Source organism: Amphiprion ocellaris, chromosome 4, assembly GCF_022539595.1.
Source record: "Amphiprion ocellaris isolate individual 3 ecotype Okinawa chromosome 4, ASM2253959v1, whole genome shotgun sequence".
Lineage (NCBI taxonomy): Eukaryota > Metazoa > Chordata > Actinopteri > Pomacentridae > Amphiprion > Amphiprion ocellaris.
The window spans coordinates 5,875,042-6,007,439 of NC_072769.1; the positions used below are offsets into that span (position 1 = coordinate 5,875,042).

At 40.4% G+C, this 132,398-nt stretch overlaps 5 protein-coding genes and 4 long non-coding RNA genes across 17 annotated transcripts; 4 read left to right on the forward strand and 5 right to left on the reverse strand.

The window, feature by feature from the left end:
- The first annotated feature begins 683 nt into the window (after positions 1-683).
- LOC129348729 (uncharacterized) lies at positions 684-49,343 on the forward strand. Of its 3 annotated transcripts, none has more exons than XM_055009783.1 (3): positions 684-2,751; positions 7,429-7,676; positions 49,043-49,343. In XM_055009783.1, the coding sequence occupies exon 1, from the start codon at positions 820-822 to the stop codon at positions 2,407-2,409; it is 1,590 nt and encodes a 529-aa protein (XP_054865758.1). In that variant the 5' UTR covers positions 684-819; the 3' UTR covers positions 2,410-2,751; positions 7,429-7,676; positions 49,043-49,343. The 3 variants fall into 3 exon arrangements, with proteins under 3 accessions (XP_054865758.1, XP_054865757.1, XP_054865756.1); XM_055009782.1 differs by lacking the exon at positions 49,043-49,343 and adding an exon at positions 35,554-36,857; XM_055009781.1 differs by lacking the exon at positions 49,043-49,343 and adding an exon at positions 28,529-28,867.
- LOC129348733 (uncharacterized) lies at positions 12,655-13,634 on the reverse strand. Its single transcript, XR_008601389.1, has 2 exons — positions 12,990-13,634; positions 12,655-12,875 (listed from the first exon to the last, which is right to left on the reverse strand). It is a non-coding gene; the product is annotated as an uncharacterized LOC129348733 (long non-coding RNA).
- On the reverse strand, positions 32,312-32,842 carry LOC111582479 (histone H2B-like). Its single transcript, XM_023291157.3, has one exon. It carries the CDS (start codon positions 32,812-32,814, stop codon positions 32,440-32,442), a length of 375 nt encoding a protein of 124 aa, XP_023146925.2. The 5' UTR covers positions 32,815-32,842; the 3' UTR covers positions 32,312-32,439.
- A 1,233-nt stretch (positions 49,344-50,576) lies between the features above and the next one.
- LOC129348736 (uncharacterized) lies at positions 50,577-53,622 on the reverse strand. Its single transcript, XR_008601399.1, has 3 exons — positions 53,318-53,622; positions 53,110-53,233; positions 50,577-51,725 (listed from the first exon to the last, which is right to left on the reverse strand). It is a non-coding gene; the product is annotated as an uncharacterized LOC129348736 (long non-coding RNA).
- Positions 53,623-59,123: 5,501 nt separating this feature from the next.
- LOC111582480 (uncharacterized) lies at positions 59,124-66,464 on the reverse strand. Its single transcript, XM_055009498.1, has 8 exons — positions 66,353-66,464; positions 64,301-64,621; positions 64,013-64,202; positions 63,877-63,899; positions 62,506-62,796; positions 61,506-61,619; positions 61,347-61,408; positions 59,124-61,067 (listed from the first exon to the last, which is right to left on the reverse strand). Exons 1-8 carry the CDS (start codon positions 66,396-66,398, stop codon positions 61,011-61,013), a joined length of 1,104 nt encoding a protein of 367 aa, XP_054865473.1. The 5' UTR covers positions 66,399-66,464; the 3' UTR covers positions 59,124-61,010.
- Positions 66,465-75,132: 8,668 nt separating this feature from the next.
- Positions 75,133-81,099, forward strand: LOC118471120 (uncharacterized). 6 transcript variants are annotated; one of them, XR_008601395.1, is made up of 11 exons: positions 75,133-75,367; positions 76,028-76,333; positions 76,425-76,647; positions 77,402-77,698; positions 77,783-77,891; positions 78,114-78,181; positions 78,801-78,959; positions 79,809-79,914; positions 80,017-80,129; positions 80,215-80,326; positions 80,410-81,099. It is a non-coding gene; the product is annotated as an uncharacterized LOC118471120 (long non-coding RNA). The 6 variants fall into 6 exon arrangements; XR_008601394.1 differs by having other exon boundaries at positions 76,028-76,155; positions 76,244-76,333; positions 78,801-79,914; XR_008601396.1 differs by having other exon boundaries at positions 76,028-76,155; positions 76,244-76,333; positions 76,428-76,647; positions 78,801-79,914.
- LOC129348731 (uncharacterized) lies at positions 81,061-82,280 on the reverse strand. The gene is made up of 6 exons (XM_055009787.1): positions 82,123-82,280; positions 81,982-82,052; positions 81,615-81,791; positions 81,445-81,503; positions 81,311-81,373; positions 81,061-81,200 (listed from the first exon to the last, which is right to left on the reverse strand). The coding sequence occupies exons 1-6, from the start codon at positions 82,278-82,280 to the stop codon at positions 81,081-81,083; spliced, it is 648 nt and encodes a 215-aa protein (XP_054865762.1). The 3' UTR covers positions 81,061-81,080.
- A 25,568-nt stretch (positions 82,281-107,848) lies between these two features.
- On the forward strand, positions 107,849-124,697 carry LOC111576398 (uncharacterized). Of its 2 annotated transcripts, none has more exons than XR_002746814.3 (6): positions 107,849-108,288; positions 110,653-110,958; positions 116,534-116,830; positions 116,916-117,036; positions 123,796-123,863; positions 124,315-124,395. XR_002746814.3 is itself a non-coding variant. In XM_023282050.3 (6 exons), the coding sequence occupies exons 1-6, from the start codon at positions 108,237-108,239 to the stop codon at positions 124,426-124,428; spliced, it is 954 nt and encodes a 317-aa protein (XP_023137818.2). In that variant the 5' UTR covers positions 107,855-108,236; the 3' UTR covers positions 124,429-124,697. The 2 variants fall into 2 exon arrangements, 1 of the variants encoding a protein (XP_023137818.2); XM_023282050.3 differs by having other exon boundaries at positions 107,855-108,288; positions 116,916-117,032; positions 124,315-124,697.
- Positions 124,698-126,504: 1,807 nt separating this feature from the next.
- Positions 126,505-129,599, forward strand: LOC129348734 (uncharacterized). Its single transcript, XR_008601390.1, has 2 exons — positions 126,505-129,264; positions 129,379-129,599. It is a non-coding gene; the product is annotated as an uncharacterized LOC129348734 (long non-coding RNA).
- The last annotated feature ends 2,799 nt before the right edge of the window (positions 129,600-132,398 follow it).

A 132,398-nucleotide genomic window follows, 5' to 3' on the forward strand; every position in this document is an offset into this window, starting at 1 on the left:
ACAGGGAGAAAATATGTTTTAAAAACATTTTTAATATAAACATGAATAGAAAAACATGTCTTAAAAATAAAAAAACATAAGTAGAAAAATAGGTCCTAAAAACGTAAGTTAAAAAAATGTCCTGAAAATAAAAACATATGTAGAAAAATACGACCTAAAAATAAAAATATAAGTAGAAAAATATAAACTATAAAATACAAATATTTTTATTTGTTTTAATATTTTTACTGCTAACTTTTGTATTTGCATATATTCCAAAAATATTTATTTAATTGATCAGAATTGTATATAGATTTTTGTAAATAAGGTGGCTCTCTTTATTTATAAAGGTTCCATGATTTTAATAATTTTGCTTTTTAATATTTTATTGCTAACTTTATTTTAGGTTCTGCATTCATATGTATTTTAAATATTAGTTATTTATTTCACCAATAACTGCTGTTCACTAATGATGACATCATCTTCTAATTCTTCCATTTTTTAAAAATAAAAGTGCTCAAGACATTTTTTATTCGTTTTAATAGTTTTATTGCTAACTTTTGTATTTGCATATATTCCAAAAAAAGGTTATTAAAGTAATCATTTAAAAAAAGGAAAGGTTTCTCTGTTTATTCATAAATGTTTCGTATGCTATTAATTTTTCTTTTCAATATTTACATAATATTTAATTTCTGTTTTTAAATAGTGTGTTATTAAATATATTTTATTTGTTTTATTATTATTTTTGCTAACTATATTGAGGGTATAAATATTTTTGATAAAAAAATTATCATTAGTCAATTTGCTGATGATACAGCCTTATTTCTTAAGAATGAACATATGATTCCTTTAGCTGTTAACAAAATAAATATGTTTTCAAAAGCATCTGGACTAACTTTAAATTTACGTAAATGTGAGATTTTGCCTGTACACCATTGTAATCTAAAAAATATTGAAAGCATTCCAGTTAAAAATGAAGTTAAATACCTTGGATTGATAATCACAAAAAACGGTGCTGAAAGGGAAAATGCAAACATTTTACCTAGACTGAATGATGTTAAAAAAGTTTTTAATCATTGGCTGAGTAGAGATCTGTCAATTTTGGGGCGTATATTACTATCTAAAGCAGAAGGTCTCTCGAGACTTACTTACCCCTGCCACTCAATCTTTACTTCTAATAAAACAATACAGACATCCAACTCCATCATTTTTAATTTCATTTGGAGGAATAAAACTCATTATATTCGAAAAAGTCAACTGGTAAAAGATTATGAAAATGGAGGTTTAAAAGCATTAAACTTTGAATCCATTATTGCTGCGTTCAGAGTTACATGGCTGAAAGAATGTTTGTCCTTATCTGACTCTTTATGGTACCACATTCCAAATAAGCTATTTAATAAGGTTGGAGGTTTAGATTTTCTTCTTAGGTGTGACTTTGACCTCTCCAAACTACCTTTAAAGATATCCCCATTTCATAGGCAAGCGCTTCAATTTGGGAAATTGCTTTTTACTCATAACTTCACTCCCCACAACACAGTGTTGTGGAATAATAGAGTAATCACTATCAATAGGAAATCTTTATTCAAATCAGACTGGTATGAAAATGGTGTATGTTTCGTACTTGACTTGATGCAATTGGATGGTCATCTGTTATCCTATGAAAACTTTGTCAGTAGATTTAGAATTAAAGTCACTTGTAAAGGGTATGAGAAAGTATGCAAGGCTATACCTACACCGTTACTTAGAATGATTCAAAATATATTACTTTATTCACCAATCAAAACATGCTTGACATCACTAGCCATTGACCACATCAATCTGTTGGATAAGAAATGTAATAATAAATGGGTTAGTCGGACATTCAACCAATTACACTTTTGCAACTTCAATTGTGATACTCGACAAGATTTAAAAAGTTCTTTTAAAAAAAAAACTTTTATTTTCTATCTGTCATATCCCGTCACGCCTAAAATGAAAGAGACACATTTTAAAATTATTTCTGGTATATATCCTGTTTCTGATTTTCTACACAAGCGTTTCCATTTTGAACTGGAAGAACTCTGTACTTTTTGCTCAGCTGAAAAAGAGACAATTGAACATCTATTTTTCAACTGTCAACATGCTATGGACTTCTGGACTGCTATACATGGTTGGATATCATTACAAATTCCAAATGTACCCCCTTTTATTTTGAATGATGTCATCTATTATATGGACAATTTGGACTTGACAATTTCAGACACTGTTAATTTTGTTATTGTAATGGGTAAATTTTTTATTCATACCTGTAAATGGAGAAGCTCCACTCCTATTTTTGCTGTATTTCTAAACTATTTCTCAGAGTATTTCAAGTCTTTAAAATTTGCTTGTGATATAAACAGGAAATCCTCAGTATTATATAATAGTATTAAAAGATCCTTGCTTTTTTAACTAAATAAGTGTAATACCTTGCCTTAGTGTGCCTAATTTTAAAAAAAGAAAGAAAAAAAAACTGTTCTCCACTTGTTCTCTCAAGATGTATGTTACAATTCTGTGAACTGTCTTGAACTGTACATACTTCAATTAATTAAATAATTTAAAAAAAAAAAAAATAATAATAATCCTTCTTCCTTGTTTTGAACGTAAAACGTTCGGCGGCACCGCCCCCGTCGCTGCGTGCTCGTTCACGTCGCGCCGTTCACAAGTGGACGCCCTGCTGCGTCATTTGCGCGCCGCCTCGCTCACGATGCGCTTCTTTGCCCGACATCCTAAAGATAGATGTTCCGATTTCAGGTGAGTTTTTGTCCCGCAGAAAGAAAACCCGCTGCGTCCGTTAATTAACGGGAGAAAATGTCGGTTGTTTTCCGGTGAGCCGGTTGTATTTCCGGCCCGTGTGTCCTCCGTACGCCGCCTGTTATCTATTGTTTATGCGACGGCCACATTCAATGCGGTTGGCAGCCTGTGAAGCAGCGCGCTTTTGTAGGCGTGTTCGTTTACTTGCTATAATGAGGAATCCTGAGTCCCAGTTATCCTTTAAGAATATTTAATATGCATTGGAGAATTGAAAGCATGTACATGGACCTTCTTGGTTTGGAAAACCACAGTTCTCTGTGACTAATACACAAGACAGTTGCTGTAGCCAACTTCCCCAAAAAGGATGCCTAACTTAACGTTACAGAGTTTTGTATGAGAATGTGCTTCTATTCAGTCTCAGATTCAGATTCAGAAAATTTATTTGTCCCCAGGGGGCAATTAAAAAGGCACGTAGAGCAGGCAGTGCAACAATGACCTAATAAAGAAATAGGGATAAATATATATACAAATCTAGAGCAAGTAATATAGGAATAAAAATAAAAAAAAGAGAAATGAGACAAAAACACAGCTTAGTAACATACTAGTGCAAATATGTCATACATAGTGCAAATATGAATGAAAAGTAGGTGCAATATGACAATAAGGTGGATGCAAGAAAGTATCACGGTGGATATAAATTGCAGAGTGCAAAATGCCAGAGTTCACAGAGGTCCATGTTAAAGTCCGTGTGTGGTGGTGGTGGTGTTATGGTTCATGAGTGGAGGACTTGGACTGCCCTTGGTACAAAGGTAGACCTTCTCCTCTGTGTCCTGCATGCAGGGCAGCGAAGCCGTCGACCAGAAGGAAGCCACTGAAATGCAGAGAAGAGAGCGTGTGAGGGGTCACAGATGATCCGGTTTGCTGGTCTACATGTTAACTGTTCATACACTGCAGACAGAGTTCTCAGAGGCAGTCCTATGATTTTTGAGCAGACAGTCAGATGGTTCCATCCTATCTGATTGGTCTAGAGTTGGAGGAACCCGCAGTTTAGACTTGAACTCCCCTAAACATCTTCTGTCTTCAGCCAATCAGGACCATCTTCAGCCTGAAGGACGGTGTGTGAATGTAGAGGTGTTTCTGCTGTGTTGTGAGGACTGAATGTGGTGTGTATGTGAGTTCCTGATAAGGCGGAAGTGAGGTGGATGTGGTGTCTTAGAGAGGCCTTGAGTATTGATGAAGTGTGTGAGCGTGCAGTGAGCGTGCACGGGTGTGTGTGTGTGTGTGTCTACAGTGCATGTTTGTGTGTCTGAGATGTCCTGAGTGTAAGTGGATGTGCTTTTCCCTCTGTTAGACCTGGTGCTATTCAACTTTGTCTTACTCCAATTCACATCGTGAGAGATAATGTTGGGGACCCTCTCATTCATTCACAGATCAACACAACTCTTTTATGTAGCATATGATGCAATGCAGTGTTTCCTGTAGGATTTTTGCAGCAGCGGCGGCGGCAGGCTCTCCGGGGCCCCCCTTCCAGCCACCACACACACAAAGAAAGAGTAGATACTGAGCAAGGTAGTTATCTGTACTTTACCTTAGTACTCGCGAGCACCCGACACAGTGCAAGACTGCTGTGAAGGTGGAGAGTATTAAGCCAGCAGTATGTTTAATAGAAACAATAAAAATAATAAATCCTAACACTTTCCTGCTGACACGAGCGGGAGGGAGAGAGCGCCTTCCCGGCCAGCGGTGACCGGACTGAACGGGACGTTTCTCGGATTGGCCTCCGTTCAGAAAAGCCGGTGTGTTCCGGCCGTTTTGGCGGTTTAAAATCGGTCAGTTTTCACAGCAGCAGTTTTCCATCGACGTGGGTTTTAGGTGATGTAACGTCAACGTTAGCATCGATGCTAACAGGCTCTCCTGTTACCTGCAGCCTGTCAGGGTGTCCTGGACAAATCCTGATTTATTTTATTACATTTTAACCAAACTTAGTAGCTTAAAAAGCCAAACTGCTGACTATTTAGTTAATAAACCTGCAGCATGGGAGATGTTTTCACCACTGGGACACCATGCTAGGTCTGAGCCAACTATTATCTGAGGCTAATTCTGCTAAAATCTCACTAGTTTACATGTTAATTTATATTTTACTAGATAACCTGGACTGGTGTTTTAGTGTTTAAACCAAAGTGGATTCCTCATTCAGCTCATCTGATCAGAATTTAAGCCCACTTCAGTGCAGCCTAATGCTTGTTAAAATGTTATTATGCTAACAAAACAGAGATTTTTAGCTTCCAGTTATTACTAATATTCAGTTTAATTAGTGTCACAGGCTTGATTCTACCAGTTGGATCTAAAATTAAACTCATCGCTCTCAACCATGTGGCATCAGGGGTTCATGTTCAGTTTATAAAATACAGTTTTGATCATCTAGTTCTTCTTTACATAACTTAAACTGCTGCTTGATACAGAAGGAAAACATGCACAGTTCTAATCCTTCAATGATTAATACAGGAAAAGATAAAAACATGATTTACTCTGATTTAAAGGTTCCCGGATACACAAAGTTGTGTTTGTTTTTTTTAAACCTTTAAAAACCCGACTAAATACATCTGAATGACAACCAAAATGATAAGTTTCTAAAAATACTAAATTACTTGACACAATACAAAATAATGAGAGGGACACAGCTGCTTATTTGGTTGCAGATTAAATAAAGGTTGAAATCAAAACAGATTTTAGATCAAATTGACCCATTTTAAAGTGAAAAAATTAAAGAAAAAATGGTTAAAAGTTTTCTTTTGAAATGAAACTTCTTCTGTGTAATCAATATATAAATATAAAATGAAAACACCGAATAGAAAAGTTTCTTAATTCATCAACATCTCACTATAAAAATGAAAATAAAATAAAATTTTTAAAACAGCAATGTGATGTAAAACTACTGTATTTTATATGCAGGTCTTTCCAAGGTACCTTAAAAAAGTGAATTATCCTCATTAAATCATGATCTGTGAGTGGTAAAGAACACTGTTGAGCTAAATATTGATAGAAATGATGAGTAATAGAGTTATTAATGAGATATAAAGAATGTTTTTGTTGGGATTTTTTGAGGGGTTTCTGCCATTTTTGAATAATTAAACATCATTGCTGTTCCTGAGAATCAAACCTAACAAGAGTGTTAATATGCTGCCTGTCATATTTAAACTCATATAAGGGTCCAGTAACATTTAGTTTAATTGATTTATCTCATTTCTTTTTGGAACCAAATGGAAGATTTGGTTGCAGAAAGAAATGATGTCGTCCTTGTAATCGTTTCCGTCACTCGTCACAACAAAAATCATCTCTTTAACTGTTTAAATCTGCATCACAAAGCTCTGGAGGAAAAGTCAGCCAAAGGAAAACACTATTTTGGATGCTTTTGTCGTTTTTAAACCAGAGGATGAATGTTATTCAGCTTTTAAAGAAGGATTTCTGGTGTTTGGTGCAAAATGACGCTGCTTCAAGTCATATCACCCAGACAATTTCATGTTCTCCATGAAAAATTAGAGTTGATTGTAGTGAAATGTTGTACAAGTGAAAGCTAAAATAATTCCGCTATTTGACAGCAAAAGCGAGAGAGGATTTAATTCAGTAAAATTACCAGATGTTGCTGTATTTCCATCACTAGTTCTTTGTTTCTACCAGTTGCTTCACTGGTTTTTCTTTAAAAAGAAATACAAAGAACATCAACATCTTGTTTTTGTCGTTTTGTGTCTCTTTTTGGCATTTTGTGTTTCCTTTTTGTCATTTTGTGTCTCATTCTTGCCATTTTGTGTCTTGTTTTGTCATTTTGAACACATTTTGAGTAATTCTCCATGTCTCCAGACGTTTCCTCTACTCTGCTCATCATCAGTAGAAAGATGTTTCACCATGCTGAATGGATCTCCAACTACTTGCTCCTCTGTTCACTGTTTCTGAGCCGTGCTGCATTTATTTATTCATCCAGTAGCTTTGGTTTTACACTCATATTAATTTTTTAACAAATTTGGGGGCATTTTATGTGAGTTCATGTAATTTCAGACAATTTTTAAGTCATTTCTGACCATTTTCTACATACATTTTGCACAAGTTTGTGTAATTTTGCAAACATTTTGAGTCATTTTGGATATGAATATTTCCATTTTTGCACCCTCTCCAGTCTTTTTACCATTTCTGAGCCGTGCTGGATTTATTTTATTGATCCAATATGTTTTATTTTCCTCTCATGATCATTTTGAACAAGTTTTGAGTGTTTTTTTCCAACCATTTTGGACAAGTTTATTCTACTTCAGTGCATTTTTGTGTAATTTTGGACAATGTTTGACACATTGTTTTAAACCATTTTGCACAATGTTTGTCAGACCTCTTGTTTTTGAGCCGTGCTGCGTTTATTTAATGGATCCAGAGTGTTTTATTGTGTCTCCTTTAAGCTGCACACGTGCTGCTGTAAACCTGAGGAAGCTGCAGACAAACATGTTGTTCACTTCCACATTTGTAGTTTTAGTAAGTACCAGATGTGTGGTGGAGTTTTTACTGGGGAGATGATTGTTTCTGCAGTTGCTATCTTTTTTTCCTCCTTCTCTGTTTGTGAAGTCACAGTTGAGATGAATTTATTGAGTTTTTAAAGCAGATTAATCTCTACTAAATGCACCTCTTTACCTCCAGATGACGACTGGCAGGAGGAGCACAAGCGTCTGGATGAGCTGGAGGCGGGGCTCGGCCTGGGAGGAGGAGGAGGACTGGGAGGATAACCGGACTTAGGAGGAACCCAACACTCTTCCTTCTCCTCCTCCTCCTCCTCCAGCCGTCTGCCTCCATCAGCCGGCTGCCTCCATCAGCCGGCTGCCTCCCCCTTCCATCCTCCCTTCCTCCCCTCGGCTTCTCCTCGTCTTCCTCCAGGCTGCCTCCACCAGGTCAGAACTTGTTCCTCTTTTATATTCTATTTCTATTCTATTTTTGATTGGTGGTAGATTAGGAACCAGATCAGATAGATCCATCATTCTTTTTGCATATTAAATCTGGGCTGTTCCACTAACATTTCACACATTCACCAGGTCTCAGAGTGCTTTTTGGTTTCAGTGATGGGTTCATAAAAATACACAATAAAGCGCACATAACAGAAATCCTTATAAACCAGACCACGGGAGATAAGACATAAGTCAAAATATATTATTAAAACTTGGGATAAAAGGGTTATATTGATGTAAATCAAATAAAAATACTCCCAAAAATTGCCGTACAGTCTGTAAAAATGTAAGAATAAGTCCTTTTGCACTGCACAATGGTAGATCTTAAAGGGTTCAAGCTCACTTTTCTGTAAAAACTGAAACTTCAATCTCACTGGTGGCACCAAGGAACAAAAAACTTGGAATTTTATCATGGGATTTTTTTTAAAAAGGAGGAATTTTTGTAGCTTTTTGCACGTTTTAGCACCAATATTTGTCTAAAAACACCACAGAGAGACTCTTTCCTCTCAGTTTCTTAAAACCTGCAGCAACAGGATCCATATTCTGAGAGTTTTATGCTTTACATCCTATAAACTGTTTAAGGTTATTAATTATTAATGATTATAAATGAAGGATCAGGTTCTTTTACTGTAGGTGAGCTTAGATTATCATCACATGGACTGAATTTTCAGTGTGTTTTCAGATATTTGGTGACTTTAATAAGCTGCTATTAGTTTGGATCAGGGGTGTCCAACATGCGGCCCGCACGCCAAAAGCGGCCCTCCAGAAGATATTAACTGCAAATTGTAAATTTGTAAAACTATAAATTTGAAATGATTTCTAGACCATGACTATGGAGGACTAAAAGTGCCAAAATTAAATAAATAAATACATCATTAAATAATTAATTAAATATGTCATTAATTAATTAAAATTGGAATTAAATATTTCATTAATTAATTAAAATTGGAATTAAATATGTCATTAATTAATTAAAATTGGAATTAAATACTTAAATGTGTTATTAAATAAATATATCATTAAATAATTAAATATGTCATTAATTAGTTAAAATTGGAATTAAATATGTCATTAATTAATTAAAATTGGAATTAAATACATAAATGTGTTATTAAATATGTCATTAATTTATTAAAATAACAATTATTTTAAGTAAAAAACATATTTCATTATTTCACGATTTAATTAATTATTTCATGGTCCTTGTGTTGCAGTGGATCATGAATTAATTTTATCTGTCAACCTCGCCCGTCAAAGTCCGTGGGCGGGACTAACGTGAATCTAGTCTAATCCACTGCTTTTGTCTGCCTTGAAACCGGAAGTAGAAGTCTTTCTAAACATGGTGGCTGTGTAGAGGGAGAGTCGCTGTGAACTTTCTAGAGAGTTGGTGAGAGATCTTTTAGACCTTGCAGAGTATGTGGAAGCAGGACCTGCTGACCGCGAGCATGTAGCGTGTAAAGCAGAGGAATTTATTGAAGTTGTTGAAGTTATTTCCGCACTTTCCGACCAAGATGTTGACCGTAGAGTGACTGCAAATTTAGAGGAAGTACTCCGCCGGTTTTCTGGTACCAGGGTGCAACAGGAGCACACACAGGGACCAGGGCGTTTGGCATACCGAGGGAAGTTCTGGAACATCACGTTCTTTGTGGATTACCAGCCTGTCAAATTGCAGCGATGCTCGGAGTGTCGAGCGCTTTTCCTTTAGGACCTACTCGGCGCGGCACGGCTCCGCTCGTCTTTGTTTAGCCGCGATTCCACAAGCATCTACTCGGCACGGTACGGCTCGTCTCATCTTTGTTAGCGAGCGTTTCCATACGGACTAATTTTCAGCACCTTCTCGGCTGAGGTTCCCAGCGAGCTGAGATGAGCCGATAATGTGGCGTTTACATAGTGCAGGCCACTGATTGGACAGGGAGTGACGACACAGAGCAACTTCAGCACGAAAACAAAATCCTGCATTAAAAAATGACTGTAAACAGCGACGGTGTGCATTGCTCTTCACGAAACTCTCTGTTCTTCATAATTTTAATGTGACAGCCAGACCTGTACCGTGGGTGAATGAAGAGGTCGAGACTTTGTCTTTGGTGGTGGACCAAAGAATACAGAGAGAGCTGGACGGAGAAAGTTTATCAGGAGGTCTCTGAGCGGATGGCCGCTCACATATACAGTAGACTGTATATAAAGAGGACAGAAGCAGTGTAGGGAGAAGCTGAAAAAGCTCAAAAGTGACTATCGGTCCACCCAGGACCACAACGGCCGGCGTGGGTCAACCAGGAGGTGTTGGAAGAGGTTTCATGGAAGCTATTTACTGGCACCGCACCGGCGAGCAACAGGAGGGAGACTCAGCCGCTGCATTGTTGGAGACGTTCGAGAACGGTGAGTGTTTTGTGACTTCAAGAAACTTATACATCATTTATTCCATTGGTGGCAAGCTTCTTTTAAGCAAACAAGTATTTTTAGAAAGTAACGTCGTTGTCTCCTGGAGCAGACAATAAGATAGCTAGTTAGCCATCGGCGCTAACTCCATGCTCTGCTTGTATTTCGTGCTGCTGTTTCTAACGTTTAGCTCTCAGAAGCTAATACTTCAGTCAGCATGCCGTGTTTTTCTTGTACTTAGAGTGAGTGTTTATTTCTGTTCAAGAATCCCTTTCCACATGCGAAGCCTACTCCACCTCCGTCGCGGAGCCCCCGGCTGCCCTGTCTCCTCTCCACCACCAGCAGCAGCTCCTCTCCAGCACCAGCTTCGACACCGACCCTGTCAACAGCACCGTCTTATCACCGGTAAGACACGGTAAACAGAGAGCATGGTTGATTTTCGCATTATTATTATTACTACAGGTGTAAATGCCTGCAAGCATGATCAGAACAGTGAGACCAACGACCAAGAATTCAGGCAGGTGTAAATGCAAACTGTGCAGCAGCCAGCTCAGGAACGCCTGATGAAAGCTACATGTAGCTGCAGTGACACATAAACAGAACACATGCAGCTGCATTTATTTTCCATTGACTTAACAAGTAAGTCACTCTAATTAATTTACGTTCTGGTGCAGTGTAGTATTGCAACCATTCTTCTTATAGTCACTAGGTAGCTGTGAAACTGAATGAAAATATACATAAAAATGAGAAAACACAGCTCTTCTTAGCAACTCCAAAATGTGCACAGGATGAAATGAAGTTCACACCACGTCGTTTTTGTTTGTGGTGGAGGAGTTACTGCTTGTGCTTTGGTTAAAGCGAAGAGTGCCAGAAGTTTATTAAAGTATCAAAGACATGATCATGATTGAAAATGGATGGACGGGTGGCTAAACACATCACATCATAGCTGTGGAGTCCTTCCAGCTCCTGGGGACTACAATCTCTCAGGACCTCCTGAAAAAGGCTCAGCAGAGGATGTATTTCCTACAACAGCTGAGGAGACATGGCCTGCCACATGAGCTGTTGATCCAGTTCTACACTGCAGTCATCCGATCTGTCCTGTGCACCTCTGGATCAACCACACAGCAGGACAGAAACAGACTACAGCCCATAGTACGGACTGCAGAAAACATCATCAGAGACCCCACTCACCCTGGACATTTGGACTACAGAGCCCTGTACACAAAAATCACCACTACTGTGTTTATAGCAATTACCATTTTGCTAATGTGTTCATACATTCCAGTCTAGCTGTACATTTCTGTTTATATTGTGTTCTATTTTACTACTATTTCTTTTTCCTCCCTGTTCCTCTTTCTATAGTTTATTTTTTATTATTCTCTTCCATATTCCTAGGATGACACCAACAGCCGAAACCAAATTCCGTGTATATTGTGTACTTACTTGGCCATTAAAGCTGACTCTGATCACTTTTCTGTCTTTGGTCTAGGCAAGAGGAAAGGGGGCCACAGAAAACTGGACCTTCCTAGCGTACTTGTGGAGATGCAGGCTGAGGAGGAGTGGAGTCATGCCCAGCATGATGAGAACATCTGGTTGCTCCTCAGCGAGGCAAGAGAGAATGAAGCGGCCTTGCAGCGGGAGGAGATGGCCCAGAATACTGCCTTCAACCAGTCATTCCTGGGTGTGCTGGGGTAGCTGGGTAGGCAGTGGGCAGCCGGCGAGTGTGAGCGAGTCCACCTCCCATAGACTTGAGATTTACAAGTGCTGGTCATATAATTAGAATATCATGAAAAAGCTTGTCTTTTGGACAACTGTCAGGTCAGCAGTCTTCCCCATGATTGTGTAGCCTACAGAACTAGGCTGAGAGACCATATAAAGGCCTTTGCAGGTGTTTTGAGTTAATTAGCTGATTAGAGGTGTCTTCAATATTGAACCTTTCTACAATATTCTAATTTTCAGAGATACCAAATTTGAGATTTTTGTTAGTATTCAGGTATAATCATCAAAGTTAAGAGAAATAAACATTTGAAATATATCAGTCTGTGTAATGAATGAGTATAATATACAAGTTTCACTTTTTGAATGGAATTACTGAAATAATGAACAACTTTTTTCATGATATTCTAATTATATGACCAGCACCTGTAGTTGTATATAGTTTTACTTTTAGTCCTCCACTGTAGGAGAGGCCCACCACAGTTTGTACTTTGCACATTGTAAATAGTTTTGATTTTGCTGCTGACTAATAAACTATTTTGTGACTTATGTGATTGCATCATAACTTCTCATTTTGTCTGTTAAGACACTGGTAGAAAAAGAGTCAACAGTCTGAACCAAACAATTCTATATTCCCTAATAATGTATTTGTGTTTAATGGGATTTAACATGTTTTAACACAAACTCCTTTATGGTTCATAATTCTGGTGACTGAATTACACCAAAGCAATACTGATTTATCAAACTGGAATTTTCTTAAAACAGCTGTTTTAATGTTTTGGCGTTTAATTTTTTATTTAATCTTGCTAACCTTCACAAACAAACAATAGTATAGACACATCTACAAAAGTTTATTGTCAGAATTGCATTAAAGAAAACAATAGCGGTCCGGGGACCGAAAAACAGAAGTATAACAAGAAGAATAACTTTGCATGACACGTAGTGCATCAGTGCATCCTGTACATCTCTGTCCTCCTCCTCTACACCTTGTGCCACTGCAGGCTCATGTGCTGCTGCTTCAGGTAAATCCCATGAAGTCTCATCAGAGAGCATCTGAAACACATACACAGCATACATATTTTAATACCTAATAGCGACAAACTGCAGCCATTACAGGGTCGTTCACAGGACTGATACACGATAGCTAGCGAACTAGCATTAGCTTACCCTCATATGTCGTCTCGTTCATATCCTCTTGTCTTCGGCTTGATACTGCTTTATCGCCTCCCAAACTCTCCTGTGTGTCTCCTCAGTGTTTCGACTCGTCGCTCTCAGCTTTCTCCGACTCTTCTATTACTCTGAATCTGACAGAAAGCCACAGACCGAGCAGCAGGTGTACTATCGCCTCCATGTACATTGTTGCATTGCGTTTGTGTCGCACAGAAATGACGGTAAGGGACTTTCGGACCGCCGTGCTATGACGACTCCACCCACGATGAGGTGGTTCTCAATGTAATGGAAAAACAACTAAACCGAGACGAGCCGTGGCGCGCCGAGTAGATGCTAAAGGAAATGCTAAAGGAAAATTTGTCTTGCACCGCATGTATCAACATTTGGGAAAGAGGACCGAGTCTTTAGCGGTTGCTAATAAAGTTTTGTTTTATTGAGTATCCAAACCAACGTAGAGGTGAATAGCGCCACCCAGTGTATCGGAATGTGTTCACAAGCTCTGCGTCAATCCATTATCTGGAATCGATTTGCCTTGACTTGATGTGCAGGGTAACCAATCAGGTGTTAGGATCCGCCCACCGACTTTGACGGGCGAGGTTGACAGATAAAATTAATTCATGATCCACTGCAACACAAGGACCATGAAATAATTAATTAAATCGTGAAATAATGAAATATGTTTTTTACTTAAAATAATTGTTATTTTAATAAATTAATGACATATTTAATAACACATTTATGTATTTAATTCCAATTTTAATTAATTAATGACATATTTAATTCCAATTTTAACTAATTAATGACATATTTAATTATTTAATGATATATTTATTTAATAACACATTTAAGTATTTAATTCCAATTTTAATTAATTAATGACATATTTAATTCCAATTTTAATTAATTAATGAAATATTTAATTCCAATTTTAATTAATTAATGACATATTTAATTAATTATTTAATGATGTATTTATTTATTTAATTTTGGCACTTTTAGTCCTCCATAGATTTCAAGCGCTTTGTTTGGAAATTAAAACTGAAGTTTCTTTGAACAATTTCTTATTCCAGAAATCAAACAACACAGAGCTACTTGGCGATGCAGCAGTAGAATTAGGAGGAGGTACCTCAAGGTTTGTTCCAGGAGTCACTCGTGGCATTTTCTTCATGGACCATCTGTACTGTGAAAGCTGTGACAGAAAAACTCTGAAGCTCTGCTTTTACTATTTTCAGATTTAATTTTGAACCCATGGAGGTTTTATGTTGGGAAAAAATCCTTCAAGAAAGTGAAGAGGGAGTTTTATCTCATGCATTTGACACCAGAACATCTTCTCTGTTCCAGTTGTTCCAATTTCCAGTTTTGCCCACTTGGTCATGGTGCCGTTTGCGTCGCTTCCTGGTTGTTCCGAATGCCACGAACTCTCAGCCAATCACATCGCTCTCTTGTTTCAATTCAGGCTGTCGAGTGTTTGACAACCAATAGGAGAGCCTGGTTGTTCCAATTAGGTCATGTGACCACGGAATTTCCCAAAAAGCATTTCTTTCTCTCATTTTAAACAAATAACTTTGCAAAATTAAAGTTTCTGACAGACATCAGTCAGACTGACTTTCCTGTTGTGTGTTTTTAATCTGCTGTGGTGAATTAATTGTGCAACGATGTAAATAATATTAATAATAACTGGGGAGTTATTAAATTAATATTAATTACAGTTTAATTAATGTAACTGTCAATGTGTTCGTTTACTTGCTATAATGAAGAATCCTGAGTCCCAGTTATCCTTTAAGAATATTTAATATGCATTGGAGAATTGAAAGCATGTACATGGACCTTCTTGGTTTGGAAAACCACAGTTCTCTGTGACTAAAACACAAGAGAGCTGCTGTAGTCAACTTGTTTCTGCTGTGTTGTGAGGACTGAATGTGGTGTGTATGTGAGTTCCTGATAAGGCAGAAGTGAGGTGGATGTGGTGTCTTAGAGAGGCCTTGAGTATTGATGAAGTGTGTGTGAGCATGCAGTGAGTGTGCACGGGTGTGTGTGTGTGTCTACGGTGCATGTTTGTGTGTGAGATGTCCTGAGTGTAAGTGGATGTGCTTTTCCCTCTGTCAGACCTGGTGCTATTCAACTTTGTTTTATGCTAATTCACATAGTGTGAGATCATGTTCAGGACCCTCTCATTCATTCACAGATCAACACAACTCTTTTATGTAGCATATAATGCAATGTGTATATCAGTATTAAGCCAGCAGTATGTTTAATAGAAACAATAAAAATAATAAATCCTAACAAACCCTCCATCAAAACTTAGCTTTCCTTCCTCCTTTTACCTGATGCTGCTCCATACAGCGGAACCTTACACAGAGGAATCAAGGTTAATGAACTCCAGTTGTTCCAGAGCATCATCTGAGAAGTGAACTGCATATTTTAAGAGCGAGATCTGGCAGGGAGGAGAAAGAGCTTCCTTTGTCAAGCTGCAGTTATGAAGCGGCTAACTATTGTGCACAGGCATGGTGTAGCTCCCCTCCAGTTTAAACACGGACGACAAGGTGTTCTTTTCTACAGACATTTATTTCCGATGTCATGCCGAAGTGTCGATGCCGTGAGAACTAAATAAATAAATATACAACATATAAGTCGAAGTACAAATTTACAATAACAATTAAAGAAATGCACAATAAACACAAACGACAGCACAATGAAAAAATAAACATAAGTTTTTTACCTCATTGGCCGCATAAACCTTTGGGGAGAAACCTCCAACTGAAAACACTGCATTCTTCCTCCGTCTTCTCATTCATTCATTACAATGACAGGTACACTGCTCCATGTGGTGAATGATATGTGTCTCTCAATAATCTACCTGACTACAACAGCGCAACAATATTAGTTCTACAAGAAAGGTTCCATTTTCAGAATATGTTCAACTTTGTATGTTTTCATCTTTTTAAACCTATTTATAAGCAAAAAAAAGGATTAACTAAATCATTCCTATTTTTAATCCAAAAAATAATTAAATGAACTTACATTGAATACTTGATTGTGATGACAGCTACACTCCCACCAAATCACTGGTGATTTCCTAATTAACTTGCATCCAAAAACTCAAACAAAGGTTTTGTGAGACCTGAAGTAGGATAGAGACTGCAAAGTTACATTACTCAGCCTCAAGAAGAGTGACTGTTTTGTGGATAGGCCTCTCTAGGTAGACCAGCTTATTGAGTCGCTGTCCTCGGTTGTCCAGTGCTGAATCACTGATCAGTAATTTCAGCTTTCTCACACATCCATCTTCACCTGGGTATACGTTTGTGACCTTAGCCAACTTCCATTCATTTCGTGGTGCAGTGTCGTCTTGCACAATCACTATATCACCGATTTTTGCGTTTCTGTGTGTCTTATGCCATTTTTGTCTTTGCTGTAGGTTTAACAGGTACTCTTTCTTCCATCTGGACCAGAATTCATTGGCTAAGTACTGCACTTTACGCCATCTTTTGCGAAGATTGAGGTCTTCCTTCACAAAGTCTCCAGGTGGAGGCAAGATTATTGAAGACTTCATTGTCAAGATGTGATTGGGCGTAAGAGGCTGTGGCTCAGCTGGATCATTAAGTAAGTGTGTTGTTAAAGGTCTACTATTTATGATTGCCATGACTTCATAGAAGTAAGTTCGCAAAGAGGAACCATCAAGTCTTCGGGATGACTGATCCAGAATGGATGTCAATACACTTCTTATGGTCCTGATTTGCCTTTCCCAGGCTTCACCCATTTACTTGCAGATGGAGTGTTCATGACAAACTCACAGCCCAGTTGCTTTAGGCATTCTTGGTCCATTTCCCTCACAGCTTCCAGGAACTCACGTCCGTCACCAACAAAGTTAGTTCCTTGGTCAGATCGAAGTTGCCGAATGTTTCCACGTAGAGCAATGAAAGCGCGAAGAGAATTGATAAAAGCATCAGTCGTTAAGTCGTCGAGTAGTTCTATGTGCACAGCACGAGAACACAGACAAGTGAACAGCAGACCATAGCGCTTCAGCTTTTTTCTTCCCTCCTTGACATAGAATGGGCCGAAGCAGTCCATCACGCAATATATAAAGGGAGGAGTTGTCTCCATGCGCTCACTAGGCAAGTCTGCCATTCTTTGTTGCTCAGGGCACCTTCTGAACTTTGGACACTTTACACATTTATGGATGTATGATGACACAGCATGACTGCACCCAAGTATCCAAATGCCATTCGATCGTAGCTCATTCATTGTTAAGCCACGCCCTTGATGCTGCACTTGTTCATGATAGTGCTTAATGAGGAGGTTTGATATGTGACTGGTCTTTGACAAGACTGCTGGATGCTTGATATGTGAATGCAAAGCAGCATGTTCTAGCCAACCTCCCACCCTCAGGATTCCTTGCTCATCTAAGAAGGGATTTAGTCTGTACAGTCTGCTAGACTTGTCCTCAGTTGATAATTCTTTCTTGTTCTGAAGACTTTGGATTTCTTCAGCGAAGGCTGCTCTTTGGACAGTACGTATTATAGTTATTTCCGCATCCTGTCTCTCTTTGATACTTGTGTCTTCATTGTTCCTTGGTATTAAGCCCTTAAGTTCCTTGACTCGTCTAATGAGTCTAGCAATAGCTATGACTAACCTCGACCAGCTGGAAAACTTTAGGAAGCGATCGAGCAGTGTATCCTTTGTTGCCATGGTCTTGTGCACAAAGGCCTTACAAATTTCTGGATCTTCAACTGCAACGTCTCTCACCTTGATATCTCCACTGGGAAGCTTGTCATGCCAGAGAAAGTCGGGACCGGTAAACCAGTTAGAAGCAATGAGCTCCTTCGCTGGGAGGCCTCTGGATGCATGATCCGCAGGATTTTCTGCAGACACGTGACGTGTCTCCATTGACTTGGATTTGAACTTTCCTTGAGTCGCTGAATGCGGTTTGCTACAAATACATGAAACCGTGTAGCGTCATTACTTACGTAACCAAGGACGACCTTTGAGTCCATCCAGAAGAACTCCTGAGCTTCTATATCCAACTCTTTCTGAGTATGTCACTTGTTCGAACAGCAACAACTGCTGCTGACAGCTCTATTCTTGGCACTGTGGTGACCTTTGTGGGAGCCACCCTGGCTTTTCCCACGACTAAAGAACAGCTGACTTGTTCTGATGCACTGATAGCTCTCAGGTAGGTACACTGTCCATACCCAGTGACACTTGCATCTGAGAAGTGATGCAGTTCGTATTCTTGAACTTCTTTGAAACTTGCTGGAATGTAACATCTCTGAATCTTTACTTCAGCTAGGTTTTGAAGGTCCAATAACCAAGATTCCCATTTTGGCCGAAGGTCATCAGACAGTGGTTCATCCCATCCGATTTTGTCCTTACACATTTGTTGAAGTATTTGCTTGCCAATTAAAATGAATGGTGCTACAAAGCCGAGCGGGTCGTAGATGGAGGCCACAGTTGATAAAACTCCTCTTCTAGAGAGTGGGTGCTCATTCACCACTACTCTGAATCCAAACTGATCTGAACTGACACACCATTTAACACCTAAGGCTCTCTCGATCTGTACCTCACCCAAAGCTAAGTCTTGATTTTGTACAGTTTCGGCACACTCTTCCTTGGGAATTGAGGCAAGTACCTCTTGGCAGTTGGAAACGAACTTGTGGATTCGTAGCTTGCCAGTGCTGCAGAGCTGTCTTGCTTCACTGACCAACTGAATTGCTTCATCCTTTGTTGACACACTTGTCAGACCATCATCAACATAAAAGTTTCTTTCAATGAAGCGAATGGTTGCTTCCTTGAAATGACCTCGTCCTTGAGCTGCCATGTGTCTGAGGCCGTAGTTTGCACAACCAGGTGATGAGGCTGCCCCGAACAGGTGCACTCTCATACGGTAAACTGATGGTTGAGATTGAAAGTCTCCGTTGTCCCACCAGAGAAATCTCAAGTAGTCTTGGTCTTCTGCTCGCACATGAAATTGATGGAACATACGTTCAATGTCACACATTCTTGCAACTGGACCCTTGCGAAACCGACACAGAACACCAACCAAAGTGTTTGTTAAATCTGGCCCTGTGAGCAGGTAATTGTTAAGTGACATGCCTTGAAATTTTGCTGAGCAGTCAAACACGACTCTTATCTTTCCAGGTTTCTGTGGGTGATACACCCCCTGGTGTGGGATGTACCAGGCCACAGCACGATCAATTTCATCTTCAGGGACCTTCTCAGCGTCTCCTCGAGCAATTGTTTCACTCATAAAGGCTATATAGTCCTTGTGGTATTGCTTGTCTTTCTCAAATCTTCTTTTTAAATAACTGAGACGGTGCTCTGCACATATCCTATTGTTTAGCAGATTTGGTCTGTCTTCCTTAAATGGTAGAGGCATTTCACAGTGACCATTGGCCTTGATTTTGATTCCTGCCTCCATTGTTGTTATAAAACGCAGATCCTCTTGAGAGAAGTGAGCGTCTTCAGCGGTCCTTTCATTGAAGTCGGACTCAAGTACCTTTATTACATCTGGTGGAGTGACTAATTCTTTGACTTGTGTTCGGCATATGTACTGAACTTCACTTGTGAGATCAGCGGACTGAAGATGGGGTTTCACTTGTCTCACAAAGATCCTGTGGCTGCTTCCGATTGAATGTCCATAGTCAACACAGGGATCAACACAACCAACTATACTCCAGCCAAGGTCGTTTTTTTGAGCAAATGGCTCATTGTCTTTGCCTGACACAACTTCTCTAGGTAACAGGGCCTGTGAACAGTTGTAACCTATGAGCAGACCAACATCACACTCAATTAAGGGCGCAATCTCTTCAGCGAGGTGCTCTAAGTGAGGCCATGCCCTTGCTGTCTTTGGTGTAGGAATATGACTTAGATTAGCAGGAATAAACTCTCTTAAGTAAGTAACTGGTAGAGGAATTCTCTTTGCTGAATAAAAGCCTCTGACTTGCAGCCCAGTTAACTTCTGACTTGGAATGACAGTACTTCTGGATGACAATGTGGAGAGCTTTAGCTGCACAGGCTCTTTCTGTGTATCCAGAGTTTCTGCCTTTTCTTGCAAGATGAAAGTGGTGTCACTTTGGTTATCCAGAAGAGCATATACAAGAACTTCATTCTCTGGGCTACTTGTTGTTGACAACCACACTGGAATAATTGTGGAGGTGTAGGTGTTGTTCCTGTGTTGCACCACCCGATTAGATGTTGCTTCATTTGATGTTTCAATAGCCTGTTTAGACTCAATTCCTTCCCCTGACCTTTCCTTCTCTTTAGAGTATCTTCCATTCTTCTTTTTTTCCTTATTATGTTCTTCTTTCCTTTCATCTTTCTTAGTGCGGTCTTCATGTAAACATGTTGGATGTTTTCTTTTACATGTTTCACACACACTCCTTCTATCACAGTTCTTTGAATGATGTCCTGGTTTCAAACATCCAAAACATAATTTTTTTGTTTGTACAAAGTTGACTCGTTCTGTGATTGACTTTTCCATGAACTTTCGACAGTTGTGTATCGCATGGTTTGACTTGTCACAGAAGAAACACACTTTAGCCTCTGATTTTTCTTGAGTGCTGCTTGCTAGAACCTTTGCACCAATATTTCGAGCCTTTGGTGTTTTCACCCTTTCATCATCACTAGATTTCAGCGCATGAAGAGAAGTAACAGGATTACAAGCTATTTTGGACTCCCTCGTTACAAACTCCACAAACTGACTGAAGCTAGGGAATGTCTTGGTTGCTTCTTCAGTTTCAGTGACCTTTCTGTTCCACCTGGCTATCAGCCAGTCAGGAAGCTTGGCGAGCATCCTTTGGTTTTTGCTGCAGTCCTTGAGGACTTGAAGGCTCTTAATCTGAGACATTGCTGCTTGACAGCCCTGGAGAAAGTCTGAGAATTCTCTTAGTTCAATGCTGTCTTTGGGTGCTATCTTTGGCCAGGAAGTGAGCTTATCTCTGAATGCTTTAGCAATCACAAAAGAACTTCTATACCTTTCTTCCAGGATGTCCCATGCTGAATGGTAAGCTGCATCTGTACCTAGCAGGAAATAACTCCCAATGGCTTTCTTTGCAGGACCACCAACATACTTGCGAAGGTAGTAGACTTTCTCGTTCACTGGAATGTTCTTTCTTTCTATCAGCGTTTGAAAAGACATTTTCCAGTCCTTGTACTTTAATGGGTCACCGGTGAAAACAGACAGTTCTGGTACTGGAAGACGACTTGCATTAATGGACTCTGCTATTGCTTCGGCTAGTGCTACAGTGCTATCTCGATGGGCACTGGCAGCAGGTTGTGCATGTGTAACCTCTCGTGTTGATGCCACGTGATGCACTGAAGGATTTGAGTTAAGTGCAGGTGCATCCTGCATTAGCTTGCAGTCGTGTTGTCACGGGGGGGCCTGGAGAACCCAAGCGCAGACACAGAAACTAGCAGACAAGTAAATAGAGGAAAGAGTTTTATTAAACTAGATAACTAAACCAATACATAAAATGGAGAACCAAACTGGGGGGACCGAACTAAACCAAACTACTCAAAACTCTACAAACCAACACTAAGAATGCAAAAATGGACATCTACAAAACTAAAGTGAATAAACAACACTATGCTAAAGAGGGGTACTCACAAGATGGGGGGAACTGACACCGGAGGGGGAAGACAGGCTGAGGGAAACCAGGGGTGGACAGAGGCGAGGCAGGAAAAACAGGCTGGAGACTGAAGCGGGGCTGGTGAGAATCCGGTAAGAGAACTGAGTCCATATGGGGAAAATCCAGGAGGGGGTAAAACGGAGTCCAAAGGTGGGGAAGCAAAGTCCATGTGGAAACTGAATCTCGGAGGGCAACAGAATCTAAGAAGGGAATGTGAATCTATGATCCGGCAGGGAGTGAATGAACGGGCAGAGCTTAAATAGGTGCAGGTGAGGTGGAGAACAGGTGAATAGTGTGAACTGATTGCTGCAGCTGAAACTCATTGTAGCAATCAGCAAACAGAGTGCAGGCAGGAGAAGCAGGTGAAGCAGGAGGGCGAGAGACAGGGAGAGAGAGAGACACGAGGGAGAGGTGATGGACAGAGCCAAAGAGACAGGACAAAACAGAAACAGATCAGGACCCAACGGAGAAAGGAGGAAAAATGGGGAAAAGGAGGAAGAAAGGCAGAGGCTGGAGCAGGATCATAACATGTGTAGCAATTGTGATATCTCTACGACTGAGTTCACTTCTTCTTCATAGACTCGGAGTCGTGCCTTTGCAGCGTTCATTGTCTTAACTGTCTCTAAGCGCTCTATCTCTCTGCGCTTTTCTTCTAAAGCCCTTTTCCTTGTAGCATTTTCAGCTTCTTGTAGTGCAAGTTTTTGTCTATCTGCAGCTTCAAGCGATTCAAGCTCTTGTTTCTTATATTCTATGTCTTGTAAGACCTTTAAAGTAGCATGAGTTGCAGCTAGCTCTGCTGCAGCTTCTTTTATCGCTATAGAGGACCGATTTGAAAGCCCTGTTCTTATGCTTGAACTGCTTACAGAACTCAAACTGTACTTCTGAGATGTTGCAGATGAAAACACTGAGTCAGTTTCAGGCCAGCATGATTCTTCTTTATAAGGGTGCTTTCACACCTACGTCTTTTAGTCCGCTTAAAGCGGACTGGAGTCCGCAACACCTGCAAGTACGGTTCGTTTCGGCTGATGTGAAAGCATACCAGATTTTTTTGGTTCGGACTAACGAACCGCACCGAGACCACTTTCGGGAGGTGGTCTCGGTCCACTTCTATGTGAACTCCAGTTCGGTTCGCTCCTGGTGAGAACACAAACCTGTCTCCATTCAGACACATAACATAACACCGATCACTCAATCCATTACTTACTCTAGATTCCGTCCTCCTAATGTGTCCCACCGGATCTGTCACCTCACACATTAGTTCTTATTCACCTGCTCTCAGTACATCTCCCCCCTTTTGCTTAGTGTCCACATTTCTCCTTTTTCCTTGCAGTCTTTTACAATCAAACCGTTCTTGCTTCTGCATTAACAAATACTAAACATATTGAACTTCAGATCCAATTAACATTCAAGCACTTTTACAATGTGACAAATAGTATTCAACTACTTTTTCCTTCTTTCTCCCTTTTTTTTCTTAATGTTACAACACTTCTGTATCCAACCATTTAACAAAATATGGCATGGAACCTGTCTAGGGGTCAGGGTCGACAACCTGGGTCCCCAGAGCTGTGCGGGGATTATTCTGCCCCGTGGACCACAGCTTCCTACTCTATGAGTGGTGGTTATAAGTCCAGTCTCTGCGGAGTGCGAACAACCCGCCCCGACCTTGTGACTGTGGTGCCCTCAGGAATCACTGCTGACAGTCCCCGAGTTGTTGGTGTTCTTCACCCAGACCCTTTGTCCTGGTGTGAGCTCTTGTTTTATCCGAGCTTTGTGCCTCTTGTTCAACCAGGAAGGTTGTTTCTGTTTCAGGTCCTGGTCTTTACCTTGGAACAGCTGAAGGTTTGGCCATCTTGGTTGAAGTTTTTCCTCACTGACAGGTAAGGGTGTCCTGATATTACGACCCATCAGCAGCTGTGCAGGTAATGAGCCCTGTGACAAAGGTGTGGCTCTGTATGCCATGAGAGCCTTGTGTGGATCCTCCCCCTTCTTAAGGAGAGATTTGACCGTCCTTACAGCCCTTTCTGCTTCTCCATTACTTTGAGGATAGTGGGGGCTTGTGGTCACATGGTTGAAATCATAGTCTCTTGCAAAGGCTGCAAACTCGGCTGCTGAAAACTGAGGGCCATTATCTGTGACAAGAGTTTCAGGGACCCCATGACGTGCAAAAATGGCCTTCATTTTGTTGATCACTGGGACTGCAGTTGTAGAGGCAAGGTTTGCAACTTCAATGTAACGGGAAAAATAGTCTATCACTAACAGGTACATGGCACGATTCCACTGGAAGAGATCTGCTGCAACGCGCTGCCATGGCCTATTAGGGGTTTGTGTCTTCATGAGAGGCTCTGGTGCATTGTGAACCTCCTGTGCGCAAACTATGCAGTTGTCAACTTTGAGTTTGATTTGTTTGGTCAGTCCGGGCCACCATATGGACTGTTGTGCTCTGGCAATGCATTTTGTCATGCCCTGGTGACCGTCATGTACCCTGTTCAGCATTTCCTCCTGCATTTTAATAGGAATGACAAGTCTTTCACTTTTCATCAATAGTCCATCTGCAATGGACAAGTCTTGGTGGTATTGCCAATACGCTTGAAGTTCATGTGGGAGAGCTTTCCTGCTGGTAGGCCACCGTGTTTGTACCAACTCTTTCAGTCTCCTGCATGTATTGTCCATTTCCTGTGCCTGTCTGATTTGTGCGAGTTTACATTCTGATGCTGGCAACTGTTGCAGAATCTGGTTAATAGACATGCACACATCCTCTTCCAGTTGCTTGTCCTGCATTGTAGGCGGGGCTTGGATGGGTGCTCTGGACAGCGCATCTGCCGTGATTAAGTTCTTTCCTGGGACGTGTTCGATTTTGTATGTGAAGTGAAGCAGTCATAATCTGAACCTTAAAATACGAGGTGGCAAATCATCGAGCTCTGCTGCCTAGTAGGGAAATGAGAGGCTTATGATCAGTCTGAATCAAAAAGTCCATTCCTACCAGGTAAGACTGGAAGCGTTCACACGCCCAGGTCAACGCCAGTGCCTCTTTTTCAATTTGGGCATATCTGCGCTCTGCGTTTGTCATGCTTCGTGAAATAAAGGCCACTGGATGCCATTCTCCTGTTGGTTGCTTTTGCGACAGGACCCCACCTAATCCAAAGGAGGAAGCGTCAGCTGCAACTTTTGTCTCTCTGTTCAGACAATACTGAGAGCCAGGACCGTGGGAGAACTCAGTTCCTGCCGTAGTTCATCAAAAGCACACTGCTGTGCTGTCCCCCAATCCCAAATTGTGTCTGCTTTGAGAAGCTCTCTTAGTGGCTGTGTGAGTTCAGCTACACACACAGCTACAGTTCACTATGCCCACAAACCTTTTCACATCAGCAGCATCTTTGGGTGTAGGCATCTCCTTGATTGCCTTGATTTTGCCAGGGTCTGCTTCAATGCCCTGTGCTGTGATAATGTGACCCAGAAACATAACCTTTTCTACTGCAAACTGGCACTTGTCATTGTTGAGGGTCAGCCCCTCCTCCTGAAGCCGCTCTAACACTCGGTGCAGTCTTTGGTCATGCTGTTCTCGAGTGGAACCGAAAACAAGTATGTCATCTGCATGACACACAGTTCCCTCCAGTCCTGTCAGCATTTGGGACAGTCTCTTTTGAAAATGTTCAGGTGCTGACGAGATTCCGAATGGCAACCTTTTGTAGCAGTATCTTCCAAACGGGGTGATGAATGTGGTCAACGGGACTGACTCTGGGTGGAGAGGCACCTGCCAAAATCCCGCTGTAGAATCCAGTTTAGTGAAGACCGTTGCACCTGCGAATCTGGCCAAAGTTTCATCTACAGCAGGCAGTATGTGGCGTTCTCTACAAACATACTTGTTTAAGTGAGTCATGTCTGAGCAGATTCTGACCTTTTCATTGGGCTTGGGGGCCACCACCATTCCAGCACACCACTCTGTTGGTTCCTCAATAGCCTCAATTACCCCCATCTTCTCCATTCTCTCCAGCTCTGTCTTCACCTTGTCATATAACGGCAGTGGGACTCGTCGTGGCAGTGACAATGCATAAGGCTTGGCATCATCCTTCAGTTTTATTTTGTACTCCCCTTTAAGGAGGCCCAGCCCTGTAAAGACTTTGGGGTACAGTTTTTTCATGTCAGCCTCCAGTTCCTTAACACTGTCTACAGGGTGAAGCAGGCCTAATGCTGTGATAGCTGGAAAGCCTAGCAGAGGGATGGATAGTCTCTGTATGATGTACACTGGCTGTGTTGTCATTTTGTCTTTGTATTTCATGACAGCATTGAACTGACCTTTCACTTTCAGGGCTTCTCCACTGGGACCACACAGGGGCTTCTCCGCTCTGGTGAGTGGTCCATGCAGGTCTTTTGAGTAGATGGCAGCTGGTATTACGGTTACATCAGCTCTTGTATCCAGTTTGAATGTCACATTTTTGCCATTTACCTCTAGTGTCTTTTTCCAGTTGTTGGGCCGTGCTCCTGCTGACACTGTTCCTAAAAACAGTGTATTGTCCCCATCCTCCAGGACTGCTCCAACTCTGCCTGATCTGCACACCGCTGCAAAATGTCCCTTTTTTCGACATTTTCTGCACTCTGCGTCTCGTGCAACACAGTTGTTTTTGGAGTGTGCAGGTGACTTGCCACAGCGCCCACAGTACTTTTGTCCATTTTGATTTTCACTGTGACTCTTTGTTTCAAACGATTTTCGTGCTTGGTTGTCTTTGAAAGTCTTTTTCTTAAACTTTAACAAATCCACGTTTGCCTCTTTCCTGTCCTTCACGTTTGTCTCTCTCACAACTGGCTGCTGTTTCTTTATCTCTTCATGCTGTCTTATCTGTAGCACTGCCTTTTCCAGTGTTAATCCGCTATCCATCTGCAGTTTTTCTGATAGGCCTTGGTACTGTGTGCCCACCACCAACCTATCTCTTACCATCTCGTCCTGCAGTGGTCCATACTGGCAGTTTTCTGCTAACTTATAGACTGCAGCAATGAAGGATTCAGCTGATTCCCCTGGTTCTTGGCATCGTTTGTTAAAACGTGCTCTCTCATATATGACATTGTGTTTGCCAATAAAGTGCTTATCGAGGGCTACTTTTACACTCTTGTATTTTCTAAGCTCCTCTTCGCTCAACCCTAGCGTGCTCAAAATATCATCGGCTTTATCGCCCATTGTGTACACTAAAGAGTTTACTTGGTAGCTTTCGTCTTTGCCGTCCAGTCCTGCTGCCACACGAAACCTTTCAAAACGGCGAATCCAGTTGGGCCATGACGAATAGTCGCTGAAATCAAAATTTTCAGGTGGACTAATTGAAAACAGGGGATCCGTCATCTTTGCGCCGTCCTCTGGACCTCTTTGTCCGCGCCCGTAGTCGATCACCGCGAAGTTAGCTTCACTCATGAGCTAGCGGTAAAACTGCCGCTTCCCGCCGACGTCGTCGTCCGGTCTCCGCCTGAGACGGGCTTCTTGGCTTCTGACACCATGTACTGTTATGTGTGACCTCACACAATAGGACCAGTGAGTCGAGAGGCAGTGGTAACTGTTAAAGCTAAACTTTTATTAACACCGATCACGCAATCCATTACTTACTCTAGATTCCGTCCTCCTAATGTGTCCCACCGGATCTGTCACCTCACACATTAGTTCCTATCAACCTGCTCTCAGTACACACTGCTCCATGTGGCGAATGATATGTGTCTCTCAATAATCTACCTGACTACAACAGCGCAACAACATTAGTTCCATAAGAAAGGTTCCATTTTCAGAATATGTTCAACTTTGTATGTTTTCATCTTTTTAAACCTATTTATAAGCAAAAAAAAAAAAGATTAACTAAATCATTCCTATTTTTAATCCAAAAAGTAATTAAATGAACTTAAATTGAATACTTGATTGTGATGACAGCTACACATGGGATACAGCAACAACTGCAGTGTAATATTTTATGGGTATGATGTGTTACAAGTAAAAAATGATATTGTTATTCCAAATGATATTAAACTGAAAACCAGAGTTAAAACACATTTACAAAATACATATTGATAAACATTTTAGTAATGACTGATGTTTTGATGGTTATGGTGTGTGTCTGTGGAGGACACACACACACGCACACACAGCTGGAAGGTCACAAACTACAACTTGTAATTTTGGTGTGAAGATTCATGCTTTGTAGAAAATTATATGTAGTATTCTCCAAACATAATGGTGTAAACTTAAATTACTAACTTTTAAAGAGGTCTATCAGAAACAACAATACATAAAATAATAGGGCAAAATCTGAACACGTCTGGGCTTGTTCTCTATAAAACACCACCTAATGATGACCTAATGCACATGTCCACTGTAGGGAGTGATCTAGTGGTGAAATATGATAACCTGACATCATGATCTAACCAACAGTTAGAAAAGTATATTGGTGTCCAAAGTGTCTCTCCTATCATACGTCCTACCGGCGTAGAAAAATGACCAACTCTCACAGCATAAAAGATGATGCATAGTTCAGTGTCTTTGGTTGTTGTTGGGGTGTTAATCACTGCTAAGAACTGCTCCTGGATTATTATCAACAATAAATCCTGCTGCCTCTGAATGCTGACTTCTCTTGGTGATTTTTTAAAGATCATTAACATTTGAACATGGTCAAGTCTTAGATTCTGGCCCATAATTTGTGACTTAGATAACAACAGGTTGCTATAGCAGCAAAGGTAGCAATGGATATCATTAGTGAGAGAAATACAGCTTTATACTTCCCAAAGATTTGGTGGAGCCAGTCTCCAAAGGGGTCTATGAACTCAGTCCTCTGCCATCTGATCTGACAGGGACCTGAGGCCTTCCCGTTCTAATATTTAATGTCCCTGCAGTTGGACTGAAAGAACCTTGGAGATCTTTTCCTCACTCTTAGTGTCTTTTCCTTCCAGCCTTGGTCTGGATCATTGGGAACATCTAGTCCGATGGACTGAGAGCTACAGAGAACATGAACATCCAGCTGTGGTTGTCTGAAGAGTCTTCTCTCCTTCATCACTGTGAGGAAGAGCAGCACTGATGTCCTCCTCATCCTCCCATTAATAACAATAATGCTGCAGATTCAGCTTCTCTCTTCATAATACAACTTGTCTTGTGACTGTTCAGTTTTTACATTTCAGTCAGCAACATGTTGTTTATTTCATCTATTTATTTCATGTTTACACATCTTTACAGTTCAGAATTGTGAAATAATGCAGTTTTTAAATGTGCAATAAAGGAAATAATGAAGCTCCTGCCCTGAATGTGTTGATGTTTTAATGCTGCATATCTGCAATAAATAACATGGACTTTTTATATTGTATTTCTGCTCCAACAGCAGACATGAAAGTGATAAATACAATTTGTGAATACTAAGAACAGAGAATAACAAACTGCTAAGAGTTGGTCTGTCCTTCTGTAACTGAAAGTTAAACAGGAAGTGGTTCACTGAGGATGTTGTCCATTCAGTCTCCTTCTTCACAACCACATGAGGTTTTCCTTCTGTTGGCTTCACTCAGAAGATCCTCACAGTGAAAATGAGACACCTGAGATGAAGACAGACGTCACAGTATCAGCATCAACAGCAGAGGTTCATTTTAAAGTGACCCTGGACAGATTTCCTCTGTCATATATAGTTTTCCAAGCACTGAAAGACAGAAAGGTCTGCAGTCACTTTAGCTTTAGAGGAGAGGATTTCATTATCCAGCTTATCTGTGGTGTAATTTAAATGGAATAACTGTAGTGTTCATCATTACTTTGGATATATTCTGGGAAGTTATTTTTCTAATCTGCACTAAGATGTACTACAACATGTGAATCAATCATTAAACAACGTTAAGGACTAGAGAGCAGATTTACTGTTTTCTCCAGTTTAACGTCAGAGATTCAGCAGATATTCAGGACTACTGACAACACAGAACCTTAACCTCACCGTTTTAATCACATTTAGGTTTTCTAAACGTTACATTAATGTGAACCAGCGTCTCCACTGACAGTTTTATTAACTAAATGTACCACATTACAGTAACACAACACACTTCAGCTGTTTAAATGACACACAACACAAACATTGTTAGCTTAATGCTACGTTAGCTTTAATCAGGTTACAACTGAGCAGCTAGCTCGGTTAGCATCGCTAATCACATTAAAGCTAATATTTACTGGATGCTAACTCTCTTCTCTGGTCAACCCACAGGAATAAACTCCATCGACATCTGGCGTGTATGGTACACATTATATCTGACACATAAAAGTGCATTAAAACCGGCACCAATAAGAAAATAAACATTAACTTACTGAACTATCAGAGTTCTTTCAATGTCTGCTGGTAGAATCAGCCGAAGCGCCACGGTGCCATCACTTCACTTTAGCCATGCTAGGAGTTGGCATCAGGCAGGAATCCTGTGATCAGGTAGGACTACTCACCTGGACAGAAAGCCCCGCCCAGAGCCATTTGATTGACAGCAAAGGCCAAACGAAAAAGGCAATGACTAAAGGAAAAGACAATTACAAAATGGAAAAATAAAAGGAAAAAAGAGAAAAGGGAAATGCAAAGACAAAATTTACCTTTTTATTTATTTGTATGTTTGTTTATTTATTTATTTATTTATTTATTCCTCCCTCTTTATATTTACACATTTATTTTCTTATTTTTTTAACAGATTTATTTATTTCTCTTTATATTTACACATTTATTTCCTTATTTATTCATTCATTCATTTATTTATTTATCTTTATATTTACACATTTATTTCCTTATGTATTTATTTATTTATATTTTATTGTGGCACTCCTGTGACTCCATAGTTCCGAGCTTTCATGTCAGAGTCTCCAAAACGCCAGAAATAGTCGCTAGATTTGTCGCTTGTCGCTTTTGCCAAAAAATGTCACCAGGAGGCTTTGGAAAGTCATCAGATTAAGCAAGAAAGTCGCCAACACTGTAAAAAAGAGAACTACAGTCCATTCAGCAGAGTTGGTATTCTGATTTGTTTGAACATGAAAATTAAATTAGCTATATTTGACATGAAAATACACATCAGACCAATCGTCTGTACCTCATTATGTCTAAATTTGTAATTGTGAATAAGCTGAAAATGTAATTTGTTGTTGGTACAACAAAGTTGGAAAAAACCACAGGGTTTCCCAGAATACGCAAGAGGGGCAAGTCCTCATGCTTTCTTTCCCTTGGCCTACAGCTTCCTGTAGCTCAACAGGTTGAGCAGATGACTCATAAACAGGGGGTATAATGTAGTGGTAATGAGTTCTAATACAGCTCATGGCGTTTTTGCTGCAGATCCTTCCCCCACTTTCATGTCTCTCAAGAAAACCAGAAAAAGGCCACAATAAATTAAAAAAAAAGCCCCAAATGACTGTGGGGTTGATTAGCTTTTGGTAGTTCTGTGAATCAAACTATTCAGCTTAATAAGTTTAAATTGGCCAAATGAAGAATTAATAGTCATGACTATACACAGAACAACTTAAATATTACTGGTACAACAATGAAATATGACTTAGGACAATGAACTAGCAAATTGTTGAGACAATTCAAAAATTTTACTGGAAAAGGTTGCCTTGAAATTTTAAGTTTTTTCCACTATTGTTTTTTTACAGTGAAGTTGGCAACACTGTGAGCAGCAAACAGGGAGCTTATATGGAGAGCAGCGGAGCAACGGCAGCTCTGATTGGTCCAGAGCAGCGTTGCGCGTGGGATGTCAGACCGTGTATTGGATGAAATGAATGTGACATTTAAAATAAACTCCCCCTCCTGAGCAGCTGCCCTGTTTAGTAAATTCTGATATAAACTCCTCTCGTCTTTTATTTTATACTTCATAGTTTAAATGTTTTGTTGTACTAGTTAAAACATTTACATTCATTTTCTTGTAGAAATTTTAACACACTTTGGAAAGTTTCTTGTCTCACAGAAAACAAGATAAAGACAGAAAATGAGAGAAAGAAAGAAGGAAGTCTAAACACACTATTAATACAATTTTATATTTTTATTATTCTGCTGTGAGAAAATGATGAGAAATGTCATCAAATATGATTTAAAGTTTGTCAAACCAACATTTAAACACCTAAATAATAACTTGTCAGAAAATAAGTGAATCCAGTTGCAGGATATTTACAACCACTTGGTAGTGGAATAAAGGAATTTTTATATCTTAATATTCTGAATTTTCCAGCAACAATCAGTTCACTGTTAAATCAAATGTCAAAAACAAAATGACCACAGATGCTAACTTGTTTTTACATAGTTTTAAATCAAAATGAGTCCTACATTTGAGCTGCAAATTAATTTCTGTTAATGATCCATAAAAATACAACAATGCGAGCAATCAGCTATGAAGAAAAATATAAATTTAGACATAATTCATGTCTTCCTGCCTCTTCTCATGTTAAAATAGAATTTATCTCTGAAGATCTAAAGATGTTACTCTTTATATGGCCAAGACACTGTGGATTCTCAATAAAAATTTTCATAAAAATGACAAAAATAAATAAATTACTCATAATCAGTTATTAAATATATAATTAGAAATTAAATATTGAGAAAATAGTATTGGAAATAACACTGATATTGTTTAGATTTGAGTTTCCAATGTTCACAGTCATAAAAGGAGTTTCACAGCGTGGTTTGTAGTTAAATACCAAGACATCTTTGTGCTTATATTGGTTTGTTCTTGTGTGAAATGCTTTCAGTTAACAGAATAAGGAATTATTTTCAGTTTGATCCTCCAGATCACAACTGAAAGTGGATGAGCAGCTCTACAGATCTAGTGTGTGGCTCTTAGAAGAGCTGTTGTGTGTTATTGGATGATGAAGGTGTTTACTTGGAGCTGGTGTACTTGGTGACGGCCTTGGTGCCCTCGGACACGGCGTGCTTGGCCAGCTCACCGGGCAGCAGCAGCCTGACGGCGGTCTGGATCTCCCTGGAGATGATGGTGGAGCGTTTGTTGTAGTAAGCCAGGCGGGAGGCCTCGCCGGCGATCCACTCGAAGATGTCGCTGACGAACGAGTTCATGATGCCCATGGCCTTGGACGAGATGCCGGTGTCGGGATGGACCTGCTTCAGCACCTTGTACACGTAGATGGCGTAGCTCTCCTTCCTGCTCTTCTTCCTCTTCCTGCCGCCCTTCCCGGTGCTCTTGGTCACCGCTTTCTTGGAGCCCTTCTTCGGGGCGGACTTGGCTGGTTCTGGCATCTTCCTCCGTCTCTGTAGTAACGACTAAGCTGAGAGCAGAGAGAGACTCTTCTTATACAGGCCGCATGGAAATACGACTGCGCAGCCCCCCGTCTGTCATTGGCTGAGCTGTTGGCTTCTGGTTTCCATGGAGATGACACACAAAGCTGGAGACCGACAGTTTCAACGTAGTACTTTAGATTTTCGGAGTGTAGACTGGATATAAACACATTGTACTGAATATAGTTGTTTTAACATGAATAAATATAAATACATCCCTTACATATAGACGGACAGTTGTGTTTCTGAGCGTCCCACAGAGCAGATGAATGTCCACTCAGAGTTCAGAAGGTCCATAAACAGAGAACTGGTCCTCAGCAGCATCAGCAGTCTGAACTCTGGGCTTCATTCAAGTCACAGCATGTTTGTAGAGGAACTAGAACCAGAGCTCAATATGACAGGGTGTTCTGCTATCAGCAAACGTTTTATGGTTAACATCACAATAAAGTACTTTTTGGTGTCCTCATCAGAATTACAAAGTTATCATTAACATGTTATAAAATAATGAACAGTCTGGTGTTATTACAAATGTCCATATATTGACACACATATCAGTATAAGAACAAGTTTCTTACAATTTATGAAAACATCATTCAAGTCACAGGATGTTTGTAGAGGAACTAGAACCAGAGCTCAACGTGATGACATGTTTTGTTATCAATAAACATTTTACCAACTGAACTAGTGATATGTCAGTAGGCTCTTAGAGCTCTAACTGAACTACTGGAGGCAGCTCCTGCATGGGAGCTTCGTTTCTTTTCTTTTTTCTACACACAGACAGACAGACAGAGAGGCAACACAGTAAAATTTGGATGCATTTCAATTCCATGGATAATACAAAGGCAGAGTGTAGACTATGAAAGGTTAAAATCTCATATCGAGGCTCTACAAATAACCTGCACAGGTACATTACAACTGTAAGTGAAGCTGCTACTAATTAAAGAGCCAGTCAGTCTACAGCTTATCTAGTAACCATGACAACCACCTGGACCCACAACCAGAGTCTATGAGACATTTTGTGCAAAAGGTTGTGATTGATGAAGGGGGATTCTTTAAGCTCCTCTATGTTGTTTCACTGTAAATAGTTAAAAGTTTATGAATATTATACAATCAAAGATTAGACCCTTTTATCAAATTGAGATGGATATTTGTCTTCATACTTTAAAATTAATTTCTTGCTGCCCACTGTTCCATCTTGAGTGTAATAAGCCATACAAATATTAGACACTTGATATAATGTATGTTTTGTACATTAGGAATTCCTTGTACACATAATTTTACACAATTGTTGGTAATAAATAAATTTAAGCAACAGAAAATCTCAGGAGCCATTTGGGAGCTGAAATAGTCGTCTCATTTTAGTGAGCTGAGCCATAAGAACTGGTTCTATTAAAGATCTGGAATTCCCATCACTATAAACTCTTGTACTGATGTAAACTCTAACTTTAGCACTTGAATTATCTTCAGGTTCATCAATAAATTAAATGCATTGCAGAGGACCCAAGTTGTCAACTGGTCTGTCTCTTTTGTGGAGAACAACATGTAAACAAAACTGTATGTTAATGAATAGCACCAAAATGACCCCCGCCCTCCAAAAGGAAAAAGAAAAAGGACACCAAAGCATGAGAGTTAACCAGCACTTCTTCCCATGACTAGTTACTGGTGTTCTTACACAAACAATCTCATTTAAGTGCATTTTTTGAGTTAGTTTTGACAGTGTTGTTGGAACTGAACTGAACACAATATTTCACTTGTGGCTACTACAGAGAACACTGACTGCTCTAAAACAGCACAATATTGTGTTACAGTCATGTAGAGAGGATATTCTTGGGAGTCTAACAGAAAACACAGAGCAAGTGTTCACAAATTCATGAGCCAAGCTTTTCATAAAATGTCACAATGCACAAAATCACAAAAAATAACTTAGTAGATGGGATTTCTCCAGTACACTACAATGATGGAAGAGCATTGGCTTTTTATTTAGTTCACTGCAGCACTGACGCACAATGACCACAACTATCCATGGACTGAAACAACTACAAGCACTGATGACAGAATATCCTTGCAAACCTGTTGAAGATACGATATACTTTCATCCATTGCATCCATTTTTCTGTTCTCTCATCTTCTTCGGTGAGTCATTTGTTTTTCTATTTGGTTTAAAAATGGAATGAATTGGTCTAGTTTGGATAAACAAAACCTGTTCATGCAAAGTTACACCCTCAAATGATTTAAATGACATCTAGAACAACAGAAAACAAACTCAGCTTCAGCTACAGAGTCATGACCAAGAATCAACTTCTTCATTTTTCTTTACATTGCTGTTGAGAGAAATATTTTTTAAAAAATTCTTTTTTTTATCTTGAACACATTCAACAAATGTGGTGTTCACTTTGAAACCTCGTCTCTCAACCTTTAAACCGACCATGAATTTGTTTTGCTTGTATAAACAAGACAAGCCCATGCAAAGTCGTGTCCTCAAGTGATTTAAATGATGCTTACTGAAGAAACAGCCACAGAAAACATTCTCTGCTTCAGTTACAGAGCAGTGACCATGGAAAGAATCATCCTCTTTGTTTTTCTTTACACGGCTATTGAGGGAGATATAGGAAAACATGTTTATATCTCAAAGAATTTAAACTGGCCTAAAGCTCAGGCTTACTGTCGACAACATCACACTGACCTTTCTTTCTTTAACAGCCAGAGTGAGATAGACGAGCTCCAAAAGGCTACAGGTGGAAAGATTCATGATGGATGGATCGGCCTTCAGCGAGATCCCAACAACAAGACTGCTTGGAAGTGGTCAGGAGGAGGACACATTACATACCAGAACTGGAAGGATGGAGAACCCAGTAATGGGGCCAATGAGAACCGAGGATTCATGAATTCTGATGGGGAATGGCATGATCGTCCTGACAAACGTTCCTACCATTTTTACTGCATGGATGTGACTGTGGTGGAGGAGAAGATGTCCTGGGAGGACGCTCTGAGCCACTGCAGAGAGAAACAAACTCACCTCCCCAGTCTGCTCTCTGAGACCGACCAGCTCCTGGCCCAGACTGAGATCGAGAACAAGAACATCAGTGAGCGGCTGTGGATGGGCCTGCGTTTCCTGGGTGACGGCTGGATGTGGGTGAACGGTGACCCTCTGGAATATGAGGCCTGGTCCAGACAAGGAGATCAGGACCACCAGTGTCCAGTCAGGAAACGCTGTGGAACTTTAACCAAAGACGGACTGTGGGAGAACTGGGACTGTCAAGATAAATTCAACTTCATCTGCATCTGAAACATTCTGTAGAGATGCTGCCATATTTGTACTGTAGAGGTGAATCTAAACTGTCGTCTTCTATTTCTGTTTCTGTTGTGACGTTAAATTCATGACTTGTTTTATGGCTCTTATCCAGGTTGTTTTCTCCTGACTAGATCCTTGCTTGTGCTGTTTCTACTCTCAGATGTATGTTTCTTTGGATAAAAGCGTTTGCTAAATGGAACTGTAGAATTATGTGGTGGTAAGTACCTGTCAGGTGGAGGGTTTTGTGTGCTTCATGACCTTGTTTAGTGACTGAAATTAGAATACACGGTTCAGGACATTTGAAACGATCAGTGATTTTCATAGTATCCCGTGGTGACGTTGTTGTAGAATAAAGTTAACATGCTATCTTGTTCAAAGTTAGGGTTAGGAATCAAAATAATGACGTGTTCCATCCTGTTTTATCACTTTCTGTAATTGATTTATTTTAAAAAAAAACTGTTTGCTGCTCAAACATAAATGTCACAACTGATGCACTTTGTTTAGAATTTAGTGGTTTGTACCTGTCAGGTGGAGGGTTTTGTATGTTTAATGTTCTGTGACTGAAATTAGAATACATTGTCATGACATTTGAAAAGATCAGTGATTTTCAAAGTATCCTGAGGTGACGTTGTTGTAGAATAAAGTTAACATGTTATCTTGTTCACAGTTTGACCGTTTCAGGATGTTATGATCAATAAATAAGTAAAATATTCTCCTTCTGCACCTGTTATTCATAATGAAAAGCTGAGCATCCCCTTAAACCCAACAATAATGTCATTTAACTTTGTCATTTACCTTCCTGATGAGCTGATTATAATCAATCCTGATCTGACATCAAGTCTCTTTTCACACTCATCTTATAAATCCAGAATCTGATATCAAAACTTTGTGAGTCTGAACATATTCTCATTGGCTGACAACATAGAGACACTTAAAGAATCCCTCTTCATCAATCACAGCCTTTTGCACAAAATGTGGTTGTCATGGTTACTGGATAAGCTGTAGACAAATTGGCTCTTTCATTAGTAGCAGCTTCACCTACAGTTGTAACGTACCTGTGCAGGTTATTTGTAGAGCCTCGATATGAGATTTTAACCTTTCATACTCTACACTCTGCCTTTGTATTATCCATGGAATTGAAATGCATCCAGATTTTACTGTGTTGCCTCTCTGTCTGTCTGTGTGTAGAAAAAAGAAAAGAAACGAAGCTCCCATGCAGGAGCTTCCTCCAGTAGTTCAGTTAGAGCTCTAAGAGCCTACTGACATATCACTAGTTCAGTTGGTAAAACATTTATTGATAACAAAACATGTCATCGCGTTGAGCTCTGGTTCTAGTTCCTCTACACACTTTCTGACTTGAATGATATTTTCGTACATGTTCATATATTGTATGTATATATACACATATATAAATATTCAATACAATGCGTTTATATCCAGTGTAGAGTCAGAAATCTAAAGTACTAAGTTGAAACTGTCTGAGGCATAGATATGAATCAGTAGATAGGACACGCCCCTTTGAGCTGCATGCCACCGCGAGGCTAAGCTAGTGGGGGCAAAGTTTCAGTGCATTCCATTGATATAACGGCGTGAAAACGGAAACAAGTATGCCGTCTCAGTGTGCTGCAGTTGCACACTACGTCGTATGATTGAGACTGTTACGGGTTCAGTAGGAGCTCAGGCACAGGAAACAAGCGGACATGCTGAAGCGATTTAACAGAGTTTATTCACAAACGGATTTTACTACAAGCCAAAACAAGAATCGAAACTGGTCTATACTATACTCGAGATGAGCACTCTAGCACTACTAGTGGTGAAGCGGACCAATAAAAACATAAGATGCTAACTCACTGTGGGTAATACCCAGGCAAGAAAGGTTTCCACGAAGCTTCACTAAAACTACAAAGCTCGAAATCCTAACATAACAACAGGCTCGAATGCACTCGTCTAGAGACTCTAACTAGCAGTAACAAAAGGCACAAAAATGCCACTCAGAATAACTTCGATAAACTTATCACAGACTGAAACTAGGTAGATGCTCGGACCAGGCTCACGCTGGAGAACCTCAGGTGAACAGAAGCCAGGGAGAACTTGAGACAGCAGGTACATATGAAGTGGACGCCAAGTAACAGCTGTGATGAATCAACCCCGAGTGAGGAAGACGGCGAAGAATCCAGGTGAGACCAGGCAGGAGCAGGTAGATCCAAAACTATGACGAAGGAAGACAAACAATGTCACTACAGGTACGTGAAATAGAGAACTTGAAACTACTGAGTGCGAATAAACCAGTACAGGCTGTATCACTATCTGGCACTGAGAGGTGAGTAGCGTCTGCTTAAATGCTGAGAGAGTGAGGTCTGATTGGTAGTGTTCCACCTGCTCCTGAACCGGCTGATGAGGGTGATGTGAGACACCTGGTGCAGCAATTACTTCCAGGAACACCTAAAAAGGAAAAGGAGGAGGAGAAAGAGGGAGAGAGAGTACTATCTAGCTCTGGCAGCTGCCAGCCTGACAGAGACAAGGAAACTTGGAATGACTTTTCATAGGTAAGAGTAGTTTTTGGCTCTTTCTTCATTATTAAATCTTGTTGAGAGCTTCCGGTCTATGAGAGCTAACTAGTTAGCCACTAGCAAAACACTTGCGAAACGCGAGCTAGCAGCTTGACAACCAAATAGCAGACGATTAATAGTAGTAGTAATACTAAAAGTACAAGCAGGGAGTCATAGAAGTAGTATCAGCATTTGTAATAGTATTACAAGTTGTAGTAGCAGTGCCAGTATCAGCAGCAGTAGTTAGTGTACTACTAGTAGTAGTCGCTTTGCTATTACTGCTACCAATACTACCAATAGCAGTAATAAAGCCTAATTCATATAAATCCAGATTACCACCTATGTTCTTCCTCCAAACCGATTTTATGATTGGGATTATAGGCAGTTCTTTAGGACTGCTCTCAAATAATTGAAATGTTACTAAACAAGATTATACTCTTCAAATTAAATAACTTTGGTCTCCAGTATATTGGCTAATTCGGTTCTTTGTACCGTATTTTCCGCACCATAAGGCGCACCAGATTGTAAGGCGCAATCTCAATTACGGGGTCTATTTCTGTATTTAAGCCATACATAAGGCGCACCGTATTATTCGGCGCATGCTAAAACAAGGTAACGGAAGCAAAACAGTGAGTTCGGTTGAACTTTATTCTACTACTTATTTAAAAATATACACATTATTTTTTGATCAATCTTTTGTCACAAATCCATTGAAGTCCTCATCTTCTGTATCTGAATTGAACAGCTGGGCAATTTCGCCATCAAACATGCCAGGTTCCCTCTCGTCATTGTCAGAATCAGTTTCGTTGCCGGGTGGCTGTTCAGTAATGATGCCAACTTTTGCGAAAGCTCGGACGACAATCAAAGCAGATACCTTAGCCCCAGGCATCCACAGTCCATTTACATATGGTGGTGTAACTCATCCAGTGCTGCCTCCCAGTCTTAGTAAAGGTGTGTTTGCTGTCTCTCATCCATCGCCCCCACGACGCTCGCAACTTCACTTTGAATGCCCTGTTTACACCAATGTCCAGCGGTTGGAGTTCTTTTGTTAATCCTCCTGGAATTATGGCAAGCTCTGAATTCATTTGCTTCACTTGGTTTTTCACAGTAGCGGTGATATGGGCGTGCATGGAGTCATAGGTCAACAGAGATGGTGATGCATGGAAAAAATCATCTGGTCTCTTTACATACACCTCTCTCAGCCACTCTCTCATTTTCTCCTCGTCCATCCAGCCCTTTTGATTGGCCTTAACGATGACTCCAGCTGGAAACTTTTCTTTTGGCAGCGTCTTCCTCTTAAAAATGACCATAGGTGGTAGTTTCTGTCCATTACCGTGGCAACCAAGAACAACAGTGAAAGCTGACTTCTCATGCCCTGTGGTGCGTATGGATACCGTGCTGGTCCCCTTTTTCTCCACAGCATGGTTCACGGGGATGTCAAAAGTGAGAGGGACCTTGTCCAATTTGGTGATGTGGTTGGGCTGGATCTTTCTGTCGGTAATCTTGTTTATGCAGTAGGTGCGGAAGATGGTCAGCTTTTCTTTGTAATCTGCTGGCAGTTGCTGCACCACGGTAGTCCTTGCGTGGATGGCGAGATGGCGCCTTTTCATAAAACAAAAGCACCAAGACGGACCTCCTTGAAAGTGTTCGATCTTCATGTCTTGTGCTATCGTTATTGTCTTCAGTCGAATGGTGACTGTAGAGACGCTTCTCCCCGCTGTCTTTTGTTCAAGAATCCATTGTTCAAGTTGGTCTTCGAACTCTGGCCACCTCGCCTTGTTCCCGCGGAAACTCTGTTCTGTCTTCTTAACTTGGCGCAATTCATTCTCCTGCTTCCTCCACTTCCGAACCATAGATTCATTGATATTGAATTCTCTTGCGGCTGCTCTATTCCCATTTCCAACCGCGTAACTGATAGCCTGTAATTTGAATTGTGCCTCGTAAGCATGTCTCTTCACTGATGCCATTTTCGGGGGTCCTCAGCCAAACAAATGTTGTTTTGCAGCATACCGGTAATACAGTATACCTACCTACCGGAGGCGTGGCGGAGGTAAGCGTACGTATTGTACGTAGCTTTACGTAATGTTCTCTAATTGGTTTATCACTGCCAGCGTACGTAGTGTACATATTACGTCCCTATGTCGGCGGGAAATGGTCCGACAGTCAGTCAAGCGGAGCGCTTACTAAAATCGTACAACATTTTTACAGATTTTGGAACTCAGTGCACACATAAGGTGCGCCAGGTTAAAAGGCGCTCTGTCGATTTTTGAGAAAATTAAAGGCTTTTATGTGCGCCTTATAGTGCGGAAAATACGCTACTTCATTTATGAGCATGATTTCCTTTTAAAGAAGTTGTTGTGCACTGACGTATTTACTTCTCTGTCTACTTTTCTTACTCCATGTAGGTTTCCCAAAGACTATGGGTTGAGGAGGAAGTGGGAAGCAGCTCTGAGGAGAGAGGGGTTTGCTGCAAATGAGTGGGTGCTCTGCAGTGATCATTTTGACAGGGCTGGGCAGGTTTGTCGGCTTAGATCTGGTGTCATTCCATTAGTGTTTAACTTCCCGGCTCATCTTGGAAGAGTAGGTGCATCATTGACAAGGATGCAGCAACTCAGTTTTATTGAGTTTCATTATTTTCATGACAATTTACACTTTTACTGTTTCTTTATAGATGACCCACTGTGACCCATTGCACACTTATTATTCACACTACTTGTGTTTGTATCTAAATAAATAACAAATATCTGCTTGTATCCCTGCTTTCATGGTATTAGCATTTATATGCTCATTATGTGTCAATTGTGTGTATGTCTAAGTATTTTAAATTATTTTTGTCATGCTTAATGATTCAGTTCAATGTACCTGTTTCTCTTAAATTGCAATAAACTCTATTCTGTTCTATTCTATCTCCATGTTATATGTATATAAAAGCCTATAGCTGTAGAGACAGAGAGAGAGAGATAAATAAATATAAATTATTATTTGATTACCTTTACAATTAAACCTTTTGATCTAAAAACATATTTTCTATATATGTATATTTTTATCTCTCTTTTTTTTGTTCATATAGCTATATATCTAAGTATTTACAATGTAAATTTTACATTTACATATGTAATGGCTGAATGTAGAAAGACTTTTTCTGTTTTTTTTAAATCAAATGTTCTGTATTAATAGCACATGTTTTGATGTTGACAATAAAGTAAACCACATGAAAATCGGCTGAGCAAATTCTGATTTATTTTCAATATACATGGACTGCCTTTAATGGGAACGTTTCCCCCTCCAAGGTGGCCGCCACGTAGGCACGTAGCTTAGCCGGGTGCTACAGCGCGCTAGCATGTCTAGTCTTCTATATCTATGGTCTGAAGTCTTCAGCTTTGTACGTCGTCTCCATGGAAACCAGAACCCAACAGCTCAGCCAATGACAGACGGGGGGCTGCACAGTCGTATTTCCATGCGGCCTGTCACCAAGTCCACCAGCTTCAAGTAAACAACACAATCCAACACACAACAGCTCTTTTAAGAGACACACACTTTATCTGCAGAGCTGCTCATCCACTTTCAGCTGCATCACAACTGTGTGATCTGTAGGACCGAACTTAGAATAATTTCTTTTTCTATTAACAAAAAGCATTTTACAAAAGAAAAAGCCAAAATAAGCAGGTAGATAACTTGGTATTTGACTAAACACCACATTGTAAAACTCAGCAAAACATTAGATATTCAAATCTGAACATCAGTGTTTTTTTTCCAATATTACTTTCCTCAGTACTTAAATATATAAATAGAATTACTTCTTTTGATCTTTCTCTCATTTTCTGTCTTTGTTCATCTTGCTCTCTGTCAGACAAGAAGCTTTCCAGAGTGTGTTAAAATTTCTATAAGAAAATGAAGGAAATGAATGTTTGAACTAATACAATTTTATTATTATTTTAATTTTTATTAAGTATAAAACGAGTTTAAATCAGAATTTACCAAACATAGCGGCTGTTGTTGAGGAGGAGTTTATTTTAAACATCACATTCATTTCATCCAATACACGGTCTGACATCCCACGTGCCACACCGCTCTGGACCAATCAGAGCTGCCGTTGCTCTGCCGCTCTCCATATAAGGTCGATGTTGCTGCTCAGCCTCCACTTGTATTTTTACTGTTGAAGAGAAGACAGGAAGCAGAATGGCCAGAACCAAGCAAACCGCCAGAAATCAATATATAGTTTGTAAATATTATTTTAGAAAAGACTAAATATTATTTTGCTGATATTATGATATGGGGCTGCACAGTGACGTAGTGGTTAGCACTTTCGCCTTGCAGCAAGAAGGTCCCTGGTTCGCGTCCCGGCTTTCCTGGGATCTTTCTGCATGGAGTTTGCATGTTCTCCCTGTGCATGCGTGGGTTTTCTCCGGGTACTCCGGCTTCCTCCCACAGTCCAAAAATATGCTGAGGTTAATTGATTATTCTAAATTGCCCGTAGGTGTGAATGTGTGAGTGCTTGTTTGTCTATATATGTAGCCCTGCGACAGACTGGCGACCTGTCTAGGGTGTCCCCTGCCTTCGCCCGAGTCAGCTGGGATAGGCTCCAGCCCCCCCCCCCCGCGACCCTAGTGAGGATTAAGCGGTGTATAGATAATGGATGGATGATATTATGATATATATTAAATGAATGCAATTGCAGCTATCTGTGGAGAAAGTTTATGTATAATATAGTGTTCAAATCAGATTTTGTTCCTGCTGCCCAAGAAGACCGAGAAGGCCGCAAAGTCCAAGTAAAGCCAGAGACCCGCTGAACAACACAAAGGCTCCTTTCAGAGCCAAACGCTGTCCTCTGGTAAACAGCAAACATCCTCATGTGTCCCCAAACACTTCAACACTCACTACAACATCCAGACCGTCATCTGTCATTTAACACTTATTGAAAAAATGAAATGTTTAATTAGTTTCAGGTCTACTTCTAAACTGTCTGCTACCGTTTAAAACATCAACAGCGTCACGATACGCAAAAACACACAAAAACATCATGAAAATAAGTTACAGCAGATCAGTTCGACAGTAATTTTTAAAACATTTTTTCAATAGCACCATCCTACTGTAAACACTACTAATATGAGTTGAACCCAAAAGAAAAATATCTTTGCATCCCTATTAAACTATTAGTCTAGAAACAGACAGCACAGACTGAGGTGAAGTCACTGATGTTATAGTTTTAGTTTTCTGAGGAACTGTTGGACCTGTTTCATTTATTTAGGTTGAATCTACTTTATTTTGTAGCATGACTCTTAATACTGTCAAATTAATTAACTTGATTAAATTAAATTTAACCCTTGGAAATCGAAACATTAAATTAGGCTCAGCTAACACACGTCCATCAACCTGAAAGGAAAGAACTGCTGAAAAATATTTAATAAAGTGGGAAACCAGTTTTTATGTTACTTTAAAGGGTTAAGTATTGAGTGTGAATATTCTACATGCAGTAACCCTCTAAAAATGGTGTTAAGTTACATTTTCATTAGGGATATAGATTTTAAACCATTGCCTTATCTGATACTGATGCTGTTACTTCTTCTCTCCAATTCTGAGCTCGTGGAATTTCAGCCGACAGCAGTGTTTAGGCCAACGAGCCCATCTGGTGGTCATCAGCAGCCGGCAGGAGATGGTGAGTTTATCTGCAGAAACATCCACGAGTGTGTTTGAATGTGAGGCGATGAAGTGATGTTTCCTCCTGAAGGTGTTCCTGAACAAACTGGGGTATCGTCTGAAGTTCTGGATCGGTTTAAGTCAAACATCCAGCAGCTCTAACTGGGAGTGGACTGATGGAAGATCACCTGAAGCCACGTGGGTGTTCCAGGATCAAACCTTATCTGTATTCAGGACATGACTTCATGAATCTGCAGCTAAAACATTAATGGCAGAGCTAAAAACAGACTTTAGAAACACTTGTTCTGGTCAAACATTCATCCAAATGATTTTATTCTCTCCTCTGATCTCCTTGGAATTAATCTGGTGGATAGGACACCCACTGATGTACCTCGACAGAAGATGTGCAGTTTTTAACAGCTTTGCAGCAGAAAGTTCAAGCAGAACGTTTTATTCATGGTCTAGTGAGTCTTGTACTCAGCTAATGCGGTGGGTTTGTAAGAAGGAAGCTGTTCCTTCTGATCTGTGATTTAGAAAAACGTGTGAGGAAAAAAAATGTTTTACATAATCAGGATTAATCTGTAAGCAGCTCAGAAACATGACGATGTGTGATAATGAATTTCTGTTTGTGTAATTTCACATCTCCACCGGCTTCAGACACAACTGAGCCTCTTAAAGTTCACTCATCTCATTAAAACAAGCAGCAGAAGTTTAAAGAACCCTGTCAGAGTTTCATCTTGTTCTCATCTTAAACCTGGAGATAGAGGAAACAAATTCACATTCACTGTTAAATAATGGTGTATCTATAGGATAAAATAATAATTTTCGATTATTTAACAGTAAATCTATGAAATAAAAACTGCAAACATTAAACAGGTCCATAAAATATTAAAAAATGAATTTCATGTTGTTGTTTTTACAAATTTTCCCATAATAAACATATAATAAGAGTAAAAACTCTGAGAAAAGAGCATTAATCTACATGTTAATAATAATAATAATAATAATAATAATAATAATAATAATAATAATAATAATAATAATAATAATAATAATAATAAGTTATTATTATTATTATTAAAAAACAGGACAAAACCCTCAACAAAACAATGTCCACATCAAAAATCTGTATTTTTGCAAATTGTAAATGAAACCATTAAATCTGAAAAAAAATTAAAATTTATTTAAATAAATCAGTTCACAAATATTTGTTGTCATTTGAAAGAAAACATTAAGTATATTATCATTAATTCTTCATCTGTTATTTTACATAATTGTTTTTTAATTTAAAGACAAAATCTAATTAAACCACAGAAAAATGTTTACAAATATTACAAATCTGTAAATAATGTCCACATTAACAATCTGCATTTTTACAAATTGTAAATGGTAGCATTTAATTAGAAAAAATCAGTTAAGAAAATAAAATACTTCACAGATATTTGCTGCCATTTGAAAGAAAACATAAGTATACTCGGCACTGGAAATGAGAAATAACTTTCCATCTGTTATTTTACAGATTTGTTTTGCTAATTTCTATAAAATATCTAGTAAAAACACAGAAACATATTTATAAATATTACAAATCTGTAAATAATGTCCACATTAAAATGCTGTATTTTGCAAAGAAACATTTTACACTTTTTTTTAAAATTTTGAATTGTTTTGCAGCTTCCACACAAAAATGATTCTATTTTATTTTATTTTAATCTGTTATTTTATTTTATTTTATTATTTTATTTTAATATTTTATTTTATTTTATTCTGTTTTATTGTATTCTATTTTGTTTTAATTTTAATTTTTTATTTTATTTTAATCCATTTAATTGCATTTTAATCAATTTTATTTTATTTTAATCTTATATTTTATTTTAATCTATTTTATTTTGTTTTAATCTGTTTTATTTTATTTTACCTTCACTTTATACCTGACCTAATATTCTGTGTTGTCTTGTTGTTGTTTACTCTCTTGTTTCCTCTGGGAATTAATAAAGTTGGTCTAAATCTAAAATTATACTGTATTTGAATTTAATGAGTAGGTGGGTTATCAGATATAACTGTAGAATAGCCTTAAAGGCAGGATAAAGTTCTCCAAAGATGTTGTAAAAGCGTTTTCTAAATGTTGCATTGAGCCTCTTTTGTTTGTTATTATGGGACATTGTGGGAACGTTTTATAGAAGAACATTCTCAACAGCAACATCCCCAGAACATTCCAGGCAAAATGTTCCATGAATCCCTTTGGAGGAACATTTTATAAAAACATATCATCTGGAAGTTGTTTTTTAAATGTTAGTTTGAGAACATTCTTGTTTTGTGAGCATCTCGTCAATGTTTAAACATTCCGTCTTTCTATTTGAAATGATAAATATCCAAAAAAACTTTCTTTGAACATTAAAGTTTTCTTTCAAACATTATTAGAACTTGTAGGTAACGTTAGGCAGTGTCTCTTTACTTTTACCACTTTACCAAGCAGCTCTGTGTTGTTTGATTTTTGACATAAACTTCCAAACAAAACACCTGATTTTAGTCATGTTTGCCTCTAAAGAAGAAGCTGATGAGTCACCTGAAGGCAGCATGAAGCTGAAACTCCAGAGGATGGATGCAGTGATCAAACAGCACCACTGGGGGCAGAAGACACCAACAGACTGGAGGCTGCTGAGCTACAAGATGTAGAAACTCCTGATGGAAGCAGAACTTCAGTCCAGGTGGAGGTTTAACTGATGGATGATTCCTGGATGGAACTTCCTGAAACCAGACGTCTGTGAGGCTTTATAATCTGCTGTGGAAGACTTTAAAAGGCTAAATTAAAACAAATGTGCACAAACAGATACTTTAAAGATCTGTGTGTTTGATTCAAAATACATTTTCCATTTTATTATAACACAAATGGAACAAATCCATTCTTTGACAAGCTGTTTGTTTTTCTTTAATAGAGGAGTGGTTCACATGTTTTACATTCTTGGGTGGAGTTTGGAGGTTTAAATATTTCCAGAGGCTTTTATTTATTTGTTTGTCTGCAAGGTGACGTAAAGCTACGAGTCTGAATCTACCTATGTGGAACATTCTTCTTCTTAATAAACTGTTCTGATCTACCTGCTGTAAAATCAACGCACCTGAATGAACAACTCTGTCCATGATGTTTGGACATTTTTTTTTCACTTTTGGCAATTTTGAGTCATTCTGACCAGATTTTTGTCTTATTTTGGACATATTTTTAATCATTGTGGACAAGTTTCACATCATTTTGGACCATTCTGGGCCATTATGGATCATTTTTGAGTCATTTTAGACAAATTTCAAGTCAAAATATGTAAAAACTGGAAGCTTGTCTGGTCAAACTTGAACACATCAGATTCTACAGATGTTAGAGCCTCAAAAGTTGGAGAAATGTGGACCAAAGACTGTATTTTAGTAGAAATATGGATCCATCCATAGATATACACTTACAGGAACTTTATGGCGACTCTAGACCAGCTGGATTGGACATTTTAAACTTTTTTCCATTTTTATTGGCCAATAATTATCCATTATTGTTAATTCGGCTCATTTGGAGTCTTTTTTGGACATTTTTATATCAATTTGAACAAATTTCGAGGATTTTTGGATGACTTTGGAGTCATTGTGGACAGATCTTAATTAATTTTGGTCACGTTTTAAGTAATTTAGGACCATCTCTGATTTATTTTGGGCGAATATTGTATCACTTTGGACAAATTTCAAGTAATATTGGACAAAACTCAACTTATCTCCAGTGAAATGTTGACCAAAGACTGTATTTTAGTAGAAATAAGGATCCATCCATAGATATACACTGACAGGAACTTTATGGAGACACTTGACCAGTCTGGATTGAATTTTTTTTCCTGATTAATAATTAAAATGCTGCCTTCTGTTGGATCCATTCAATCATTCTGAGTCCTCACCACATTTCATGGCTGGGGAAGTTTATTTTCTGGAGATATTGATTCCTTAAGATGGCTTCAGGGTGTTTTGTTGTTGTTTTGTTTTTGATGGTGAAAATAGACAAAATCCCAGAACTACAGATCAGATAAATCAAAAGAAGATTAATCAAAAATCCCAACAGGTACCAAAAGTATGGCGTCAGACTTAAGCAAGAAATGAAGGAAACGTTTCCAAATGTTAAACGCACAAATCAGAAGCAGGTGAAGAATTCAGACAAGTGAACAGGAAGTCAGACAAACATGAAATAATAAATAAATAAAATATAAATGAAAAAAGTACAAATGAAGAAGCAGGACTGTATAAAGACAGACTGATGGGACCAGAAACAGGTGAAACTAATGAGGGAAATTTTAAAAAGGAGGAAAAACAGACAACAGGAGGAAGTTAAACAATGCAACATGAGGGTGGGATCTTTTCAAAATAAAACAGGAAACAAACTGAACAAAACGTCAATAATCTATTTGCTGATTCTGACAAAATTTCACAGAAACGTCTGAGAAGATAAAAATGAAGTGATGATATTTTCTAACCAAAAGTCAGATCTGCACAAATATGGATGTAAACTGTGATTTGACTGGTTGACAAAAGACGCACAAGACGATGATTCTAGCTTTAAAATATGAACTATGAATACATTAGACCTGGAGGAACCAGTTTAAATGAAACCCTGTGAGGAAAAACTAGAGTTCAGGACTCAGTTACAGGCTGTCTCTTGTCTACAGTGTTTTTCTTCTTTCTATTTTTACAGCACAGATCACTGACACCCAGGGGTGGACTGGCCATCCGGCATACCGGACACTGTCCCGGTGGGTCGGTGTCTAGTAGGGGCTGGTCAACAGGTTCCCCCGGACCTGGAATCAGTAAACTGGAACAGAAGTTTAAATTTCACGCTTCTATTATCCCGGCGCAGCTTTTCCAGTGTTTACAGCATTTAGTTATCAGCTCAGGAAACACACAGACCAATTAGGTACGAGTTCAGCATCCCACGTGATGCTACTCAGCCAATGAAGTCTCTGCATCGTAGCCGCTTAACATCACAGCTCTGCGTTCAGAAAACAGCTGAGAGGGACAGACGAGAGGAGGAAACCAACAAGGAAGTATCGCTGCTCATGCTGGCTATGATCGGCTAAACATGCAGCTGTGAGGCAACTTTTTCAGCTATGAACATAACCCAAACTAAATATCGTACCAGACTCACCAATGAGCCCCAGATGTCTTGACCCTGACACCATTCAGACCACGATTCAAAATACTGGCAGGACAAGCTGCAGCTCAGTTCCCTCATTAAGCAGCAGGGATATAAGGGGACTGATGGAAGACAGGAAATAAACTAAACGAATCGAATTGTTTACATTTTTTGAGATTTAGGAATTGTTAAAGATGTAAGTTGGTTCGGGTTGTTCAGTCATTATTTTTCACTTCATTTTCAGACGTACACTTATATCAAAAGTTATTTATTAATAAAAGTTGTCAAAATGTTTCTGAACCATACTGAATTTGTTTGATTTGACGTCAGTTATTGATTACATGCAGACACTAATAAAACTACTAGGTTACATCAACATATATCACACTAATTCAAGTTAGACTTTATGATGTTCTGGACCTTTGCTTTAATACATTTTCTCTAACTGGACCTCTTTGAATTTTAGTTGAATACCCCTGCTCTACTGGTTTGCAATTTTTTTTATACAAATTTTTCTACAAGTTTGTATCGGTCTCTAAAGATGTTTTTGAATTTTTTTCTGAAAATTTGACCTTTCTGTCAGTTTTTGTCCTTGCATTCAAAAATCAGTGCTTGATTCAGTCAACTGATAATGTTGTGAGCCGGTCCGGGCCTAAAATGCCAGGGCTGATTTTTTGCCCCAGTCCACCCCTGCTGACACCTGCAGAACGAGATAATAAACCAACCGGCCTGCAGATAAGAAAACAAAGAGTGTTTGATGTCACCTAGCAACAGGAACAGCATGTGGTAGATGGAGGTTATTTATAACATGTAGACATAATGAGGTCATTGAAAACATGACATTACCTCAGGAGGAATTGGATCACTGAAGAGTCGTCCTTCTGTTTGGTTTCTGTTTGGTCTCTGAGTAACTCCAGAAAATGTCATTTCCAGTTCCTGCTGCTCACTTCTTCATCAAACCCGTTCAAACTCTATTTTCAGGATCCGAGAAATGATCATGAACTTTCTTACCGTCGTATCGACGTACCAAAGCCACATATGTGTGATTTTTAACAATCCATTGATCAAAAAATCATAAAACCCATCAGTTCAAGACTTTATTTCAGACAGATTTATTTTAAATGTGCACATCAGACTACTGAGCAACCATAAAGGTTAAAACAAGTGTACTTTTCACTTGTTATTCTCCATATATCGTCCAAACTTTACTGATTTTGGTACAAATATTGAATGCATTTGTCCTCCACAGTGAAAAACCAGAATAAAGATGAGAACTTGTGTTTAAATTATGTGAATTCTGCAGAGATAAGCTGCATAAATAAGAAGCTTTTCCATCATAACTTGAAGCAGAAAAGGAACAAAGTGGTGCTTAAAGATTCACCAGATTGTAGAAAAGATGATTGTTTGCATTCCTGGTCCCTAAAGTTGAAAAGACGAGCAGCTTCTGAATCAGATGGAATCAAACTGAAGGTTTCAGGATGACGTTTAGTTTTAACCCACATTTTATACGAGAAACACCCAGATTTACAGCAGTCTGAAACATTACTGACGTAATTCTTGGTTTGCAGCTGTGACGACGCCCAACTCCTCCTGATGTGAAAATGAGATGAACTCACCCAGAAATGTTGGAGAAGTTTCAGCTTCTCTAGTTCTTTTATTGTTGTCATGTTGGATTCTTCAACCTCCTCACCAACTTCTAATGATCCTCTAGGATTCTGATATACAAAAAATATGAGAGAATACTGATAATTTTACTGAATTACCTTTTAATAAAAATGAAAAACGAAACAGATGAAGAATCTAAAACAAATGGAATCTGCCCTGAGTTTAAAAACATTAACATTAAACCAGCTCAATGATCATCTCCTCATAAAGGCTCAGTTCTGGAAGTTGGTTCATTGGAAGATCTGAGAGACTTTAACAAACTGGATCAGAACATCTCCAGAACAGCAAGAGTTCTACAGCGGTTATTAAAAGTGTCCAGAGAAGGAGAACCGGAGAACCAGAGACGTGGACACCAGAGGATCCCTCATGCAGGAGGTCTGATCCCACAGAAGAGCTGCTGAAAACCTCCAAGCTGCTGATCAGAACATCTCAGAACATCTCAGATTGAGTCCATGCTGACTCCTGTCCACCACTGGAAGCTGCTACAGCATCACAGCTGGACCATGGACAGATGGAAGAAGGTGTCCTGCTCTGAGGAGTTTCCTTCTTCATCACGTGGACGTCCAGGTGTGTCGTTTACCTGCAGAGGAGATGAAAGAGGATGGAAGAAGTTGATGGGAAACCTGGAGTCTCATGAATTGAGCTCAACAAGAGGTAGTGATATTTGCATGTTATTTTATATCTTATTTCTTAGCTGTATTTATTGTTGTGACTTTTAAATTTTATGTTTTTATCCCAGAGATTGATTTTATTTCCCTGAGTTTTTTTTATTGTGTTTTGTTTTTATTTATCTTATCTTCTTTTTACCTATCCTTGCCGGTAAAATTTCCTCCCTGCAGAAGCAAAAACACTGAAAGTAAGCAGTGGAGAGAAGAATTTAAGTGGGAGTGGAACCAGAATCAGGGAGCGTCTGAAAGCAGCCAGAGGGAGGAACTGATGGGTCTGGAGCTTCAGATCATCTCCACCCTGGAGGTCCTGGAACCTGATACAGGCTGCTTCTGGTATTCAGATTTAACTCAGAGCCAAGGGCAACACATTCTCCACATTTCTTTGAACTGTCTGTATCTGAAACTTCATGTGTTACTGAGTGAAGCTTCTTCTGTTTTCAGAATAAATAACAGTTTCCAGTGAATCATCAGGATATAGTTTGGTTAAGAGGTGTGGCGCCATCAACAAAGTCCCAGCAGATTTGATGAACTGATGTTGTGGGAGGACAGATGAGCAAACATCTCTGCTACAGAACTATGCTACTTTAGAGTCTAAACATCACCTACCTGACTGCACCTGTCAGGACAGATGTTTACTTCAGTGTACTCCGGGTCTGACTTGCAAACTTCACTCTTTAGAGTCTTCATACGTGTAATTCTTTAAAATGGATTTCCCTTGTTTTGCTTGAAAAAGAAATGACGATGTGGTAAATACCCACAAAAACAAAAACTATTTTAATGTCTCAAATGTAGATCTTTGGAAAACGCTTCACAAAATCAGAAACATTAAACTCTCAGATGTCCTGTTGTCAGTAGAACAATGAACACGTCTGTCCGTTGTTTACAGTCAGACACAGTAACGTGGAAACCACCTTCAGTTCACTGATCTGAATACAGCGGCTCAGATGAAACAAACAGATCCTGTCAGACGTGTATCAAGTTATGGGAAATTATCTTTTACACCAGAAGAACACTGTAGAGAATGTTTACTGTTCTCTCTGTAATAACCCAGAATCACCAGATCAGTACAAAAGTCTGGACAGTTTGATCTGATCAGTAGTCCACTGGAACCATGAAGCAGCAGCAGCAGCAGCGTCTGTTGTGATGAGGATCACCCAAATAAAAAAGCCTGTTTCCCTCAGTTTTTCTTAGATGATTACTCCCTGCCTTTGTTCTCTTTTGTTTCTGATGGTTGTGAAAACATGAAACATAAAAATCTGTTATCAAGCAGTGGAAGTAAAATAAGAAAACAATCACCTGCTTTGTCTTTTGGTGGTTGTCCACTTGATGCTCTTCAAGCACTGCCAACTGATTAAAGCTGCAGAGACTGTAATGATTGCAAGTGCAGCACATCCAGCAAAGACTCCAATTATGATCCAATCTGTCGAACAAAATCTGAATATCAAGCAAAAGTCACCAAACAACATGTTTCAAAGATAAAAATAAACGTTAGAACTAATCTTACGATGTCTTGATTCTGTGTTGTTCTGCACTGCAGTGAAGTTCTTGCCACAGAACGTCTGAAGATCCACTAGAAGAGTCCTTTCTTCTGCAGGGTTTCCAGCCACACATCTGTAAGAGGAGCTGAGGTCCTGCTTGGTCACAGTGAGAGGCAGAGATCCAGCAGAGCTGCTCTGGTTCACCACCTCCTCATCTTTGTACCACCACAGTGTGATCTCTGCAGCTTTGTCCACAGCACACAGCAGATAGCAGCTGTCAGAGCTCACACTCAGTGTTTGGACAGCAGGAGGCGCTACAGAGTCTGCAGAGGACCAGATGGACACTGGAAATTAGACGAGTTCACAACAAAAACCTGCATCTTCTGGTTAGAAATAGGACTCAGAAAAATGATGGTTTCTACTGTGGTGATTTGAACACAATGACTCAAAATGTTTAAAATAACTTGACATAAATTACAAAAATGACAGTAAATTTGTCCATATACCATCAGAATTTGTCCTAAATGACTGAAAGTTTTTCAATAACAACTCAAAATTTGACTTAAATGACAAACTTGCCAAATTCTGCCCATAATGATCCAAATAAAGACCCTAAAACACAAAACTAAGGTCCACTGTGACACGAAAATTTTCCAAAATGACTCAAAATTTGTTAAATTTGCTAAAAGCTTTTCAATAATGACTTCATTTGATTGATATAACAAAGGTGTCAAAAATGACTCAGATTTTTAAATGAAAAAATGTATCCATAATGACTCAGTAGGAACTGTCTGGAACAAATTCTGTGAAGAAGTTGTTTGCTAAAGTTGTCTGGAGCATCATTTATTACACCTAAAGGAACCATTTTTTTAAAAAATGGTTCTTGAGGGACTTTGTCGTTCTTTATGGAAACCATTTACAGAAATGATTCTTGAAGGAACCTCTAGCTAAAAGGTCTTTGTGGAACTAAAATAATGTTTTTTTCTGTTGTATCACTGCCAATAACTGTTATTTTCTGACTTCAGAGACTTTCTTTGTCTTCCTGTTGATCCCAGAGGAAGCCAACCAGATATTGTTTCCTCTCCAGCAGCACATTAGTCTCTGCTTCATGATTCGATCAGCTGCTGATCTGAGCAACATGATTCCAGCTCCTGGTCGGTGTTAGATTTCAGACAACAGCTTCTAACTCTAAACTCTGCAAAGTCATCCAGGTCATTAGAGTCCTGCTGAGATCAGGAAGAAGCAGCTGGACCTCTAGTTGGGTTCTTCCAGATGTTTCACCTTCATTCTAGAGACTTCTCTGGACTGAAGTGCAGAAACCTCCTGGATGAAGGTGAAACATCTTCCAGGATAAAAGTCCAGCTGCTTCTCTCTGTGCAGCTTTAATGGACTTTTCCTTTTATACACTCAGGGGAAGATTTAAAACTCTGGATGCACCAAACACCACAAGATTCCTCTTTAATAACTTGTAGATGTCAAAGTAAATGATTTTCACTGACAGAGGTTCTACAGCCAAGTTCATCAGAGATGGAAATGATGTGGAGAAATCGATACAAGGAAAAGAACATTTAAAAACTATAAATGTAGAGAAAGTTCTAATGAGTTCCAGAGAGCTGGGTCATGTTGCAGTTAGAATAAAGAACCTTCATTTTAGAGGACATCATGATAGAACAGATTATCCTGCAGCAGTAAACAGCTCTTCTATTTCCACTGAAAACACGTAAACATTTGCATGGAGGTTTATCAACAGCTGAAGGTCAATCATTTATATAAACCATCTAAAAAAAAAAAAAAAAAGACAACTTCCTGTTTATGTTCTGCCAAATGCAAATCTTTGGTACTTTTACAGCTGTTTTATTATAATTTCAATTTATCTTCAGTGAATTTTCCGTTTTTATTTCACCTGAAGCTCCTTTCAGGTTCATTTATTGATGCTGAGCCTGGATCTGCTGATTCTCATTAACTTGGTATAAAGTGAATAACCAAAGCAGCTGCTGCTTTCATTTATGTCACAGGTTTCTGAATCAACTCTTTCAAAGCATTAAAAGTTTCTTTAACATTTCATTCCAACCTCAGAAATATTTACGTCTTTTCAATATCTCTCTATAAAAGTTCCTACATAGGATTGAACAGAAAACAGACAGAAATACAGTTTTTCTCAGTTGATAAGACACTAAATTCTATTCACTGCACACAGCCACCAACTGACTGCACACATTTCTCAAAAACAGGACTCTGCTGTCCAAATTTTGGACACTATTCATGGTTTGCACACAGTTTCCAAAACTCTTGCACTCTTTTTGCAAAAGACTGAACACGTTTTTTTGCTCATTTGAACACACTTTTTCACTCACAGCACACATTTTTCAAAAAGTGAACACTAGGAAGCAGAACTGGGGCACTGTTCCAACACTGCTGTCACAATTAAGACACAACAGGTCAAAACTGAAAACACTTTTACCAATGAATAACACACTATAAAACCTGCTGGGAAACAGAATTAGCTGTTCAGAATGGATGTCAGAGGAGCAAGACATCATGCTGGAAGAAGAGGACATGGACGACCTAGACCACGGCCAGAACCAGAACCAGAACCTGAACCTGTCCATGCACCTAATCCTGGACCAGTTTACATGGTATGTAAATGTTGTTTGTCACTTCAGTGACATGTCTATACTGGAACAATACAAGCAGTCAGAAATGTTCTGAGAATACTGTAAAAAATCTAATGTATAATTCTGCTTCACAAGTGCTGGTAAAATTACAGAAGGTGTACATGACTGACTTTTTCTCTGTTTGGTGTGCGTTTGTTCCAGAGAGTTTTTCAGTTGGATTCTGATGATACACATGAATACATCTGGGACAATGTTAGTTTTTATAGAAGACTGTTGATTCGGGAATGTTTCAATATGAACCCTCAAGTTATTGTGGTTTTTCTGCTGGCATATTCTCCTTTTCTGAATCCTATAGAAGAATTCTCCTCTATATGGAGGTGGAAGGTATATGAACGGCAGCCATACTTTGGGACAATCTCTATCAATCAGTGGTCTTGGCATGTGGTGATGTTTCTGTTGATGCATGTCAGGGCTGGATCAGACACACTAGGTCTTTCTTTCCAGAGAAAACATAGCTTGTGATGTTGATGAGGTCCTGTGGCCTGACCAGGCTGAAAGAATTGATGCAGACGTGGTGTAAATATCTGCATACTGTACTGTCTAACATGATTTTTATTTTATAATGTACAGTCAGGCACTGCAATTGCCCCTGATTCATTTATGGGATGCATTTGTGTTTAAGTTGTCATTTTTGAGGACTGTATCATTTTTTTACACATCATGTGAAAACAGTGAGAGAGGAGTGTTTTGTATTTAGCAGTGCAGTGTCCTACTTTTGCTTCGTGTGTCTTAATTTTGAAAAAAAAAAAGTTCAAATTTGACAATAAAGTAGACAATATTTTTTTTTTCTCATTTAACAAATAAATCTGTTTGAAGTCAATATTTTGTTCTCTTGTCAGTAATTGCGTCAAATTTTATAAATTTATTTCGATTAAATCTCGAATTTAACATTTATGTCAAACAAAAGGAAATGTTTGAAATTACAATAAGTTTGTCTTTTATTGATCTTTTTCTGCCACAAGTTTTTCTTTTTTTGTAGAATTTGTATATTTATTAACATTTTGTGTATCATTTTAAATCAGTATTCATCTGTTGTACTCTGCTCACACTCACTACTAATGCTTCCACCTGTTGTAAGACGTTGGTTTATGGAAATTTCTTGGCTTCAGTCCCATTCCATTGAAATCCTCTCCTCCACATGATCAGATTTCCTCATTGTTAAGACCAACGGTTTGTTGGGGGCGTTTTCCTGTGCTGATAAACCATGTCTCTCTGTGTTGACCAGGATACTGAGTCAGCTTGGTGTTACATATAGTAAAAACACCTGCACAGTTTATTGTTTTCTGCAGGCAAAACAGCATTAAAATAGTGTAAAAAATAAAGTCACACACTGAGAGAAAAGCTTTGATGCAGCCACATAACCAATCTGCTGCCAGCTCCACCTGAAAGAGTTCCTTTGTGCCATTTATTATTATATTCTGCTTCCTTTCATTCTTGAAATTTAATCTCCTGTCCTCAGCGTGTAACGAAAGCAGCCATGACGGCCAACATGAACACAGAACAAAGGTCTTAAAGGACCAGTTTGGGGATTTATGGGGAAATATTAGTAGGGTTGTGATCAAGAAGCTTTAAGACGTCACCAGTCTTCACATTTTGTCTCCATTTCCTTCAAAGTAGAGTTAATAGCAGTTCAGAGGCTGCATCCTTTGAAGGCTGAATGCGTCACGATGAAGGCCGTCCAGTTTCATGAAGATGTAAAGACCTTATCCTCGCTATGAACGATGTATCAGGTGGATCCTTCACCGCCCAACGGATCCCAAGATTCATTGGTGTAAGTTTGATCAACTTCTGGAGTTTTAACTGCTCACAACTTTACTGAAAACACGTCTTTATCAGCAGCTAGTTCTAAATATGCACCAAGCAGACAGAACATTCTGACCCCTGAGGTGAAGTGAACAACTCTGATCATCTCTTCATCATGGCTCCTGTTAGTAGCTTGGATTTATCAGGCAGCAAGTGAACATTCTGTCCTTAGAGTTCATGTTAGAAGCAGGAAAAATGTTCAAGCATAAGAACTTGAGGCAGTTTGACAAGACGACTGGATCAGAACATCTCCAGAACTGCAGCTCTTATGGAGTGTTCCTGGTCTGCAATGGTCAGGATCTATCAGAACTGGTCCAAGGAAGGAACAGTGGAGAACCGGAGACAGGGTCATGTAATCTCTGGTCAAAGATTCACAGATTTACAGTTTATCTGCACTCCTGCTGAAGACACTCCTTAATGAGGGAATCAAAGAAGACAGAAGGAGGTGGAGGAGCTGAGGCAGGTGTTGACTTGTAAAAATTCTTAGACACATTCTGTTTGTCGTCTGAAGGAGAAACTTCACTTCCTGTCTCTGAGCCAAACTCAACTTTGAAAGCTGTAGTAGCAGTAGTGAACAGTTAAACTGTCACGAAGATCTCAGCTCATGTCAAACAAATATTTAGTTTTCATAAACCGTCATAAACCGTGGGGTGTGTTTGCAGCAGAAAGCAGCTGGATGATTGATGAAATGGAAACATGGCAGCTCAGATCACTTCAGTCTCTGAATGAAGCTCAGAGTTTCCTAATAAAATTTTCTGAAAATTGTTCAAATTGACTCAGATCGTTAAAATATCTTTGATATTTGTCCAAAATAACAAAAAAATTGTCCAAGATGTTGATCATGATGAAATATTGGCCCCTCAAAATAGGAAAAAGTGCAAAATCTTCAATACTTTGATGGTATAGTGTCTCCATAAAGATCCTGTTAGTGTATATCTATGGATGGATCCATATTTCTACTAATATACAGTCTTTGATCCATATTTCACCAACTGTTGAGGCTCTAACATCAGTAGAATCTGATGTGTTCAAGTTGGACCAGACAAGGTTCCAGTTTTTACATATTTAGACATGTTAAAATGCTGATAAGATGTTTCAACAGGTAAAGGTCATTTAGTGATGCTGTTGATCAGCTGAACCACAGCTTCACTCACCGACTGTCGACACAAATATCACCATAAATACTGGAGGACGAGTCAGAAAGTCCTTTATTTAATACCTGAAAACGCTGTGAAGAGATGTTTATTATCCACAAAGAAACTCGACCAAGTCAAGACTCAACAGTTGGAGACGTGAACATGTATTTAGGGGGTATTTTGTTATTTAGTAGAAAAACCACAGTGTAGAAATACTCTGCTGCTCTGCATTAACGTTTTTATTAAAATAAAAAGTTATTAGCATCAAAATTTACTTTGAACAATATCGGAATAATGTATTAATTACACAAAAGTTAGAGTAAAAGAAAAAGCAGGACAGTAAAAACATCAATGCATCAAGTCTCCATTAAATCCAGTAAAATTAAATATTACAAAACGAACGTTTACATTCTGCAGTGAGATCTTGTACATATGAGCTTTTGAGCCTTCTCGTGTTTTAGAGTCAAACTTCATAAGATTTGAGTGTCATTTATTTTTACTAATAAATCAAGTTATTTTACAGATATCTATATTTTTCCACCAGATTCATCATTTAAATATCGCACAAGTTTAGGAGAAGAAGCAAAGAAGTGAGTGAAAACCTTGTTTTTAGTGCAAATCCTTTAATATTTTATTGATTCTACACAGGCTGCAACTTAAAGCTGCAAAAATATGTGAATTTAGAAAAATTATTCAATGTTTTTTTTTAAGTTTTTGTTGCAGTGAGAGACTCTAGTTCAGTAAAATCCTGTTCATGTTTCTGCTGATATTAAATGTTTTCACTGCACAGCATAAAAAAATTATTATTCATATAATATTCTGTATAAAATATAAAGAAAATATGTATAAAAATACAGTTTAATGACTAAAAACAGTCATAGAAACAGTCCCAGCGCCCTCAAACCATTCCGACATTTTAAACGTTCGGCTGTAAATCTGTTCATCATTGTCATTTTGTCTCATTTGTGTCCTTTTTTTTTTTTTTAGTCATTTTGTCTAATTTTTTGCATACCGTCTCATTTTTTGTAGTTTTGCCTGATTTGTTGTCGTTTTGTACCTTGTTAGTGTAGTTTTGTTGTTTTGTCTCATTTGCATCGTTCCTTCGTTTTGTACCTTTTTTGTCCCATTTTTTGCATACTGTCTCGTTTTTTGTTGTTTAATGTCTCATTCGTTGTCGTTTTGTGCCTCATTTGTGTCTCACATTTGTCGTTTTGTCTTATTTGAGTTGTTCCTTCTTTTAGTCATTTTGTGCCCCATTTTTTACGTACCGTCAGGTTTTTTGCTGTTTACTGTCTCATTTGTTGTCGTTTTGTGCCTCGTTTGTGTCTCACTTTTGTTGTTTTGTATCATTTGTGTCATTCTTTGGTGTGTTTTTTGTCATATTCTGTCCCATTTATGGTGTACTATCTTGTTTTTTTGTCATTTTGTTTAATTCATTGTCGTTTTGTGCCTCGTCTGTGTCTCAGTTTTGCCATTTAATCTCATTTGTGTCATTCCTTTGTGGTTTTTTTGCCATATTGTGTCCCATTTTTTGCGTACTGCTTTATTTTTTGTCATTTTGTCTCATTTGAGTTCTTCTTTCTAAAGTAATTTTGTCCCATTTTATGCGTACATCTCAGTTGTTGTAGTTTTGTCTCATTTGTTGTCGTTTTGTACCTTGTTTGTGTATTGGTTCTGTTGTTTTGTCTCGTTTGCGTCATTCCTTAGTGTGTTTGTCATTTTCTGTCCCAATTTTTGAGTACTGTCTTGTTTTTTGTCATTTTATGTCTCATTCGTTGTCGTTTTGTGCCTTGTTTGTGTCTCAGTTTTGCTGTTTTGTCTCGTTGGTATAATTTGTCTCACTTTTGGTATTTCGGCTTGTTTTGTGTTAATATTATAGCAAAAACCCTGCAAAATTATACAAAATACAAATATACCTTACACTGCATTATTAATTATGTAGATTAACCTTAACAATTTCAATAAGGTGTGGAGAGTAGAGTTAAAAATAATTAATGGAAATTAACCCGACATATTTAAAACTAAAGACTCTACCAAAATATACATGATGATATTTACAGCAGGAGAATTATTCCTGTAGACAATGAACAACACCAGAAGGATCTTCACTGACTCTGACCGGATTGTTGTGTTGGGTTTGCCAGCAGGCGTTCATTACTTTCCTGAAAGAAGAACATCACATGCACATTATCTTTGTCAGCATCTAAACCCAAAATGTTAGACGTAAGCTCTGCACAAAGACGATTGTTCTTCTCCTTCAAAGGGAAAAATACAAGTCTGGGAATGATTCTGTTACAAATCCTTGTTTAGCTTGATTTTCTACATCTATAATTTTCTCCGTATCTGTAAAATACCACCATCAGCTTTAAAAAACATGGGTAATTTGTGTATCTGGCTGTATCTCATTTTGATGCACACATAGAAGTCTGTGATGTATTTACCTCCGAGACATCGTCATCCAGCGGTAATGTCTCTTTGTGCCATTTCACCACCTCACAGCAGCCTACAACAAAAATAACTGATTAATAATAAAGACAACGTCTGGCCAAACTGCAGTAATTATGGACAGTAAAGGATAGAAATGCATTGCATTCACATACCCTGTGCTCCTTGTCTGTTGCTTCGTTTGTACAGACAAATGATCAATATGAGAAACGCAACAACAGCAACAACCACGACAGTGGCGACAAGAATCCAAAACATGGATTGATGATCTGCAAATGCATCAAAGTGATTGTTCAGAGACATGGCAGCAACACAGACAAGAACAAACACAGTCATTCAGGTAATGAGATTTCATGCAGATTCAGATGTTAAGTGCAAATTCACTGGAAGAGCTCAGATCTATGACATCTACCATATCTACACCATCTACCATATATCTAGACCATCTACCATATATCTACACCATCTACCATATATCTACACCATCTACCATATCTACACCATCTACCATATATCTACACCATCTACAATATATCTACACCATCTACCATATCTACACCATCTACTATATATCTACACCATCTACCATATATCTATACCATCTACCATATATCTACACCATCTACCATATCTACACCATCTACCATATATCTACACCATCTACCATATATCTACACCATCTACCATATATCTACACCATCTCTCTCATGTATACAATGCAGCTGGAGTGATCCAAATGAAGTATGTCTCTCCCAAAGCTACAGTTTTTAGTATAAAACAGCTCAGCTAGTACAGACGGGAGGAATAATTCCACTGGTCAAAGGACATACGACATGTGAGAAGCGTTTTAACAAAACAAATGAAAAATATGAAAAAACCCACAAAGAAACAGATCTGTCCCAAAAACACATCGGACAACTTAAACAAGACACAGATGTAGATGTAGACACGAGGCTGTAGACAATTAAAAGTCTAATTTTTAACTTCCTTTTGATACCAGGTTCAGGACTTCTTCTCTGTCAAGCTATCTTCTAACATATTCTGACACCCCCGATGTGTAAAATGTGAGATTCTACTCTGGTCACACATCATTCACAGAACATAGAACCTGAGACACTGTTTGGTGTTTCTGTAGGACGACCCAGAGCAGTTCACCTGAGTGATGAGGTGGACACCAGTCTGTGGAGTTGAGCATTACTGTTGCGTCACTGACGGGGTTTGCAGCTCTGCAGGTGTAGATGACTTCAGGCTGACTCTGGATCTGCAGAGGCAGCGTGAGGTTAACAGAGATGTCTGAGTCACTGATCTCAATTATTTTCTTCTCTCCTTGGTACCAGGACAAGAAAACTTCAGGTGCATTCCTAGCTGAGCAGCTGACGGAGCAGATCCCATCAGTCTGTGTGAAGTTGGCGGGTGCTGACGAGATTTGTGGTTTGGGAACAAGTTCTGTAAGAAAGAAAAGCGAACAACGTCAGGCTCATTTACGGTGGCGACACTTTTAATGTTAGTTTTTGGCTGAAAATGTTCCTTCCTGGATATTTTTAAACCACTGCAGCATCTGGCAGAGAACGTTCCACTCTTTTTTTAGGAATGTTTTCATCTCAGACAAACCACAGCGTTCTTCTGTAAAACATTCTCACAATGTTCCATCATGACAGAGGAACATCGTCACAGATGACAGAACGTTTTTTCATACAGAACATTTTCTAAAGTTCCTGTGATGTGAGACATTAGTTGGAACATTCGGTGTCGTCGTTTAGGGAACACAATACAGAACGTTCCTCTTTAAAACATTCCTATAATGATAGCAGAGGAAGGACGTTCTCAGTGCAACATTCGGAAAATGATTTCAAGATGTTACTAAGATGTCAAATGACAGAATGTTCTTTGTAAGACGTTCCTGTAATGTGACATTTTAGGGATGGAAGGTTTAGCCTTGCTGTTAAGGGAACATGCTATAGAACATTCTTCTATAAAACATTCACACAATGTTCCATCATCACAAAAAAAGAACGTTCCAAGCAACATTCAAACCATGTTTTCCAGATGTTGTCAAGGAGTCAGATGCCAGAACATTCTCTAAAAGTCATTCCTTTACTGCAACATATAAACAAAACAGGAACATTCTGGCTGCAATGTTCTGAAGACGTTTGGGGAGTGTTGTTGAAGGAACACCTTACAGGATCTATAAACTGTTCCCTTAATGTTCCAGAGTGTTCCATGATAATAAAAAAGGAAAAACTTTCTCAATGCAACATTCTGTTCTGAGCATGTTAGCGCATAACGCTCCAACAAACATTTTTGGAACATCTTTAGTTATTCGACCTTTAAGAAGAACATTCTGGGAACTAAAAGAAAACTTCCTGCTGAAAACATGAGTAGAATTTTGCAGAACTTTCTCAGAACATTTTGGGGACTTCAGCGATTTTATTATGTCTGAGCATTAAACAATCTTACGTTGTGGAAAGGTTTTTGTTTGGTTCACACTGAGCGAGACCTGTAAAATGTTCCTTATAGAGCACTTACCGTAGACCATGACAAGGTACTTTCTGAGGATGTGCGGATCGGTTCCCCACAGATTCTTCACGCAGTAAAACCCCTCCAGGCTCCTTGTCATTCTGTTTATGGTGAGAGCTCCAGTTCTCTCGTTCAGCTGCAGAACATCCTTGAAGGTTTCATTGATAAAAATCTGATCTGATAAAAATTTGAGTCCTTCCACTGAGCAATCAGCGTTCCATCGAAATCTGGACCCTTAGTCCACCTTACTGTGTGGTCCTTCTGTAGCGTCTCTATTCCAGGATCCAGAGTGGCGCTGTTCCCCTCCAGAACCTTCTCAAAAATAACTGAATTATCTGGAAAAATCACAAATAACATGTTATTGATGGAAACATAAAGGAAGAAAATTGCTTGATTTAAGAAAGCTTTACTAAAGAGATACGACTGTTCTCACCTTGGACGGTCAGGTTAAATCTCTGCAGCAGGGTTCCTGTTTCCGTGAGAATCTGAGCCAGAAATATCCCGCTGTCATTGACGGTGAGGTTAGAGATGGTGATCGATGCCGTTTCTATGTTTGTTTGCAGCCTGTTTCCAAACCTGGTCCCATTGACAGGAGTGACTTTTCCTTGGGTGACGATGGTTATGGCTAAAACGGGGTTATGTCGGCCGTAGGTCCACAGATAGTCCTTAAACCGAGGCTCTGTTTGGTTCAGATGTAAAGTCACCGTTTCTCCATCCAGCTTCGTGACTGCTGGTTCTTCAGAGAAGACCAAACCTGAAAGGAAGAATCACAGAAAATGATGGATGAATACATAAGAAAGTAAAACCTTCAGGAAATCCTCCTTTAACTCTCCTGTTATGCTTGTTTCACTCTTGGAGCTCATCCAGATATTTTTTCTAAATATCAGATGAACCTTTATGTTCTTTTAGGTCAGTAGAGGTTTGATCCTTTAACTCTCCCATGGATCCATTTTCTCCCAGAGTCTTCCTTATTGTGGAATCATGTAGACGAATCTGAACTGAGGCCAGTGAGGTCTGCAGATCTTTAGATGTTCATCTGGGTTCTTCTGTGACCTCCTGGATTAGATGTTGATGCTCCTGGAGAAATGTTGGTCGTTGGTCCACTCCTGAAGGCTCTCCACTGTTCCATGTCTCTCCATCTGTGAATAATGTCTCTCACTGAGGTTCTCTGGAGTCCCAGAGCCTCAGCAATGGCTTTGGAACCCTCCAGACTGATAAATGTCGATGACTTTGTTCCTCATCTGTTCTTGAATCTCTTTAGAACGTGGCATCATGTGCTGCTTTTTGAGACCCTTTAGCTGCTTCACAATGCAGACAGGTTCTATTTAGTGATGTTTAGATTCAACCAGCCTGGCAGGAACCATATGAAGGTCTGGATGGTGAAACTGAACCAAACTGATGAATGAATGTGGTCATTTGGTAGATTAGTAGGTAAGGAGGCAATTACTTTTTCACGTAGGATAACATAGGACAGCATTTTACCTTTAATAAATTAAATCAACAATTAAAAACTGCATTTTGTGTTTTCTTGGGTTATCTTTGTAAATTAAAAGTAGTTTGATGATCTGGTACATTTAAATGTGAAAAATATGCAAAAATAGAAGATTTTTGTCTCAGCTGTTTTGAAGGGCGGTCGACCCAGTAACTGAAACAGTTTTAGTGTGTGCAAAGCAAACAATTCGCAATTTTTGCTGTAAAGTAAGTAACCAAAGTTCATCAGTGCCATTTTTTACAGCAGATCTTTTAGGATTTCTTCAGTCTCACCAGAGTTCAGTGACAGTAATAAGTGCATTATGTATATATATATATATATATATATATATATATATATATATATATATATATATATATATATATATATATATATATATATATACTGAAATACAGAAAAAAATTTGCAACATTTTATTAAACTAAATCTAAAAACTAGAATTATGTGTATATTAACCCAAATATAAAAATAAGAATGAATAAATAAATAAAGCAAACCAAATAAAATTGAGTTTGTATTTTTTTGCAACAGTGGGTTTTACAGGGTTGATAATGAAAAAAAACTAACAAAACAGTTTATAATAATGTAGATCGTATTCATCACCTTTATGGCTGAAACATAATCAAGTCAAGAAAATATAACTTTGCTGGTGTTTGGTTTATTGTGTCGGATTCATCACCGAATAACTAAATACCTGATAATTTCTATTTTATCTGTTCACATGGTTATTGTCTGATGAACTTTTCTGAGAAGAAAACAACAACAACACGGACTTAAGTGTCAAACTAAGTTTCTCTAAAGTGTCTTTCTACATCAAACTTTCAGTCATTTATCGGGTTATCTAATTTATAATCTTCTGAAGCATTTCTTGCTATAAAATATCACTTTTGCAATTTAGTTTCATTTTCGTTTGCGCCTAAAGCAAAGAGTCACAGCGGAACAAGTTGGAGCAAAAAACGTGTAAATTCTCATAATAATTAAAAGATTATTTACCTGTAAGGACCACCAGAAGTAGCACACCTCCACCTGGACCCACCATTCTGCTTTCAATCAATCATCTGATCGAAAATGATCGACTCTCCCCTCGTGACAGGAAGTTCAGAAGGGTTGGGAATTGTAGTTTTTTCTATAAATGTTTCTTTTACGCTCCATCAAAGCTATAATTTAGTAATTTCAAATATCTTTTTCAGCCAGAAGAACCTCACAGGTCAGATAAAAATCACTATAAATTAAAATTTAACTGAATAATGTGGGAGCTGGAAGAAGAAAAGCTGTTCAGGTATCAGTGTTACTGTGATTATTACTGCATAGACCTTTTGCAGCTACTTCCTGTTTTACTTTGAAACTGCATTTCCCTGCGGGTTTACTTTTCACTCTACTTCCGGTTGTCGACCTATTCAGTCTTTCAGCGTCTTTTGTGCTTCTTTATATGTCGTTTCAAGCCAAAAGACCTCAGCTGAAGATTCTCTTGATTTTAAATCTCTCCCTGACATTTTGCAGCTCGATCTTCTTCGTTTCCAACTTGGTCAGAGAAGCTCAGTCACTGTCTCAGTTCAAAAAGAATCAAAAAACCTTCCTGGCATTTCTATATTTAGTCTTTCTAGTGTTTTACTGTTACCCTTTTTAGTTTTTACTGACTTTACTAGTGTTCAACTGTCTATCTTTAGTGCTTCCGTGTTGGTTTTAATGTTTTTAAATCTCCTTGTAACTCCAGTTGTAAAAAGGTGCTTTAGAAATAAAGTTTTTTATTGTTATCTTTGCTATCTTTACAAGACAGGATTGCAATAAAGACATAAACCTCCCACAATGTTGGAATGAAAAGTAGTGATTAATACAGGTATCGCTTTATGGGGAAATTCAGATAAAACAACAAGCTCAGAGGACAACTTAGCTGTGAATTTATTATTAGATGGTTTAAAAACTCTTCAGTCAAATAAAAAAATGTCAGAATTACACTTTCTTTTAAAGAATCCACAAAAAAAGTGAAAATCTGGAAGTGAAGATGCCAGAAACATACACGATCACACAGCATTAAAGAACAAATTACTGTTTATTTACATGTAATATGTACCGTTTTGGCTTCTTCTCTCTGTAATTTTTGAAAAAAAAATTCCCAAAGACAGAATTAAAAAATAAAAATAAAAAAGATTTCTATTTTTTGTCCTAAATTTACATAATTTTCTGTCAAAAATGGCAAATATCTGTGATCTAATGATGTTTTTGATGTATAAATACAGAAAAATTGTGTCATTTTCGTCAAACATTGTAAAGAACAAAGTAACTTTTTAAAAAAAGATAGATTTTTTTAAAATGTTGACATTATTTACAGTTGTAGAATGAACATGTAAATTTATATTTTTTCTAGTATTTTACTAATTATTAACTGTAATTTAGGAATAACTGTAAAACAACACAACATTGTTTTAAAACTACAATTAAAAATTATTTAAAAAAAACATTTACTCTTATCATTCTTAAATTCTGTGTATAAAGAAAAAACACTGAAAAACCTGAAAGTACAAAAGAATGACATACAGAACAGAAGCGCTTATCCCTGAGAAACATCTGGACAGATGTTACTGGAACAATCCTCACATCACAGCATAAGTTTTTAAATGCTCCAATGTTTAAATCAGTCCAACATTAAACAACAGACTAGAAATATTCTCTGTATGCTGTTTATTATCTCTGAGAGCAGCTGCAGCATCAGAATTATAATGAGAACAAACTAAATGTGAACTGAAGACACAGAAACAGCTCCAGGAGACAGCTGCTACCAGAAGTCTGAGTCTGCCAGAGGAAGATCTCCTCTGTCTTCTGGAGATGATGATCCTCAGGCCAGAGCTGGTGGAGAAGCCGTCTCAGTTTCTCCTCATGTTGCTCACAGAGACCCAAACAGCAACTGCACCCCCAAACACAACCAGAGGAACCAGGAACCACCAGCTGGTACCATCAGCTGGAGGAAACTCCGACATCAGTGGAGAAACACTGAGATCCACTGAGGACATGAAAGCAGAGCAAAACCACACCAAAACATACAATCCACTGATAAAACCCAGAGTTAGAACTGATCTTACCATGTCTTTGGTTGTTGTCTGAGCTGCTGTTGGTGAAGTTCTAGCCACAGAACGTCTGAAGATCCACTAGAAGAGTCCTTTCTTCTGCAGGGTTTCCAGCCACACATCTGTAAGAGGAGCTGAGGTCCTGCTTGGTCACAGTGAGAGGCAGAGATCCAGCAGAGCTGCTCTGGTTCACCACCTCCTCATCTTTGTACCACCACAGTGTGATCTCTGCAGCTTTGTCCACAGCACACAGCAGATAGCAGCTGTCAGAGCTCACACTCAGTGTTTGGACAGCAGGAGGCGCTACAGAGTCTGCAGAGGACCAGATGGACACTGGAAATTAGACAAGAGTTCACAACAAAAACCTGCATCTTCTGGTTAGAAATAGGACTCAGAAAAATTAAGTTTTTTACTGTGGTGATTTGAACACAATGACTATAAATGTTCAAATAACAAAACATAAATAACAAAATTTGTCCTAAATGACTAAAAGTTTTTCAATAATGACTCAAAATTTGACTTAAATGTCAAATTCTTCTGAAAATTATGCAAAAACAATGACCTAAAAGACAAAATTAGTGTCCACTCTGACACAAGAATTGTCCACAATGACTCCAAAATATGTGCAATATCATTGACATAAATAACAAAATGTGTCCTAAATGACACACAATTTGTCCTTATGTCATCAGATTTGTCCTAAATTACTAAAGGTTTTCCAACAAAGACTCAAAATTTGACTTAAATGACAAACGTGTCAAATTCTGCCTGTAATGATGCAAAAAATGACCTAAAAATAGAAAACTAGGGTCTACTGTGACACGAAAATTGACCAAAATGACAAATTTGTAAATAATAATGCAAAAAATGACATAAATGAGAAAATGTGCCCATAATGACTCAGTAGGAACTGTCTGGAACAAGGTTCTGTCAAGAACCCGTTTGCTAAAGTTGTCTGGAGCATCATTTATTACACCTAATGTCATGATCCCTGTTCCAGCCCCGGTTTCTCTCCTTCTTCCTCCTGTTCTGTCTGTATCTATCTGTTTTGACCTGTCTCTCTCCCCCTCCCTCCCTCCCTCCCTCTGTCTGTCTGTCTGTCTGTCTGTCACCTCTTCCTCATGTCTCTCTCTCTCCCTGTCTCTCGTCCTCCTGCTCTCCTTGCTTCACCTGCCGTCATTCTGCTACCTGCTGATTACTACAGTGAGTGTCAGCTGCAGTAATCAGTTCACTCTGGACACCTGTTCACAATCACCTCTTGCAGTATAAATCTCAGTTCATTCAGTCACAACTTGCTGGATCATAAAGACTCACATCCCCACTGAGACGCTGCTTCCCCACTCTTGGGCTTTGTTTCCCCCCTGGATTACCCCACATGGACTCTGATCTTCTCCCTGGTTCTCCCCTGCCTTACTTCTGTCTCCAGCCTGTTTGTCCTGTCTCATCTCCATCTGCCCCTGGATTCCTTCAGCCTGATTTCCCCCTCCGTGTTCAGTTTCCCCCATCTTATGAGTACCCGTCTTGAGCTTAGTTTTGTTAATGCAGTTTAGTTTCGTAGACTTCTGTTTTTGTATTCATAGTGTTGGTTTGTAGAGTTTAGAGTTGTTTGGTTTTGTTCTGCCCTCCTAGTTCAGTTCTCTGTTTATGTATTGGTTTAGTTATCTGGTTTAATAAAACTTTTATTCACTTGTCTGCCAGTTTTCTCTGTGTTTGTGCTTGGGTTCTCCAGCTCCCCCTGTAACACCTAAAGGAACCATATTTTAATGGTTCTTGAGGGACTGGCGTTCTTTAAAGAACCAGAAATGATTCTTGATTCTAGCTAAAAGGTGTATGTGGAACTAAAATAATGTTTTATTTATGTTGTATCACTGCCAATAACTGTTTGGTTTGTTTTTTTGGTTTTTTTTTGTTTTTTTTTTTAGACTGCAGAGACTTTCTTTGTCTTCCTGTTGATCCCAGAGGAAGTCAACCAGTTACTGTTGCTCTGAAGGTGATCAGGAAGCTTTAAAATGTTTTTTCTCTATATCTGACCTCCAGACGACTTGTGTGTCGACATTCATTCTCTGTCAGCATCTGACTGTAAAATAATCATCTGTAACCTCTGACCTCAGGAAACGAGACCAAAGCAGGACTGAGGTCAACATTAAGGAGCTCTAGTGGGTCAGTCTGGGTCCTTTCAGACACCACACTTTGTTTTTTGAAACCAAAACTGAGTTCTGGAAAATATCTTTGGCTGAATTTTGAGAATTTTAGATGTTTTCAGACTGGAGATTTTTACTATTTTCATCCTCAAAACACTGAATGAATGAATGAATGAATGAATGAATGAATGAATGAATGATGACGAACTGAAGCCATTTAAAAGGTTCAGTGTCTCCAGAAATAAAACCGGAACTCCTTCAGCTGTGAAATGTGGTGAGAACAGACAGAATAGTTTAATAACAGCAGGATGATTGAACGGATCCAGCAGAAGGCAGCATTTCAATTATCAACCGCTGAAAATGGAATAAACAAAATGTTGCATCCAGGCTGGTCTAGAGTCTCCATAAAGTTCCTGTAAGTGTATATAACTGGATGGATCCATATTTCTACTGAAATACAGTCTTTGGTCCACATTTCACCAACTTTTGAGGCTCTAACATCAGTAGAATCTGGAATAACTCAAAGTCCCAAATAAGTTGGTGAAATGTGGACAAAAGACTGTATTTTAGTGGAAATATGGATCCATCTATTGGAACTTTATGGAGACACTACACCATAAAAGGCTGAAAATTTTGCACTTTTTTCCATTTTCAAGGGCTGATAATTTATTATTGACATCTTGAACTTTTTTTTGTAATTTTGGACAAACTTCAAGGATTTTATGAAAATATCATTCTGAGCAATCTAAGTAACTTTTCGTTTAATTTTAAAGTCATTAAGGCAGTTTTGAGTCATTTTCTACAACTTTTTGTTTTTTCTTATTTCAAATCAAAGTAGAAAAAATCTGGAACCTTGTCTGGTTAAACTTTAACATATCAGATTCTACTGATGTTAGAGCCTCAACAGTTGGAGAAATGTGGACCAAAGACTTTATTTTAGTAGATAATATAAATATATTCATAAATATTCTCTGTCCAAAATAATTTGAAATTTATCCACAATGTCACAAAAATCCTACAAAATGTGCTTAACACAACCAAGAAAATTACCACAAATTACTCAAAAATGACCCAAAAATTGTCTAAATTGGCTCATATCTGCATTCTATATGTCTAAGTAAAACTGGAACCTTGTCTGGTCAAACTTTAATATCAGATTCTAGTGTCTCTGCTGTTGTGTTTGCTGTTGAAGTGTGTTTTGTCATCCAGACAGAAAAGGTCACACATAGTTTCAGTTGTTAAAACAATATTCTTGCCAACACACTGATCCTTACATTTTATTAATATTGATAGAAGGAATGTGACTCACCGTAAACTGTGAGGTTATAAATGGATATAGTGGAAACTTCTCCCTGTTTAGAGTCAATAGAATAAATCCCAGAGTCTCTCCCCTGCAGGTCTGAGAGAGTGAAGAGTCCAGAGTTATTGTTCCAGTGAATCCTATTGTAAATGTTATCTAATATTTTGAGTTCTCCATCATTCACCAGAGCAATATTCTTTCTTCCATATAACAAAAATCCAAACTCCAGTACAGGATCAGGCAGAATGATGTTTCCTCCCTTAGTTCCTTTCAGATTCTTCTTCTCTTTTTCAGCAGCAGATAAACTGATCACTGGAAAACATCAACAGTTAGTTCAGATGAAACCAAAAGTCTTGAAAAAGTTTGGAACTGGAACTTTTAACTTTGAAATGCTGCAAAAACAGTCTCAGGTCTGTTGCTGCAGTTTTAAACGACATCTGGCTTACTTGTTGTTCCTAGAATCTCTAAAAGTAGAATGGGAGGCAGAGCCTTCAGTTATCAGGCACCTCTCCTGTGGAACCAGCTCCCAGTTTGGGTTCGGGAGGCGGACACCCTCTCTACTTTTAAGACCAGGCTTAAAACCTTCCTTTTCGACAAAGCTTATAGTTAGGGCTGACTGGGTGACCCTGACGGGGTGAGCTGGTGTTTTCATTTGCACAACTGACTTCCCCTCTTGACGTCCCTTTAGTTTGCCCCTAGTTATGCTGCTATAGGCCTAGGCTGCTGGGGAACCTCTCTGGATGCACTGAGCCCTTCTCTAACTACCTATGTATTTACTATATATACCATTATTGCATTACATTCACTCTGTTTCTTTCTGTGTCCTTTCTCCGAGTGTCCCTGGTCCCAGAGCTGGATGCTGGATGCTTCAGATGTGTGGCTGTGTTTTATGGTCCTTGTGTCCCACCCCCCACCTCTCTATCTCTACCCCTCTATCTGTATCCCTCTATCTCTACCTCTACCCCTCTATCTCTACCTCTCTACTTCTTCTGTCCCTCTCAACCCGCCCGGCCAGCAGGCAGATGGGTCCCCCCACATTAGAGCCGGGTTCTGCTCGAGGTTTTTTTCCCTGTTAAAAGGGTGTTTTCCTTGCCACTGTCGCCTTTTGGCTTGCTCTGGGGGTCAGGCATATGGGTTCTGTAAAGCGTCTCGAGACAATTTGACTGTAATTGGCGCTATATAAATAAAATTGAATTGAATTGAATTGAATCTGTTTAAGCTGCTCTTGTGCAAAGTACATCAAAAATAAAAGAAAAGTGATGATAGAAAAAGATGAGGACCTTAAGAATGCTTGTTGTTTACTGGAGTCAAATACTCAGACGATGGCTGAGTCTCTGATTAGAACAGAAAAAATGAGTCAAAGCTGAACAAACTGATGAACAACAGCAAAAAGCCTCAACGTGACGCCTGTAGCTCATCAGTTATTCTATTTATTATGATCTACAGGTCATCTCAGCCCTTTAACTGTTCACTGTCAGCTGAACTGGGGACCACAGCTACTTCTGAGTTCTACAGTGGAAAGCAGTCATAAATCTAACAGTAATTAGCATAAATGATGATGATAATGCCTTAAGCATCCAGTAAACTGAGTTAAAGTGCAGCAGTTACCTGTGAAGCAGATGAACGTCCTCAGGTGGAGCTTCATGGCTCTTTGGGAACGTTTCAGACGCTGAAAACCTGAAAACTGTTGGTTCAGCTCCAGAGTCTCGCTGATGCTTCTTCCTGTTTCAGCCGCTGAGGTTTACATGAAGCTTAACGCTGCACTCAGACAACAGAACTAGTCTCAGTTCAGTGATGGAAATCAGAGGAATCTAGTCTTTATCTGGACCTTCATGGATTATTCAGCTGCTGCTTTACTTATCTGTGTTTAAACTGCAGCACTTTTTAATCTGCAGGTTTCTGTCAAATGTTACGTACCAAAAGTCAGAGTCAGACTCCTCAAATGTCAAAACCTCAATCTGGTTCTGGTTCTGGTTCTGATCAGTAAAAACCAGGAATTTGTCTGGTCAAACTTTAACACATCAGATTCTACTGATGTTAGAGCCTCAGAAGTTTATGACCGAAGACTGTATTTTAGTAGAAATATGGATCCATCCATAGATATACACTAACTGGAACTTTATGGAGACAAAAAAAAAAATAAAAAAATTGCACTTTCTTCTATTTTTAAGGTCCAATAATTACTCATTGTTGGCATTTTGGACAATTTTAAGTCATTCTGGGCAAGTTTCAAGTCAGGTTGAGCAGTTTTTAATCAAATTTTGGACAAACATTTAGTCATTCTTGGACAAATTTTAAGTAATTTTAGATAATTTTTTAATCATTCTGACAGATTTTTTTTTTTGGTCAGAAGACTAAAACAGTGGAGCATTGTCTTGCCAAACTTGACACAAATCAACTTCTACTGATGTTAGAGCCTCAGAAGTTGGTGAAATGTCGACCAAAGACTGGATGTTTGAGAAGAAATATGAATATGTCCATAAATATTCTGTCTGTGTTCAAAATAAGTTGAAAATTTTCCGCAATGCCAGAAAAATCCGCCAAAATGTGTCCGAAACAACTAAGAAATTACCCAGAAGTGGTCCAAATGGACTCAAACTCATATTTGACATGTCTAAATAGGAAAAAACTGGAACTTGGAAAACTGGAAATTCTCCAAAATGTGCCCAAAACAACCAAGAAATGACCCAAAATGACTCATAAATGGCTGAAAATGATCCAGAAATTGTCCAAATGTACTCATATCAAATATAAAGTCATAAAAGGCAGTTTTGAGTTAATTTAAAACTTTCTTTTTTGGTTTTTCTTATTATTTCAAGTCAAAATATCTAAAAACTGGAATCTTGTCTGGTCAAAGTTTAACCCATCAGATTCTACTGATGTTAGGGCCTCAACAGTTTACAACCAAAGACTGTATTTTAGTAGAAATATGGATCCATCCATAGATATACACTGATAGGAACTTTATGGAGACTCTAGACCAATATTGTTAGAAAATTTTATACTTTTTTTCATTTTCAAGGACCAATAACTGAAAATTTGTCCACTTCTGGATGAATTCAGTCTGTCATGATCCTGCTCCAGCCTCTGCCTTTCTTCCTCCTTTTCCCCATTTTTCCTCCTTTCTTCCTTGGGTCCTGATCTGTTTCTGTTTTGTCCTTTCTCTTTGGCTCTGTCTGTCACCTCTCCCTCATGTGTCTCTCTCTCTCTCCCTGTCTCTCGCCCACCTGCTTCTCCTGCCTGCACTCTGTTTGCTGATTGCTACGAGTCTCAGCTGTAGCAATCAGTTCACACTATTCACCTGTTCTCCACCTCACCTGCACCTATTTCAGCTCTTCCCGTTCATTCACTCCCTGCCGGATCATAGATTCACATTCCCTCATGGACTCTGTTCCCACCTGGACTCTGCTTTTTGGACTCTGTTTCTTGGACTCTGTTTCTGGATTCTGCTTTTGGACTCAGCTTTGGACTCTGTTTTCCCCTTCCGTTCAGTTCCCCCATTTTTGTGAGTATCCGTTTAAGCCCAGTTTGTTTTGCAGACTTCCGTTTTTGTAATCTTTGTGTTGGTAAGTACTGTGACTGATTTAGTTCCTGTTTTGTTAAAATAAAGCCCTTTTTCCCTTGAACCTCCTGTCGGCCTCTATCTGTGTCTGCGCCTGGGTTCTCTGACTCCTCGCCCCCCGTGACACAGTCATTCTGAGCTGATGGAATCTGTTCTTTCTGTGTCCTCATCCAGTTTCGTGGCTGTGAGAGTTATATTTCTGGAGATATTTAAATCTTAAAGTGGCTTCTCAGGTCTCAAAACATGAATTTCTCAATATTACAAAATTTAATTTTGTATCCCGAATAACAAAGAAATAAACAATGACAGATTGGGAAAGTTAGAACTCTGACAGTTTCTAGCCGATAAATGATGTCATTCTGATATTTTTTACAAAATATAATGTATGCGAACTTTTGGGTTCTGATGGTTAAACTGGAGTTTTTTCTCCTCACTGTTCTCAGTGCAGCTGATGTTTGGACTATCTGGTCTCTGTCCTGGGATATAATTCTGTAATGTCCTGACCTCATTGTGTCAAATGCCCTGAGATGACTTGTGTAATGAGTTTATAGTGTATAAATAAGATGAAACTGAAGCTGACTGATGTGTCTTTATGTTTTACAGTGATCAGATTATCTTATACTGAAGAAGAGCAGAATAATCTGACAGGAACTGAGGGAGGAAACATCACTCTGCCTGATCCTGTACTGGAGAGAGGATATCTGTTATATGGAGGAAATGTTATTGCTCAGGTGATAAACAGAGTACTCATCATAGATGAGGGCATTTATATTAACAAACTTCACTGGAACAATAACTCTGGACTCTTCACAATCACAGACCTGCAGAAGAGAGACTCTGGGATTTATAAAATTGACTCTAAAAAAGGAGTAATTTCTACTAAATCCATTTATAGCCTCACAGTTTACGGTAAGATGGCTTTCTTCTTCCAGTATATTGATTAGTGTGTGTTGGCAGGAATATTGTTCCAATAACTTCCTGTAACTATCTATGACATCAGCAGCACGCATGTGGCTCCATGATGACATCATCCGTCCTTTCCAGTGACCAAACCACAGGTCATGTGAGGTCACTGATGAGCAGCATCACGTGTTAAACCTTCACGTTTTCACCATGAAGCCGACCAGCGTGTGATTAACACCTGAGACACACCTGAGACGTACTCTTGTATCACAGTGGACACTAAATTAGTGTTTTAAAGTCCTTTCTCTGCATCCTTACAGGTAGAATTTGACATGTTTGTCATTTAAGTCAAATTTTGAGTTATTATTGAAAAACTTTTCGTCATTTAGGAATTTTTTAAATACAAAAATCATTTCTGTAGTTCCACAAAGACCTTTTAGCAAGAGGTTCCTTCAAGAATCATTTCAGGTTCTTTAAAGAACGCCAAAGTCCTTCATGAACCTTTAAAAAATGGTTCCTTTAGGGGCAATAAATGTTGGTCCAGACAACTTTAGCAAACGGGTTCTTTACAGAACTTGTTCCAGACAGTTCCTACTGAGTCATCACAGACACAATATTTCATTTATGTCAATTTTTGCATTATTATGAACAAAATCTGAATCATTTAGGATAAAATTTGATTGTTTTTGACAAATTTTGAGTCACTTTGGATGATTCTTATATCACAGTGGACACAAATTTTGTGTTTTAGGTCTTTTTTTTTTTGCATCATTATAGGCAGAATTTGATCCATTTTTGACATATTTGTCCCATTTTGAGTCATTATCGAAAAACGTTCAATCATTTAGGACGAATTCTGATTATATAAGGACAAATTTTGTGTCATTTAGGACACATTTTGTAATTTAGGTTTTTTTTTTTTTTTTTTTTTTTTTTTTTTTTAACATTTTGAGTCATTGTGAACAAATCACCACAGGAAAAACATGATTTTCTGAGTCCTATTTCTAACCAGAAGATGCAGGTTGTTGTTGTGAACGCTTGTCTAATTTCCAGTGTCCATCTGGTCCTCTGCAGACTCTGTAGCGCCTCCTGCTGTCCAAACACTGAGTGTGAGCTCTGACAGCTGCTATCTGCTGTGTGCTGTGGACAAAGCTGCAGAGATCACACTGTGGTGGTACAAAGATGAGGAGGTGGTGAACCAGAGCAGCTCTGCTGGATCTCTGCCTCTCACTGTGACCAAACAGGACTTCAGCTCCTCTTACAGATGTGTGGCTGGAAACCCTGCAGAAGAAAGGACTCTTCTAGTGGATCTTCAGACGTTCTGTGGCGAGAGCTTCACTGGAGTGCAGAACAACACAGAATCAAGACATGGTAAGATCAGTTCTAACTCTGATTTTTATCATTAAAACCTGTTTTTGGTGAGTTTTTCTTGACCTCCAGTGTTTTGTTTGACAGGTTGGATCATAATTGGAGTCTCTACTGGATGTGCTGCACTTACAATTGTGACAGTCGCTGCATTTTTAATCAGGTGGACGTGTTTCAGCACCGTAGAGAGAAACGGCAGGTGTTTGATTTGTTTTTATTGAATCCTACATTGATAACAGATTTCTCTCTTATTAAATGTATTCATATGTGATTGCAGATTATTTTTATAGGACTAATCATATCAGACAGACACAGTCACACCGTTTATTCATCACCTGCACAGCTGCTATCATCATCCACTGGATGTTGGTGGAAACATTATTTTAAATGTAATTTCAACTTCAGTTTTGTGTCGTTGCAGAGTCTCTAGACTCAACAACAGAAGTGGAGTACACTGGAGTAAATATCTGTGCTGACGGACACAGTCAGGTTGGTGCCTTTCTTCACATTAACATGATGTTTATGATCATGAAGAAAAAAACCTACATGCCAGATAGATTCTCCAGAGTTTTCAGGTTGAACTGCAGGCAGTGTTTCCACAGAGAGGAAAACCAAAGCTACTGGATGAATAAAATAAATGCAGCATGGCTCAGAAACGGTGAACAGAGCAGCAAGGTGTTGGAGATACATTCAGCATGGTGTAACATCTTTCTACTGATGATGAGCAGAGGAGAGAGGAAACATGGAGACAGAAAAACATCTACAGGAAGAAGAGAGAAGACTATTTCCAGTGTTGGTCACATCTGTGGACAGATGTTGGACATGTTGATTTTCTCAGTTTCTGTAAAATGCTCCGTAAAAGTCCACTTTTTTCTTCTGTTTGTGGTTTCTGTCGTTCTAAGTGTGTCACAGAACAACAGCAGCAGCAGGTGCCCTCAGTGTTGAAGAGTTTCATTGTTGACCTTCTAAGAACATTTAGAACCAGGAAGTGTCTGGTTCCAGTACAGGGACCTTTAGGGGGGAAGAGTTCCTGATCAGAAACTCTGGATGGTTCCTCTGACCACATTTGAGTCTCTCCACTGCTTACTTTGTGTTTTTGCTTCTGCAGGGAGGAAATTTCCCGGATTCACCAGGATCTGTTGAGCAGCTGTTGGTTTATCACATGATAGATCCAGACTCGGAAGGTCACGTCTGACAGCAAACAACACAGAATCAGTGATGGTGTTGATGTCTCCTCATTTATACTGTTAGTCTGCCAAAGAAAGCAGTAAGTATACAGTATTCTCCTGATGCCACAGTGAACCAGCTGGTAGCTTCTGATGCCATGTTCACAAATCATTTACTGCCTAGTCGATCATTACAGACTCATTGTCTTCCTCAGAACTTCAGCTGAAGGTATCTGGATGTCTTTTCTGGTTCTTATTTCATCCAAGAGGCTTCTACAGTTCTAGTTAATACAGTTCTTTATTCTCTCCATTAAATCACGTGACTCACAGCCACATATTTTAAACCCAGTGAAGGTTTCTGTAGACTGAAGCTCAGCTGAGCTGTGAGATCTTCAGTGTCATTAAACCTCCACATGGACAAAGTGGAACTCAGAACGTTGAACCTCTACAGAGGTAATCAGAGCACTGAGCTGCTGGTTCACACATGTGGACGACACTTCCATCTAAACCAAAGAAGTGGAAACTTTTACAGAAAATATCAGCTCTGGGTAGAAACATGAAGTCCATCAGGTTCAGGTTGGCTCCATCTCCTCAGGACAGAGGTAGGAGGTCATGTTCACTGTCGTACAGCTTCTCTCTGGTTTCAGTTCTCTAATGATTGGACTCTTTCTCTTAATCCCTGTCCGTTTGCTCAGATGGTCTTCATACATCTTCCTCTACCTGCCTCTTGTTTTCTTTCTGTTCATGCTGCCTTCAGTAAATAAATGCAACAATTCATTGTTTCTCGACATGTGACCACAACACGAGATCATTCTTGACTTGATGGCGTCCATTAACCTGGTTTCCAGAAGCTTTGCGTTGCTGATCTTTCTTGTCCAGCTGATGTTTAACGTTCTTCTCCAGCACCACAACTCAAATATTTCCAGTCTTTTTGTCACTTCTTTGTTCAGTGTCCCAGTTTCTGAAGAACCGACCAGACAGCACAGAACCAATGGCTTCCTGGTTGTTGTTGTAAACCTGTCAGAGCCATCAAGGAGGAGTTCCACAGGATTGCAGGTGAATGATGTAGAGATCTGTTAAATTAATTTTAAATCATATCCAGTTAATGACATTGTGCTGCAACCTCAGACTGTGATTAGTAAATTTAATTTCTTTTAGGATTTCCCAGTGTGATTGGCTGCATAGATGACACACACATCCCCATCAAAGCTCCCAAATATAATGAAGCTGATTATGTGAATAGGAAGTCCATTCACAGCATAAATGTGCAGGTAGGCTACAGGTAGATTGACTATGGTTTCAAAATGTTAAAGACTGCATCATGGTTCAACATCCATCATTCTCTGCACTGTCAAGATCATATGTGATGCTGCATACATCATTTCCAATGTGGAGGCCAAGTGGCCTGGGTCTGTTCATGACTCGAGGATTTATCATGAGTCTAACATGAGCAACAGACTGTAACGTGGTAAGCAGCCTAAAGATTTTCACAATATAATTCACTTGTCTCCCTCCTTTAATATACTCTAATGTATCCACTATACATTACAGGAGAGTTTGATGGCCTTCTGTTGGGTGACAGGGGTTACCATGCCAACCTAGGCTGATGACCCATACCCTGACCCTGAACCAGGCCCCCAACAGAACTTCAACCGGGCTCACTGCAAGAGGAGAGCCTGGGTGGAGATGACCATAGACCTGCTGAAAGCCTGTTTCCAGTGTCTACATCACCTCAGGGTGACTCCTGAGAGGCCTGTGATATTATTGTGGCATGTGTTGTTCTTCATAATATTACCACTATTAGAGGAGAGCAACACCCTGCCGTACAATTTGAAGACCCAGATGATGACCTCATCCACCTGCCAGCTATCCAGGACAGCAGAGCAGTCAGAGACACCATATGCAATAACCACTTTGGAGTTTAAGTCACCATCATCACCACCACAGCAGTGAAATAAACACATGACATACATTTCATTTGGTCTTCTTTATTTCCTACAAATAAAAGAGCTAGTTTAGTTCATGTTCCAGTAGTTAACATAATTCACCTGTGACCTGCATCCACCTCTGACTTGTGCTCCAGTATTTCAATTTCCAGATCTGCCTTCTTAATCTGGCGGTCCAAGTACTGCATTTCTTTATCAGTTTTTTGTATTTTTCTCAGCAAGTGGATTTTGTATATTTGTTTTACTGGTAACTGGGAATACATAAAGGACATTAAATTATACAGTTGCACATGAATTCCATGGACTGAACCTCTGGTGTTTACTGAACATCCATCTCACTGTGTCAATCTGTGCAGTGGAAGTTGAGGAAGCATCCTGCTGCTGTCCAGCCATGTTCTGTTAAAAAGGATGAGAATGTGCAATACTTCAGTGTAGGCTAAATGCCATTCTATATTCCACCAGAATGTTCAGAAATGTGAATGGGAAGAGAACTATCACTAACATACCTCTGTATGCCTTTCTGGATCCCCCTCTGTAAAGGCAGCAGACACAGTTTCATCCTCTTCATCCTAGATTAGTGATATGTTTCAGTGGACTTAAACTACCATTTGGCTAAATCTTTGGAGTATTGCCTACTTACAGTTACAAGGTCTGTTGTGGTGTGAAAGGGCTCCACCAGGCAGATAGTACCATCAGAATCTGTTGGGCCAAAAGAAAAAAAGACCCAAAAGAGAAATGAATATTTGTATGAATATGCTTGAAAACATTCCATATATACATATACATGGGCTATACACACAGAGACATTACATTTTATAAAAGCACTTGTGTCTTGGGATGTGGTCTCAGAGGATGAGCTCCCTCCAGGGATTCCCTCAGCCACTGGCCTTCCCAAATTCTGGCTTAGGACCAGCTCCTCTGCCTCCGTTACAGGTGGTGGTGCTGGGCCACCTCCCTTTTTACAGGCATCTCCTTTCTTTCTGTTGGCTGAGTAGAAGTCTGTGTTAGTTTAAATAGGCTTAATTGTTTAACAGAACATGATATGGATGCAGACATTTAGGCTATGTGTGGGATAAAACCACTGTACAGTCAAACAGCCACTTAATATTTAGGCTACTTTACAATGTAAAACATGATCAAAATGAGGTAGCTCCATGAGATTATGCCGACTTCTTACCTGTTTGAACAATGTTTTTATATTTCATCTTCAGCTGCTGCCACGTGCGCTTCACCTCCGCGGGATTGCACCTAAATGAGTGAACTTAATAGGCTACTATTCAAACAGTTTTCCTGTAATATTATTGTGATTTAAACTTACGCATTGACTCGGGCAGCAATGTTCTCCCACGTCGTCTCCCTCTCTTTTGCAGCCGCAGCAGTGTTGCACTTCTTTCTAAAAACGTGCTCAAACTCGCTATATAAGCGCATTAAGATTTCCAATTCAAACGGTGTAGTCCTCCGCTTCCCCGTTGCCATGGTGACTCGTCGAATCGGCGCTCCATTGATACTGGCTTTTCAGAGTTGTGGTGCACATGCTTAACTCCGGGTGAAACTACTCCGAGTTGATTTAACCAACTCAAATCAGCCGTTGTGAAACCGAAAACTCAGAGTTTTCTATCTCAGAGTAGATCAACTCAGAGTTCAGGGTTAAACTCAGAGTTTGTTGAACCTGCTTCGTGAAACGGACCCCTGATGGTAACTTTGTCTCTGGGGTCTTATTTACTAGCATGACGTTCATCATTATTACTTGAAAAAGAACAAATGCATCTCCTGATATTCATCATTTTTATATATAATGTATATTTGATAAACATTTCTTTTTTACAAAGTCTGTTGTTATTTCTATATTTTGTTTTTGCACTTTTAAACTTTTTACACCAGCTAGAGCGTCTTATTGCTGAGGTAAACAAAAGAGACAGTAAAGATGTTGTGATTCTGATCAGGGAGGATGAAAGAAAACAAACCTCCATACAGATGTTTCTGATGAAGCTGAACAATAAACTCTAACTGTTGCATTTGTCTTTATTGTTGTGTTCTTTGCTGTTTCTTTCTACGTGTGTTAAATCTAAGTGTGTCCAACATAAAAACACTGAATTTTGTTAGTGTGAGTGAAAACTGTCCCTACAGGCCAGTTTATTCAAACCAGGGTCACTAATATTACAGATTCAATGGTTTTGCTGCAGTTTCACATCAATCAGATGCAAACAAACTCTCTCGCTGACCATTAGACTGGTATTGTTGGAAAATCTTTCATTTTTTTCCATTTTCAAGGACCACTACTTGAAAATGTGTCCACTTCTAAATCCATTCAGTCATTAGAACCTGCTCTGTCTGAGTTGTCACTAAGTATCGTGGCTGTGAGAGCTTTATTTCTGGAGATATTGAACCCTTTAAGTGGTTTCTCGGATAAGATGTTTTCTGAATCACATTTCTGAGTTCTGACAGACTGATGAAAATCTGCAATTCAACTTTTTCTCCACCAGATGTCCTCCAATGATCCACTGAGTCGTGTCCAGGTTGTCTCACCTGGTTTATTGTTCTTTATCTGGTTCCTGCTTTTTATATCAGCTCTGAGGTTTTCATCTGTTTCCTCCATCCAGCCAGAAAGTCTGATCTCTGCTGCCTCAGAGGTCAAACGAATTTAGAAAAGTCCTGCAGACACTTGATCATCTGTAGTTCTGCAGAAACATGTCACTGAATTGAACCTGGAGGCAAAACAGGCCCAGAGACCAGGTGCTTATGCAAAACTTTGGCTCTTAAAATGTAACTACTGTAAACCAGTCTGACAACCTGCAGCAAATATTAGACCATGACAGAGTGTATTGACTGAAAACATGATCCACCTGCTGGCTTCAGCTTCTTTAACCCTTTGATGCACAACATGGTTCAAAAGTGACGATGCTGCACATCAAAGGGTTAAGAGTGTGTCCTTGTAGTTTCTATAGTTATCTCCACTCCACCATCTGTACATAAGATATAGCGTCTCCACTGTGGCTGCCTCACTGCTATAAAGTGCTCATTAAGAAAAACTAAATTCTAATGTTGACGCCAGCCTGTCTCTCCCATGACGTCCTCTGAGAACCTTTTATTCTGCTGAGAAAAGCAAACACCAGCTTGAAGCAGTAAAATAAAAGCTTTCTGCAAACAAAAGCTTTGAGATTAGCCAACAGAGAAACACTGAGTATGATTCTGTAAAGAAAATCTAACAAAACCATGAAAATTCCTGACATTTTCTACATATTTGAACGAACACTTGATCCTCTTTGAACCTGCGTCCATAAAAGTAGAAAATTCAAAAATTAAACATGAAATTTAGATTTTGTGTCATTTTCATGATTAAAATGAATAAATAAGCTTTAAATTTGTCCATTTTTGTCCAGATTAGAGTCCAGTGACCTTATTTAAACCTCGACTGTTGTCTTTGATGTTAGAGTCTCAACAGTTGGTGAATAGTCGACCAAACACTGTATTTTAGTAGAAATATGAATCCATCCATGAATATTCTGTGTGTCCAAATAACTTTAAATTCATTCACAATGCTACAAAAAATCCTCCAAAATGTGTCCAAAACAACCAAGAAATTACCCAAAATGACTCAAAAATGGCTGAAAATGACCTAGAATTGTCCAAATGGACTAATATTATGTATAAAGTCACAAAAGACAGTTCTGAGTCATTTTCGGCAACTTTTTGTTTTTTCTTATTTTTATTTCTAGTCAAAGTAGCAAAAAAACTGGAACCTTGTCTGGTCAAACTTTAACACATCAGATTCTACTGATGTTAGAGCCTCAACAGTTGGTGAAATGTGGATCAAAGACTGTATTTTAGTAGAAATATGGATCCATCCATAGATATACACTAACAGGATCTTTATGGAGACACTATACCATCAAAGTATTGAAGATTTTGCACTTTTTCCTATTTTGAGGGGCCAATATTTCATCATGATCAACATCTTGGACAATTTTTTTGTTATTTTGGACAAATATCAAAGATATTTTAACGATCTGAGTCAATTTGAACAATTTTCAGAAAATTTTATTAGGAAACTCTGAGCTTCATTCAGAGACTGAAGTGATCTGAGCTGCCATGTTTCCATTTCATCAATCATCCAGCTGCTTTCTGCTGCAAACACACCCCACGGTTTATGACGGTTTATGAAAACTAAATATTTGTTTGACATGAGCTGAGATCTTCGTGACAGTTTAACTGTTCACTACTGCTACTACAGCTTTCAAAGTTGAGTTTGGCTCAGAGACAGGAAGTGAAGTTTCTCCTTCAGACGACAAACAGAATGTGTCTAAGAATTTTTACAAGTCAACACCTGCCTCAGCTCCTCCACCTCCTTCTGTCTTCTTTGATTCCCTCATTAAGGAGTGTCTTCAGCAGGAGTGCAGATAAACTGTAAATCTGTGAATCTTTGACCAGAGATTACATGACCCTGTCTCCGGTTCTCCACTGTTCCTTCCTTGGACCAGTTCTGATAGATCCTGACCATTGCAGACCAGGAACACTCCATAAGAGCTGCAGTTCTGGAGATGTTCTGATCCAGTCGTCTTGTCAAACTGCCTCAAGTCCTTATGCTTGAACATTTTTCCTGCTTCTAACATGAACTCTAAGGACAGAATGTTCACTTGCTGCCTGATAAATCCAAGCTACTAACAGGAGCCATGATGAAGAGATGATCAGAGTTGTTCACTTCACCTCAGGGGTCAGAATGTTCTGTCTGCTTGGTGCATATTTAGAACTAGCTGCTGATAAAGACGTGTTTTCAGTAAAGTTGTGAGCAGTTAAAACTCCAGAAGTTGATCAAACTTACACCAATGAATCTTGGGATCCGTTGGACGGTGAAGGATCCACCTGATACATCGTTCATAGCGAGGATAAGGTCTATACATCTTCATGAAACTGGACGGCCTTCATCGTGACGCATTCAGCCTTCAAAGGATGCAGCCTCTGAACTGCTATTAACTCTACTTTGAAGGAAATGGAGACAAAATGTGAAGACTGGTGACGTCTTAAAGCTTCTTGATCACAACCCTACTAATATTTCCCCATAAATCCCCAAACTGGTCCTTTAAGACCTTTGTTCTGTGTTCATGTTGGCCGTCATGGCTGCTTTCGTTACACGCTGAGGGCAGGAGATTAAATTTCAAGAATGAAAGGAAGCAGAATATAATAATAAACGGCACAAAGGAACTCTTTCAGGTGGAGCTGGCAGCAGATTCCAGTGGTTATGTGGCTGCATCAAAGCTTTTCTCTCAGTGTGTGACTTTATTTTTTACACTATTTTAATTCTGTTTTGCCTGCAGAAAACAATAAACTGTGCAGGTGTTTTTACTATATACAACACCAAGCTGACTCAGTATCCTGGTCAACACAGAGAGACATGGTTTATCAGCACAGGAAAACGCCCCCAACAAACCGTTGGTCTTAACAATGAGGAAATCTGATCATGTGGAGGAGAGGATTTCAATAGAATGGGACTGAAGCCAAGAAATTTCCATAAACCAACGTCTTACAACAGGTGGAAGCATTAGTAGTGAGTGTGAGCAGAGTACAACCGATGAATCCTGATTTAAAATGATACACAAAATGTTAATAAATATACAAATTCTACAAAAAAAGAAAAACTTGTGGCAGAAAAAGACCAATAAAAGAAAAACTTATTGTAATTTCAAACATTTCCTTTTGTTTAATTGACATAAATGTTAAATTCAAGATTTAATCAAAATAAATTTATAAAATTCAACACAATCAGTGACAAGAGAACGAAATATTGACTTCAAACAGATTTATTTGTTTAATGAGAAATTAAAATAATTACAGAAGTTTTCTCATCAAAAAGAATGAATGTTGAGATTAGTGAATAGTTTAGTTGTGGAGGTTCGGTTTAACTCCAGTTGTTTTCTGAATCTGTAGTTTACAGATGTTCCCTAAACACCTCAAAGAGAAGCTTCTAGTCTCCATCAGTTACTGCAGCAGCTCAGACGGCCAAGAGACCAAACGCTGGTTTCAGTGGCGTTAAAAAAAAGTTTGTCAGATTTGTTGTTTTTATCACACAAAGACGGACAGAAAGCTGCTAAAGGATCAGAAAAAGAATCGTGTAGCTGCACTTCTGGCCTTAGTCTGGAGCTCTGCTGATGGATGCTCTTCTTACCACATTGATGGATCGTACAGGAAAGATGCAAATTCAGAGGCCAGCAGCATTCACTTTACAAAGCAAACGTTTGCAAATGTTTTCGCTGAGAGCTCAGAGTAGCTGCTGACATGAACTCAGGTCTCCCTCAGTCTTTATGTGTTCAGCACTTTTTATTCCAAGGAAATGCAAGAAAATGACTAACAAAGGCAATAAAATGGAGTGATGTGCAGCAGTTTGGTGGAAAACGAGAAGCTGAAATCACCTAGTATCCACAAAGATCTGTGTCATTAAGTTTACACATTAGTCACTGTGACTTTTCAGACAGTGACACACAAGCTTCTGCTTTATAATTTTAAAATGTGTCTTAATCACAAACTCAGACGGGGAAAAAACAAACTATTTTTAACTTAAACAGTAGGTTTGACTCAGAGCTGCGGGATTTTTGTCTTTTTATGTGACTGTGAGTAATTACTGCCTCAGTTTAATTATAGAGGCAGAACCTCCACATGATGCCTCAAGCTATGTTAGGATCCTGCTCTAGCCCCTGCCCTTCTTTCCCTTTTTCCTCTTTTTCCTCCTTTCTCCCCTGAGTCATGATTTGTTTCTGTGTTGACCTGTCTCTCTTTGGCTCCCTCTGTCTGTCTGTCACCTGTCCCTCATGTGTCTCTCTCTCTCCCTGTCTCTCACCCTCCTGCTTCACCTGCTTCACCTGCCTGCACTCTGTCTTGCTGATTGCTTCAATGAGTTCCAGCTGCAGCAATCAGTTCACACCATTCACCTGTTCTCCACCTCACCTCCACCTATTTAAGCTCTGCCCGTTCATTCACTCCCTGCCGGATCATCGACTCACATGCCCTCTGTTTTTGGACTCTGTTTTTGGACTCTGTTTTTCTCCTCCTCTGGATTTCCCTCATTTGGACTCAGCAGTTCTTTTGGATTCAAATTTGATTGTTCTTCCTAATCTCTTCCGCTAGAGGAAACTTCTGACATATTAGAGAGCTTTGATGAAGCACTAAAGGGAATTTCCCACCAAAACAAGGCCTTGAACTCACCAGCACATAAAACATCTGAGAGAACATCAGTTGAGCTGCTGCATAAAGCACAGCAATAGAAAAGATTGAAGGGAGGTTTTGTGTGTTTAAAAAGTTCCCTTCATTCGCCTCTTCACTTTCCATTGTGTGTCCTTTCATAGAATTTGCCTTTACTGCAGCGACTTCTGGCTGAAATAATGTAGCAACCACACAAGAACAGTTGGTTCTTTCACAAACACATCCTGCTTCCATGTGTTTGTTGGTCGTCAAACACTCATTGAAACAATTAAACATCATTCAGACCAGCATGTTTTACCACAGAGACACTGACCCCATTTATGGTTTCTACTATAACCTGACAACTCTCTCCACGGGTGGATCAGAGGCCAGTAAACGGTTAAAACTTCTGTGTGAGAAGCTCTGCTCTGTGGTTGGTTTCTATAGAATTGAAAGAAGGTTTGACGTGAGCTGATGGATGTCTGCTGCTCTGTAGCAAGGATGTGGTCAACCAGAAAGCTAAACAAGCGGGTGGACAGTGACCCTATAGCTGGTTTTTCTTGTCAGCTCTGAGGTCTACATTTAAAATGGAACAGGAATATACATGTGGTTTCCAGAGCTGCAGCAGCAACAGAAACACCGTTTGCAGATGATGGAGGCTCTAACTGTGTCATGAGCACATCAGAATCTCCTGTCAGTACAACAGTTTACTCAAAAAAATAACTTTTCTGGGTACAAATATAATTGTATGGTTTAAAAACCCTCAACACAAAGAGCTGACAGACCTTCTGCACAGTTTAATCAACATTTGAGGATTAGGAAGATTGATATTTATCGAAGAACAAGAGCAATGGTTCACATTCACTTCATTTTGTGTATGTCTGAGGTCAAACCGATAGATAGATAGATAGATAGATAGATAGATAGATAGATAGATAGATAGATAGATAGATAGATAGATAGACAGACAGACAGATAGATAATTCATGTTATAAAAGTCTCTAAATTCTCAAAGATAAGAGTTTTAAATTATTAAAAAAACTGATATGATAAGTGACTTTTAGCTCCTGGGTGTTGCACATCCATCCATTATCTATACACCGCTCAATCCTCATTAGGGTCGCAGGGGGCTGGAGTCTATCCCAGCTGACTGAGGGTGAAGGCTGGAGATACCCTGGACAGGTAACAGTCTATCACAGGGCTACATATAGAGACAGACAATCACTCTCACATTCACATCTACGGGCAATTCAGAATAATCAATTAACCTCAGCATGTTTTTGGACTGTGGGAGGAAGCTCGAGAAAACCCACCATGCACAGGGAGAACATGCAAACTCCATGCAGAAAGATTGCGGGAAGGCCGGGACATGAACCGGGGATCTTCTAGCTGTAAGGCGACAGTTTTAACCACTGAGCCACTGGGTGTTGCCCAGGTCAAGGTTTATTGGTTTTGGTTTCTAGTTTTATTTTATTTTTCATTTTTTTCACATCTCCTGTGTTTGTCTACATGTAGGTTCCACGTCTTTTCCAGTTACTTCCTGTTTTAATTATAATTTTTCCTGCTCTTGTGTGTCGCTTGTGTTTGTACTTCCTCCCTTTTGATTGGCCACTGTAGTTTGATGAGTCATCTGTATCTCCTCCCTAGTCATTGTCAGGGTATAAATAGTCGTGTCTCTCACTCTCTTGTTCACCTGGATTACCTCATGTTCACCTGGATGTTTCTCCTCGTGTTCCTCAGCTCTGGTTTGTGTATTTAGTTCTTTGTCGTCTCTTTGTGGACTCTGTTTATCTGCTACCTTGTGGATTCTGTGTCTTATCTTGCCTCCTGTTTCCATAGTTGGAATTTTTTTGACTTGATGATGTTTGGTTTTCCTTTGTTGGATCCTGATTCTCCAGGTGTCTTGCTGCTATTCAGTACGATTTGATGAACACTTAATGGTCTTTTCCTGATCAACCGTTGATGATAGAAATTGGCCAATGAAATGGACCCGGCATGATTCTCTTTTGAGGAAGGTGTTTATAGTCTGGTAGAGACTCTGGTTGGGGAGTAGTAAAAGAAAGGAAAATATCAAGAGCCTGCTGAGTTGATGAGCTTCACACAAGTTGAGGCTAAAGGACTGCTCACCTGAGTGGATTAAAGTTTCTGAACACTTCTGCTCAACAACCAGCCTCCAGGTCAGTCAGCAGTGATTATTCCACCAACTCTGTCACCTCACCGCCACTCTGTTAGCTTTAGCTTCAGAGCCAGCTAGCCATAGGCCTGCTAGCCTTCTGGCATCTCCAGAGGCCTCATGATGAACCAGCCGGTTTCCTGCCTGATCCTTCTAGAAGGACATTTGGCTCCTGCTGATATTGTGCTTCAAAGATCTCTAGAACCTCAGATGTCAACCAGTCCTGCATCCTGGATGACTTCTCACCTGGTCCTGGGTTTGCTGACACCTCCAGTGAGTCTGGGTGGATCAACACTTTGTCTGACTCCAGCTTTGAGGACTTCAAGCAACATCTGCCCTACAAAGACCCAAAGTGTCGTCATCCAGCCTCTCCTTAACCTCAGTTTGTCTGGAGAAGGTTCCTGCTCTGTGGAAAACATCTACCCTGATTCCTGAAGATCCGTCCCAGTGCAGCTGAAGACGACAGTCCACTAGTGTTGACCTTATGGAGGGTTTGGACAGACCGGTCCTGGATTCCCTCCATCCACTGGTTAAACCTTCAGGGACCTTCTCCAGTTCCCTCACCACCTGGATGAGTCCAGGAGGAAGAATCATGTTCTTTGGTTTGTCTTTGCCTTGCAGAACTTCTGAGATGATTCTTCAGTTGCTTGTTCCATCAGGGGGGAGGATGTCGGAGAACCAGATGGGGTTGGACAGCTCTAAGGACAGGAGCATCAGCAGACCTGAGGAACCGAGGATGGACTTCAGGAGATCCAGAACTGCTGCTGCTCCTCATGATGGACTACAAATATCTGGGAGTTCACTTGGACAACAGACTGGACCAGACCAGGAACCCAGCAGGTCTCTATAAGAGGAACCAGAGTGACGTGTCCAGTGCTGTTTTCCTACAACTTTAATAAATGCACGGTTTTAAGTGTGTTGGACATTTAATGAGCCTTGGTCCAGTGGAGCTCTAACTTCTGAAATGATGAAGATTGTCTTCAACAGTAGAATTTGTCCATTAATGGTTTATTTCTGGCAAGAAAGGTCAAGAAGTTCAACAGAGCATCAAGAAAGTGCACAGAACCTTTAAAGAAGGAAGGGAGGGACGGGTGGGTTGAGGACCAGCAGGTGTTCATTAGTGCATACTTTGGTGAGGTTTAGAAATATCGTCCATATCTCCTCGAAACTATCACTTCCTAAAACTAAGCAGGATGTAGTAACCATGGTTATGTCCTTCAGCGGTGTAGATCGAAGATTAAATCTGTTTCTGTTACATCTACAAAACTCTCAATTTCCATTGCACAAATTAAAACAAGAACTGCTACTTTAAAACCAACATTTTAAGTTCCACATATTATTTTGATGGTTTGTGCTGAAATGTGTTGCATCAGCTCAACGTTGTGTGTTGTTAAATTCAGATTTCTAGCTGATTTCACACTAATTCAAGTTTGTTATTTCAGATTGCTTTTAAAGGGTGGACAGTCTACTACAGCATCAGGAGGATGTTTTTAAAACTCCTCCGTCTGTACAGAGTTCTTATTGACCAAAGGAGCAGCCAGACAATACATGAATCGATCCATCAAACATCTCAGGAGACGCCTCCATCCTGTTTCCATCCTTCTTCCTCTTTCTGTTGAAATTTGATCATATTCTTTCAAACTCTGGAACCTTTATTAACTGTTACGAAGCAGTTTCCTTGTGAAGGTTGATGCAGGTTTACTGATTCTGTCAAATCCTAAATAATAAGCATTGATTTATGATCAATCATATTAGGAGGTATTGATGTCTGTGTTTAATGAATATGTTTCCATTTTTACACCTTAATGTTCATTCAACAGTTAATGTTTTAGAATATCTGACCTAGATTTGCGTATCTGCTGCAGTCTGTTGGTTTTGAGCAGGAAGTCAACAAGAAACTTTATTTTCTCGTCTCTAAACCAACCACTGACTTAACAAGTCAATTAGATCAGTTTTATTTCTCTATTGAACAGGAACTGCAAAGACCTTCATGCAACAGAAGTGGAGCTTTAACCTGAATTTAGCTGCAACATCTCTGTATAAATGTTCTCACAGTATTTATTATATTTTTTATATGTTTAAGTTCCTTCTCTCTGGAGGTTCTGAGCTCTTCTCATCATGTGTTCTCATTTTATATTCATCTTTTGTCAGTATTTCTGTGAAGTGGAGTTTATTTTTACAATTTGTGAAGTACCCAGTGATTATAACTTCTCTATTATTATTATTATTAGCACTTTGAGCTGCAGTTCCAGTATGAGAGGTTTTATAAATAAAATTTATCATTATTGCACAGATCAGTAGTTCAGTGTAGAGTCACAGACTGGGATGTTATTTCCTGTATCTGCAGTGTTGCATTATGATGCATCTACATGTAAAACCTATTTTAATGCATTTTAGGAGGTTTTAAAGCAAGAAATAGTTCAGTTCATTTATTACAACATCTATTCAATATTTTATCTCAAAAACATGTTTACATGAAACAGCATCAACACATCATCTGCATTGATCCTTTGCTATATTTCCTGTTTGTCTCCATAGAAGCTCCTCTAATGGATCCTCATGCATTATTAATATTATTAAAGTGGTTTTCAATTAGATGAATACAGGAAGTGGATTCATTAAAGCATTAAGATGGGGAGGATCCACTAGAAACCTGGAATGAAGACATTTTATCTGCAATTAAAAATATTTAGATTATAATTCAGTTAATTAATTTCATAAGTAAGTTATTTCTGAATAAATAGTTCAACTGAGTGTTGTACCTAAAACAACATCAGAATCCCTGATGCCACCCACACACAGAGAGAACTAGAAAAGCTTTGAGAGCGCAGTACTCCTCCAAGGCTGTTCAGTTGACGTATCATTTCGGATGAAATCTTTCATAAAAAATGACCTTGCACTGAGCACAAGCATGTGTTACGCATGTGCACATTATGTATGAATACCAAATTGTGTGTAAATTACTCTTATAAAAGTCTGTTGATCATTTCATCACTTTTGGCAAACCTTTGTTTTGCTACTGTTAAAATGACCGATCCTTCCATGCTTTTATTTTGAAGACGTATTTTTAACGTTGCAGGCTTTTATTTTGTCACCATTCGAGTGGCACAGGAAGTGTTTATCTAAGATGCGTTTTCTTGACATGACAAAGACGCTGCTGAAAAGTCCAAAAATTCACATAAAGATGAAAGACAACAGTTCCACGCTGTTGCTGTCTAGCAAATGATGTGTCTAAACTTAGAAGCACCTAGCTGAGATGGGGACAAGCTCTTACTGTGAAGGAATGAGTGAAGGACAGAAAGGTGAATTTGTGTTCAAAATAAGGCTGACGGCTGAACTTAATGTGCCTGGCTGGGGTTTGCTACATTGCGTGACCTAAATATGTAGCAGCTGGCAGGAATTGATGGGACTCAGAAACACCCCACAGTTTAATCATTTGTTCCTTGTATGATTTCCAGCTGATAAATCACAGTCAGTTTGTAGTAGGATCGCAATCATGTGATGGTCAGCAGGTAACTGACACAGTGTTCATGTGTGTTTGCTGTGCAGGCAGCTTTATCTAGCAATGGGAAATCCTTAACAAATCCGTGGATCCAGACTATAAGCCGCATCAATGCCAAAATCGAATCACTTGGTCCTTGTGTAATTTCTGGCCTTCCATGAAAATTTCAACTAAATCCGTTGGTCCATTTTTGAGTAATGTTTCACTCAGACAGACATCCAGACAGATTAACAAACAAAGGAACGCCAATCCTCACATAACGCCACTGTTCCTTGGCAGAGTAATTGTAACAGTGTATATGTAATTAAATAATTCCACTTGCTGTAGTTTGATCGTATTTATTGTTGTTGGCTCGGTGGCGCCCTCTCTGGAGCTGTGGTGTGCGGCTGGCGTTGGTGGCACGCTGTCAGTTCCGGAGAGGCGTGCATGAGTGAGCCTGCTGACCAGGGATCTCTGTATTTTGCCAGGTACATGTTCTGTTTTTTACCTTGGAACCACGAGTCCCTTGCCCGGACGCGGGTCACCAGGGTCCCCCCCTGGAGCCAGGCCCGGGGGTGGGGCTCGATGGAGAGCGTCTGGTGGCCGGGCTTCTTCCCACGGGGCCCGGCCGGGCACAGCCCGAAAAAGAGACGTGGGACCCCCCTCCAGCAGGCCCACCACCCGCAGGAGGGGCCATAGGGGTCTGGTGCCATGTGTGTTGGGTGGCGGCCAGGGGCGGGGAGTCTGGCGTACTGACCCCCGGCTACACAAGCTGGCTCTAGGGACGTGGAACGTCACCTCTCTGGCGGGGAAGGAGCCTGAGCTGGTGTGCGAGGCTGAGAAGTTCCGACTTGATATAGTCGGCCTCACCTCGACACACAGCAGGGGCTCTGGAACCAGCCCTCTCGAGAGGGGTTGGACTCTCTTCCACTCTGGAGTTGCCAATGGTGAGAGGCGCCGAGCAGGGGTGTCAATACTCATTGCACCTCGGCTCGGTGACTGTGTGTTGAAGTTTACCCCGGTGGACGAGAGGGTGGCCTCCCTTCGCCTTCGGGTGGGGGGACGGTTCCTTACTGTTGTTTGCGCCTATGGGCCGAACAGCAGTTTGGAGTATCCGCCCTTTCTGGAATCCTTGGAGGGGGTGCTGGAGAGCGCCCCATCTGGGGATTCCATAGTTCTGCTGGGGGACTTCAACACTCACGTTGGCAATGACAGTGAGACCTGGAGAGGCGTGACTGGGAGGAACGGCCCCCCCGATCTGAACCCGAGCGGTGTTCTGTTATTGGACTTCTGTGCTCGTCACAGATTGTCCATAACGAACACCATGTTCAGGCATAAGGGTGTCCATATGTGCACTTGGCACCAGGACACCCTAGGCCGCAGTTCGATGATCGACTTTGTTGTCGTATCGTCGGACTTGCGGCCGCATGTCCTGGACACTCGGGTGAAGAGAGGGGTGGAGCTGTCAACCGATCACCACCTGGTGGTGAGTTGTCTCTGATGGTGCGGGAGGATGCCAGTCAGACCTGGCAGACCCAAATGGATCTTGAGGGTGTGCTGGGAATGTCTGGTGGAGTCCCATGTCAGAAGGAGTTTCAACTCCCACCTCCGGTCAAACTTCAACCATGTCCCGAGGGAGGTGGGGGACATTGAGTCCGAGTGGACCATGTTCCGTGCCTCCATTGCTGAGGCGGCCGATCGTTGCTGTGGCCGTAAGGTGGTCGGTGCCTGTCGCGGCGGCAATCCCCGAACCCGTTGGTGGACACCGGCGGTAAGGGATGCCGTCAAGCTGAAGAAGGAGTCCTACCGGGCCTTTTTGGCCTGTGGGACTCCGGAGGCAGCTGATAGGTATCGGCTGGCCAAGCGGGCTGCGGCTGCAGCTGCCGCCGAGGCAAAAACTCGGGTGTGGGAGGAGTTTGGCGAGGCCATGGAAAACGACTTCCGGATGGCTTCGAAGAGATTCTGGTCCACCATCCGGCGTCTCAGGGGGGGAAAGCGGTGCACTGTCAACACTGTGTATAGTGGGGATGGTGCACTGCTGACCTCAACTCGGGACGTTGTGAATCGGTGGAAGGAATACTACGAAGACCTCCTCAATCCCACCGACACGCCTTCTGATTCAGAAGCGGGGCCTGGGGTCTCGGGCGTAGATTCTCCCATCTCTGGGGTCGAAGTCGCCGAGGTAGTTAAAAAGCTTCTCGGTGGCAAGGCCCCGGGGGTGGATGAGATCCGCCCGGAGTTCCTCAAGGCCCTGGATGTTGTGGGGTTGTCCTGGTTGACACGTCTCTGCAACATCGCGTGGACATCAGGGGCAGTGCCTCTGGATTGGCAGACTGGGGTGGTGGTCCCTCTTTTCAAAAAGGGGGACCGGAGGGTGTGTTCCAACTATAGGGGGATCACACTCCTCAGCCTCCCCGGGAAGGACTATTCAGGGGTACTGTAGAGGAGGGTCCGCTGGATAGTCGAACCTCGGATTCAGGAGGAGCAATGTGGTTTTCGTCCCGGCCGTGGAACTGTGGACCAGCTCTACACCCTCAGCAGGGTCCTCGAGGGTGCATGGGAGTTTGCCCAACAAGTCCACATGTGTTTTGTGGATCTGGAGAAGGCTTTCGACCGTGTCCCTCGGGGAATCCTCTGGGGAGTGCTCCGGGAGTACGGGGTAACGGACCACCTAATACAGGCTGTCCGTTCCCTGTATGACCGGTGCCAGAGCTTGGTCCGCATCTCCGGCAATAAGTCGAACTCGTTTCCAGTGAGAGTTGGACTCAGCCAGGGCTGCCCTTTGTCACCGATTCTGTTCATAATTTTTATGGACAGAATATCTAGGCGCAGCCAGGGTGTTGAGGGGGTCCGGTTTGGTGACCTCAGGATTCCGTCACTGCTTTTCGCGGATGATGTGGTCCTGTTGGCTTCATCATGCCAGGACCTCCGACTCTCACTGGATCGGTTCACAGCCGAGTGTGAAGCGGTTGGGACGAGGATCAGCACCTCCAAATCCGAGTCCATGGTCCTCAGCCAGAAAAGGGTGGAGTGCACTCTCCGGGTCAGGGATGAGGTCTTGCCGCAAGTGGAGGAGTTTAAGTACCTCGGGGTCTTGTTCACGAGTGAGGGAAGGATGGAGCGAGAGATCGACCGGCGGATTGCTGCGGCCTTCGCAGTAATGCGGGCGCTGTACAGGTCCGTCGTGGTAAAGAGGGAGCTGAGCCGAAAGGCGAAGCTCTCAATTTACCGGTCGATCTACGTTCCTCACCTATGGTCACGAGCTTTGGGTAGTGACCGAAAGAACAAGATCGCGGGTACAAGCGGCTGAAATGAGTTTCCTCCGCAGGGTGGCTGGGCTCTCCCTTAGAGATAGGGTGAGAAGCTCGGCCATCCGGGAGGATCTCAGAGTAGAGCCGCTGCTCCTCCACGTAGAGAGGAGCCAGATGAGGTGGCTCGGGCATCTAATTAGGATGCCCCCCGGACGCCTCCCCGGTGAGGTGTTTAGGGCACGTCCCACCGGGAGGAGGCCCCGGGGAAGACCCAGGACACGCTGGAGAGACTATGTCTCCCAGCTGGCCTGGGAACGCCTTGGGGTCCCCCGGGAGGAGCTAGATGATGTGGCCGGGGAGAGGGAGGTCTGGGCTTCCCTCCTAAAGCTGCTGCCCCCGCGACCCGACCCGGACCAGCGGTAGAAGATGGATGGATGGATGTTCTGTTTTTATTAACTTGATAGTGTTCTATAATGTATTGTATGGTTCTGTATGCTGTCAGTTCCGAAGAGGTGTGCATGAGTGAGCCTGCTGACCAGGGATCTCTGTATTTTGCCAGTTCCAGAGAGGCATGCACGAGAAATAAACGGCAAAGCAAGAAGACACGGCCTTCCGACTTTTCTATTCCAAAAAAAAAACAAAATACACAATGCAGAGTCGAGGGGTTTGAACCAGCCAGCAACCGAGTGTTACTGTGCATGGTTACATTGGTGCCGTGACCCGCTACTCTACGTGACCATGGTGGATCGGGACCTGTTTACTTCCTGGAGGAAGCTGTTGTGATGCGGAGCTGAGGTGTGCAATCGGGACAAAAGCGCGGGAAGTGAGTTGGGGTTTCAGACGGATCATCCTCGCCACGGTTACGCCGCAGACTGTGTTGCTACGCAGCGCCGTAGGGGAGGAGCAACGGCGTTTGGAGGAGCGATGCACATCAAAGTTTTCGCCGTGCCAGAGAGGTGGTAATTAGTTTGTCTGGGTGTACAACTGCTTTGAGCCACAGGGTGGCAGTATTGTTCTGCAAAAGACTCTAATGTAACTAAAGTGTATTTGATCTCATCTGTGTTGCTATTGTTACAAGGACAGGGTAATTTTGCATTTTTTTTCTTCCAATGTCTGTTTTGGTCAGATTGATGTTGACAGTGTGCTTAAGGTAAATTGCCCATTTTGTTTGATATTTAACCCTGATTCTATTTTCTATATGATGCAAGACATCATTTTTGGTTTTTTGAGTTTTTTTTCATGAGAGACTAAGAGGGATTTGCCACGGTGTTTTCCTTTGTTATTGAGGAAATTTGACCCCCCCCCCCCCCCCCCCCAAAATCTATTGTCTTGCTTCTTAGTTTGTCTGTTTTTCTTTGCTTCATTAGGATTCCAGACATGGAAAGTAGCCCATTTTTTGGTAGAGAGAGGGGTTCTGTGAGTTTCACCCCAATACCATCACTTGGAAGGGGCAGAGCAAGAGTTTTGTTTATCCCGGTTTCATCCACTCCAAAACCTAGTTTTGATAACATGAGGGTTGATGATGATATTGTTAAAGAAGCACCCCAGTGTGATTCACACATTCAATGTTTAAAGGACGGGAATGAAACTGAGAAACTGCTGACCGGTATAGCATCACAGATTGGACTCTCTATAGGTGAAAGTATAGCCTCTTGCATTGAATCTCACTTAGGCTGTGGGATGGGGCCTAGCCTGGTTGGGACTTTGGGAAATGCAATGGCGGATTCTTCACTGTTAAATGTAATAGTGAGGCCTGATGTTAGAGAGCCTGTGAGCTTTAAAGGGGATGGTCATGACACACATTCAGTTCAAGAGTGGGAAGCACTGATGATGACCTACATGAAAAAGAAGAGAATTTCTGTAGCAGAACAAGCTGAAGAGGTTCTCAGTAAACTCATGGGGAGGGCACGTGAGGTGATTAGGGTAGGTATATGTAGCCAGCCATCACTGTCATTGTCTGTGGGCCCAGAACCCATCTTTGAAATACTGAAGCAGCACTTTAGTGACACAGTTTCTTCCAGTATACCTTTAGCTGACTTCTATGCCACATTGCCTAGGACTGGTGAAAACTGTTTGGATTACTGGCTAAGGCTAAATAGAGCCATGGAAGTGACAGAGGATTGCCTTAGGAGGCAGCACAAGACGTTTGATAATCTCTCTCAAGACCTGACTGCTATGTTCATATGTCACTGTCCTGACCCTGAGCTTTCCCTCATATTCAAATGTAAACCACTACAACAATGGACAGTTACTGATGTGCACAAGAGACTTGTTGAACACAGCAAAGACATGAAACAGGCGTCGCAGTTGAAAGTGACCACACAGCAACAGGGAGCGAGCCTTGGTTGGGGTCATGTGACATCTGACAGTAATGTTGTGAGTCCACCAGTCTCTGTTACAGCTTTAGCTTCTAATAAGCAGGCAGAGGAATCCTCTGATCGCCTTGAGCGCCTCATAGCCATGCTCGAGCAACCAAAACAACTTGGACTCTTTAACAAGAATAGTGGACGGTCTCGTCTGAATCAGGCAAATAAACCCAAACCTGTTGTACTTTGTGACATTTGTGGGGATGTTGGAACACTCCACCCTTTATCACTGTAAAGCCAATCACCTGTGCTTTGTCTGCTATGCACCTGATCACACACGAGCTGAGTGCCCCAGGACGGTTGCCACCCGTGAGGGAAACTAGATGGCCTACATGTGATGGGGGCAAGTGTTAGGCCTGAGTGTGACCCCCCAATGACTGTTGACAATGATGACTTGAATTCTGTCTATCAGAGTGTATGTGAGGAGAGAGACAGAGGCCGCAGACCGGTCCTTCAGAACATTCAGAGGCTAGAACAACATGATGAACTATTCTATGAGAATGTAACGCTGGGTGGTAAGGTGTCGGTCAGGGCTATGCTTGACAGTGGCTCTATGGCTTGCACCTTGAGCTCGAGCATTATGCTTCAGTTGTTACAGGAAGCTGTGTTGAAGACCACTGATTTGGAACCCACTGATGTTGTCTTGATCGGATGTGGTGGATCAAAGACAACACCATCAGGCATGTGTGACCTGGAAGTGGAGCTCTACAGCTGTAGGGTGGTTGTGCCAACTCTAGTGGTTGATGGCCAGAGCGACGATCTCATTATTGGTAGCAACCTCCTGAGGTACCTGGTCAATAATCTGAAGGTAAATACCAGCTCCACCTCACATGTTAGTGATTGTGACTCACAGAAGAAACTTCTGAACTTGATGGCTGCAGTACAGGAGGGTACGCAGGACCTTTCGGACAAAGTTGGGACCGTTAAGATAAAGAGAGCAGTTACTCTGGAACCTATGTCTGAGCACTTGGTGTGGGGCAAGCTGCAGCATTGGAGTAGTGATCTGGCTGGTAGTGAAGTCATGATGGAGCCTACAAGTTCGAGGTCGAGACCTAGCTCAGTCATAGTTGGTAGAACTGTGGCTTTGCTGCGAGATGATGGGTGGCTGCCACGGAAAGTGATAAATCCTTCTGAGAGGCCTGTCACTCTGAGGCAAAACGCGAAACTGGCTGATGTGTATCTTTGTGGGGCACTGGAAAATTTCAGCAATCCTGGCGATATCAGTGACCCACAGCCCAGTGTGCGGCAAAATGTGCAACTATCAACGACTAGCCCTGTCTGTTGCCATGACGAGCAGAGCCTAGTCTCAGCGATCTCCACACTGCCTGACCGTCCTTTGCGTAATGAGCCAAGTAGCCAAGCTGTCACACCGCACTCGGTGTTGCGCAACATTGGACTGGCTGACATAGACATTGATTCATGTGAAGTGTCACCTGCTTGCAAAGAAAGACTTGTTCACTTAATTGGAGAGTTTCAGTCCATCTTTTCCAGGACAAGTTGGATTGTGGTAAGGCTACAGGATGCCTTCACCGGATTCAAGTTGTGGATGAGAAACCCTTTCGCTTACCATGCCGGAGGACACTGCCTACTCAGTATGAGAAACTGAGACAGGTGTTGGATGAGATGGAGGAGCGAGAAATCATCAAGAAGTCCAGCAGTGAGTTTGCATCACCTTTGGTGCTTGCTTGGAAGAAATCAGGTGATATGAGGGTCTGTAATGATTTCCGCTGGCTTAATGCTCGAACCATCAAGGATGCTCACCCTCTTCCTCATCCAGCTGATGCTCTGGCAGCTTTGGGTGGTAATGCCTATTTCTCGACCATGGACCTCACGTCGGGTTACTATAATGTTGAGGTGCATGAAGCAGACAGAAAGTATACAGCATTCACGTCCCCTTTTGGGTTGTATGAGCGTATGTGGTAGCGTCTGCTATTTTCTATGCAGTGGTCTGCTGGGGAGCAGGGAGCACTGAAAGGGACAGAAAGAGACTAAACAGACTGGTCAGGAGGGCTGGTTCTGTCCTGGACTGTTCCCTGGACTCCATAGAGGAGGTGGGTGAGAGGAGGATGTTGTCAAAGCTCACATCCATCATGGACAATCCCTCTCACCCACTGCATGACACTGTGGGGTCTTTAAGCAGCTCCTTCAGCAGCAGACTGAGACATCCACCCTGCAAGAAAGAGCGCTATCGCAGGTCCTTCATCCCATCTGCTATAAGACTTTACAACATCAGCATCACTGGCTGATGTTAACATAAACTGGACTATATCATTACCACCCCAAACCATAAAATTTGCACAGACATTCTTGCACTGCACATCTTTGCACTTTTAAACTTTATTTTTATTTTTATTTTTTCTGTTAAAAATTTTGCCACCCTTGTATATATTGTAAATAAAACTGCTGTAACAATGTAAATTTCCCCTGGAGTGGGGAGAAATAAAGAACTTTATCTTATCTTATCTTTATAATCGTATGCCCCAAGGACTGTGCAATAGTCCAGCAACCTTTATGAGAATGATGTTAAGCATTTTTGGTGACCAGAATTTTCTCAGTATGTTGTGCTATTTAGATGATGTTCTGGAGTTTGCACCCACAGAAGACCTGGCTTTGGAGCGGTTAGAGATGGTTTTTCAGCGGCTCAGGGCTCATAACCTCAAGCTTGCCCCAAAGAAATGCCATTTCCTGCAGAAGTCAGTGAGATTTCTCGGACATGTTGTAAGTGCTGAAGGCATCATGTCTGATCCAGATAAGGTTTCCGCCATCACTTCCTTAACTGAGTCAGATCTCATGGAGCAGGGCACCAATATTCCCTCACAGCGGAAAATTTGTTCATTTCTTGGAATGGTGGTGTTTTACCAGCAGTTCATTGAGAACTGTTCCTCCATTGCCAAGCTGCTGTTTGGGCTCACTACAGGCATGATATGTCCCCGTGGGAAGGGAAGGAAGAAGAAGTTTCAGAGAAAACTAAGTGCTGATGATTGGACTGATGAGTGCAAACAGGCTTTTCAGCAGCTTAAGCAGGCCCTGCTGGCCCAAGTCCCCTTAGCTCACCCGAACTTCAGTGAGCCATTTCTACTCTCAGTGGATGCTTCCACTAGTGGTCTTGGAGCTGTGTTGTTGCAGGTTCCTGCTGATGGGTCAACTGCTAGGCCAATAGCTTTTGCGAGTAAATCTCTGAATCATGCACAGTCCAGATATCCTGCACATAGGTTGGAGTTTTTTGCCTTAAAGTGGGCAGTGTGCGACAAATCCCATCACTGGTTGAGGGGTCATTGGTTCACAGTGTGGACTGACAACAACCCCCTGACTTACATCCTGTCGAAAGCCCGCCTGGACGCCTGTGAGCAGAGGTGGATTGCTAAACTGGCACCATTTGAGTTCGACATTAAATACATTCCTGGTCCGAAAAACATGGTTGCTGATGTGCTTAGCAGGGAGCCCTTTGTGCAATCAGGCACCTTTCATCGTTTAATGAGGGTGCCCTAATCCTCATAGTTGCTGCTGCTGCTGCTGGCTGAAGCCGCAGCAGCAGCATGGTCCACATGGTCCACATGGTGTTCAGGAGGCATTCCGCTGGTCGGCTCACCCAGTTGACAAGGCCCCAGAGTGTAGTCAGCCTATCAACTCGCAGTGTGCAGCCATTGTTCAAGGTGGAACTGTGTCATCGCAGGAGGTGACAGCAGTTTTTCATGCACACAGCCAGCAGGACTCTAGTGTGTATCCGCATGCCCTCTTGTTACCCCAGTTTTCTCAGACTGTGTTGATGTCTGAACAGATTGGCACAGAGATCCTCTCACATGATGTTTTGGTGGAAAAACAGCAATGTGACAATGTTTTAGAGCGAGTAATCTTCTATGTGGAGAGAGGACGGAGACCATCAAGGAGGGAACGTGTTAGAGAACCAGTTGAAGCAGTCAAGCTACTCAAAGGTTGGGACAAGTTAGTAATGAGGGATGGTGTGCTGTATCGAGTTGTAAAGAATATTGTGTCAAAGAAGAAATCCTACCTGTACATTGTTCCATCTTCACTGCGCTCCAAGGTTTTGAAAGGTCTCCATGATGAAGCTGGTCACCAGGGGCAGCAGCGGACATTGTATCTTGCTAGGCAGAGGTTCCATTGGTTGGGCTTGAGCAGAGATGTGGCAGAGTATGTGAGGTGTTGCAGACGGTGTGTTGTGAGCAAGTCTCCAGAACCTGAAGCTAGAGCACCTTTAGAGAACATCAGAACATCTGAGCCTCTGGAATTGGTCTGCATTGACTTCTGGATGGCAGAGGACTCTAGCAATAGGTCTCTGGATGTGCTTGTTGTCACAGACCACTTCACTAAGATGGCACATGCCTTCCTGTGTCCTAACCAATCTGCGAAAGCTGTGGCACACCAATTGTGGCACAATTACTTTTGTGTTTATGGTTTTCCCAAACGCCTGCACTCAGACCAGGGAGCCAACTTTGAGAGCGCCTTAATTACAGAGTTACTAAGTGTGGCTGGTGTCCAAAAGTCCCATACAATGCCGTATCATCCCATGGGAAATGGATCCTGTGAGAGAATGAACAGGACATTGGGGAACATGATACGTACACTACCACCCAGTGCTAAGCAAAAATGGCCTGAGGCTTTGAAATCACTCACGTTTGCTTACAACTGTACGGTTCATGAAACAATGGGCTACGCACCGTTTCTGCTCATGTTCGGACGGGTGCCTAGGCTTCCTATTGACATTATTTTCAGCTCTGTTATTGACAACCCAGAGATCGCAGACTATGATCGTTACATCCAGTCATTGCAAAGGGACCTTAAAGAGGCTATGGATATAGCACAAACTGTGGCAACCAAACAGTTGCAAAGACACACAACCTGTACAACCGAAAGGTACATGGTGCACCAGTGGAAGCAGGTGACTGTGTGTTGCTTGCCAATAAAGGGGAGCGAGGCAAGAGAAAGTTGGCGGATTGCTGGGAAAATGTGATATATGTTGTGGTCAGTAAGAATGATGAGAGTCACACCTTCAAGATCCAGCATGCCACCACTGGTCAAGTCAAGGTTGTGCATCCTAACCTGATAATGCCAGTGAACTTTCTTCCCCTGCATGATATGGCTCCACAGGATGAGAACCAAATGTCTACTGTGTCCAGTTCAGTGGATCCTGATGATGAGAGAGAGTTAGCTGCTGGTGTCGCTGTAGAGTCTGCAGACTATAGGACTAGAGTGTGGGTGTCTGTCCTACCATCTGAGAGTTCAAGATATCTTGAGGAGCTTGGGGACGTTGAGGTTGCTGAGCAGTCTGACCTGGCTTCTGTCCCTCTTGCTGGTGTTAGTCCAGCTGTGGCATCTGGTAGCCAGTCGTGCCTTGGTCCTTCACAGCCTGATCTCTCCATGGACATGGTTAGGGCAGCAAATGGTGGGGATGCTGACTCTGACCTTAGCTTAGCTGTACCTGACTACTCACTTGACCCCGCTTCACCCACAGAGACTCAGACCAAGACTGACACAGCTGTATGTGACACAGAAGCAGCTGTTAGAGATGTTGAAGTTAGGAGTCGTGCTAGATCCAAAGCAGGTAGATTGTTGAGACCTGTTACAAGATTAATTGAGATAATGCATCAGAGGACAGGGGTAGTTCAATTCAATTCAATTCAATTCAATTTTATTTATATAGCGCCAATTACAGTCAAATTGTCTCGAGACGCTTTACAGAACCCATATGCCTGACCCCCAGAGCAAGCCAAAAGGCGACAGTGGCAAGGAAAACACCCTTTTAACAGGGAAAAAAACCTCGAGCAGAACCCGGCTCTAATGTGGGGGGACACATCAGCCTGCTGGCCGGGCGGGTTGAGAGGGACAGAAGAGGTAGAGAGGTAGAGATAGAGGGATGGAGGTAGGGGGGAAGAGGTAGAGGGATAGAGATGGAGGGGTAGAGGTAGAGATAGAGGGATACAGATAGAGGGATAGAGGTAGAGGGGAAGAGGTAGAGGGGTAGAGATAGAGGTGTAGAGGTAGAGATAGAGAGGTGGGGGGTGGGACACAAGGACCATAAAACATAGCCACATATCTGAAGCATCCAGCTCTGGGACCAGGGACACTCGGAGAAAGGGCACAGAAAGAAACAGAGTGAGTGTATGTTGCGCCTTGGAATTATCCTCTAATTAAAATTTAAATACACCTGCTAAAAAGTTAAAAACACATGGTATTAAGATATAATTCATGATTCAAGACAAGTTAAAAACATAATTCATAAGTGTTTGCAAAGGTTAAAAAAAAAACATTTAATGCTGATATGTACAATAACATTGATTGTGAATGTGTACCTGCAGTGTTATTACATAGTCCTGTACCTTTAAGAAAGAGACGCGCAATGACTTGTGGGAAGACAAGTCCCGACAGTGTGTTGTAGTAGCAGAAAAACAAAAGAAATGCTTGAAGTTACTGAACCGAGGGTTGTTAATAAAAGTTGCCCAAAACGAAGATGAACCTGAGTCTGGCCGTTCATTTCATGGGTGCAACATGTAATGCAATAATGGTATATATAGTAAATACATAGGTAGTTAGAGAAGGGCTCAGTGCATCAAGAGAGGTTCCCCAGCAGCCTAGGCCTATAGCAGCATAACTAGGGGCAGACTAAAGGGACGTCAAGAGGGGAAGTCAGTTGTGCAAATGAAAACACCAGCTCACCCCGTCAGGGTCCCCCAGTCAGCCCTAACTATAAGCTTTGTCAAAAAGGAAGGTTTTAAGCCTGGTCTTAAAAATAGAGAGGGTGTCCGCCTCCCGAACCCAAACTGGTTGTGGGTAGTGTCATAGGTGATGTTATATGTGTGAGTTACACATCTCTTTTATTGCTGATATGTATTTGCAGACAGTTTGTTTTTTGAATGAAATATTTGGAGTAAGAGATGGGTCTTATGGAATCTCATGTTTTCTTTGCTATACTGAGGTGACTTATAGTTACAACGTATATGAAATATGTAACAGACATATTTTTCCCCATGTGTGCTGAAGAAGTCTGGCCAACTTCTTTTCATACTGACTTTTCTTACGAGTGGTATTATTACTGGGTGTTTGTGACTGTAATTTTGTGAAACTGTCCTCATTGAACATATATAAGAGTCACATGTGATGTAAATGCTTTTGTTTTCCATGTTTTACTGGATTGTTTATAGTTGAGGTTCTTGTGCCTGGTATAGTAGTGTTTTTGCTGGTCAGAATTTTTTTCTTTTTTTCCTTCTCTTTCTATTTTATTTTTCATAGGGTGCAAGTGGAATTTAGCAGGGGGGAATGTAACAGTGTATATGTAATTAAATAATTCCACTTGCTGTAGTTTGATCATATTTATTGTTGTTGGCTCGGTGGCGCCCTCTCTGGAGCTGTGGTGTGCGGCTGGCGTTGGTGGCACGCTGTCAGTTCCAGAGAGGCGTGTGTAACAGGGTTGATTATACAGTGATATATAAGTGTGTGTATATGGAATATGTTGTACATTAGTTATTGTGATAATTACACAAAATCTGTGTCTGTGGGTTTGTTTGTTTGTTTATTTTTGTTTCAGTTAATGCCTGACTAGTTGAGCCGCCTTGTCAGTAAGTGGAACTTTGGTTTGCATTTGTACCACTACAGTCACATTCTATGTAACACCACTCTCTATAAGTGCCATTCTCGCGCCAATTCTCTTCCCGTTTGTCGCTGATTTCTGTGGGAGAGGTAAGCGGCTTTGCAGTCTGGGGAAATTTCTGTTCTAGCTAGATTAAACTTGTTATGAGATGCTCACTTTGTTATTATTTGATGTGTAGGGGCATGTGTTGTAGCGATCACTGACAGGAGGATTTTGTGTTTCTACTTTAATGTCAGGTATGTTGTTTTCTGTTTGAAAAGTTTAATGTATCGCCCTTTTGTCGCTGATTTCTGTGGGAGAGGGGTATGTGTTGTAGCGATCAATGACAGGAGGATTTTGTGTTTCTACTTTAATGTCAGGAGCTGGAAAATAAATGGAGACGGCCTCCAAAAAAGATGCACGCCTGAATTTTTGCTAACACACACAACACAGAGACAGAAACACACCGGTCACACGTGCATGAGTGAGCCTGCTGACCAGGGATCTCTGTATTTTGCCAGTTCCAGAGAGGCATGCACGAGAAATAAACGGCAAAGCAAGAAGACACAGCCTTCCGACTTTTCTATTCAAACAAAGGCAAAATACACAACGCAGAGTCGAGGGGTTTGAACCAGCCAGCGACCGAGTGTTACTGTGCATGGTTACATAATCATGGTTCAGTCCAGCAGCATGTTCCAATGTTGCCAACTCCTCACTAAGGAAAGCAGCTATTGGCTGTACTAAAAGTCGCTGGAAGTCGCTAGATGACGTCATGGTCAAATTTGCGTAATTTCCCAATCAACATTGTAGGAGAGACAAAAAGTGAGTGTAAAACACCCAAAATATGTTTTTGAACTAGAGGCTAAATGCAGTGATTTATTTTAGTGTGATAGTGAAGAAACATTTTCATTTATATCCCGCTCTGTAAGCAGGACGGGATCTGCAGCGACTTTGCGCATGCGCGATTCATCTGCTGTCTGTACACGGAGCGATGTGGGTCTGCTCTAATCAGTGGGACTGCTGTGTATATGTCTATGTGCTGCAGGTTACTGGACTGACCGCCTGTGTTTTGTGAAGGGGAGGAGCTCACAGCAGCATCTGCTGCTCGTTGAGGACAGTAACTGCAGAACGATCCGAGCTTTCATTTCAGAGTCTCCAAAACACCAGAAAAAGTCGCTAGATTTGTCACTAGTTGCTTTTGTCAAAAAAAAAAAAAAAAAAAAAAACGTGGCCTGGAGGTTTTGGAAAGTCGCTAAGTTGCAACACTGGCATGTTCGTGCAGAGCTCTCCTCTGTTCCTTGTCAAGCTCAGTTTGTTTGCCAGCTCCGAGAAAAACCAGTTTCTGTGTTTTCAAGCTGTTCAGCATCAACAGATCGTGAAGAGACAGAAGCAGAATTATTCCATCATGAATGTTTAATTCTGTCATGGAGTCCTGGACCAGGTTTATTCTCCTTCTCCTCGGTAAGGTCATTTCTATTATTTCTGTGTTTCCTTCTGTTCTGTTTCTGTCAGGATTTAACTTCTAGTTTGGTTGTTTTCTTCTAAATATACATGCTGTGTTTTAAGACCATCCAGTGGATGATCTAGAAGATGTTTGATGAGTTAAAGAAGTTTTTCAGGTGGTTTGGAGGTTCGTGATTAGAAAACTACATTTGTAGTTCTAAAGCTGAGTGTATAAGTGTGTATATACTGTATGTATAATATGTATAAATCAATTTTATACATTTTACTGATCAACATCCAGCCTCCTGTGATCCACTGTTCGACTGTCTGTGTATTCAGAGCCAGTCAGCAACGGACTTTAACTATAATAACAATAATGATAATAAAAACACATCAAAATAACATCAAATATTAGTGAATCAGTGGTGTTTTTAGTTGATTTAAATGCAGTATAAAAGTTTAACTTTATTATTTCTGACTGGTTTCTGTTCAGTCCACTTTAGGAACATTTATAGAGAGAGATTGAAAAGATGTAAATGTTTCTGAGGCTGGAATGAAATGTTAATCTAAGAAACTCTTTTTATGCTTTGAAAGAGTCAATTGAGAAACTAGTGACCTAAATGAAAGCAGCAGCTGCTTTGTTTATTCACTTTATATCAAGCTAATGAGAATCAGCAGATTCAGGCTCAGCGTCCTGGACCTGAAAGGAGCTTCTGGTGAAATAAAAACTGAAAATTCACGAAAGATAAACTGAAATTGAAATAAAACAGCTGTAAAAGTACCAAAGATTTGCATTTGGCACAACATAAACAGGAAGTTGTCTTTTTTTTTTTTAGATGGTTTATATAAATGATTGACCTTCAGCTGTTGATAAACCTCCATGCAAATGTTTACGTGTTTTCAGTGGAAATAGAAGAGCTGTTTACTGCTGCAGGATAATCTGTTCTATCATGATGTCCTTTAAAATGAAGGTTCTTTATTCTAACTGCAACATGACCCAGCTCTCTGGAACTCATTAGAACTTTCTCTACATTTATAGTTTTTAAATGGTCTTTTCCTTGTTGTATCGATTTCTCCACATCGTTTCCATCTCTGATGAACTCGGCTGTAGAATCTCTGTCAGTGAAACTCATTTACGTTGACATCTACAAGCCAGTAAGGAAGAATCTTGTGGTGTTTGGTGCATCCAGAGTTTTAAATCTTCCTCTGAGTGTATAAAAGGAAAAGTCCATTAAAGCTGCACAGAGAGAAGCAGCTGGAATTTTATCTTGGAAGATGTTTCACCTTCATCCAGGAGGTTTCTGCACTTCAGTCCAGAGAAGTCTCTAGGATGAAGGTGAAACATCTGGAAGAACCCAACTAGAGGTCCAGCTGCTTCTTCCTGATCTCAGTAGGACTCTAATGACCTGGATGACTTTGCAGAGTTTAGAGTTAGAAGCTGTTGTCTGAAATCTAACACCGACCGGGAGCTGGAATCATGTTGCTCAGATCAGCAGCTGATTGAATCATGAAGCAGAGACTAATGTGCTGCTGGAGAGGAAAAACGTTCTAATCTGATCATGAGGTCGTCATAGAGATCTTCTCTGACGTCACCTTAAAGACCAACACATAGCACTTTTAATGTTGCATAATTAAGCTGAATTTTCTTGAACATTCTACAGAAATTCAAATAAACCTGGAATCAGCAACATTTATAATGTCTCCTCAGCTGTTATCAACACTGGAAGAATAAAAAGGCGACACTACAAACTGCAGACATTTAACTATTTACATATTTAGTGTATCGACATGCTCTGTGGAAACACTGCCTGCAGTTCAACCTGAAAACTCTCTGAATGTTGAACTCAGAAGATATGAGGTTTTTATAATAATAATAATAATAATAATAATAATAATAATAATAATTATTATTATTATTATTATTATTATTATTATTATTATTATTATTATTATTGTTGTTGTTGTTGTTGTTGTTGTTATTAATAATAATAATAATAATAAAAATACAGGATCTGGTGTTGCAATTAGAAGTCATTTTTCTAAGCTGAGATTTGGTTGTTTTTCAAGTACACATATGTTCACAGACTGTCGGAAAGTTGAAACTGGAAATTTATAGCTGATAAATGATGTCATTGTATTGTTTTTAAAGAATATAATGTTCGATTCAAACCCACTTTTGGGTTCTGATGGTTAAACTGGAGCTTTCCTCCTCACTATTCTCAGTGCAGCTGATGTATGGATCATCTGGTGTCTGTCTGGGATATAATTCTGTCATGTCTTGACTTTACTGTGTAAAGTTGCCCTGAGATGACATGTGTAATGAGTTTATAGTGTATAGATAAAATCAAACTGAAGCTGACTGATGTGTCTTTATTTTTACAGTGATCAGATTATCTGATGCTGAAGAAGAGCAGAATAATCTGACAGGAACTGAGGGAGGAAACATCACTCTGCCTGATCCTGTACTGGAGAGAGGATATCTGTTATATGAAGGAAATGTTATTGCTCAGGTGATAAACAGAGTACTCATCATAGATGATGGCATTTATATTAGCAGACTTCACTGGAACAATAACTCTGGACTCTTCACAATCACAGACCTGCAGAAGAGAGACTCTGGGATTTATAAAATTGACTCTAAAAAAGGAGTAATTTCTACTAAATCTATTTATAGCCTCACAGTTTACGGTAAGATGGTTTTCTTATTCTAATATATTGATCAGTGTGTGTTGGCAGGAATATTGTTCCAATAACTTCCTGTAACTATCTATGACATCAGCAGTCCTCATGTGGCTCCATGATGACATCATCAGTCCTTTCCAGTGACCAAACCACAGGTCATGTGAGGTCACTGATGAGCAGCATCACCACGTGTTAAACCTTCACATGTTTTCCCCATGAAGCCGACCAGCGTGTGATTAACACCTGAGACACACCTGAGTCAGTCCTGCATCAGCCCTTCATACTGACAGACTCACATCACACCTGGTTTCACAACTTTATGGGAGACAAGAAGCACTTTTAGAGCATCAGCATCACTAAGTTACTCTGCCAGTTTTCTTTCCATCATCACTGATCAGCTGAGACTGCTGCTGTGAATTTTATTAAAACTATAAAAACTACTATTTTCTAATTAAATTTAAATTAAAGGATCCTGAAATGAAAATTGTAAAAGTTAAATGATAAACCAGAATAATTGTGGGGAAAAAATGTAAAAATTATATATAAAAAAAGAAAAAATTCACCCTTAAGAAATAAAAAATCTAAATAATTAAAATATATATATATATTAAAAATTGTAATTAATAATATTGTTAATGTGATCATATGGTATATTAAAATGTCCATCCATCCATTATCTATACACCGCTTAATCCTCACTAGGGTCGCGGGGGGGGCTGGAGTCTATCCCAGCTGACTCGGGCGAAGGCAGGGGACACCCTAGACAGGTCGCCAGTCTGTCACAGGGCTACATACAGAGACAAACAATCACTCTCACATTCACACCTATGGGCAATTTAGAATAATCAATTAACCTCAGCATATTTTTGGACTGTGGGAGGAAGTCGGAGTACCCGGAGAAAACCCACGCATGCACAGGGAGAACATGCAAACTCCATGCAGAAAGATCCCGGGAAAGCCGGGACGCGAACCAGGGATCTTCTCGCTGCAAGGCGAAAGTGCTAACCACTACGCCACTGTGCAGCCCATATTAAAATGTAAAAAAAAAAAAAAATTGTGTTTAACTTATTTTTTGCTGAATTTAAACACAATTTACTGAACATATATATGTATATCTAAGTTAAGCATAATTATTAAATAGAAAACAATAATGTAAATATATGTATGTTTATATTTATATATGTGTGTGTACATGGATGTGCATCTGTATTTACGTGTTTGTATATTTCCATATGTGTGTTTGTGTTTTGGGACGAGCTGTTGATCCTTTTGAATCTGTCAGAGTTTATGGTAAAATCGGTCTACGTCCTGTTTTATTCAGGATTCAGGTTTTGTTATTGCTCAGGGAGGAACCAGCAGAGTCTTTAAACAGATGAAGCAACAATCATTAATCATCATGTTTACCTCACGGTGCTCCACAGTCTGCAGTTTAATCCCAGTTAGCTGACGGCTTTGTTTATTTCTGCACACATTGGAATGAAAAAAACATGTTTTGAACCTCAAGGTGACTCTAAAGTCCTGCAGAACCTTGTACAGAATGAAGAAACCTAAAAAACAACCCAGTTAAGGAGGTTAAAGATCTGGAGGACTCCATCCAGCTGGGAGGTCCACCTGAAGACTCTGGAGGGATTTTATATCTCATCTGGCCTGGGAACACCTCAGAACCCTCCAGGAGGAAACCAGAAAACACTGCTGGGGAGAAGAACATCTGAACTAAGACTGAGAAGCTGATGAAGAATGAAAACAGTCTTTAAAGGTTTCTGAGATGTTTTTGGACCAACACTCTGGAGAAACACCTTGTTCTGTGTGCAGATAAACACTGTTTAACCTGCAGGATGGTTTACTTCACCATGAAGCAGCCTTAATTTGGTTTATCTCGACATTAGCTGTGCAGCGTGAGACAGACTGAAGGTGGAAGTCTCTAAAACCAGAACATTTTGCAACCAAACAGAGTATTTCACCACAGATCAAGATTTCTCGTCTGGGTTCAGCTTCTTTCTACATCACTGCAATAAGTCAAGTGTTGCCGTCTGATTTTGTAAGAAGACCTGTCACCCAGTTGTGTCTGCTGGTCGACAAATTCAGGTTAAACCTTTTAAACATCACAAATATTGTTAGAATTCAGTTAATGCAGCCAGAAGTAAAGACACAGCTTCTCCTGAAGGTTTGAATCTGCTAAATGACTGTTTAGACTACAGGGGAATGACAGGAAGTACTAGAGTCTCTGCTGAACATCACATCTGATGACAAGCTTCTCAACATAAACGGGATTCAGAGTTTACATCTGAGCTCCATGTTTATATTCCACAAGTTCCACAGCTTCCAGAATGAAAATATTCCAAAACAAGCTGGAGGTCAAAGTTAGAAAATCGACGTTCTTCCTTTTATTTTGAAATTCTCTCCTCAGAGAGTCTTTACACTGAAGATGAGAGCAGAGTTGATTTTAACTCTTCAGCTGCTATTTTCTTTTAAAAAGCTGTGCGGCATAATAAACTTTAAAACTTTAAATATCTAAAAACCCACCAGCAGGTTTGAAATGAGTGTTATTTGTTTTAAAATTAGCCAAAATTCCACCATTGATCAAAGAAACCAGAAACAACCAATCATGAATCATTCAGTTTCATCAGGAAAATTACCCAAATTATACTTAAAATCATGATATTGCAGCAAAAATCACTTTATTCCAAGTTTGTCTTTTTAAAAATGCTTAAAAATAAAACATTTGAACTATTTGGATGAATCAAATAAATGCAGCACGGCTCAGAAACTGTGACCAGAGGAGGAAGTAGTTGGAGATCCATCCAGCAAGGTGAAACATCTGTATACAGATGGAATTATTCACATTCAAAATAGCTCAAAATTTATCCAGAACGACACAAAAAATCATGTAAAAAATTGTCAAAAATGACTCAAAAACTGTCTAAAAAGGCATAAACTTGTCCAAATGGCTGAAAAAATATTCACAAATGTATCAAAATGTGTTGCAAATGATCATGAAAGGAGAATCAAAGCTACTGGATGAATCAAATAAATGCAGCACGGCTCAGAAACAGTGAACAGAGGAGGAAGTAGTTGGAGATCCATCCAGCATGGTGAAACATCTTTCTAATGATGATCAGAGGAGAGAGGAAAAGTCTGGAGAGGCTGAAAACATGGACATAGTTCAATATCTACAGGATGTGGAGACAAAACTGACACCAAAACAAGAAAAACGAGACACAAAACAACAACAACGAGATGAAACTGTCCCAAAAAGACCTGAAACAGGACAAATGTCACAGAAAACAACAAAAACAACACAAAAAATGACCACAAAGAAGCAAAAGATACTTAAAGAACAAAGCTGACGAGTTGTTGTTGATACAGTCAGCATGATTCTGTCTCTTCCTTCATGTTGTTCTGGTTCTAAAAATGACCCACAGTGAGTAAAAATGTGACACTGTGGCCTTTATCCTTGTGACTGAGATGATGAGGAAAACTTGTGAAATCACCACATGGAGACGGGAAAGACATCAGTTTCCACGTGATGAGGAAACCACGAGGAAAGTCTGAAACTGTTTCAAACTAAATTTGAGAAAATCCAGTTCATCTACTGGAAGACTGAAGACATTTAATCTCAGAGGCTTTTTATTTTAGTGAAGCATAAGAGGCCAGTTTATAGAAACAGGAAGGAAGAATGGATTTAAAGGTCTCCTCACATCCTTAGTCACTGTTTACATCAGTTCCTGTACCTTCCTGAAACTGAAACATCAGCGTCATAGAAGGCCAGATGCATTAGATTAGATTAGATGAAATTAGATTAGATTAGATTGAATTCAACAAAATGCAGTTCAGCATCCAACCAGAAGAGCAAAGCAGCAATAAAAGCAGTGCAGTGTTAGATGTGTGGTTAACAGCTTTAAGGCAGTATGAATGTGCTGAGATATATGTACAGTATGAACATGTTTAGTATGTAAATAGAATAAGCTGCAGGTAATATCAGTGTGTTAGATGGATAAATGTGGATATAAAGACGGGATCCAGCTGGTGAGAAGGTTTTTTTTAAAGGTGCATCCGGTTTCTGATGTGGTTTTTAAAGTTCTTGTCTAGAATAATGATGTCTCATCTCCTTCTGTCTACATTCATTCATTCATCTGCTTCCAGAGGGTTTTATGAGTCAGAACTTGTCTTTCAGCCTCCCACTGACTCTGCAGTACCACCTGGTTCATCCATCATTACCTGTTTAGCAGCCGCTCTTCTATTTTCCATCAGCGTCTCCTCACTCCTGTCCCTGACTTCAACCTGAACCAGATCATTATTGTTATAGTTATAATAATAACATCTAGACCCCTATGAACACCAGGTTCTGGTTCCCACCAATGAGTCCACATCAACATTTAGTCTAAATATCTAAAAACTGGAACCTTGTCTGGTCTAACTTTAACACATCAGATTCTACTGATGTTAGAGCCTCAAAAGTTGGTGAAATGTCGACCAAAAGCTGTATTTTAGTAGAAATATAAGACTGTATTTTAGTAGAAATATGGATCCATCCATAGATATACACTTACAGGAACTTTATGGAGACGATATGCAAATTTTTTTTTAGATAAAAATTTAAAATTCTCCACTCTGAAAACATCTAAAATTCTCAAATTTCGGCCAAAATATTTTCCAGAACTTACTTGAGGGTCCCAAATAGTAAATAAATAAAGTCTGGTGTCTGAAAGGACCCAGACTGACCCACTAGAGCTCCTTAATGTTGACCTCAGTCCTGCTTTGGCAAAAATTCACTTTTCTTTGTGTCTGAACTCCCTTTGAAGTCTCCTGATCACCTTCAAAGTAACAATATCTGGTTGGCTTCCTCTGGGATCAACAGGAAGACAAAGAAAGTCTCTGAAGTCAGAAAATAACAGTTATTGGCAGTGATACAACAGAAAAAAACATTATTTTAGTTCCACAAAGACCTTTTAGCTAGAGGTTACTTCAAGAATCATTTCTGTAAATGGTTTCCATAAAGAACGACAAAGTCCCTAAAGAACCATTTTTTAAAAATGGTTCCTTTAGGTGTAATAAATGATGCTCCAGATAACTTGAGCAAAAACTTCTTTACAGAATTTGTTCCAGACAGTTCCTACTGAGTCATTATGGACACATTTTTTCATTTAAAAATCTGAGTCATTTTTGACACTTTTATTATATCAATCAAACTAAGTCATTATTGAAAAGCTTTTAGCAAATTTAGCAAATTTTGAGTCATTTTGGACAATTTTCGTGTCACAGTGGACCTTAGTTTTGTGTTTTAAGGTCTTTATTGGGATCATCATGGGCAGAATTTGGCACGTTTGTCAAATTTTGAGTCATTTTTGAAAAACTTTCAGTCATTTAGGACAAATTCTGATGGTATATGGACAAATTTACTGTCATTTAGGACAAGTTTTGTAATTTATGTCAAGTTATTTTGAACGTTTTGAGTGGATAATTGTTGAAAAATCACCACAGTAGAAAACATCATTTTTTTGAGTCCTATTTCTAACCAGAAGATGCAGGTTGTTGTTGTGAACTCTTGTCTAATTTTCAGTGTCCATCTGGTCCTCTGCAGACTCTGTAGCGCTTCCTGCTGTCCAAACACTGAGTGTGAGCTCTGACAGCTGCTATCTGCTGTGTGCTGTGGACAAAGCTGCAGAGATCACACTGTGGTGGTACAAAGATGAGGAGGTGGTGAACCAGAGCAGCTCTGCTGGACCTCTGCCTCTCACTGTGACCAAGCAGGACCTCAGCTCCTCTTACAGATGTGTGGCTGGAAACCCTGCAGAAGAAAGGACTCTTCTAGTGGATCTTCAGACGTTCTGTGGAGAGAACTTCACTGCAGTTCAGAACAACACAGAATCAAGACATCGTAAGATCAGTTCTAACTCTGATTTTTATCATTAAAACCTGTTTTTTGGTGAGTTTTTCTTGACCTCCAGTGTTTTGTTTCACAGATTGGATCATAATAGCAGTCTCCATTGGATGTGTTGCACTTGCAATTGTTCCACTCGCATTTTTAATCAAGTGGAAGTGCTTCAAGAGAAACGAGTGGACAGCCACAGAAAGACAAGGCAGGTGATTGTTTTGTTGTTTGACTTGCACTGCTTGATAACCGATTTTTATGTGTCATGTTTTCACCACTGTCAGAAACAAAATCGAGCAAAGGCAGGGAGTAATCATCTAAGAAAAACTGAGGGAAACAGGCTTTTTTATTTGGGTGATCCTCATCACAACAGACGCTTTTGCTGCTGCTGCTTCATGGTTCCAGTGGACGACTGATCAGATCAAACTGTCCAGATTTTTGGGCTGATCTGGTGATTCTGGGTTATTACAGAGAGAACAGTAAACGTTCTCTGCTGTGTTCTTCTGGTGTAAAAGATAATTTCCCATAACTTGATACACATCTGACAGGATCTGTTTGTTTCATCTGAGCCGCTGTATTCAGATCAGCGAACTGAAGGTGATTTCCATGTTACTGTGTCTGACTGTAAACAACGGACAGACGTGTTCGGGTTCATTGTTCTGCTGACAACAGGACATTTGAGAGTTTAGTGTCTCTGGTTTCCTCAGGTGTTTTCCAAAGATCTACATTTTAGACACTAAAGTAGTTTTTGTTTTTGCTGGTATTCACCACATCGTCATTTCTTATTCAAGCAAAACAGGGGAAATCCATTTTAAAGAATTACACATATGAAGACTCTAAAGAGTGAAATTTGCAGTATTCTAGTACAGATAGGAGTAACCAAGCAGATACATGGATTTACCCATTTTTACTTTGTGCGATGTCCATTTATCCATCCATTTTTTCCCATTTCTCCGGGGTCATGTCATGGAGGCAGAAGCAGGTCATTCCAGATGTCCCTACCCCTGGTAACGCTTTCAATTTCCTTCTGGAGGATCCCGAGGTGTTCCCTGGCCAGATGAGATATGAGAGTCCTTGGGTGGAACCTGGGGTCTTGTCCCAGGTGTACATGCTTGGAAACCTCCAAAGGAAGTCCCCCAGGAATCATCCAAATCAGATGTCAGAACCACCTCAACGGTTTCCTTTTAATTTCAAGGAGCAGTGACTCTAGTCTGAGCTCCCTCTGGATGTTCAAACTTCTCACCGTACCTCTAAGGCTGAGCCCATCCACACTACGGACTTTGTGCTGAGAGTCCAATCACAGTTCTTACTTTGGTTGTGTAGGATATGACTGGGTCGTATCAACAAGCCCGGTACCCCATATTACCGCAATACCCGCCACAGAGCCTCTGGAAGGACATAGTCATCGGCCTTTTCCAGACCCCCAAAACATGTGTGGACTGCCTGATCAAACACCCATGACCCCTTTAGCAGCTCTGCAAGATTAACCAGCTGGTCCACTGTTCCTCATCCAGGACAGAATCCACATTGCTCCTCCTGAACCCGAGGTTCAACAAGCAATCAGAGCCTCCCTTCCAGCACCTTGGACTAAACTTTCTTGGGGAGGCTGAGTAGTGTGCAGTCCCCCTTTTTTAAAAATGGGAACCACCACCCTGGTCTGCCACTCCACAGGCACCATACTCGATGCCCATGTAACATTGAAGAGACCTGTCAGCTAAAGAGTCCAATAATGCCCAGAGCCTTCAGCATCTCAGGGAGAATCTTATGCACACCTGGCACTTTGCTAATTAGGAATTTCTTAACTACCTCAGCAACTTCTACCACAAATATAGATGGATATTCCCCTGAATCTTCTTGCTCTGCATCCTCAGCAGAGGACCTGTTGACAGAGTTGAATAGTTCCTCGCAGTGCCCTTTCCACCACTCAACAGTGTTCCCAGTTTGGCTGTACACAGCCTGGACCAAGCCCTGCCTTCTCTTCCTGAGATGTTTAGCAGAACCTCCTTGAGACCAACCAAAAGTCTTTTTCTGTAACTTCTCCACATTGATCCCACACCTGAATTTTTGCTTCCACCACTGCCACAGATGCAGCCCTTTTGGCCATTCAGGACATGTCTGCTGCTCCAAGAGACCCCCAAGCCAGACACTCCTGAAAGGCTTCCTTAATCAGCCCGATGGCCTCCTTAACATTAGCATCCATCAGCAGGTTTTCAGGTAGCCACAACAGGCACCAGTGAAATTCTGGCCACTGCTCCCATCAGCTTCTTCTGCAATGGAGGGTTTGAACATGGCCCACTCAGATTCATGTTTCCAACCACCCCGGGATACAGGAGAAACTCCAGATGTTCCCAGCTCACTCTCACCAGCAGCCTTCCCCGCCATCAGATCCAACACAGCTCTTAACCCTCTCTTAACCTGAGTGTCCAAGACATTCAGCCACAGGTCCGATGACACGACTACAAAGCCGATCAAGCCTTTAGCCTAAAGTGCTCTGGTACCAAGTGCACTTATGAGCTACCTTATGCTTGAACATGGCCATATTGATGACTAATGCAGAAGTCCAATAACAAAAAACACCACTTGGGTTCAGAATAGGCAGGCGGTTCTCTCATATCAACCCCCTCCAGGTTTCTCCAGTTGCGTATGTGAATGTTGAAGTTCCCGAGGAGAATGATGGGTTCCCGTCGGAGACCCTTTCCAGGACATCACCAGAGACTCCAAGAAGGCCGAGTACTCCGAGCTGCTGTTCGGTTGTTCGGTGCAACAACAGTCAGTGTTTTCCCTCCATGACACCCAGTTGCAGAGAGGTAATCCTCTGGTTCTCCAGGGAGAACTCCAACAAAACGATATTCAGTTGGGATCTTGTGAGTATCCAATGCCTCTCACTCTGGGCAACTCTGGAAAAGGAGGTGAGCCCAATTCCTCTTCAGGAGTTTGGTTCCAGAACCTTTGCTATTCATGGAGGTGAGATAAACTGTATCTAGTCGGTACCGTTTCACCTCCTGCACCAGGTCAGGTTCCATATCGCTGCAACTAGTCTACACCTTCAGGGGGTGGCAGGCCTTGGTGTCCACTCCTGTCCACTGCCCAGTTGCCAGACCACCTAAACCCAGTGTCCAGCCCTTTGGGTGGTGGGCCCACTGGGAGGCAGTTCCAACATCTTGTTGTTTCAGGCTGTGTATGACCGAGCCCCACAGGGAAAAGCTTGGACACCAGACACTCGAGCTCCCCTCTTGGGCCTCCAGGTGGGAGCCCTGGTCCCTCTACTGCAGGTAAAGTGGCTTGTTAGTCAGTTCTGGACACTTTTAACTAATTTCAAACACTTTTTAAATCTTAGACAGATTTAATGCCTGTTGTGAAACACTTTGAGTCTTTTTGGAAACTTTTTAATCCTTTAAGCGCCAAAGTCGCAATATTGCATCAAGCAACATTGCTGAACATAACAAGCCATAGCTGCAAATATGGTACCTCATATAGTTACTATTTTACACCAGGAGATGGCGGACATCTGGAACTTCAATCAAGACAGCAAGCGAAAACTCACCATACCGAGCGGTCTGTTCACTGTTGACAAAGTACTTTGTCAAGTAATGGCTGACTCAGATTCTGAAGAGGGATATTCATCCTCTGATGAAGATGTTCATTTGTCCAGTGAGACAGAAAGTGACGCTGCGCACAGGCGTAACAGCAGCGAGTCCGTGCGCCATGACAGTCCACAAGCAGCACATACTGGAGCCGATGCTTTGCTTCACCGTGTCCAGGGTGGCAGGAGGGGACGTGGTGGGTGTAGCAGGGGTGGCAGGAGGGGACGTGGTGGGTGTAGCAGGGGTGGCAGGGGACGTGGTGGGTGTAGCAGGGGTGGCAGGACGGGACGTGGTGGGTGTAGCAGGGGTGGCAGGATGGGAGGCAGGACGGGACTTGGTGGGTGTAGCAGGGGTGGCAGGACGGGACGTGGTGGGTGTAGCAGGGGTGGCAGGAGGGGACGTGGTGGGTGTAGCAGGGGTGGCAGGACGGGACGTGGTGGGTGTAGCAGGGGTGGCAGGACGGGACATGGTGTGTGTAGCAGGGGTGGCAGGACGGGACATGGTGGGTGTAGCAGGGGTGGCAGGAGGGGATGTAGTGGGTGTAGCTGGGGTGGCAGGACGGGACTTGGTGGTTGTAGCTGGGGTGATCAAAACACCATTAATTGTGAGGAGGGCAGCGAGTGGGGATGCAAAAAAATGCAGAAATAGCAGCAGACGCGGTAGAAGCCGCGGGAGAAAATGCACTGATAATAGCGGCGGAGGCCGCAGTGGTGTTCACGGACCCGCCGTAAATGATGATGATGATGGCTGGGTTTGCTTAAGAGATGAGGAAGAGTATCACAACTGGATCAGACATTTTGATGAGCCTGTTGGGTATCGTGGAGACAGGAATCTGACAAATTCTGAGCCAAGCAATGCCATCCTGATTGATAAACATCTGTACAAGTTATGTAATTCGTAGATCCGCCACCTGGTGACGTCATAATATGTAAATTAGATGAATGAATTTTACTCCCATCACAAACTTTGGATCATACTGATGATTTCACTCATTTACAGTATGCCTTTATCTCTAATCATTTTCAAGTTACAACCTTTTGAAAAAGTGATATCAAAACTGAAAATTTTATTGAAAAAACTGTGGCGCATAAAGGGTTATGTCATTTTGTATTGGTTCATGTCATTTTCAACAAAATTCAGTTCAAATTTTTTTTAGATAAGTTTATTTAATTTTGGACACTATATTTCATTTTGGTCAAATTATTATTTTGAACATTTTTTGAGTCTGAAATAAACCAGAATGATCCTGCAAGTTTATTTCTGAGCAGTTTGGTGACTGCAGGCCTTCTTGTGGTCCATGCAGCTGCTGCTGATGGTGAAGGTAAAGATCGTTCTAGAGAGTAGAAAACAGGATGCAGGAAGGGGAATGAGTCACTCAGGCCATTTCAGACCGACAGAAACAGAAATCGTATCTGGACAAATGACCAGAGCAGTGGCAGAGGGAGGAAATGATGGGATGCTGACCAGCTGATTTCCCAGAACCATACTGGACTTTCCAGGCAAATATTGACCTCTCAGGAAACAGATGGTGTTGTGAGTTTAACCTTTGAAATCACACTTTCTTCTCAACCAGTCCAATGTACGCAGTGGAAACAAATCAGCACATTATCTGTAGATGAACTGAATGTTCCACAGAGTTCTGAGTGACTCTACCTGCAGACTCAATAACATAAATTAATTCTAAATCAGCATTAAAATCTGGTATTTGATTCGAAAATGAACCAAATCAAAGCTTGAAATTGAGATATTCAAGCAAAATTCACTGTATTCTACATATCTAGTTAAAAAATGTTTTAGGAATCCTAGCAAACCTGATTCTCCATGATGGACTCGGCTGTGACCAACAAAGAAAAACTGTAATAGGAGATCAATAATGCAGCAAAGAGGAAGTTTGCAGAGGAACACAGAGATTTTTGTTTGACGTTGACAGTTAACTGTAAGTCATTTATCAGGTTACAGCTTCCCTAATTCCAATCTACCTGGGAAACTGTGATATGTATGGGAGTCATTAGTTGCTAGCTTTGTTCTCATGACGCTAACTGAAGTGTGTGCTGCATCAAGTTACCATGGAGACACAATTTGTGCATGAACAGTTTCCAAGGGAAATGTTTTACTGCTGGCTAATACTCAACAAACATTTTCAGCTTCAGATCAGATGGTGACAGGATATTAAACTGGAACTTATCCTCTATACGCCTAAATTTTGTCTTTCGTTTTTTCAGTTCAATCTTCTATGGTTTGAAAAGTCACAAGAGTAAACACTGTTTTATTTCTAAAGTGTAAAAGTTGTCTCGAAATTGTAATTTGACTGAGAAAAGACTCTCTGAAGTAAGAAATGAAGATTTGTAGGAGTCTGAATGTAGTGCAGCTTAAAGTACATCTTAGTAAGAACTGAGCCACATGATGAAGCTATCAGACAAACAAATATCTCATTAGAGCATGGAGTTCCTCAGGGCTCCATCCTGAGACCCTTTTTGTTCACCTTCTACTGCTCATGCTCTCTTTATTAGTTCTCTTGTCCTGATAATAACTTTTGTTCTAATTTGACAGTTGTCTGAAGTTATTCGCTCTGGCATGTTTCTGTGCGTCATGCTAGCTTTCCCTGCAGCTCTTCAAAGAAACCACATTTTTCGAATCATTTCAAACTGTGGTCTTAGAGTCTGACTGAAGGAAAGTACAGAAGTTAGTCACCTGAAACATCTTTGTTCAGCCACAAAATCAAACTTAAAATGGCTGATGTAAAAATCAGGTTCCTGTGGAGATCTGCTGGGAGCTCAGGCTGAACTGTTGGTCTAAACATCGTTCACGTTCTCTGAATCTTTATATTGGAAGGTTTGAGTGCAGAGTTAGGACTACCCATAGAGACACAATTATGGAGAAAATAGCAGCTGGAATAAACCAGAATTCCGCTTTATCTGCCAAACTACACCCTTTCCTTTTACAGCAGCTTAAACATACCATGCATTGTTTTTTCTTATTAGAGAGTTCCGTTCTCTTGTTGACCCCAAGAAGCAGCACAGAACATTTAGAGATGGTTGAGAACTTTGCTGAGCGACAAAGACGCCAGTGTTCCTGCAGCTTTGTTACGCTGACTTCTGGTCAGATTCTGGACTGAATTCAATCTATTTTTCATAGTTGTTAGGGGTTTCGGCTGACAGTGTCTGTCCAGTTGAACCCTCAGCTCTTCAGGACAAAGCTGGTGCTGCTCTGTTTGAATGTTAGAACAGGAAGTCTGAGTGTTTTAAATCTCAGGAACATTTTCTTGATCCTTCTTATCTGATTTGTTCTGGTCAAGCTCTTGGTAATCCTGGTTTTGAAATGTACTTCATTAATAAAATTTTATTTATGTACAAGTTAATATTAAACTTTAACTTTGTGTCTTTGCAGATCCTGAGGGCACAAAGTCAGACGCGGAGTACACTGAAGTAAACATCTGTCCTGACAGACGCAGTCAGGTAGGTGATGTTTAGACTCTAAAGTATTATTTTGTGGTAATGATATTTCTGTAGCAGTGATGTTTGCTCATCTGTCCTCCCACAACATCAGTTCATCAAGTCTGCTGGGACTTTGTTGATGGCGCCACACCTCTTAACCAAACTATGTCCTGATGATTCACTGGAAACTGTTATTCTGAAAACAGAAGAGGTTTCACTCAGTAACACATGAAGGTTCAGATACAGACAGTTCAAAGAAATGTGGAGAATGTGTTGCCCTTGGCTCTGAGTTAAATCTGAATACCAGAAGCAGCCTGTATCAGGTTCCAGGACCTCCAGGGTGGAGATGATCTGAAGCTCCAGACCCTTCAGTTCCTCCCTCTGGCTGCTTTCAGACGCTCCCTGATTCTGGTTCCACTCCCACTTAAATTCTTCTCTTCACTGCTTACTTTCGGTGTTTTTTCTTCTGCAGGGAGGAAATTTACCGGATTCACCAGGCTCTGTGGATCGCTCCAATCTGACGACAGTTTATGACAAACTGGAGGCTCATCGGATGGTGCTGCCAGACTCGGATGGTAACGTTTGACAGCAGAAAACAGATTTCTACCATTATTGTGCAGCTGACTGAAACCAAAGATGAAGGAAAATGTACAGACCATAATCGACCAGTACTATTTGTAGATAACCAAAAATACAACTGTCCTGTACCCATTTCAATATTTGCTATTTATTTTGTTCTTGTGATTGTATTAACTTCTTGCACTGCTTTGTTACTGTCCATTGTTGCATTTCATCTGTTCTCAGAAGGTCTTCACATTTCATCCTTGGTGTTAATAAAGATGCTCTGTATGGAGACATGGTGTTTACTGTCTTCTGTGGTTCAGACATTCCTCCCTCATTCAGTAACACATTCTCTAGATGCTGCATCACAGCTGGCAGTAAGTCCTTGTATAGAAATAGTTCAAACATGAGCAGGACAGTGTTGTCATTCTGAAATACTGTCTCTGCAGAACCTCCCTGGTTAGAAGAAGAACCGACAGTAGCTCTGCATCGTGTTGTCTCTTAGATCCGTGAGTTCTCTACCAGAGGAACCACAACAACCTCCATCAGTACAATGCAGCTCATTTACAACTAATTCAACACAAAGTAGGAAGTGAGTCACCACAACCTGCCCCCAGGACAGCTCTGATTGGTCGAGGCCTGGAGTCCTCAGACCTCTGAAGACGTCCTGTGGTTTCAGGCTCCAAGACCTTCACAGCAGAACCTTTCAGGTCTGGAAGTTTCTGGAATCTGAAGGCTGAGTCGACACTTGGTTGGACACTCTCGGTTGTGTTCCTCTAACCATCAGTAGATCCATCTGGGAATGAAGCTGCCATGAAGGTGGTGAAAGGAACGTCCACATGAATGCAGGACTTCATGTTCCCCAGCAGAACATCACCTCCTTCCATCCTGCTGCATCTCCTCTGCAGGTATACGACACACCTGGACTTCGATGTGATGGAGAAGGAAACTCCTCAGAGCAGGACACCTTCTTCCATCTGTCCATGGTCCAGCTGTGATGCTGTAGCAGCTTCCAGTGGTGGACAGGAGTCAGCATGGACTCAATCTGAGATGTTCTGAGATGTTCTGATCAGCAGCTTGGAGGTTTTCAGCAGCTCTTCTATAGGATCAGACCTCCTGCATGAGGGATCCTCTGGTGTCCACGTCTCTGGTTCTCTGGTTCTCCTTCTCTTTACACTTTTAATAACCGCTGTAGAACTCTTGCTGTTCTGGAGATGTTCTGATCCAGTTTGTTAAAGTCTCTCAGATCTTCCAATGAACCAACTTCCAGAACTGAGCCTTTATGAGGAGATGATCATTGAGCTGGTTTAATGTTAATGTTTTTAAACTCAGGGCTGTAATGACATTTTCAGATTCCATTTGTTTTAGATTCTTCATCTGTTTTGTTTTTCATTTTTATTAAAAGGTAATTCAGTAAAATTATCAGTATTCTCTCATATGTTTTGTATATCAGAATCCTAGAGGATCATTAGAAGCTGGTGATGAGGTTGAAGAGTCCAACATGACAACAATAAAAGAACTAGAGAAGCTGAAACTTCTCCAACATTTCTGGGTGAGTTCATCTCATTTTCACATCAGGAGGACTTGGGCGTCGTCACAGCTGCAAACCAAGAATTACGTCAGTAATGTTTCAGACTGCTGTAAATCTGGGTGTTTCTCGTATAAAATGTGGGTTAAAACTAAACGTCATCCTGAAACCTTCAGTTTGATTCCATCTGATTCAGAAGCTGCTCGTCTTTTCAACTTTAGGGACCAGGAATGCAAACAATCATCTTTTCTACAATCTGGTGAATCTTTAAGCACCACTTTGTTCCTTTTCTGCTTCAAGTTATGATGGAAAAGCTTCTTATTTATGAAGCTTATCTCTGCAGAATTCACATAATTTAAACACAAGTTCTCATCTTTATTCTGGTTTTTCACTGTGGAGGACAAATGCATTCAATATTTGGACCAAAATCAGTAAATTTTGGACGATATATGGAGAATAACAAGTGAAAAGTACACTTGTTTTAACCTCTATGGTTGCACAGTGGCCTGATGTGCACATTTAAACTAAATCTGTCTGAAATAAAGTCTTGAACTGATGGGTTTTATGATTTTATGATCAATGGATTGTTAAAAATCACACATATGTGGCTTTGGTACGTCGATACGACAGTAAGAAAGTTCATGATCATTTGTCGGATCCTGAAAATAGAGTTTAAACGGGTTTGATGAAGAAGTGAGCAGCAGGAACTGGAAATGACATTTTCTGGAGTTACTCAGAGACCAAACAGAAACCAAACAGAAGGACAACTCTTCAGTGATCCAATTCCTCCTGAGGTAATGTCATGTTTTCAATGACCTCATTATGTCTTCATGTTATAAATAACCTCCATCTACCACATGCTGTTCCTGTTGCTAGGTGACATCAAACACTCTTTGTTTTCTTATCTGCAGGCCGGTTGGTTTATTATCTCGTTCTGCAGGTGTCAGCAGGGGTGGACTGGGGCAAAAAATCAGCCCTGGCATTTTAGGCCCGGACCGGCTCACAACATTATCAGTTGACTGAATCAAGCACTGATTTTTGAATGCAAGGACAAAAACTGACAGAAAGGTCGGATTTCAGAACAAAAATTCAAAAACATCTTTAGAGACCGATACAAACTTGTTGACAAATTTGTATAAAAAAAAAAAAAATGCAATCCAGTAGAGCAGGGGTATTCAACTAAAATTCAAAGAGGTCCAGTCAGAGAAAATGTATTAAAGCCAGTCCAGAACATCATAAAGTCTAACTTGAATTAGTGTGATATATGTTGATGTAACCTTTTAGTTTCATTAGTGTCTGCATGTAATCAATAACTGACATCAAATCAAACAAAATTCAGTACGGTTCAGAAACATTTTGACAACTTTTATTAATAAATAAATTTTGATATAGGTGTACATCTTGAAATAAAGTCCAGAACATCATAAAGTCTTACTTGAATTAGTGTGATATATGTTGATGTAACCTTTTAGTTTCATTAGTGTCTGCATGTAATCAATAACTGACATCAAATCAAACAAAATTCAGTACGGTTCAGAAACATTTTGACAACTTTTATTAATAAATAAATTTTGATATAAGTGTACATCTTGAAATAAAGTGCAGAACTTCAAAAAATAATGACTGAACAACCTGAACCAACTTACATCTTTAACAATTCCTAAATCTCAAAAAATGTAAACAATTCGATTCGTTTAGTTTATTTCCTGTCTTCCATCAGTCCCCTTATATCCCTGCTGCTTATAATGAGGGAACTGAGCTGCAGCTTGTCCTGCCAGTGTTTTGAATCGTGGTCTGAATGGTGTCAGGGTCAAGACATCTGGGGCTCATTGGTGAGTCTGGTACGATATTTAGTTTGGGTTATGTTCATAGCTGAAAAAGTTGCCTCACAGCTGCGTGTTTAGCCGATCATAGCCAGCATGAGCAGCGATACTTCCTTGTTGGTTTCCTCCTCTCGTCTGTCCCTCTCAGCTGTTTTCTGAACGCAGAGCTGTGATGTTTAGCGGCTACGATGCAGAGACTTCATTGGCTGAGTAGCATCACGTGGGATGCTGAACTCGTACCTAATTGGTCTGTGTGTTTCCTGAGCTGATAACTAAATGCTGTAAACACTGGAAAAGCTGCGCCGGGATAATAGAAGCGTGAAATTTAAACTTCTGTTCCAGTTTACTGATTCCAGGTCCGGGGGAACCTGTTGACCAGCCCCTACTAGACACCGACCCACCGGGACAGTGTCCGGTATGCCGGATGGCCAGTCCACCCCTGGGTGTCGGTGATCTGTGCTGTAAAAATAGAAAGAAGAAAAACACTGTAGACAAGAGACTATGGAGGACTAAAAGTGCCAAAATTAAATAAATAAATACATCATTAAATAATTAATTAAATATGTCATTAATTAATTAAAATTGGAATTAAATGTCATTAATTAATTAAAATTGGAATTAAATATTTCATTAATTAATTAAAATTGGAATGAAATACTTAAATGTGTTATTAAATAAATATATCATTAAATAATTAAATATGTCATTAATTAATTAAAATTGGCATTAAATATGTCATTAATTAATTAAAATTGGAATTAAATACATAAATGTGTTATTAAATATGTCATTAATTTATTAAAATAACAATTATTTTAAGTAAAAAACATATTTCATTATTTCACTATTTAATTAATTATTTCATGGTCCTTGCGTTGCAGTGGATCATGAATTTATTTTATCTGTCAACCTCGCCCGTCAAAGTCGGTGGGCGGATCCTAACACCTGATTGGTTACCCTGCACATCAAGTCAAGGCAAATCGATTCCAGATAATGGATTGACGCAGAGCTTGTGAACACATTCCGATACACTGGGTGGCGCTATTCACCTCTACGTTGGTTTGGATACTCAATAAAACAAAACTTTATTAGCAACCGCTAAAGACTCGGTCCTCTTTCCCAAATGTTGATACATGCGGTGCAAGACAAATTTTCCTTTAGCATTTCCTTTAGCATCTACTCGGGCGCGCCACGGCTCGTCTCGGTTTAGTTGTTTTTCCATTACATTGAGTACCACCTCATCGTGGGTTGAGTCGTCATAGCACGGTGGCCCGAAAGTCCCTTACCGTCATTTTTGTGCGACACAAACGCAATGCAACAATGTACATGGAGGCGATAGTACACCTGCTGCTCGGTCTGTGGCTTTCTGTCAGATTCAGAGTAACAGAAGAGTCGGAGAAAGCTGAGAGCGGCGAGTCGAAACACTCAGGAGACACACAGGAGAGTTTGGGAGGCGATACAGCAGTATCAAGCTGAAGACAAGAGGATATGAACGAGACGACATATAAGGGTAAGCTAATGCTAGTTCGCTAGCTATCGTGTATCAGTCCTGTGAACGACCCTGTAATGGCTGCAGTTTGTCGCTATTAGGTATTAAAATATGTATGCTGTGTATGTGTTTCAGATGCTCTCTGATGAGACTTCATGGGATTTACCTGAAGCAGCAGCACATGAGCCTGCAGTGGCACAAGGTGTAGAGGAGGAGGACAGAGATGTACAGGATGCACTGATGCACTACGTGTCATGCAAAGTTATTCTTCTTGTTATACTTCTGTTTTTCTGTCCCCGGACCGCTATTGTTTTCTTTAATGCAATTCTGACAATAAACTTTTGTAGATGTGTCTATGCTATTGTTTGTTTGTGAAGGTTAGCAAGATTAAATAAAAAATTAAACGCCAAAACATTAAAACAGCTGTTTTAAGAAAATTCCAGTTTGATAAATCAGTATTGCTTTGGTGTAATTCAGTCACCAGAATTATGAACCATAAAGGAGTTTGTGTTAAAACATGTTAAATCCCATTAAACACAAATACATTATTAGGGAATATAGAATTGTTTGGTTCAGACTGTTGACTCTTTTCCTACCAGTGTCTTAACAGACAAAATGAAAAGTTATGATGCAATCACATAAGTCACAAAATAGTTTATTAGTCAGCAGCAAAATCAAAACTATTTACAATGTGCAAAGTACAAACTGTGGTGGGCCTCTCCTACAGTGGAGGGCTAAAAGTAAAACTATATACAACTACAGGTGCTGGTCATATAATTAGAATATCATGAAAAAAGTTGTTCATTATTTCAGTAATTCCATTCAAAAAGTGAAACTTGTATATTATACTCATTCATTACACAGACTGATATATTTCAAATGTTTATTTCTCTTAACTTTGATGATTATACCTGAATACTAACAAAAATCTCAAATTTGGTATCTCTGAAAATTAGAATATTGTAGAAAGGTTCAATATTGAAGACACCTCTAATCAGCTAATTAACTCAAAACACCTGCAAAGGCCTTTATATGGTCTCTCAGCCTAGTTCTGTAGGCTACACAATCATGGGGAAGACTGCTGACCTGACAGTTGTCCAAAAGACAAGCTTTTTCATGATATTCTAATTATATGACCAGCACTTGTAAATCTCAAGTCTATGGGAGGTGGACTCGCTCACACTCGCCGGCTGCCCACTGCCTACCCAGCTACCCCAGCACACCCAGGAATGACTGGTTGAAGGCAGTATTCTGGGCCATCTCCTCCCGCTGCAAGGCCGCTTCATTCTCTCTTGCCTCGCTGAGGAGCAACCAGATGTTCTCATCATGCTGGGCATGACTCCACTCCTCCTCAGCCTGCATCTCCACAAGTACGCTAGGAAGGTCCAGTTTTCTGTGGCCCCCTTTCCTCTTGCCTAGACCAAAGACAGAAAAGTGATCAGAGTCAGCTTTAATGGCCAAGTAAGTACACAATATACACGGAATTTGGTTTCGGCTGTTGGTGTCATCCTAGGAATATGGAAGAGAATAATAAAAAATAAACTATAGAAAGAGGAACAGGGAGGAAAAAGAAATAGTAGTAAAATAGAACACAATATAAACAGAAATGTACAGCTAGACTGGAATGTATGAACACATTAGCAAAATGGTAATTGCTATAAACACAGTAGTGGTGATTTTTGTGTACAGGGCTCTGTAGTCCAAATGTCCAGGGTGAGTGGGGTCTCTGATGATGTTTTCTGCAGTCCGTACTATGGGCTGTAGTCTGTTTCTGTCCTGCTGTGTGGTTGATCCAGAGGTGCACAGGACAGATCGGATGACTGCAGTGTAGAACTGGATCAACAGCTCATGTGGCAGGCCATGTCTCCTCAGCTGTTGTAGGAAATACATCCTCTGCTGAGCCTTTTTCAGGAGGTCCTGAGAGATTGTAGTCCCCAGGAGCTGGAAGGACTCCACAGCTATGATGTGATGTGTTTAGCCACCCGTCCATCCATTTTCAATCATGATCATGTCTTTGATACTTTAATAAACTTCTGGCACTCTTCGCTTTAACCAAAGCACAAGCAGTAACTCCTCCACCACAAACAAAAACGACGTGGTGTGAACTTCATTTCATCCTGTGCACATTTTGGAGTTGCTAAGAAGAGCTGTGTTTTCTCATTTTTATGTATATTTTCATTCAGTTTCACAGCTACCTAGTGACTATAAGAAGAATGGTTGCAATACTACACTGCACCAGAACGTAAATTAATTAGAGTGACTTACTTGTTAAGTCAATGGAAAATAAATGCAGCTGCATGTGTTCTGTTTATGTGTCACTGCAGCTACATGTAGCTTTCATCAGGCGTTCCTGAGCTGGCTGCTGCACAGTTTGCATTTACACCTGCCTGAATTCTTGGTCGTTGGTCTCACTGTTCTGATCATGCTTGCAGGCATTTACACCTGTAGTAATAATAATAATGCGAAAATCAACCATGCTCTCTGTTTACCGTGTCTTACCGGTGATAAGACGGTGCTGTTGACAGGGTCGGTGTCGAAGCTGGTGCTGGAGAGGAGCTGCTGCTGGTGGTGGAGAGGAGACAGGGCAGCCGGGGGCTCCGCGACGGAGGTGGAGTAGGCTTCGCATGTGGAAAGGGATTCTTGAACAGAAATAAACACTCACTCTAAGTACAAGAAAAACACGGCATGCTGACTGAAGTATTAGCTTCTGAGAGCTAAACGTTAGAAACAGCAGCACGAAATACAAGCAGAGCACGGAGTTAGCGCCGATGGCTAACTAGCTATCTTATTGTCTGCTCCAGGAGACAACGACGTTACTTTCTAAAAATACTTGTTTGCTTAAAAGAAGCTTGCCACCAATGGAATAAATGATGTATAAGTTTCTTGAAGTCACAAAACACTCACCGTTCTCGAACGTCTCCAACAATGCAGCGGCTGAGTCTCCCTCCTGTTGCTCGCCGGTGCGGTGCCAGTAAATAGCTTCCATTAAACCTCTTCCAACACCTCCTGGTTGACCCACGCCGGCCGTTGTGGTCCTGGGTGGACCGATAGTCACTTTTGAGCTTTTTCAGCTTCTCCCTACACTGCTTCTGTCCTCTTTATATACAGTCTACTGTATATGTGAGCGGCCATCCGCTCAGAGACCTCCTGATAAA

What these genes read in the sequence shown, in the direction of transcription:
- LOC129348731 (XM_055009787.1), bottom strand. Translation starts at nt 82,280, where the DNA reads ATGGCAACGGGGAAGCGGAGGACTACACCGTTTGAATTGGAAATCTTA. An exon ending in CCACAACAGACCTTGTAACT is followed by an intron (nt 81,374 to 81,444) that starts GTAAGTAGGCAA and finishes TCACTAATCTAG; the next exon opens with GATGAAGAGGATGAAACTGT. An exon ending in ATCCAGAAAGGCATACAGAG is followed by an intron (nt 81,201 to 81,310) that starts GTATGTTAGTGA and finishes CCTTTTTAACAG; the next exon opens with AACATGGCTGGACAGCAGCA.
- LOC111576398 (XM_023282050.3), top strand. Translation starts at nt 108,237, where the DNA reads ATGTTTAATTCTGTCATGGAGTCCTGGACCAGGTTTATTCTCCTTCTC. An exon ending in GACAGCCACAGAAAGACAAG is followed by an intron (nt 117,033 to 123,795) that starts GCAGGTGATTGT and finishes GTGTCTTTGCAG; the next exon opens with ATCCTGAGGGCACAAAGTCA. An exon ending in GTCCTGACAGACGCAGTCAG is followed by an intron (nt 123,864 to 124,314) that starts GTAGGTGATGTT and finishes TTTCTTCTGCAG; the next exon opens with GGAGGAAATTTACCGGATTC.
- LOC111582479 (XM_023291157.3), bottom strand. Translation starts at nt 32,814, where the DNA reads ATGCCAGAACCAGCCAAGTCCGCCCCGAAGAAGGGCTCCAAGAAAGCG.
- LOC129348729 (XM_055009783.1), top strand. Translation starts at nt 820, where the DNA reads ATGATTCCTTTAGCTGTTAACAAAATAAATATGTTTTCAAAAGCATCT.
- LOC111582480 (XM_055009498.1), bottom strand. Translation starts at nt 66,398, where the DNA reads ATGGTGGGTCCAGGTGGAGGTGTGCTACTTCTGGTGGTCCTTACAG. An exon ending in GTACCTTGTCATGGTCTACG is followed by an intron (nt 62,797 to 63,876) that starts GTAAGTGCTCTA and finishes TCTTTCTTACAG; the next exon opens with AACTTGTTCCCAAACCACAA. An exon ending in CAACAGACAAGGAGCACAGG is followed by an intron (nt 61,409 to 61,505) that starts GTATGTGAATGC and finishes TTTTTGTTGTAG; the next exon opens with GCTGCTGTGAGGTGGTGAAA.